This window comes from Populus nigra, chromosome 17 (genome assembly GCF_951802175.1).
Source record: "Populus nigra chromosome 17, ddPopNigr1.1, whole genome shotgun sequence".
NCBI lineage: Eukaryota > Viridiplantae > Streptophyta > Magnoliopsida > Malpighiales > Salicaceae > Populus > Populus nigra.
The window spans coordinates 14,247,707-14,381,153 of NC_084868.1; the positions used below are offsets into that span (position 1 = coordinate 14,247,707).

General features: G+C 36.7%; 22 protein-coding genes and 6 long non-coding RNA genes across 47 annotated transcripts in view; 15 read left to right on the forward strand and 13 right to left on the reverse strand.

Moving 5' to 3' along the window:
* The first annotated feature begins 1,335 nt into the window (after nucleotides 1-1,335).
* LOC133677690 (E3 ubiquitin-protein ligase RGLG2-like) lies at nucleotides 1,336-4,183 on the forward strand. 2 transcript variants are annotated; one of them, XM_062099818.1, is made up of 11 exons: nucleotides 1,336-1,438; nucleotides 1,619-1,814; nucleotides 2,051-2,276; nucleotides 2,410-2,523; nucleotides 2,614-2,711; nucleotides 2,824-2,903; nucleotides 2,989-3,094; nucleotides 3,182-3,309; nucleotides 3,406-3,541; nucleotides 3,628-3,684; nucleotides 3,774-4,183. In XM_062099818.1, exons 2-11 carry the CDS (start codon nucleotides 1,662-1,664, stop codon nucleotides 3,855-3,857), a joined length of 1,182 nt encoding a protein of 393 aa, XP_061955802.1. In that variant the 5' UTR covers nucleotides 1,336-1,438; nucleotides 1,619-1,661; the 3' UTR covers nucleotides 3,858-4,183. The 2 variants fall into 2 exon arrangements, with proteins under 2 accessions (XP_061955802.1, XP_061955801.1); XM_062099817.1 differs by lacking the exon at nucleotides 1,336-1,438 and having other exon boundaries at nucleotides 1,488-1,814.
* Nucleotides 4,184-6,996: 2,813 nt separating this feature from the next.
* On the forward strand, nucleotides 6,997-8,778 carry LOC133676689 (transcriptional corepressor SEUSS-like). The gene is made up of 3 exons (XM_062098408.1): nucleotides 6,997-7,381; nucleotides 8,319-8,388; nucleotides 8,600-8,778. Exons 1-3 carry the CDS (start codon nucleotides 7,232-7,234, stop codon nucleotides 8,770-8,772), a joined length of 393 nt encoding a protein of 130 aa, XP_061954392.1. The 5' UTR covers nucleotides 6,997-7,231; the 3' UTR covers nucleotides 8,773-8,778.
* Nucleotides 8,779-15,464: 6,686 nt separating this feature from the next.
* On the forward strand, nucleotides 15,465-16,304 carry LOC133677592 (uncharacterized). The gene is made up of 2 exons (XR_009835793.1): nucleotides 15,465-15,846; nucleotides 15,925-16,304. It is a non-coding gene; the product is annotated as an uncharacterized LOC133677592 (long non-coding RNA).
* A 420-nt stretch (nucleotides 16,305-16,724) lies between these two features.
* On the reverse strand, nucleotides 16,725-19,528 carry LOC133677591 (glucan endo-1,3-beta-glucosidase 5-like). Its single transcript, XM_062099673.1, has 2 exons — nucleotides 19,117-19,528; nucleotides 16,725-18,018 (listed from the first exon to the last, which is right to left on the reverse strand). Exons 1-2 carry the CDS (start codon nucleotides 19,464-19,466, stop codon nucleotides 16,911-16,913), a joined length of 1,458 nt encoding a protein of 485 aa, XP_061955657.1. The 5' UTR covers nucleotides 19,467-19,528; the 3' UTR covers nucleotides 16,725-16,910.
* A 2,516-nt stretch (nucleotides 19,529-22,044) lies between these two features.
* Nucleotides 22,045-24,834, reverse strand: LOC133677257 (ATP-dependent 6-phosphofructokinase 2). The gene is made up of 2 exons (XM_062099173.1): nucleotides 24,067-24,834; nucleotides 22,045-23,015 (listed from the first exon to the last, which is right to left on the reverse strand). The coding sequence occupies exons 1-2, from the start codon at nucleotides 24,661-24,663 to the stop codon at nucleotides 22,194-22,196; spliced, it is 1,419 nt and encodes a 472-aa protein (XP_061955157.1). The 5' UTR covers nucleotides 24,664-24,834; the 3' UTR covers nucleotides 22,045-22,193.
* A 2,924-nt stretch (nucleotides 24,835-27,758) lies between these two features.
* LOC133677144 (uncharacterized) lies at nucleotides 27,759-32,243 on the reverse strand. 2 transcript variants are annotated; one of them, XR_009835701.1, is made up of 5 exons: nucleotides 30,865-32,243; nucleotides 30,400-30,587; nucleotides 28,438-29,179; nucleotides 28,188-28,312; nucleotides 27,759-28,103 (listed from the first exon to the last, which is right to left on the reverse strand). It is a non-coding gene; the product is annotated as an uncharacterized LOC133677144 (long non-coding RNA). The 2 variants fall into 2 exon arrangements; XR_009835700.1 differs by having other exon boundaries at nucleotides 28,701-29,179; nucleotides 30,865-32,238.
* A 3,725-nt stretch (nucleotides 32,244-35,968) lies between these two features.
* On the reverse strand, nucleotides 35,969-38,691 carry LOC133676502 (uncharacterized). The gene is made up of 4 exons (XM_062098173.1): nucleotides 38,154-38,691; nucleotides 37,251-37,334; nucleotides 37,074-37,163; nucleotides 35,969-36,340 (listed from the first exon to the last, which is right to left on the reverse strand). The coding sequence occupies exons 1-4, from the start codon at nucleotides 38,538-38,540 to the stop codon at nucleotides 36,080-36,082; spliced, it is 822 nt and encodes a 273-aa protein (XP_061954157.1). The 5' UTR covers nucleotides 38,541-38,691; the 3' UTR covers nucleotides 35,969-36,079.
* A 1,573-nt stretch (nucleotides 38,692-40,264) lies between these two features.
* LOC133676955 (probable galactinol--sucrose galactosyltransferase 2) lies at nucleotides 40,265-45,168 on the forward strand. Its single transcript, XM_062098774.1, has 14 exons — nucleotides 40,265-40,882; nucleotides 40,993-41,237; nucleotides 41,419-41,509; nucleotides 41,759-41,807; nucleotides 41,940-42,031; nucleotides 42,161-42,268; nucleotides 42,338-42,466; nucleotides 42,689-43,099; nucleotides 43,459-43,600; nucleotides 43,692-43,759; nucleotides 43,861-43,995; nucleotides 44,081-44,301; nucleotides 44,492-44,580; nucleotides 44,665-45,168. Exons 1-14 carry the CDS (start codon nucleotides 40,497-40,499, stop codon nucleotides 44,953-44,955), a joined length of 2,457 nt encoding a protein of 818 aa, XP_061954758.1. The 5' UTR covers nucleotides 40,265-40,496; the 3' UTR covers nucleotides 44,956-45,168.
* A 149-nt stretch (nucleotides 45,169-45,317) lies between these two features.
* On the forward strand, nucleotides 45,318-47,986 carry LOC133676956 (ras-related protein RABB1c-like). The gene is made up of 6 exons (XM_062098776.1): nucleotides 45,318-45,627; nucleotides 45,709-45,848; nucleotides 45,948-46,030; nucleotides 46,408-46,612; nucleotides 46,712-46,780; nucleotides 47,590-47,986. The coding sequence occupies exons 1-6, from the start codon at nucleotides 45,582-45,584 to the stop codon at nucleotides 47,680-47,682; spliced, it is 636 nt and encodes a 211-aa protein (XP_061954760.1). The 5' UTR covers nucleotides 45,318-45,581; the 3' UTR covers nucleotides 47,683-47,986.
* Nucleotides 47,987-48,503: 517 nt separating this feature from the next.
* LOC133677280 (enhancer of mRNA-decapping protein 4-like) lies at nucleotides 48,504-57,995 on the forward strand. Of its 2 annotated transcripts, none has more exons than XM_062099211.1 (13): nucleotides 48,504-48,763; nucleotides 48,852-49,787; nucleotides 50,601-50,650; nucleotides 50,716-50,872; nucleotides 50,996-51,214; nucleotides 51,537-51,665; nucleotides 51,916-53,916; nucleotides 54,403-54,762; nucleotides 55,001-55,120; nucleotides 55,459-55,629; nucleotides 56,655-56,816; nucleotides 56,985-57,110; nucleotides 57,538-57,995. In XM_062099211.1, the coding sequence occupies exons 2-13, from the start codon at nucleotides 48,876-48,878 to the stop codon at nucleotides 57,844-57,846; spliced, it is 4,716 nt and encodes a 1,571-aa protein (XP_061955195.1). In that variant the 5' UTR covers nucleotides 48,504-48,763; nucleotides 48,852-48,875; the 3' UTR covers nucleotides 57,847-57,995. The 2 variants fall into 2 exon arrangements, with proteins under 2 accessions (XP_061955195.1, XP_061955197.1); XM_062099213.1 differs by having other exon boundaries at nucleotides 48,504-48,698.
* Nucleotides 57,996-61,453: 3,458 nt separating this feature from the next.
* LOC133677281 (uncharacterized) lies at nucleotides 61,454-62,895 on the forward strand. Of its 5 annotated transcripts, none has more exons than XM_062099215.1 (2): nucleotides 61,454-61,855; nucleotides 62,134-62,895. In XM_062099215.1, the coding sequence occupies exon 2, from the start codon at nucleotides 62,150-62,152 to the stop codon at nucleotides 62,624-62,626; it is 477 nt and encodes a 158-aa protein (XP_061955199.1). In that variant the 5' UTR covers nucleotides 61,454-61,855; nucleotides 62,134-62,149; the 3' UTR covers nucleotides 62,627-62,895. The 5 variants fall into 5 exon arrangements, 4 of the variants coding, with proteins under 4 accessions (XP_061955199.1, XP_061955200.1, XP_061955198.1 ...); XM_062099216.1 differs by having other exon boundaries at nucleotides 61,454-61,760; XM_062099214.1 differs by having other exon boundaries at nucleotides 61,761-61,885.
* A 297-nt stretch (nucleotides 62,896-63,192) lies between these two features.
* Nucleotides 63,193-63,841, reverse strand: LOC133677282 (uncharacterized). The gene is made up of 2 exons (XR_009835725.1): nucleotides 63,618-63,841; nucleotides 63,193-63,500 (listed from the first exon to the last, which is right to left on the reverse strand). It is a non-coding gene; the product is annotated as an uncharacterized LOC133677282 (long non-coding RNA).
* Nucleotides 63,842-68,143: 4,302 nt separating this feature from the next.
* On the forward strand, nucleotides 68,144-74,070 carry LOC133676709 (probable galacturonosyltransferase 4). Of its 2 annotated transcripts, XR_009835650.1 has the most exons (10): nucleotides 68,144-68,707; nucleotides 68,794-68,819; nucleotides 68,920-68,961; nucleotides 69,064-69,154; nucleotides 69,257-69,441; nucleotides 70,260-70,522; nucleotides 70,657-71,014; nucleotides 71,289-71,864; nucleotides 72,125-72,518; nucleotides 73,222-74,070. XR_009835650.1 is itself a non-coding variant. In XM_062098433.1 (9 exons), exons 1-9 carry the CDS (start codon nucleotides 68,542-68,544, stop codon nucleotides 72,398-72,400), a joined length of 1,983 nt encoding a protein of 660 aa, XP_061954417.1. In that variant the 5' UTR covers nucleotides 68,144-68,541; the 3' UTR covers nucleotides 72,401-72,742. The 2 variants fall into 2 exon arrangements, 1 of the variants encoding a protein (XP_061954417.1); XM_062098433.1 differs by lacking the exon at nucleotides 73,222-74,070 and having other exon boundaries at nucleotides 72,125-72,742.
* Nucleotides 74,071-75,848: 1,778 nt separating this feature from the next.
* Nucleotides 75,849-76,868, forward strand: LOC133676588 (cell wall / vacuolar inhibitor of fructosidase 2-like). Its single transcript, XM_062098278.1, has one exon. It carries the CDS (start codon nucleotides 76,294-76,296, stop codon nucleotides 76,852-76,854), a length of 561 nt encoding a protein of 186 aa, XP_061954262.1. The 5' UTR covers nucleotides 75,849-76,293; the 3' UTR covers nucleotides 76,855-76,868.
* A 209-nt stretch (nucleotides 76,869-77,077) lies between these two features.
* On the reverse strand, nucleotides 77,078-79,026 carry LOC133676589 (uncharacterized). Its single transcript, XR_009835632.1, has 2 exons — nucleotides 78,307-79,026; nucleotides 77,078-77,905 (listed from the first exon to the last, which is right to left on the reverse strand). It is a non-coding gene; the product is annotated as an uncharacterized LOC133676589 (long non-coding RNA).
* Nucleotides 79,027-79,780: 754 nt separating this feature from the next.
* Nucleotides 79,781-82,494, forward strand: LOC133676494 (APO protein 1, chloroplastic). Of its 2 annotated transcripts, none has more exons than XM_062098165.1 (5): nucleotides 79,781-80,035; nucleotides 80,253-80,336; nucleotides 80,616-80,695; nucleotides 80,962-81,335; nucleotides 81,441-82,494. In XM_062098165.1, the coding sequence occupies exons 2-5, from the start codon at nucleotides 80,282-80,284 to the stop codon at nucleotides 82,273-82,275; spliced, it is 1,344 nt and encodes a 447-aa protein (XP_061954149.1). In that variant the 5' UTR covers nucleotides 79,781-80,035; nucleotides 80,253-80,281; the 3' UTR covers nucleotides 82,276-82,494. The 2 variants fall into 2 exon arrangements, with proteins under 2 accessions (XP_061954149.1, XP_061954150.1); XM_062098166.1 differs by having other exon boundaries at nucleotides 80,968-81,335.
* A 4,196-nt stretch (nucleotides 82,495-86,690) lies between these two features.
* LOC133676759 (E3 ubiquitin-protein ligase WAV3-like) lies at nucleotides 86,691-90,572 on the forward strand. The gene is made up of 4 exons (XM_062098492.1): nucleotides 86,691-86,900; nucleotides 87,280-87,468; nucleotides 87,862-88,005; nucleotides 88,997-90,572. The coding sequence occupies exons 2-4, from the start codon at nucleotides 87,331-87,333 to the stop codon at nucleotides 90,332-90,334; spliced, it is 1,620 nt and encodes a 539-aa protein (XP_061954476.1). The 5' UTR covers nucleotides 86,691-86,900; nucleotides 87,280-87,330; the 3' UTR covers nucleotides 90,335-90,572.
* A 4,931-nt stretch (nucleotides 90,573-95,503) lies between these two features.
* Nucleotides 95,504-98,050, forward strand: LOC133676915 (protein PHR1-LIKE 3-like). The gene is made up of 6 exons (XM_062098719.1): nucleotides 95,504-95,862; nucleotides 96,344-96,420; nucleotides 96,514-96,568; nucleotides 96,798-96,876; nucleotides 96,964-97,033; nucleotides 97,383-98,050. The coding sequence occupies exons 1-6, from the start codon at nucleotides 95,661-95,663 to the stop codon at nucleotides 97,842-97,844; spliced, it is 945 nt and encodes a 314-aa protein (XP_061954703.1). The 5' UTR covers nucleotides 95,504-95,660; the 3' UTR covers nucleotides 97,845-98,050.
* Nucleotides 98,051-99,032: 982 nt separating this feature from the next.
* On the forward strand, nucleotides 99,033-103,574 carry LOC133676914 (myb family transcription factor PHL7-like). 5 transcript variants are annotated; one of them, XM_062098714.1, is made up of 7 exons: nucleotides 99,033-99,482; nucleotides 100,934-101,080; nucleotides 101,773-101,849; nucleotides 101,953-101,995; nucleotides 102,124-102,181; nucleotides 102,428-102,497; nucleotides 102,864-103,574. In XM_062098714.1, exons 1-7 carry the CDS (start codon nucleotides 99,473-99,475, stop codon nucleotides 103,401-103,403), a joined length of 945 nt encoding a protein of 314 aa, XP_061954698.1. In that variant the 5' UTR covers nucleotides 99,033-99,472; the 3' UTR covers nucleotides 103,404-103,574. The 5 variants fall into 5 exon arrangements, with proteins under 5 accessions (XP_061954698.1, XP_061954699.1, XP_061954700.1 ...); XM_062098715.1 differs by having other exon boundaries at nucleotides 102,133-102,181; XM_062098716.1 differs by having other exon boundaries at nucleotides 99,075-99,482; nucleotides 100,850-101,080.
* Nucleotides 103,575-103,714: 140 nt separating this feature from the next.
* On the reverse strand, nucleotides 103,715-110,084 carry LOC133676910 (uncharacterized). 6 transcript variants are annotated; one of them, XM_062098709.1, is made up of 15 exons: nucleotides 109,967-110,084; nucleotides 109,671-109,863; nucleotides 109,046-109,312; nucleotides 108,866-108,947; nucleotides 108,627-108,730; nucleotides 107,462-107,588; nucleotides 107,290-107,384; nucleotides 107,002-107,125; nucleotides 106,413-106,493; nucleotides 106,071-106,169; nucleotides 105,804-105,986; nucleotides 104,954-105,109; nucleotides 104,811-104,867; nucleotides 104,537-104,674; nucleotides 103,715-104,130 (listed from the first exon to the last, which is right to left on the reverse strand). In XM_062098709.1, the coding sequence occupies exons 3-15, from the start codon at nucleotides 109,084-109,086 to the stop codon at nucleotides 103,921-103,923; spliced, it is 1,497 nt and encodes a 498-aa protein (XP_061954693.1). In that variant the 5' UTR covers nucleotides 109,087-109,312; nucleotides 109,671-109,863; nucleotides 109,967-110,084; the 3' UTR covers nucleotides 103,715-103,920. The 6 variants fall into 6 exon arrangements, with proteins under 6 accessions (XP_061954693.1, XP_061954695.1, XP_061954690.1 ...); XM_062098711.1 differs by having other exon boundaries at nucleotides 103,715-104,142; nucleotides 104,999-105,109; nucleotides 109,967-110,082; XM_062098706.1 differs by having other exon boundaries at nucleotides 103,715-104,142; nucleotides 109,767-109,863; nucleotides 109,967-110,079.
* A 708-nt stretch (nucleotides 110,085-110,792) lies between these two features.
* Nucleotides 110,793-113,646, reverse strand: LOC133676917 (uncharacterized protein At3g52155, chloroplastic-like). The gene is made up of 5 exons (XM_062098720.1): nucleotides 113,349-113,646; nucleotides 113,052-113,151; nucleotides 112,709-112,888; nucleotides 112,002-112,119; nucleotides 110,793-111,273 (listed from the first exon to the last, which is right to left on the reverse strand). Exons 1-5 carry the CDS (start codon nucleotides 113,644-113,646, stop codon nucleotides 111,199-111,201), a joined length of 771 nt encoding a protein of 256 aa, XP_061954704.1. The 3' UTR covers nucleotides 110,793-111,198.
* A 493-nt stretch (nucleotides 113,647-114,139) lies between these two features.
* LOC133676918 (uncharacterized) lies at nucleotides 114,140-115,575 on the forward strand. The gene is made up of 3 exons (XR_009835679.1): nucleotides 114,140-114,272; nucleotides 114,534-114,703; nucleotides 114,838-115,575. It is a non-coding gene; the product is annotated as an uncharacterized LOC133676918 (long non-coding RNA).
* A 302-nt stretch (nucleotides 115,576-115,877) lies between these two features.
* LOC133676913 (uncharacterized) lies at nucleotides 115,878-118,390 on the reverse strand. Its single transcript, XM_062098713.1, has 2 exons — nucleotides 117,462-118,390; nucleotides 115,878-117,196 (listed from the first exon to the last, which is right to left on the reverse strand). The coding sequence occupies exon 2, from the start codon at nucleotides 117,172-117,174 to the stop codon at nucleotides 115,996-115,998; it is 1,179 nt and encodes a 392-aa protein (XP_061954697.1). The 5' UTR covers nucleotides 117,175-117,196; nucleotides 117,462-118,390; the 3' UTR covers nucleotides 115,878-115,995.
* Nucleotides 118,391-118,540: 150 nt separating this feature from the next.
* Nucleotides 118,541-120,397, reverse strand: LOC133676912 (aspartyl protease family protein At5g10770-like). The gene is made up of 2 exons (XM_062098712.1): nucleotides 120,171-120,397; nucleotides 118,541-120,046 (listed from the first exon to the last, which is right to left on the reverse strand). Exons 1-2 carry the CDS (start codon nucleotides 120,274-120,276, stop codon nucleotides 118,737-118,739), a joined length of 1,416 nt encoding a protein of 471 aa, XP_061954696.1. The 5' UTR covers nucleotides 120,277-120,397; the 3' UTR covers nucleotides 118,541-118,736.
* Nucleotides 120,398-124,357: 3,960 nt separating this feature from the next.
* Nucleotides 124,358-126,386, reverse strand: LOC133677634 (uncharacterized). Its single transcript, XR_009835796.1, has 2 exons — nucleotides 126,045-126,386; nucleotides 124,358-125,952 (listed from the first exon to the last, which is right to left on the reverse strand). It is a non-coding gene; the product is annotated as an uncharacterized LOC133677634 (long non-coding RNA).
* Nucleotides 126,387-127,431: 1,045 nt separating this feature from the next.
* Nucleotides 127,432-128,987, forward strand: LOC133677633 (ras-related protein Rab11C-like). Its single transcript, XM_062099750.1, has 2 exons — nucleotides 127,432-127,596; nucleotides 128,221-128,987. The coding sequence occupies exons 1-2, from the start codon at nucleotides 127,432-127,434 to the stop codon at nucleotides 128,704-128,706; spliced, it is 651 nt and encodes a 216-aa protein (XP_061955734.1). The 3' UTR covers nucleotides 128,707-128,987.
* On the reverse strand, nucleotides 128,946-131,858 carry LOC133677632 (protein ENDOSPERM DEFECTIVE 1-like). Its single transcript, XM_062099749.1, has 6 exons — nucleotides 130,835-131,858; nucleotides 130,625-130,744; nucleotides 130,319-130,435; nucleotides 130,126-130,215; nucleotides 129,540-129,647; nucleotides 128,946-129,349 (listed from the first exon to the last, which is right to left on the reverse strand). Exons 1-6 carry the CDS (start codon nucleotides 131,705-131,707, stop codon nucleotides 129,227-129,229), a joined length of 1,431 nt encoding a protein of 476 aa, XP_061955733.1. The 5' UTR covers nucleotides 131,708-131,858; the 3' UTR covers nucleotides 128,946-129,226.
* Nucleotides 131,859-132,365: 507 nt separating this feature from the next.
* Nucleotides 132,366-133,447, reverse strand: part of LOC133677540 (sodium/hydrogen exchanger 6-like) — an 8,204-nt gene continuing 7,122 nt past the window's right edge. For both annotated transcript variants that reach the window (XM_062099620.1, XM_062099621.1), the window contains 3 exons: nucleotides 133,316-133,413; nucleotides 133,141-133,223; nucleotides 132,366-132,842 (listed from right to left, as the gene is read on the reverse strand). In XM_062099620.1, coding sequence (XP_061955604.1) covers nucleotides 132,793-132,842; nucleotides 133,141-133,223; nucleotides 133,316-133,413 — 231 coding nt within the window. In that variant the 3' untranslated portion in view covers nucleotides 132,366-132,792. The remainder of the gene's footprint in view (nucleotides 132,843-133,140; nucleotides 133,224-133,315; nucleotides 133,414-133,447) is intronic.

Consider the following 133,447-nt stretch of genomic DNA (forward strand, 5'->3'; position numbering starts at 1 on the left):
ACCAAGTTTGTTTTTTTTGCTGTCGGTATTTTAATTATATATTTTGGATATTGACTTTATAGTTTTTTAATATACTCTGAATTAAGGATTATTAAAAAAAAGAAAGAGACAAAGACAACCCTTTATATTTTTTATTTTCATGAAGGTTATTTCATGAGGTTTGCTAAAATAAATAAATAATTTAAGTCTACTTAAGTAGATATATATGCAGACAGACACAACACCCTGCTGACTAAATTACTAAACACTCGATACGACAGATCATGACAGTCCAATTACAGTTTCCCACGTGGAAATGTTATTAACCAGTCAACGTTCTTCTATCTCGTGAAGCTATCATTAATAGTCCAAGGAAAAAAAAAAGAGTGGAGTATTTGATAAGTAATTTTATTTTAACGAATAAAGAAAAATAAAAGGAGAGAAATTATCATTGACCTAATCAAAGCATTGCACTGTTCGACAATTAAAATCAATGTTTCATTAATATCTTGTTGTATCGCTCTGTTATATACCACCCGTCAAGTCTCAATACTATATATTCTCAACTTTTGAATTTTTAAGTTGGTTTGAGACTTTGATTGATTTGAAATATAGATAAATACAAGTTAAAAAAGAAAAAAAGCTTGGTTGACCTGGATAAAAACTCAAGTTGACCCGCGAACAAGTCAAACCTGACCCTTAACGAGTTAATTTAATATTTTTTGGATAAAAATAATATCATTTTAGTTTTTTTTAAAAAATAAAATCAACCCGGGTCAAATCTCTTGACTTATGACCCGGCCCTGCCTTGCATCGATTACAACTATACATGAAGGTAATTAATTTGTAATTTAATATATAATATATATTTTTGTTCCTGTGGGGTATATGCGTTGATTAATAAAAGTGAAGGGTTTGAAGTATGACTTCATCATCTCATGTTGTCGCTAGTTTCAAAGAAGTAACCTTTTGAATTTTGCTGCTGATTAAAATTTCGATTTCGGCCCCATGGTAATTAATTTACCTGGTAAGTTCTTAGCTAGCAACTTGAAGAGGACTTGTACTTCTTCCGGTTTGGTATGCATCATGATCAGAATTAATAAATTAGAAGCTTCATCTTAATTCCTTAAGTTGCCTTTTCAATATATATTTAGGTTACATGTAGTGTTGACCTACAGTTTCAAAGGTCTTGCCTTTTCATTGAGGTTGCTTAGCGTTGACCTTTACTATTTCAAAGGTCTTGCCTTTTCATTTAGGTTGCTTAGCGTTGACCTTTACTATTTCAAAGGTCTTGCCTTGTTGTATTATATATATATATATATATAGTTTGCCTCTTGTCATTAGTTTATATTATAACCTTCATAGATTCTTGAATGATTATCTGCAACTTGCGGGGGTGCTGACTGATATATGAAGAATAGAGTTTCCAAGTTGTCATTTTTATAATCCAAGTTATTAGGTATTTTTTTTTTTTAAAAAAGATTTTTCTCTTGTCATGGAATGTTTTGAACTATTTTTTAGTATCAGTTGTTGCTCAGTGAGTGGGATATATATGAATATCTGAGTTATTGAGCTGCTAAATAAATAGTTGTAGAGATGTGAAAGCTTATATATGCAACTGAAATCGTTTGATGAGCAGTTTGTACCAAAACCAGTACGATCAGAAAGTTGGCAGCATCAATATGGGATGCAAACATTCAAGGAATCAGGGTCATCATCATGATCCTTATTGCACTTCTCTATATTCAGCAAGGCATGCTGCTTATGATGATGGAAGAAGCAAGCTGCAGTCAAGGTATTCAAGAAATGGTGACGATTACCATTCTCTTGAGCAGGTGAAAATGCTTCTCCTTTGCAGCTACTTAATATCTAATTAATTTAGATAGCTGAGTTGTTGCCTCCTCATCCCCACTTTTTTGTGGCGCCCACACACACCTGCTACCATTAGAGGAATACAAGAGTTTTTCCTTCTGTATTTTTGAACATTGAGTTCATCTGGCTATTGCTTGTATTTGCCTCTAGAACTAGCTAGAAAAAGAAATAGTAAAACCTGATGGCACAACTTATGTAGGTTACGAAAGCTCTTGTGCAAGCTGGTCTGGAATCTTCCAACCTTATTGTAGGCATTGATTTTACCAAAAGCAATGAGTGGACCGGCTCGCGGTCTTTCCATCATAAGAGCCTGCATCACCTTGGGGATTCTCTGAATCCGTATGAACAGGCAATTTCAATAATAGGAAGAACGTTGTCAGATTTTGATGAGGATAACCGCATCCCTTGTTTTGGCTTTGGTGATGGTGAGTTATCTATTACCTTTCTTGCTCAATGCAAGATGCATGGCATATTTATTCAGCAATTTGCTATTCCAGTACTGTTTTAGGGGCATAGAATGGACTGTTGTATCATTGAAGTCTTTAAATTCGTTTGCAGACACAACTCATGATAAAAAAGTCTTTAGCTTCTATCCAGATGATCAAGTATGCCATGGCTTTGAGGAAGTCCGGAGTCGTTACAGAGAATTAGTCCCCCATGTTCACTTAGCTGGTTAGTTTAAACGTTCTTCTTACATTGATCACGTCAAGTTTTCCTTTGACCTACTTCTGGTGAAACATTTCTTGCGTTGAGCCATGACAGGACCAACATCTTTTGCTCCAATCATTGAAACTGCTATTGAAATTGTGGACAATAGTGGTGGTCAGTATCATATTCTTCTGATCATTGCTGATGGACAGGTCAGTTCCTTCTACTTTGAAGTCTGCAGAGGTAACTATTACCTCTTAAGAGTTTAAATCTTTCCCTGAAACGTTTTATTAATGCTCTTGACATGACTGCATGATATGTCAGGTTACAAGAAGTGTAGACACTGCTAATGGACAGTTAAGTCCTCAGGAGCAGAATACTACTGATGCCATTGTAAAAGCAAGGTATTAATATTCTGAAAAATGTATTTTTTCAACATTTTGCAGTTTGTGTTTAACAAAATCTGTATTTTTTTTAATCCTTTTGCAGTAATTATCCCTTGTCAATTGTGCTGGTTGGAGTTGGTGATGGACCATGGGACATGATGCATCAATTCGATGACAACATTCCTTGGCGGGCTTTCGATAATTTTCAGGTTGAAATATTAACTTGGGGAACTTTGACAGAAGCTTCGATTCTTTGAAGTCGAATTGATTGCTAATGCGTTGTTTGTTCAATGCAGTTTGTGAATTTCACAGAAATTATGTCGAAGCACATTCCCGTGTCGAAGAAGGAGACAGAGTTTGCTCTGAATGCTTTAATGGAAATACCATCCCAATATAAAGCCACAATAGACCTCCAACTCTTAGGGTAATATGATATCCACTAACATTCAGCTTAGTAGTTGAAGTGTGTTCTAGTTTTCTTACAATGATAGCCTGCACTCTCATCATCATCTACTTGCAGCTTCCAAAGAGGTACTCCTGTAAGGAATATTGCTCTTCCTCCTCCACTTGGAAACAGCTCGGTTAATTCATGTCCCAGATATAGCAGCAATAATGCTTATGCCCCGTCTGCAGATCATTCTTCAGACAGCAGGCGGGTAGATCTCATATTCTAGTCTTCTGAGAAACATGAAATTTTTTCTCTTGGTTACCCCGTTTTTAATTGTTTCGTTATGCTTTGCAGCAATGTCCCTTGTGTTTATGCAATAAGAAAGATCTTGCATTCGGCTGCGGACATCAGGTAACCTAAAAACAACATGCATGGACCTAACATTGCCATCTCTTTCCTGACAATTATGGCTCGTTCTGATTTCCGCAAATCTTTTGCAGACATGCTATGATTGTGGGAAATACTTGATGCGATGCCCCATTTGTCGAGCCTATATAACCACGAGGATAAAGCTGTATGAGTAAGCTGAGCAGCAACTATAACAGTTATAACAGTGGGAACCTAAGACATTGTTTACATACTTGTGTGATTATAAATTATGGAGGGGAGCCCGAAAAATATGAAGAGATTGGGCAACCTCTGTTATCCTTAGCTTCTTCTTTTCTTTCTTATTAGGAATCAAATCTTTTTTGGTTCCGCATCATATAGAAAGTTGACAGGACAAGGCGTTGTTAGATTAATGCTCAGTTTCCATAAAACTTCTCTTTGTCTTGTCTGCTGGAGAACCTGTCAACACAATAGCTTCAGCTATTAAATAAGATTTTAAAATATAATTTATATTATTTTTTAATATATTTTTTTAAGTAAAAACTATTTGACTTTGAAACTTATACAGACCATCATTATCTTATGCTTGATTTTTTATCAAATAAATAGGGATAGTGACATTCAAACTCATGAATGTTTGGTCATCAAGACTCTGATACTATGTTAAAAAACCAATTCAACCTAATAGCTTAAGCTATTAGGTGAGATCACAAGCATAGTTTTAAAACCTGGCCCGGTCAGGAGCTGGAACTGGGCCAGGTTGAAGAAAAAACAGGGGAAGGAAAAACCTGGTGTGACCTGGCAAGACCCGGTCAAAAACCCGGTTGCAACCGTTGACTTTTGTGTTTTTTATTTATTAAAACGATGTCATTTTGATTAAAAAAAGAGAATTGATCCGGGCGACCCGGTAACCCAGGCCTTGAACCAGACCGGATCTAAAAACTATGGTTACAGGATATAACTTATCATCCTAGATATTTCACATCTCTCAATTCCTTTAACCCCTTCACCGGAGAAGGATATTTATAACTTAATTATCATCAGCATCAGTTTCACAAATAAACCTCAGTACCTTAATTTATTACGTGTGGTAATTTTCTGGCCTAAATTTTATGTGTTTATATATATATATATATATATATGGACATTATAACCAGACAAATGATTGGTTGTGATATTAAACAAGGGAATTATTTTCTGATAAGTTGCGTTAAGCTCTAATTAACAGTACTTTCTAATAATTATATATATTACCTTTTTATTTTCTGCAATTAATATTCACTACTAAAAACAGGGGCTAAAGCAGAGAAAACAAAACCAACAGTTGAAAATTAGTTCATTCCCAGTCTCCTTCGTCCCTAGTAACATCCATAACTGTAGAAAAATCACCCTCTCTTCATCGATTTGATTTTCCTTTTGTCCCAAACTTTTAATCTTCTTCTCATTCGTCTTCAGCATCGTTAATTTTTTTTCTTCATCTTCTTCTCCTTCATCTTAATAGTTTCAATCTTTCTCTGTAAACCACCAAAAACACAGACCCATGGCAACATCGCATCAGACCCATCATTATCACCCTTTCTCTTTGTAAACGGGTTGGGTTTTGCACTCTCTTCTTCAATAAATCAGGTAATTAATTTAGGATTTATGTTTTTCTCCGTTGCAATTTAACTTACACTAACAAGTTTTAACCTAACTTTCACAATCTCAAGTGTTATTCTGGATTATGCGAAAGCAATACAGGAAAGTGTTTTTGAGCAACTTCGTGTTGTTCGTGATGGTCAACTACGGATAGTCTTCTCTCCAGATTTGAAGATTAAACTTTGGAGAAATTCCCTTTCGCTTTTATAAGCTTCTAAATTCTTCAGGAAGTGTTAGCTGAATTCCTGTCTTCTAAATTCTTCAGGAAGTGTTGGCTGATTTCTTCTGTCTTCTGTTCCTCCATTCTTTTGCCAGATATGCTCATGGGAGTTTTGTGCTCGACGGCAAGAAGAGCTTATACCTCGAAGATTGTTGATACCACAGGTTACCCTCACTTCACTTAATTAGTTACTTTTAATTCCTGTTGGAAACCATTTTTTACCCACACTATTTTAGCTGATTGACACTGATATGTTCAATATTCAGTAATATATGTACCTTTTTGTGCACAAGTTATTCATTTTGATGATGGGTTAAGTAGGTTAAGAATTGCTATTTTAATCAATCTTTTTCAATCAACGTGCTTGATGCATGTGGAATAACATTGATCAGTGTAATCGTTGTATGTTGTTCATTCGAAGTGAAATTAATTGAATTTGTTTGTGGCTTTTGGTGTTAGCTTGTTAGAAATAATGCTCAGAATCAGTTTTGGTATGAAAGAGCACCATTACTAAGTTTTTATTCTTTCTTCTTACTTGTCATGTCATCTTTATGTACTGATGCTTGTTTAACTCACAGCACTAGAAAGATTTGTGCTTCTATAGAGATGGTCAGTGGATCAGGATCAGATAAATGAATTGAATTGGACCTTGATGTAGCTGATTTTGTGATACTTGTGTTGTAGTTTGATTATATATTTGTTGATTCTATATGGACATGCTGTTAGCAAAGTCTGGTTCGTGGCCCTTTTCATTTCCATAAAAGGCTAAAACAACTTAAATATCCAGTTTATCATGAACAAACATTGATTTTAAGTAATGCCCTGTGAAACTTTTTGCTTGTGTGGTTGTGTTTATTATGTGTTATTTTCTATGTGGTTTATAGCCCTGTGGAAACATTGATCAAGAATTCAGGTTTTTCTGTGATATGGTATCTAGGGGCTATAAGATGATTCCTACTTACAAATATAAATCAAGTATTCAGTGTTTTTCCTTACATTTTGCAGGTAAGTCAGCTTGGTGCTGCAGCTCAAAAGTATCAGGCTGCCACTCAAACTGCATCGTCCAATTTATCTGTCCCAAAGTTGCAAAATAATTGTACCATGTAAGTTGTCTCGCTACATTGTGTTTATTCCATGAGCCTTTGGTTGAGCATGCAGTATTGATAGTGACAAAGCTGCTGCAATTATTTGAGTACCATTGCTCTGGCAATCAAGCTCAATGATTTTCAATATTTTCATTAGATATGTACAACGATCTTTCATTCATTTTGTCAAGCCGAATTTATATGGTGTGATTGTGATATTGAACACAAATGTAAATTAATACTTGGTTACAATGTTTCTTCTCATCTTTGCTTAGGATGTCCATGAGAGATATGAGACTAGATTATCAGTTACTACATTTCAAACATAGTTTTTCTATTCTTCATTAGATGATTTAAGAGATGGTTGGAGGGATGTTTCTAGTTATGTCTTGATTGAGTTTGCATTTACTTAGATTTATGACATGTAAGGGATAAAATTTACATTTATCACAAAGTGATAAAAATTATGCACCTTCCCATTCATCCTTTGTGGTTGACCATTTGTTTCATAGTTTGTAGACTTATTTTCTCTACATCTGCTGGAATTTATGGTTTTATGAGTTCTGTATCCATTCATTTATGAACTGTTATACATGAAAGCAATGGGCAATGTCATTTTTTGTAATACATGTATGGTGCTGTACATGCCTTCTATTTGTTAATAGATGAGTTATCCTTCTTTAAGTTTGTTGCATCAGCTCGACAACTGGCAAAAGCCTTGGAAGTGCCATTAGTAAACGATCTAGGATATACTAAGAGATATGTACGGTGCCTTCAGGTGATTTCCTAAATTCATTTAGATTTGGAACTTTTTTCCCAATATTTGATGCATATGTGCTCTCCTATGCTGTCCTTTTGCTCATTGCAATGAATTTGTACCAAGTAGTCATGCCTAGACAGAATTGCCTTCCATAATATGGTTGCTCGTGAATCTTTGCTCAACTTTCTCAACTAGATCTTTCAGGTGTTAATTTATCTGTTATTTTTGGGATGATTGTACTTGAGGACATCTTACATGATGAACATGGATGGCTCACTTTCCTACAAGATTTGGCAGTTGCTTTACTTTTTCAACAACTTTCATTATACTTTACTAAATTCCATTAGATACAACAGTTTAATAGCTGATTTTATACTGGAATATCATGATTTTTGTATGCTTCTAGCTTGCCTCTATGCAAATATGTTTTCTTTTTACCCCAGCTTACATTGTATTGCCCCATCCTCTATTCATTATAGTAATTAATATCCTCTATTCACTATAGATTAATTAATATCTCTATAATATATTGTGGCATTGATTTGCCACTGTAATTATAAATTTCCTTATCTACCATGGTTGTTTGAAATTGTGGCTTGGAAATATCTTTAGGTCTGAACTACTGGTTTTATTGCAACAAACAACTTTTGCAATGATCTGGGGTTGTAAATTTTTGATAATGTAATGAATGCTGGTTGAAGTTGGATAGCTTAATTCTACCTGCTTATCCCATGCTTTAACAAATCTGTCACAACCAGCTGAAAATGATCTTAATTATTTTGTCAACATTTACCTATGATTCCTTAAAGTCTAGATATGGCACTGAAAAGATTTTTAACTGTAAGAATGTCAAATGGATAATGGTGATTTCAAGGATGTTTAATGAGGTTGCTGAATTTATCTGCTGTCTGATTGATTTTTTTCTCTCATAATAATTTGTTCCATATCATTGCAGATATCAGAAGTGATAAATAGTATGAAAGACTTGATTGATTATAGCCGAGAAACAGGAACTGGACCAATGGGTATGTTTGACGAGTTCTTACTTGGGCTATTATTTTATTATTTTTACTTTTATGTTGGTGATTTTTTGAAGGTGTCCCCGTGAATGTTTCCTTCAAAAATTCATGCCCATGGTGTTGTTGCTATGATAATCATACTTATCACCATCATACCATACTTGTCCTATGTTGTCATGTTGGGCACTGAATTATTTATTTACTTATTTTGTTTTAGAGAGTTTGGCCAAGTTCCCTCGGAGGACAGGTTCTTCATCTGGGTTCCATAGTCAAGCTCCACAGCTTGAGGGACAACAGCAGCAGCAGCACCATGATTGTATCTTTTATTGTTTTTTTTTTATTGTATTTCGATTTATTTGTATTCATGCAAGTTTAACTAAATTTTTATAATATAAATATTATTTTTATTTCATTTTTTATTAGTGATACAGTTATTTTTAATATTAATTTATGTTGGTTATATATATTCCACAATTTTTAAAATATCCATAAATAATTAATTAAATAAATTAAAAGTCATTTTGATAAATAAATAAATAATTAATTTAATAAAAATAATATAGTCAGCAACGGATAATCCGTTGCTGATTGTAAATAATTCATCAGTCAGCAACGGATAATCCGTTGCTGATTGTAAATAATTCATCAGTCAGCAACGGATAATCCATTGCTGATTCACAAAACCAGCAACGGATTTTCCGTTGCTAATTTTAGCAACGGAAAATCAATTGCTGATTGTAAGCAACGGATAAAAAATCAGCAACGATAAATTTGCATCCGATATTTGCCGTTGCTGATTCCGTTGCTAAATTGTTTTAGCAACAGATTTTAATGTTATTTGCAATAAAATAGTTAGTTGCTAATATAGTCAGCAACGGATAATCCGTTGCTGATTCACAAAACCAGCAACGGATAAAAAATCAACAATGATAAATTTGCATTCGATATTTGCCGTTGCTAATTTCGTTACTAAATTGTTTTAGCAACGAATTTTAATATTATTTGCAACAGAATACTACGTTTTTTTGTAGTGATTACTGTAACATAAGAATTTTCAACAACAGCAGAGAAAATATATATGGTGACGTTACCGATAATTCTTTTGTTATCCACTAACAGATAAAAGGAGGATCGATCGATAACATCGGTACCTATAAATCCAGGCGCCATGCAATCCAGCTCCTAAGAGCTTCTTAAGGATAGGTAACACTGTTCCTGCAGAGTACTCGATCGTTCCATCTTCCGATCACACAGTGCTGCTACCATGTCACAAGGTTTAAGATGACAAATATCAAAACAACAATAACCTTTATATATAAATACAAGCTCTAAGCCTTAAAAATCATATAGAATTAATGTTAGCATGCGGTTCTGCCTGTATGATAGTTTTGTGATGCATGGTGGCATGCAAGGCCTGCTAGCTGGGCATCTTTTCTGTTTAAGAATGAATTATACCTCAGAGGCCAGCATGTAAGCACCTAGCTAGCTAGCTATTTATTTATTTGGTTACCACCTACACCAGATTCCACAATATATAGTACTACCATATTAAATCAATATTCAAACCTTTATGAATAAACACATCAAAATATTGTTTTTTGTGGTCTTGCCTTTCCAGCAGGATTGAAGCGGCGGTGAATCGGGGTGGAAATGCTGTCCAAGTTGGTCTTGAAGAAAGCCTACAACAGTACTAGCCATGCAAAAAAGAAAAGAAAAAGGAAAGCCTACATCATGAGTACTAGCCATGCAGAACTATGGATTATTATGTACGATGACCCATCAAAAAACACACAAGGGCAAGTGATTGGAACATCTATATATTTATCTGTCCAGTGAAACGAAGGGTAGGCGAAGGTGATCTTTAATTAAGCTTGGAGAAGTTGAAATATGTAGCTAGGAGAGAGAGAGGATTCGTATATTATTTGTGAGGGAATTAAGACTCTGTAGCTAGGATTTGATTATAAGGATTTACATGAGAGAGAGGGAGAGGGAGAGGGAGAGGGAGAGGAGCAAGGGATGGTGTAGTCCTGCTTTAGCAAGGCGTTGACGACGGTGATGGGGATATATATGGGGATGGCTTTAATTTATCTAATGGCGGTGAAACCTTGGGCGCCTACAAGCCTTCTATGAAGTTTGAAAACAAATATTTGATTTGATTAAGAAATTAATAAATCTATAAATAATTCTACATCTATTCAACAGGATCCAAAAATTCCTAAATATTATTTTAAATTTATTGTTTTTATTGTATGTATAAATTTTAGGAACCGAACAATAACATCGACATAACATAAACACAACAAGAAGGAAATTTCTAGCAAGAAAAGTCAGCAAAAATACTGACAAGGACATGAGCTAGGATAGATACACAATCCATAAATCTCACTTTATTTTTTCTCAGCCTGTACAATTTTTCCCTTTACATAAGAAAATCCTGACTTAAGCATTGTTATATGTTCATCAAAGGACTTTATTTTTCGAAACTAATCAAATTGTAATTTTTGTGTAGATTTTTTTAACACTTCATCATATTCTATATATGAATGTTTAACACGCCAAAATCATTCCACGTACATGGAAACTTCATCATTATCGACTTAAGGGTGGTCTGCCAAACCCATCATGGATATTGGCAAAGGAATAATAATAAAAATAAACTAAAAAAATGCACACAGAAAGTCTCCTCTCTGACGGCTCACAGATTTCCAGTACTGTGTGGTTTAGTGCTCTCCATGGAATTAAAGCGTAATGGCCCAACTTGTTACTCAAAGTGTGTGTGTGTGTGTGTGTGTGTGTGTTCAAGCACGCAGTGAAGCAAACAAATCTTAATTCCAAGTCTTGATAAGGAGGCCGCTCATAGTCAGTGATGGCAGCTCGCTCATAGTTACTGAAAGCTCTCTGTGTGTGTATGTTCAAGCACGTGGTGAACCAAACAAATCTTAATTCCAAGTCTTGATAAGGAGGCCGCTCATAGTCGGTGATGGCAGCTCGCTCATAGTTACTGAAATCAGTCAATCTATATATTAAGCTTAATAAAGGACAAACAAATGCCCTTACACTGCACTATTAGTTGATGAACAAGTACATGCATGTTTGCGTCTGTGGTTGAAATTTTTTTCAAAGTATTTTTATTTAAAAATATATTAAAATAATATTTTATTTATAAAAAACCTCACTTTTAATATAAAACAATTTAAAACTTAAAAAAATTCAAAATAATCAAAATTTACTGATGCAGCCCCAAACAGGAGCTAGGAAGTAATGAAAGAAGAAGAGACACCCCACTTGCTCATAAATTTCCAAGCCGCGTACGGAAAGTATATGCAACTTTGTGGTATAAATAGGATGTTATAGACAGGATACTCTAATGGTGGCTTTCATGGCTAACCTCCTCTTGTTGGCATCCTTTACCATTTGTGCTTATGCATGCAACTGAAGGTTTTGTATGTTTATTATCATCAAATTAATAAATACAATCAGTATGTTGCGATGACTTCTATAGATAGAATTTTGCATCCTTATATTTATCAGTAAATACTAACAAAAAAGTTCTCCTAATATATACTGAGAAAATAACAAAGGGTATTACAATAGAATTTAAAAAGACAAATTATACGGTGATATGATATTTTTACCAATAGAATAACCAACAAAGTTACTGAAGAAATAATTTCGTCGGTAATGCCATCAATAACATTTGATTTATAACCTGATGATCGACCCTCGTCTCTCCCTCTCTCATTTCTCTTTTTTCCTTGTGCATTTTTTTCTTCAACAAACAACCACCCCTTCCCCCACAACTTAACCTCCCACAACACTTAGTTTGTCAACATTGGTGTTCTAATTCAAATTTTATTAAGAATTATCCACTTTAAGTAAACAAATCTACCATTTTTTTTATTTGAACTCAATTTTAAAATATTGATTTTTTTTACATATTTTTTTATATTATATATATTTTGTTTAGGTGTTTACTTGTTTTATAGTTTTTTCTCATACAAATTTGTTGTATGGATTTATGATTTGTACATGCTAGGGTTTGTTTTAGATTTTATAAAATGGCATTTGTTTGTAAATTGATGAAACATGTAGAATTTTTGACTTAGGTGTTTTGTTATAAAATAAATAATGGCTAATTTAACGGGTCAATTTTATATTTTTATCAATCTTATTGTCGAGTTGAAATTTTCCGTAAATATGTAGAAATTTGAATTTATGTATATTTTTAATAATGAATTAAAAGTACTATTAAAATAGATTGAATAAGTTTGAGCTAAATCAATATTTTTACAAATTATTTAGTTAACGTAGTTAATTAATACATATTGTCATCTTTATTTTATATAGGTTTGATATAAGTAATGAAAAATTATCATGGATGTATAGAGATTCACCCCTAAGAGTTGTGGAGGATGGATTATTGTAATGAGGTTCAGAATTTTATTAATAACACACTATCTAATACAAGAAATATTAGTTAAGAGGGTATTAGATTTCTATGCAAGAGATGTAAAAATAAAAGGTTTCTCGATTTAGATGTTGTAACAATGCATCTTTTACAGAAAGGGTTCATGAAGAAATACATATGTTGGTAAGCATATAGAGAACTATATGTTCCTCACGATACCATGGTAGAAAGGATGATTGACTCAGCTTCTAGTTCTAGCAACGTGCATAAAGTTTTAAATAACAATAGTAATCCTTATAGGAATATGATTATGGATACGATAAGAATGAATTAAGGTCATACTAGTCAATGTTCAATAATTAATGAAGAACTTAATGTGATTGCATAATTTACCTTGAAAATGATCCATATGGTCTCCCAAGTGCGATTGCACAACTCTCCAATAATAAGATGGACACTACTTTAGCAATGGGGATGGGCGCGATCTTATTAGGGCAACAACCCCACAACCTTTTAGGGATGGAATGAACTTAGTTTTTCTAGTGTGATTACACAACTTATCTTGGAATAGATCAATTCAATCTCTCTAGTGCGATTACATAATTTATCTTGGAATGAATCAATATGTATTTCTAGTGGTATTACACAACTCTTTAACGATGAGATAAAAACTACCTCAATAACAAAGATGGATACAATCTCTCTAGGCCAACAACCCCCACAATCTTCCAATGATAGGATGGACTTACTCTTCTTGAAACGATTGCATAATTTACCTTGAAAGGGATTGACATGGTTTTTCTAATGTGTAAGAGATATTTATCCTATATTAATAACGTGTAGAGGATATTTATCCATTTTCAATGCTATCAAGGCAAGGTAACATTCTAGCCCCTTCTCTCCATAAAAATATAAGGTTTATGGACTATAAAAGTCCTATAAATCTTTCAAATTAAAAGAAAAAGGTTTATAATCTCTTCATTCTCAATATTTTTTAGCATACATATTTTTATATTCTACCTTTCTAAAATATCATTGTATTTTCTCTCTCTAAACTGATATTTACTTAAATATCTTTGAATCTCTAAATCCAAAAAAAAAAATCTTTTGCAAATCGATACCAACTATCTTAGCCTATAAGGCATTAGGTATCTACTACCATCCATCTTGACTAAGGAGAGAGGAATAGATTGCTTGAATAAAAAGACTAACAAATTATTTAACACAAAAACCTTGCTTTAAAACTATAATTATTTGGATTTTAGAACATCATCAACAGCGTCATGAATTTTGCATCTAGAACTGATAATAATTGTTGAATGCATATGAGACGTTTTTTTTTTTTTTTTTTGCCCTAATCTCATTGCATGATCCGCCATAATTAAATGTTGTGCAATCGACAGCACTGCAGGCTATTCTCAGGTGATTGGCTACATTTATCAAATCCTTTGAAGGGTCTGCCACACACCACCTTGATGGAAGACCCTTGACATTCTTTGCATTCTTCAGTAACCAGCTGTTACCCAAACCATGCAAGGTTCAATGCATATTTAGCTTGGCCATCAAACGATCGAGAAAATCCCCCAGTGTCTTTCAAAGTTTCCTGGGAGTACAGTACTCTTTTCTCCTTCATCAAGCAGACCGAAAAGATAAATATCCATGGGAGGGGCACCTGGTCTCGGAGGGGTTCCTTTGTTACTCAATACATGATTTATACAAGTCCCTGCTGGTTGAAAACCCTTGCTGAAGTGAGGTTTGCACCAATGGCTCCATCAGTTGGCCAACCCACCTCCCCAATAACAATGGGCATCTGATCACCATATCCAAGTTTGTTGAGTGCTGCAACTAAAGTGTCGAAATTCCCATCAAAAGCATTGTAGTAGACATTAATTAGACCCATCTGTAACAGGATGGGTACTCCCCTCAAAGAATGCATAGTCTTGTGGAAAATCTGAGTTCCCATCTGTAACTGCAATTTTTTATGTTGTTTTGACCACACACAAGCTAATAACTTAGCCAACAGGTTATCATGCATATATGCCCCTGAAAATAATTTGAGGATTGGAGTAATATCAGAAGTAGTTCTTCAGTCTTAATTCTTCCTTGCTAAATGGATTGCATTGAGGAAAATTATCCCAAGTCCTGATATTAAACAAGAATTGCTGAAATTGACCTTCAATTTCGAGACACTTGATTCTTCTGTTTAAGATCAATCCAGGTTTTAACCACCTTCCTTGTTGCTAGAATCTTCATTGAAAAAAATCACTTCATCCTTGTCCAGTTATTTCACTTGAGAGCTGTAGGAAAATCTAGAGAGGCAGAAAATATCTAAGACATAGCTAGCTTCAGAATAATATAGTAGGCTAAAGAAACTTCATTCTATATCGACATAAGGGTGGCTGCCAAACCCATCATGGATGGAAAAGGAACAATAAATAATAATAATAAACTAAAAAATGCACGCAGAAACTCTCCTCTCACGGACTCACAGATTTCCAGTACTATGTGGTTTAGTGCTCTCCATGCGAAGCGTAATGGCCCAACTTGTTACTGATACTGTTTGTGTTAAAGCACTTAGTGGAGCAAACAAATCTTCCAAGTCTTGATAAGTCAGTGTTGGCAGCTCATAGTTACTGATTTTTAATTTAGATAGCTATTGGGCCGAGTCATTCAATTTACTAAGCTTAATAAAGGACAAAAAAATGTCCATGCAGAACTGATAGGCACTACACTACTACTAGTTAGTTAATGACTAAGTAGCAGTGCAAGCAAAAAAAGACACCCCACTTGCTCATAAATTTCCAAGCCGCCTAAGGAAAGTATATGCAAATTTGTGGTATAAATAGGATGTTATAAACAAGGCTTCTCATTCCAAAATTACATGTATATTTTTCTTTGATACAAACTACATATTGTGCAAGCAAAGATGGTGAGAAAGGAAACTGTATCTGTGGCTTTCATGGCTAGCCTCCTCTTGGTGGCATCCTTCACCATTTGTGCACATGCAACTGAAGGTCCTCGTATGCTGGCATCTGAGAAAGTGTATTATCCTCAAGGTAATTTAAATTCACCATGCTTGCTTATCCTTCGTGGTTTATTGCTTTTCCACTAACGTAATTCTTGATTATTTGAAGGTTGTCGCTGCTGCTTCTTTGTCGGAAGGATACCTAACATGCGCTGTGGAAAAGCATGCTGCACTAGCATTAGAGGAGAGAACTGCTGCATCGGAACATAAAAAACAATAAGGCGTGAATGTGGCATAATCTATGTGCTTGTGTGTGTGTGTGTGGTGTTGCAGACCAAAATAAATTATACTATAAGCTGCAAATAATTGGAGTATTGGAGCATCATTCTGCAAGTTGCAGAAGTTCTTCAATATTCTTCTTCTTATTATAAACGTGAGGGCTCAGGCATTTGTAATTTTATCAGTATCCTGTACTAAAAGGATTTGCCTTTGCAGTGTATTATCCTCGAGGTAAACTAAATATATCATGCCTGCTCATGGTTTATTGTTGATTCTGTTTACTTTTGATCTTGTTGTACTCACGAGGTAGGCATCATTCATGATTATTTGAAGGTTGGCGCTGCTGCTGCAGACAAACATGCTGCAAAAGCCCTGCATCGAAACATAACAAAACAATGAGGTGTGAATGTGGAATGTGGCAGCATTCATGTGCTTGCTTACAGTCTTGTGTTGCATCGAAACATAACAAAACAATGAGTATCATTCTGCAAGTTGCTGAAGTTCTTCACCATTCTTCTGCCTTTCTAAATGAGAGGCTCTATCAGATGTGATTTTACCTTTTTGTAATCAAAGAATTTAACTTGGTAATAATAAATACCTGATGCAATGGGAATTTCTACTAAACTTGACATGACTGGATCACAAATCAGAGTGCAAGCACATTAAATACATGATAAATTTCAAAGTATATAGAAAAATAAGGTCAATATAATTTCAAGATTGGATAAATATCCAGTACATGAGTCTACTGTGTTTCCTACTCGATATGCTATCACATTTTGGACATATCTAAATAACTGTATTCTCTTGTCTATGTGCAATACTGCTTATAGTTCTTGAACAGGGGGATGAGAAAAACTCATGCAAAGAAACTTCTCATAACATTAGAAAGAACCACACCCCCCCTAGGATAGAAGTCCAAATGGTGGTCCACCTATGACATGATCTGAAAGCTAATGAACTCTTATGATCATTCACTCCAACAGGGAACCTGCAATCACCAACTGATGGGTCTAGGAATGTCACCATACCAAGCCCATCGAAATCACAGCTTTGTGCATTTTGCATCTGGAGCTGATAGTAACTGTTGAATGCATATGAGATGTTTCCTTTTGCCCCAATTTCATTGCAAGATCCGCCATAATTAAGTGTTGTGCAATCGGCAGCATTGCAGGCTATTCTCAGGTGGTTGGCTACATTTGTTAAATCTTTTGAGGGGTCTGCCACACACCACCTTGATGGGAGATACTCGACATTCTTTGCATTCTTCAGTAACTTGTTACCCAAACCAAGGTTCAGTGCATATTTAGCCTGGCCATCAAACGAGAAAATCCCCCAGTGTCTTTCAAAGTTTCCTGGGAGTACACTCTTTGCTCCTTCATCAAGCAGAGCGAAAAGATAAATATCCATGGGAGGGGCACCTGGTCTCAGAGGGGTTCCTTTGTTACTCAATACATGTTTTATAAGTCCCTGGTTGAAAACCCTTGCTGCAGTGAGGTTTGCGCCAATGGCTCCATCAGTTGGCCAACCCACCTCGCCAATAACAATGGGCATTTGACCATATCCAAGTTTGTTGAGCGCTGCAACTAAAGTGTCGAAATTCCCGTCAAAAGCATTGTTGTAGACATTAGACCCATCTGTAACAGGATGGGTACTCCCCTCAAAGAATGCATAGTCTTGTGGAAAATCTGAGTTCCCATAAAGGCTAAGAAACGGGTAGATATTCACAACAAAAGGTGAGCCGTTTGAGTTGAGGAAGGACACAAGTTGAGTCATAATCTGAGTTAGTTCAGGTCGGAATGCCCCTTGAGAAGGAAGAGAAGACTCATAAGCATCAGCATTGCAAGGAACTACTAGCTTTACATAACCAGCTAGATTTGCTTTCACCAGAGACTGTTGTAGATTGAGCAGAGCAGGGACAACAAAAGATTGAAATTGACCTGAATAACTTGTGAGGAATGGTTCATTTCCTACAGCAACATACCTGTCATTGTATGGTATACGAGAGCATCGCATGAGAAATGCAGTAAAACTCCTGATATACGTAGAACATTACAAGCAAATCCCACATTTTAACAAATGCAGTAATCTGAATTCTGAAAATGCATAAATGCACTTTAGGTTATGAAAGTATTGATCTGAAACCTATGCAATTCCATGAGTGAGAAGATTCTTAGCTCAATCCAAGCTATCTGGTCTCATTCCTAAAATCTTACACATTACTGAAACAAAATAGCTATTCATGGACGGTTAGGTGCCATTTCAGTTCTAATTCCTAAAGGTATCTCATGAGCAATGTTGTCTAGATCCAAGGAAGAGGAGCTACTCGAGAAGCTTGCTATTTGGCATGGCAACCCACAATTTCACAGACAAAAAAACTCTTTGTCAAGGAGGTACAACACACCTCAGCTGTATAGGACCATTAGAAGTTCAAACTGTGGTACTGGTATCATGAAGTTGCAATTACTAAAGATTCTGCATTATTAGTGATGAACATGTTACTAATCAAAAGGGCCTTTGGGTTTCTACTGAATTATTGATTCGCCTTCCACAAGGAATTGCCTTTCCCATCCCAAACCAACTTTGGTTTCTCTGAATTATTTGATGGATTCGCGACATATTTAGAGAAAACTTAAGGGTTTTTTCCTTCTTTCTTATTTTTTTTCTTAAGAAAAAGGAAGTAAGGTCTATATCCCAATACAAATCCCATAGATAATTGTATCTCTGGTTGCACTATTACCTAAGATGTACCAACTTTGCCTGGTAGCAACCCTAATGCTCCTTTTTGAGAAGTACCTCACAATCTTTACTCATAGGCACCTCTACATTTGGCAAGGAACCCAACTCAACAACATCCAAATATTTTCCATATGAATTACTAACATGGCATTGCCTTGCACTTATCCATCTCAATTCACTCAAGATTTAAAAGGAAATAAAAGCCAAGATCCAGATGAAAGAATAAAAAAGCCTTTTCCTTTTCATTTCATTCCCAACTCCTGTAAGAAATCAAATTGACCCAGAAAGGCAAAAACAACAAAACTTAAACAAGGAAGAGAGGGGGAGAGTGAAAGAGAATAACCTTATATCAGCACCACCTTTAACAACATATCTAGACACATTTTGCCTAACCCACAAATCAGAAGCATCAGTTGAAGAGCTAAGAGCAGCCAACATCTCATTAGGAATCCCAACCATGACTTCAATCCCACTCCCCATTAAAGCAGTAAGCGAACCTGGGTCTGCATCGAACAACTTCACTCTCTTTATCTTGTTGTCTTTCAACAGATCCACCACAGTTGAAGGCTTCAACCTGTGAAATGAGATTGTCCCCCAGTTGACGCCTATTGCTGATTCTCCCACTGGAAATGACCCTGATAGTAGTATGATTGCTAGCACAAGACAAAGCAGAGTTCTTGATAATCTTGACATTTTGTTCGTCCAAGAAAGGAGAGAGCTCTAAGGGTTTCCTTCAATACCATTCATTGGGGGGGGGGGGGGGGGGGGGGTAATGTAAGGGGACAGATATAGGAAACTTGAAACGGTTTCTGTGGTAAGCGGGTAGAGAGTGACAACCACCTGTTATATAGCAAGGACCTGCCAGTGAATATCTTAATTTGTTAGATATTTTAGTTTAGTTTCTGCAATGCCTTCATTACCCCCCAATTTTTAGTTTTTTTTTTTTAAATTTGCACCTTAATTAAAAGATTTGATAGAATAATACTATTTAAAAAACATTCGATAAAAATAGTGTATTTTCCAAATGACCAAGATATCAACTAAATTTTTGTCTTCTCGCATTTTGAGATTTATAAAAATACCCTTCCATGAAAGAATCTGCACTCGTAACCCATTAGTGTGTCACTCTTCTCCTTCTCCCTAGAGGCATCCGCCGTCTCATTACCTCAAGAACCCATCTCTGTTTAGATCCAAAACAGGGCATCTCTCTGATCCCAAATGGAAAAATCTTGATTTGTACGTCCCCACCCTCCCTATGCTTCTCTTTCTTTAATCTTTCTTTTGAGCAAGGGACAGGCGTGCGGACTCTACTGTGGGCAGTGCTCTTGATATATTTTGGGGTAACTTGCCATGCAAAGATGTCTGTCTTTGATGGTTTACTTCCTTGTCATTGCTGTGTTTTGTTTCATTTGGTCTTTGAAGTTTCTCAGATCTTTATAGATGATGCATGTAGACCGCAAAGGACTCCTAGTTGTTTCTTGTTTCCTGCTGCATTGATTAATAAATATAGTTTTTTCAAGAGAGAGTTTTTGAGTGGAACTTATACAGAATCTATGGAGTGTATTGATTAATAAATAATTTATAATTTATAATCAAGACAAATCACCCTAAATATTTGAAGTTAAAAAAAAGAGTAGATTTATTTAATGATTAGACCACCTCAGAAAGTTGGAATTAAAGAACATTCAAGTGCTGTATTGGTAATTGTGAGATGGATGGAGTGTAATGAAGGCTATATGGTGATGATAGGACATCTTACCTAAGAAATTTTGATTTTGAAGAGTAAAATAGTAGTTGTGTGTTAACTGATTAAACATATACAACAATGAGGTTAAGGACGTTGGATGTCATTTGAGACCTTGAAGCCTCATATTGTAATAAACCGACTTTTTGGACACACTTTTCCATTGCCCACTAGACCACCTCCCAGGTTTGATGTCCCGGATGTGGATTTTGGACACTGGTGATCATAGGGGCCGTGTTCATGTTGTCGGCTGCCTCGTGTCATGAGGTGGTTCGTGCTTACTTGCAAATTGTCTCTCCCTATCATCATGGGCATCCAATTCCATGCAAGCAGAAGGGCTCAAAGCCTCAACTTTGTTATGCCCATTGAAAGGCCACGTGAGAGAGAGCTAGAAAGTATAGATTAGTAGTTGAAATGCTAACTGGCTGCTACAGGATTCTACTCTTTGGGGGAGGTTGTCTCTGTATGGAAGTTGGCAAGTGAACCTTTCTTTATCTCTTCACTAAAGTTTCAAGCTTTTTGGAAACTTGAGAAAGTAGAAACATTGTTTTGAGAGGGCTACTGGCCACGTATAAGAGATTCTTGATTCTTACGCAGTCACAGTCTATATGGCACCAATTAAAGAATTTCTTCGTCTTTCTTTATAAAAGAGTGTCAAAGCAAGACCATCCCCAATTTGCCCATACAGAACAAACAAACACAGCTTTCTTTTTGTTTCTACTTTCCTTTTTCTTTCTTTGCTTCTTCTTAATGGAATGAATTTCATTGGGCACTTCCATATAGAATAATAAAGGCTTTACTTGATTCTAGTTCAGTGTAAGCTCTTAGTCACTGCACATGATGATCACTTCTTATTAATGCGAACATGACTTTGCGGGTTTGCAAAGATTCATCAAAGCAGATTGACATGCATGGCCCCAAAATCCCACAATCGATGATTAAAGAGAACAAGATTGTATGTCATCAAATTAAGAGTTAATTCAGTAATTAGAGAAAAATCATTGCAGTAACTTTAGCATATAGCTTTTGCACACAAAAACCAAATCCATTATCTCAACTTGGTTGGCAAAGTCCCAATTGGTTCAACAAAGTGGGACCATATGACTGTCCACAAAAAAGCAAATAAGGAAAGCTCACACCAGCCATAACAGAGCCAGCTGTAAAGCGCGGGTTTGTGTGATAGACAAACAGGTGGGTTTGTCTGAAATTAACCCTTACATTTTCTTTCAAGGACCCTTCCTTTTTCTTGGCCCTTCTTGATGGATTAATGAGTTTCGACTGGGCACCTCCATGTATTTGTGGAACAATAGAAGCTTGTTTCAAGCTGCATGTAAGCTCATAGCCAGTTCACTTGATGATAACATTGACGTTTTCCAAATATTCATAAAAGCAAATAGAGAAGTGATTACCTTTCCTGAAAAATAAAAAAGCTGATGTTTCAATGATTAAATTAGTGAAATCTATTTATCAGCGCCAAAACTTCAGCAAATTAAATAGCTGTTACACACACACACACACAACAAAAAATAATAATAATAATAATAATAATAAAACACCATTAATTCCTGACCAAACCATGCAAGCATGCACGGACGAGCAATGTTTAGGGAATGAACTCGGATTTTACTAGCAAACAGAGTAGAGAGTGATTTTATTAGCATACACTTGAATGACGTTTAGGGCTTGACAAAATCAGGCTGATTGGTAACAGATCTCACCCATGCCCATTTATGGTCTTTTGTGTTAACTTCATTCCTAGCATGAGCAACCTCTTCCACTGGGATATATGCATAATTTCCATTGATAAGACCAGAGACAAATCCAGTGTATCCTGCCATTACACCGTGAATTGCCGAGTATGCTACAAGAGTGCAATACAAGTTATCTGTAGCATTTGCAGGCACTGCCCTGATCATGTATGTGGGATCTATGTACTTCACTGTGAACAACTCGTTTGCATGGTCTCTTGTCCACCAGTTCTTAAGCTCTGACTTTAACCACGCACCAAAGTCTAAGAACACTAGGTTGCCGGACTCATCCCTCTCTTCTTTTTGGGCCTCTGTTCTTGGTATCATATCCTGCCCAGCTCCCTCGGCAACAACTAGGACTGCATGTCCGTTCTCTTTCAGTCGTTTGTCCAGAAACTCCAACAATCCTCCTTCTCCTTCCAAGTAAAAATCGATTTCAGGAATTAAACAGCAATCCACATCACGGCTGCTCAATGTGGCATGGAGGGCTATGTGACCTGTGCTTCGACCCATTAACTTCACCAGGCCAATACCATTAACTGCACTCTCAGCCTCAATATGAGCTGCATTGATTGCTTGCTGGGCCATCTCAACTGCTGTCTGAAATCCAAATGATCTATCAATGATGCCAATATCATTGTCAACTGTTTTGGGAATTCCAGCAACTGCAATATTTAGTTTTCGACGTTGAATTTCATTGAATATGTTCACAGCTCCACGCATTGTTCCATCTCCTCCAATTATATACACCTATCCATAAGCAAGTGAAATAATGAAGAAAGGAAAGACCCTGACTAGCATCATTTCTTAAGCACAATATGGTAATAAACAAGAATTAAAGAATAAGTCATAATGCAAGTTGCTAACGAAGAAGCCATCTAGCTTTTCAACAGACAGAACAGAGAAAAAGACCCATCTCTCTGGACAACAAAGAGGACAATTCACTAATTTATGATTTCTTTTTCAAGAACTCGCTTACATGACCAATACATATCACTATTTTGATTTTGTCAAGACTCATTAAATGAGAGGCGTCAAACAATGTTCAATTGATTTGTTGAAAAAGACTGTCAATTTCCATAAACCTACTAAAGGCTGAAGTTTTTTATGTTCCATTCAATGAAATTTCAAGAATTTCTCATCAAGCTTTGGGTGTCAGGTGTCAATCAAACTAAGCAAACATTTACAATTCTTGGGACACTTTATGAAACTTTCTCCAGGTTATGCACAGACCATTACATTTTTTATGGACTTTGGAGCAAGGATCATGCATTGCTCCTCTCCAACCCTAAAATGGATATTGTTTTCAGATAATAACAACATCAACCAAAAAGCACAGGCTTTGAGAATGGAGATGGTTCAATTGAAGACTTCTTCAAATAGTTGTTCTCTCACAAGTTCATTTGCAGTAAAAGTCTAATCATTTCCCCTTGAAACCACAAAAAAGGCAATGACTTTGCTATCACAAGGCAAAGCCAAAAGTAGTTTTTGCCAAATAAGATGGAACTCAAAAAACTTTCAAAATGCTACCTAACTACTGCACTAATTGAATTGATGGGGCAAGGTAACAACACATCAATGATCCATAATGGACTCAATCATGAATTAGCTTGTGGAATGAAAGCATGTGATGTAGCACATATGCTCTAATTTCTAATTCAGAAGATTTCCTACCGAATCAAGTAACTCTATTATTGGAAGGTACCAATTAAGCGTACCGAATCAACATGATCACAACATCGAAAAAGTAAACCTTTAGCAAAGAAAATTATAACATGGAGCCAAAATTTAGAGAAATAACCTGATTAAAACCGTGATGTTCAATGGCATCCACAATTTTATTAAGATCAAAACCACCTCTGGAGGTCTCAAGAGCTGTACCACCCAATTTGTGCCAATTATGCACAAGCTTTGGATTAAGCTCAATAGGGTCTCTAGAATAAAACCCTCTATAACCAGCTGTCACCCCATAAATCTGACGTACTCCATACATCTCCCACAGCCCAACAACAAGTTCCCTGATCACTGTATTCATGCCAGGACACAGTCCCCCACATGTAACAATGGCAGCTTTGATATCTTTTGGCTCAAAAAAGACTTGCCAGCGCGGACCAGCTCTGTTGTAAGCCACTTGGGGTGAGTGGGAACTCACAGCTTCACTGTCAGCAGACAAGTCTAAGATGATCTTGCCAAGGACTACTTCAGATTGATTGATGTAAAAGCCTGCTGGTGGGTGATATAAAGTATTCTTCTCCAAAGGGTTTGGTAGTGGTTTAAGGTTTGGAAGATAGTCTGTTAAGTGAGGCAGTTTTTGGAGGTGAATGGCGCAAGGTGAGGAGGGGTTTTCTGGGATTTTTGCAGTGTTTAGATCGGTGGCTTCTGGTGATGAAAGGGCCATTTTTTTTTATTTTTTTTTGCAGTGGTGGTTGTGGGAGTGGCAGCAGTGGCGGTGGTTTGATGGAAGAGCGTGGAGATGAAGCTGAATTGAAGAGTTAGGTCAGTACACGTGGAGGTTGTGATGGCTCTGATACAGTTTTTGGCGACATGTATGGAAGCCTGTGGTAAGTACTAAGTAGTGATGCCATGGCGACCTTGACATTGATTGATTACTATTTAATCCCCAACCAATCAATTATGGCCAGTAAAAGTAAAAGACTGTTAAAATAATTTTAGTTGCGGTTAGGTTGTTTTTTTAAATTATTTTTTATTTAAAAATATATTAAAATAATATTTTTTTTAATTTTTAAAAATTATTTTTAATATTAGCATATTAAAATAATCTAAAAGAACCAAAAAATATTAATTTGAAGAAAAAAAAATAAAAATTTTAAATTTTTACTAAAACACTTATAAAATATAAAAACAAAAAAAAACCAAATTTATCTACAAGCAACTTCCTTATCACAATGCAACTATTATGCATGGAATTGGAAACGATTTTGCATGCTAATGAAATCCCAAGTAGATTAGAAATAGAATTTTTGAAATAAATAATTTTTTTAGAAAGAAAAAAATATAATAATAATTTTTTAAAAAATATTTTTCTTTTAGGCTAGACTCAAAGAAAAAGAGTAATCTTTTTTGGCGTGCCCAAAAAAGGATTAATGTCATTCACTTGTGCTTGCGAAAGAAGGATGGTCGTTACCTTGGATTTGTCGGATTGCCAAGTTCAAGTGCTTTGGAACTAGTATTTTTGTCATACCCATATTACATTGAACTTGGCTAAATACCAAGTCCAAGAATCTTGGGCCTGATATGTTCGTCGAACCCATATTATCTCATTCTCTTGGGCATGCAGAGGGAGGATGCATATTCCCTTAGGCGTGCCTGTGTCTTGGCATATTGCCAAGCTCAATGGCGTTTAGGCCTGGCTAGCATCAAACTCAGCGTTCCCGGGGCTAGGCACACTACTAAACTTAGTGCACTTTCATTGAGGCATGCTTGTTTTCCTGAAAATTTAGACTCGTGAGTCTTTATTGAACTAACTTTTTTAATAAAGATATATTAATAAAATCTTGATTCATCAGTAACCCCCAAGTCTTTGCAATATAATAATATGCAAAGACTTTAATTAACTTCTCAGTTCGGGTAGAGTGATGGGTTCTATTTTTATAAAAAAGATGTGTAAGTCGGAAAAGATGCGAAACAATATGTTTCTGGACTGAAATAAATTCTTTCATAAATAAAATACCATGAATCTATAGTTCGAAAAATTCTAAGAGATTAAAAATATCGTATCGATCATTTATAGAAACTCCTAAATGGTTGTTTGGAATCCAAAGATGGTGAACTTATATTTATAATTTTTTAAGTGATTATAGGTTCTTTGGAGAGTTAAAGCTTGTAGCTTTTCCAGTATTGTCATAGAACTTAAAAACCATTCATCCCCCCCACCCCCAAATTGAAGAGTAGTTATTAGATGATGTTGTTATTTGTATTAGGGAGACCAAGTTCATCTCTTGAAGAGTGGGATATATAGCATTGAGAAAACTACAACTATCCCTTAATGATTGATGCATATAGCACTGGGGACACCAAGTTCATCCCATGGAGAGCGATGCATATAGCATCAGGGAAACTACATTTATCCCTTGGAGATTGATGCATATAGCAATGGGGAGACTAGGTTCATTCCATGGAGAGCGGTGCATATAGTACTGGGGAGACTACATTTATCCCTTGAAAGATTGGTCCATATATATAGCACTAGGAAGACCAAGTTCATTACATGAAGAGTGGTGCATATAGCATTAGGAAGACTACATATATTTCTTGAAGATTGGTGCATATAGCATTGGTGAGGGACCAAATTCATCCCTTAGAGATTGGTACATATAATACTAGAGAGACTAAGTCCATCTCATGGAGAGCAGTGCATGCAATACTGCGGAGACCAAGTTCATCCTTTAGATATTGATGCATATAACATTGGAGAAATAAAATTCATCTCATGGAGAGTGGTAAATATAGCACTGAAGAAACCAAGTTCATCCCTTGAAGATTGGTACATATAGCACTGGGGAGACTAAGTCCAATCATGTCGGGGTCTGACATAGCATGTTTAGGGCTTGGCGCATTGCTAAGCCCAGCACGTCATTCCTAGAGCGTATTTGTTTTTCCTGAAAATTTATATTAATAAATATTTTTTAAACTGATCATTTTAGTAAAGATATATCGATAATCTTGGTTAATCAGAAACAAATTTGCTCTTTTTCGTTGCTGTTAAAGATTAGTAGAGACACTAACTAGTACATGGTTGAAAAGGAAAGGAAAGGCTTGCTGGGGAAAATTAATTACTGTTACTGATCTTCTTTATTAACATTTTGAAGCTTCTCCAGATAAAAGGCTTAGAGATAGGTCAGAGCTACACACACACACACACGGCCATTTGTTGGTAGCATTGACATGTTTCTACTACCTCATGGGCTTGATGCTGATAATATCAGTATGCCTCACTTTTCTCCTCAAGCAGTATGTCAAATGGGCTGCATCAATTCCATCTCCTCTCACCACAATTCTGTCATCTCCTTGTAATGCTGAAGAGTTCACTCCTGTTTTTCCATACCAAAAAGGCTTTTGCCACAACAGTGCGAGCCTTGACTACCCTGTTTTTCCCACAGTTCATCTGAACCTTGAAAATGATCACATGCTGCCGATTAATTAACCATAAAACATGCAAGAATGAAATGAATGGTCTCTGAACAATTTATAAGAGAAGACACAGATGTTTTATGGCAGGATCGAGCAATAAGACCGGACAGGATAGGACATACATAGTACATCCACCTTCACTCCGTTGATCAGTCTTGAAAGATGATGATGATGATCTCCAACATTGTGTTATGGAAGCATGTGTGATGAAAGGGGTGTTACCCTACCTTAGCTACCTACCTCCCCAGGCAACCAAATTCTTAGAGCCAAGATTTTCCATGATATTCATTTCTAGTGATTCCTCTCTCGATCACAAGGACATAAGGCGGGATCAGAATCCAATAGCTTTAACTACGTTTTAGCCCTTTTGATTTACTAATATTCTACTGTTTGTAATTTATCAATGTTAACTCTATAATAATATATCACAAGTACTCTTGACACCATACAAGATCCAATAAAACAGAGATTAGCAATCTTCTTTGGAGAAGGCTAAACCACAAACAAACAAGATTGGAAGGGGGCCTTGTCTACTTCTTATCCACTAATACTGCAACACTGAGACAATGTCAGTATGCCCAACTTTCTTCCTTAAGCTGCTGGCTAACTTGGCAGCATCAACTCCTTCTCCAATCACCACCACAATATCTTCTTTCTTCTCACCTTCTAATCCCATAAAACTCACACCTGCATGCAACAGTAATTAATATCTGACATTCACATGCATGTTCCCAGAGAAAGCAAAATTAAGAAGAAAAAATAAAAAATTACCCCTTTAATTTGGAAGCAATTCAACAGTACTGAGTCACTTAGTTACCATCCGCATCTGCCACAACCTTGAGTGCCTTAGTCCTGCATTTCTCGCAATTCATCTGTACCTTGAGCACTATTTTTTGCTGCACAAGTACGTACCCAACAAGAAAATTGAAAAACAGAAGGAAGAAGAAAATACATCATAAATTAATTCTATATATATATATATATATATATATATATATATCAATTCTACTGCCAAATTTACCTTCGTCATCTTCTGATCACACTCCTTGTTATGGATAGAACAAATTAAGAAATTCCAAATTGCGAAGAAATAATTCAAAGCTTGGTCTCTATGAGTTATGATAAACCTATACGTATAGAGGGAGGGAGGGAGAGAGGAAGAGGGAGGTGATTATTTTGCTGTCCATTTTCAAACTTCATATACAAGTTTATATATACATATATAAGAGGTAGAATAATATTTAGAAAGGGCACGTAAAAATGTCACAGAAAGGGGAGGTCTACCTTAAACATTAAATACACATCGATCATGCATGTCCATGTGACTGCTTGACGCCTTCTTCTCAATGTATGGACGCTCATTTATCATTTTGATTTGGTCTTCCTACTATACTGTTTGCTCCAATGTTATCATCAATCACCTATCCATATCGTTCCAATCTCTCTCTACTATTCATCGAATTGTTGATTTTACTGCTAAATGTCTCCATCCGAATGTCAAAACAATTAAGACTTGGAATTAGTTTTTCCTAGAAAGCTTCAAGTTCAAATTTGTACATTGAAAGGATGAAATTCAAGATGCATGTCCCTTCATGGTAGAAGACTTGATCATTGACTTCCTTGCTTCCTGGGAATCTGTAAGAAACGTGTAGGCTACACATATAGCTGATGAAGTAAATACTGAATGTGCATCGAGTTCAAAGGTAGCTTCCCACGTGCATGAGACTTCGAAGGAAATCAAAAGGTCTTTCTTGGCCATTTCCCTAGGTGGAAAATATTCACTGTCTCAATTCATCTAAAGCAACCAAAACAAAGAAAGAAAGATTTGAAAAAAATTTCTGTTCTGACATACGACTACAGAAACCACCGTTCGTGGCTGCATTTATATATATATATAGAATTCTAGAGGAAAACTTGGGGGCAGGATTTTGAGACCATGCTTATAAATTGATGAATGAATTATGTGGGCTACATCTATATACTGTGTGAGACAATACTGTTGATTGATTCCATATTTTGAAGTTTGGTCTTGGACGATGCTTCAAGTTTGGTCACTGTCTTGTGTCTTGCCAAGTCAAATTTGGCAACGCAATCTGGACTCGACTTTTAGTAGTTTAAAATTGAAGTGCAACAACGACAGAAGTACTGTACTGTACTAGACTCAGACAAGAAGTTGCTACAGTTTTAGAAGCTTACCAGTTTGTTAAAAGAAAATAAAGGAATATATCGCTCCTCAAAAGCCATGAAATTGGAGCTTTGATGGCTTAAATATTATAAGAAGGTTGAAGAGTACTGGCATTACTGAAACAGACAATTGTATTAAAGAAAGCTCCTAATCATCAGTAAGAACACAGGTGTGGATATCAATCTCTTTCAATGGTTGTCGAGATTTGAATGGTCTGCTCTAGTAGATGGGCCCACAACAAATGCCCTTCATTATATGGCTTCTTCCAAGCCACAAATCTCTGAAAGTGCCACCAGAACATTGTATAAAGCCAAAATTGCTTTTAAGAGATGTTATGTGTACATATGTGATCAGAATAATTCACCTCTATATCAATTCTCTAATTAATTTAGGGCTTCAAACAAGTCATTGACTTGATCATACTTTATCATACAGATTCAAACTAATTAAAAGAACTTCATTGTATGCTAGCTAGAACAATACTGTTACTGCTGTACTTGCTATTCAGATATGGCATTAAAGACAGTAGCTGATAGCTATTACTAACTTGAAAGGAAATCAGGATGTTGATATCAATCTCTGATAAAATGGCTAAAAAGCTCAGTTTTCTTTAAATAACTTAATTAGAAATTAATGGTATCTAATTTTACCTTATTCATAAATGTATAGTACATGATTCACAATACCATTCCTTGAGAGGTTAGGCTCATTCAGTAATTAGCTAGTAGCAGTGCTAGCTGCTGCAGAGGCAATTATATTATGTTATAAGGAATTTACTTGGCGGTAGTGGTGCTGTACCTCATGAATTCAATATTGGGTAGCAGTAAGCTGTTGTTGGGCCTGCGTGACTCCCCTCATGCCAGTTAGAGAGGTTGCCAACACTCTTTGACAAGCTTCCTAGATGGCATTCAGGGAGCCAGGCAGACCATTCTTTCAGACCGAGTAGCTAGCTCTAGCTAGTAGTAAGCAGTCTCGAGCATCTTAACCTGCAAAAAATTAGTACACAATCTAATAAATGCCTTGCATCAATGCCATATATACATACCTTGTGATCTCAATTAATTACTATCATCTATAAACACTTAACTGATTAACGAAATATAGAAACCTTTTTTCTTAAGCAGCTTCATAATTTAAAAGACTAGACTTAGATATATAATGATGTTCAAGAAAAGTTGATTGATTCTTGATTGTATTAGATAATTGTAATAATATGGAAGCTTATAAACCAACATTCAATCACAGAAATATTTAGACACTTACAGTGCTTGAAGAGAAGATATGACACAAGACTGGAAGATGAGCAAATAACTGGGAGATCAACCATTAATCTACCTCTATCTTTCTCTCCCTGTATGTGTGGTGTCTGCATGAATATTGTTTCAGGCTTTGATTGCAAGCAAAGAATAGCACGTAGAGGGAGGGGGGGGGGGGGGGTGTGGGGTTTAAAGGGGTTGTGGAGGAAGAAGAAAGACAGAAGACAGAAGAAGATTCTTCAGGAGAAAGAAAGGTAGTAGAGAAGGCGGCAGCAGCGGCTTTTAGGTAACATACAGCTCCATAGATACAGCCAAAGCTACCTGGGTTTTACAGGTAACTTTGTTTGGATTTTCTTTCCTTGGAAAAGGTGATTTTCCCACCCACCACTTCCTTTTCATTCTTCCCTTCCCAATTAATTCAAGTCGTGTGTGCATGGTTTCTCTCTCTCTCTCTCTGATTCTCTTTCCTTTTATTGCATACGTAGGATTGCATTTTATTGCATACAACTGTTTCAAGAGTATTATCAACTCATTTCATCTGTCCTAGCTACTTAATTTTATTTTATTTTTTGTAAGGAATTGAAAATCACACAACGTACTATGTTATTTTAATGTTTGGATTGATGTAGAGGATAATGGATTTTGATAATTCCTAGAGGAAGCCAGCCAAAACAAGTAAACAAGACAAAGTGTTGCAGGGGTGCCTTAGTTATGGTCATGTCCTCGCTAGAGGTTTTAATTTAACAAAAAAATAATCATTCTGTGTTGGAGATAATTGTTTATGTTAAGAGAGCAATGGAGCTTATTGTAGTCTAATGCCATATATATATATATCACAAGATGCATAGATTATCTATGTATCAATTTGAAATAATCACAATTAGCCTGCAGCTAAGATGAAAAACGAATGCTATGTTTTGGATCTTCTTAGAACTGGAAGGGCCCATATAGTATATGCAAGGGAGAGGAGAGGAGGAACTAGAAAGAAGCTAGAGCCTGCTTTGCCAAGGGAGAATCACTTTTAACCACTGAACTCAACTGTGAGTGGGCAGTCGGCTGGATCCACGGGACCCTCTTGAGCCCTAGACCAATAGTAGCATGCTCCACCCCTTCTAGCTATACCGATACTCTTGGATGCGCATGTTGATGTTTTACAAGCTAGCATTTATGCACCAAGACAGAACTGATCAGTTGCAAGAGAGAGTCTGGTCCTTGCTATGAAGAATGATTAGCCTAAACAAGTCGATGTCGAGATGTTTACATATTGGTAAGAGCATTTTTCAAAACACAGAATGAAGGTGTGCTCTAAACCACAAAAGCAAAGCTTTTTCATGGATAATTAACAAGGTGGGTGATGATGGTGTACTGTGAACTCAATGATTGAAGAGAGAGTAAGATGTAAAACAAACATATATCCCATTAATTTGATTCGTTTTTTTCCCCAATTCATGTCAGTATCCTATCTAGATATCGGGTCCACTGATGTGCCAAGGCAGTTGGGAGAGCCATAAAGTCGATGGACTGATCAGGTTGAAGGTGATGAGGCGGGCTAGCCTGTCACATAACCAAGAGAAGGGTCAAGGGTGGGACTGGGTATAGATGCCCTCCCAGAAAAAAGAACATCTTAAGAGGTGATATGACTCTGTTGAATTATTTTTTATACAAGAAATTATTGTCTACCAGAGTTTCCCCACTTGTTGACGACCAAATGAGTGTGGGATTGCACTTTTTCGTATTTCGAGTGTCCTTCATGTCATGTGATGCTTGATGCTAACTTTGAAGACACAGCAAACTGCAGAAGAGGAGGCCAGTGGGCCCTTTGGTTGATCCGCTGGAAGATATCGCACCAAACCAGTCAGATTTGTCACGAGATGATACAGCTTCTGAGCCTGTTGCCTCCTTGGATTTTGTGATTTTCCATAGCCGGAAGATGCTGATTACTTAAATCCTTTCACAAGTCACTCTTGTTTGGAAGGAAATTTGGCGTCTTCCAGGAGATTGAACTATAACTAAAACTGCTCAGCGTTTTACTGTGGACTGCACTGTGCAGTCCACAGTAAAACGTTGAGCAGCTGCTTTTTTTTTTTCTTTTCTTTTTTAAAACTGTTTTTTTCTTTGTTTTTTTAATGAATATTTTTTTGGTTTAATTTTTTTTGTTAATATTAAATATATTTTTTTATTTAGTTATCAAACTTTCATGACACGGGTTCCGAGTTTGACAAGTTAACCCAGATTTTTTTTCTAGTTTTATTTTTAATTAATTATTTTTTCGAGTGTAGTCCACAGTGAAATGCTGAGCTGTTTTTTTTTTTGCCTTTTGCTTTGTTTTTTTAAGCAGTTTTTTTTCTTTGTTTTTTCTTAATGAATATTTTTTTTGTTTAATTTTTTTTGTTAATGTTAAATTTTTTTTCTATTTAGTTCGGGTTTGACGGGTTAACCCTGATTTTTTTTCTGGTTTTTCTTTTTAATTAATTTTTTTCATTTATTATTGTAACATATACTAAAAGGCATCAGTGTTTTACTGTGGACTGCACAGTGCAGTCCACAGTAAAACACTGATTCTTTAGGCTTTTTTTTTTTTTTTAGTTTTCTAAGTTTTTTTAGCTGTTTGTTTTTATGTTTTTTGGGATTTTTTTTTGCTTTTTTTTTTGCTTTTTAATTAATTTTTTTCGTTTAATTTAGTTTGTTAATGATAAATTTCTTTCTATTTAGTTATTAGACTTTCATGACACATATCCCGAGTTTCATGGGTTAACCTGGTTTCACGGGTGAACCCAGTTAATTCCAGGTTGACCCATCAATTTTTATTATTATTATTTTCATAAATATTTTTGTTTAATTTAGTTTGTTAATGTTAAATTTTTTTTTATTTAGTTATCAGACTTTCATGACACAAATACTGGGTTTAACAGGTTAACATGGTTTGACGAGTTAACCCGGATTTTTTTTCTTTTTAATTAATTTTTTTTGTTTAGTTCAGTTTGTTAATATTCACTTTTTTTTATTTAGTTACCAGACATTCATGACACGGATCCCGGGTTTAACGGGTTAACTTGGTTTGACAGGTTAACCTGGTTTGACGAGTTAACCCAGTTAATTTTGGGTTAACCCATTAATTTGTTTTTTTCTTTTTAATTATCAAACTTTCACGATGCGAATTCAAGGTATAACGGGTTAACTTGGTTTGAAGGGTTAAGCTAATTAATTCATTTTTTTTTCTTTTTTTCATTAGTTTTTTTCTTCCTGTTGGTTTTTTTTTAACTAATCTATTTAATTATCACACTTTTATGACACGACCTTGCAGCCAGACCCACGTCTAATGCTATTGGGTTTGGTATTGCAGTCCAGACACTTTTATGCTAAGGGTTAACCCAAGTTTAATGTTATTATTAATATTATAAACATTACTCTTGTGTCAGGCGTTGCAACCAAACCTGAGATTCTTGGGTATAACTTTGCAAAAAAACCTAATACTTTTAGATCTTGACTATTTTTAAAATGTAAAAAATAATTGACCCGCGGCATCGCGCGGGACATATAACTAGTTACAAAGCTAAAACTACATACAGTAAAAAAGTTTTCTTATTTCTCATGAGCACGTTTGTAAACCCAAAACTTGCCCAAACTCAAGTTAAAATTATTCTACACCTAACCTCGAAAGGTATATTAAAAAAAAATTGCAAGAAAATTGTTTATTTTTTTTTTAATTTATGTGGTTGTCATGACCCTCTTCTTATAAAAATCAAGAATTTTAATTTTTTATCTTGGATTTTAAGTTCAAAAAAAGTAAAAGTAATAAATAAGTAATCTCATTTCATGTTACTCTTGATTATAATTTATTTATGGAAGAATTAAAGAAGAGATTATGATTTATTCATGATTATTATGGGTTTTAGGTTAAGTTATTAATTTGGGATGTGTTATTAGAAATAAAGATTTATGAATTGATTTGTTATGGGTTAAGAAATTTGTTTCAACTTTGCTGAAAAATTTAGACGGAATGGTCTTGAGGTTGAAGATGATGAAATTTTATTTTGGTCATTGATTTATAAAAATTACAGTTTAGTCCCTAAACTTTGAAAAATTATAATTTGACCCCTAAAACGTATTTTGGAATCCTGAGTAATATTCTTATGAGGTTAAGGATAATGAATCACAGTTTGATAATTGATTTGTGTAATTTTTAGTTTAGTCCTTTTATTTTGAAGATTTACAGTTTATTTCACATTGAAAAAACATAATTTTTTTTCCTATAAGCATAGAGTATATATATTAAAGGGCTTTAAATCCCACATTAAAAAAATAATTTTTTTCTTGTGAATATAAAATATATATACTAAAAGGTTTCAAATCCCACATTGAAAAAATAAAACATTCTTCTAATATTTATATAGTGAATTTTGAAAAAGGTTAATAACCAACTAATATATATATATATATATATATATATATATATATATATATATATATATATATATATATATATATATAAAAGATCTCTGGTTAAGAGAAAAAACACATTTGAAAAAAAAAAAAAGCTCAGCCAGGTTTTGTCAGGTCGCCCGGGTCACAGATCAACCCAGCAGGTCAACCAAGTTTTGCAGGGTTTTTACTCATCTCAATCTTTTGCCTTCCTGGACCAGTCCAGCTACCAGGTCTTGGATCGACCAGTCGGGCCGATCTGAGTTTAATAACTATGATTTCAGGTTCTTAGTTTATATTAACAAGTGGACTTTATTAACTGTTCCTACTTCTTCAACTTTTGTCAACATGCCTTGCTTATTTCTAAAGATTTTCCTTTTAGTTTTGATTTGATATTTTAAACATTCCACTATTATCCTGTTTTAATTAAGTTTTGATTTTAATAATGTAATGAGCATTATAGATTATTGTTTTTATTTTAATTACTGATAAGTGAATTATTATTTGGTTTCTTTAGCTTTGAATAATATAATATTTATGTCCGTTTCGAGGCTTAGCATAAGTGAGATGTTTTTATAACATCGCTCTTGCGTTGCCGATCATGAATCTAGAATCCAAGTCGTGACATCATCAAAATGAAAGTTCCATGGACTCACTTGTTAAACACAGTAAATGATTCAAGGAAAGCATGTGAAAACATAGTGCAATTGAAAACCTTGTGGAGAAGAAAATCTTCTTATAAAGTAATTCTTCATCAAAACAATCTTAAAAAGACCCCAATGAAATGATTGTCTGATCAACTAGGCAGGAGTAGAGGCCGCCTCCTTCTCTTCAGTATAAAAAGGAATAGGTTTGGTTGGGGCAGGCAAACGGCCGATGCTATCAACTTTACCTCTTAGCTTTGGTGGAGGCCTAGCAGCCTTTGGCAACAACCTCCCCTTCTTTTCAAACCACTCAGGTTTGAGCAATGCCCGCAAACCCAACTGGTTGTAATGCACTCGTCTGACAGATCCACCAGCCGCTTCAACTGCTTGCTTTGCCCTGACAGTCACTCTTGACACCTGCATAAATCAGTCATCAGCACAAGTTTGTGTTGCATGCAAAAAAAGGGAAGGAATTATCACTAAATTTCACTGATAATTGTGATATGGTATTTGAAATTCAAATGTTTAATCAATTTCAGCAAATATGTCAGAAAAATTCCATCATATACCCAAAAAGTTCATAGTTGTAGCTATGAATCCTGAACCTTAACTAGCAGTTATAATGGAAAATATATAATTTCCATCTCAAAAAATTGATATAAAGCTTTTTAATGGCCATTCTGTAACACTGATATTTATGTATGATGCAGCTTCTTATGACTGTCTAATTGGTTCTCCTATTTGACATACAAGAAAAGGAAGAAGTAACATATGTGAGTCAGCACAATTTTAACAGCTTTCAAGAAATTTGTTTGCCAGTTAGCTCAAACAACAATAACAATAAAGGAAAAAAAAAATTCAAGCGCATGGGGAAAACTTTAACAGTTGGCTGGAATGTTAAACCTATAGTGCCACCCCAACCAAAACTCTTTGGATTCTTTATTTAATAGTTTGCTTGCATATATCATCATTCAACTAACAGCAACACAAATAAAAAAAATGCAACACTTAAATCCCAGAGGACATGAACACAAACTAAGAATTATAAAATAATGACTTAGAACACTTTGGATTGCCTCAAGAATACTTGAAATCAAAGCTCCTAGCCAAGTTTGTACAAATGCGGAAACCCCGTTCAAGTAAAATTTACCTCCAGATGAATAGGCCATTGGATCTTCTCCGCACCACGCCCCATCAGTCTTACGCCATCTTTTATCTGCTTCCCGATGGCCCCAGTCTCCTGTTGGAATAATTGTAAAGATCAAAAAACCAAGGCCCACCATGGAAATGGCTTAGATTTGGGAACTGAAGAAGGATGCTAACATACCTTTAGCGTTTTCATTGTGATTAATTCATGGGAATCTATCTTCCCTGCATTAATAAGTCTTGCAATCTTTCCCAACCCTACTGGCTGCCAGAGAAACCATAGGAGTAAATGATCCAAGGAATGCACAGAAGAACAGAGACCATTAACAATATACTTACAGGAAGGATTGAAATCAATTGCAATGTTCATGTAATAAATAAGTAAATTAAGTTTGAAATCTTGTTTACGGATTGTTTTTTTCTTTATCTGATACAAAAATAAAGGGACAAAACCATCAATCGACTCAGCCAAAAACAACTATTTTCAGCAGATTGCATTCCATCAAGGTAAAATGTCTTTTCCATTTCACATCCCTCCATTCTTCTTATAAAAACAAATAGAACAAAAACCCCCAAAGCTTTGTTGAATTAAGAAGAAAAGATTAAAAAAAAACACACACACACACAACACAATAACTCAAATTGCCAATTCCGCTTATTTTACCTACTTTTTATCCTAGCATCCATAAAACTGGCACACTCATCTAAAACACAGTACAGAGTACCACAATTATATACTCAAAACATGACACCAACAATTCTTCTGGCGTCTAATTCAACATTCTTTCAACTTAACACATAATCAATGATTAATCTCATGTGTTATGATCCCTGGAAAACAAAAGGAATCGTACTCTAATTCCTAATAAGTCTCAGCAGCAAATCCTCAATACAAAAGATTTCAACTTTAACGGGCTGCCACTACCAATCACTAAACCACAGCTTCTTTTCATTTCAAATACACATTAGGCTTCATTGCTCTAAATAGAAACTAAAAATCAATCGATAACAGACCCCAACTTGGCATTTTGCTCCAAAAAAAAAGAGAGACAAAGTGGGCAACTTAGAAAGCAGCAAAATACACCTGAAAAGTGAGACTAAAGGGATTCTTAAACCCCCTTTTGGGCAAACGCCTTCGCATTGGAGTCTGCCCACCTTCAAAACCAAACTTCATAGTCCCTCTGGCTTTCTGTCCTTTATGACCTCTCCCTGCAGTCTTTCCTTTACCAGACCCAATGCCACGACCCTTTCTTGTCTTTTGCTTCCTTGGAACATTGTCCCTCAAATCATTCAAACTCAACAAACTATATGCCCTAAAACCCATAAACCCAGATGCCCCATTTGCAAAATAATTGCTAAAGTTTGATTCTTTGAAGGGTTGAATTTGAGAGAATGTGGGAATTAAGGTGGTTTTGGGGGCTAGGAGTGAGGTTGATGAGATCAGTGAAGAGAGCAATCTTCTTCTTATCATTTTTGGATCAAAAAATGAGTTTTGGTGATTAGGGGTTTTTGATTTTGATCTTGTTTTGTCATTTGGGGATTTAGGGTTTTAGTTTCTGTGATTAATCTCTCTTTGTTTTATTTCAGTGGAGGGGCCATCGGCCCAATGAGAAAGGGCTCGAGGCAACTATGCATTTTTAGGCGATATTTGGTTATTTCAAATAAAACTATTAAAATAATATTTGTTTTTTAATTCTTGATATAAATATATTAAAACCATTCAAAGATATTTCAAAAAATATTAATTTTATGTTTTTTTTTTAATTTTTGATATATATATTGAAAGAATTGGGGCAAGTCGTTCCTCAGACTGCAGCGGTGGCTTGGGGTGATGATATTGGCACAGCTTATTTTTCCAAGAATTCAATATTCAAAGCAAGAAAGATTATAAAATATAAAACTAAAACGTATGGATTAATCAGATATTCTTTTCTTTCCGACATATTTGAGTTTGAGAAATTAATTTAAGTTGTTTTTTTAATTGGAATTGAAAATTTTAATTTTAATTTATTCTCTATTAAATCATTTTAATTTTATAATTCGATTCACGAACATGACATGTTAACTCGATTTATTTTTTAAATTATTTTTCAATTATATTTTAAATTTTATTTATTGGGTTAATTGAGAATTAATTTTTATAATTAATTTTTATCGGTTTTCTATAAATTCAACATGTTAGTTGAATTTAATCTAAGTTAATCTAATGTATTTTTATTTTAATATTAAAAAAATATCATTTTAAAATTATTTTTAATTAAATTATATTTGTATGGATGTTCAAAGTTGCTGTTGAACCGCAATATTTAAAAAAAAAAAAAAAAGAGATGAAAAGATAACTAAATTACACTATTAATCCAGGGTCCTCACACTGCAGGTTTTGATAGAACAGCTCTTCTGCAGGATTTTCCTCCCCAAAACAAAAACAAGGGGACAAAAAGTTGATGGACACTAGCTGGCGGGTAAAAAATTATAGCTCTCTCCCTCACTGTTTGTTCTTTTCCTCCATAAAGAGGAAAATCATAGCAGATCCGCCCTGCACCACATATTACCTTTTACAGATGGCCTTGCTGTTCTTCTTGAGTACAGAGTTTTCTCCACCACCTCCCCCTCTTATCTCTACTCAGAGAATACTTATTATTTTTTTAAAAAAAAATTATTTTTATTTTTAATATATTAAAATTATATAAAAACACTAAAAAAATTAATTTAAAATAAAAAATAAAAATTTTCAAAAATTAAATCGTATGGATTTGACGGGTCCAAAAACAACAAATTAAAAAATATGTTTTTATTTATAAAAAATTAAGATGATTTTTTCTTCCCATAAAACGGCAGACCTCGAGGGTTAACATGCCAAACAACCAAGACTAAGCATAAAGTGGAATGTGCCAGAATAATTAAAGGGGAAGTTCATTTACCAGGCAAATATACTGTTGTTTTCTCCAAACTGGGCTGTGTCTAAATGTCTAGATAGTAATAATTTTGATTTGTGAGAAGCGACACTCATGGATTGGAAAGAGGGCGATGCATTTGTGCCACTATTATTATGTGATCAAGTTTCAGTGGGCAGATATGTCCTCAAAAAATGAGAGGATACTTCAACTCCTAAGAAGATAGAAAATGACAAGGCCTTCCCTTGCATGTAATCCATTGAAGGTTAAATGTGATCATAAAACGAAGGCCAATACTCTTCGATCTCTTGTTGCCTTTTTTTTTTTTTTTTATCCCTATCATCTTGGAATTCAACTTCCATCACACACACACACACACACACAAATGATTGATTGCAGGATAGATCCCTCCTGCCAACCTGCTTTCTTCACTGTTCCATGTCTGTCAGTCTTCTATATTTAAAGCCTTGTCCTTTCCTACTGTCAAATTCTAAATTCTTAACTGACCTTAAAAGCACACGAACAGGAACATTATGTCTCATACCTTCTCCACAAACCCCCTCAACGTGAACATGAATATGGTGAGTATGACAACGTTAACTAGGCCTCAGAAACCCAATTCTTGTTTCTCCTCCTCCTCCACATTCTTACCCCATTGTAATGTCCAGACCCTGAGATTCCTTCCACACAGGTCTCTTCTGCGTCTCAATAAGAACAATTGTTACAAATGGAAGCATTCTATGTTTATCAGTACAAAGCCCTTACTAAAAGATGGAACTCTCAGTGTAAATGGCCAAGAAGCAATCACAGGAGTGCCTGACAATGTCTTCCTTACACCTTTGTCGGATTCATCTGCATTCTTGGGTGCTACTTCCTCTCAAAGCAGTTCCAGACATGTTTTCAAGCTTGGAGTTATTCAGTAAGGCCCCTCTTGTTGTTACCTTGCCCTGTATTTCTAGTTCAACATCAAATTGAGAAGGGTTTTTAGTTCAATGGGAAGTTTTCTTAGAACATGATTGTGCAATGCAGGGATGTGAGACTACTGAGTCTGTTTAGATTTAAAGTTTGGTGGATGATACCTAGAGTGGGGAATTCAGGAAGTGACATTCCTATTGAAACTCAGATGTTGCTGCTTGAAGCTAGGAAAGGACCAGATTTAGACAAGTCAAATGATTCTCCCTCTTATATCGTATTCTTGCCTTTGCTAGATGGTGAATTTCGAAGCAGCTTGCAGGGCAACTCATCAAATGAACTTGAGTTCTGTCTTGAAAGTGGTAAACCTTAACTTTCTTTCAGTTGCCAATTCAAAACTCCTGCACTTGTACGTGTCTGTTAATACCAAGGTGTTCACATGAATGAACATCTGTGATTGTTCTTCCAATCTCATAACCATCTTCTCATCCTTTTCCTCTCTTTTTTCAGGGTTTAAGAATTGATCTCTTTGTGTTTTGATAGGTGACCCCGCTATAGTTACTTCAGAATCCATAAGAGCAGTTTTTGTGAATTATGGGAACCATCCATTTGATCTAATGAAGGAATCAATGAAGTAGGTCAGCCCTCTGAGAAACTTTCAGTTTCATTCTGAAGAAAATATTTGATTCCTTTTCTTTTATAATGGAAATATTAGAAATTAAATGGGGGTAATTTCGTTTCCATATGGAGTATTGATGTTTAATTGTCGTTTGAATTTAAATCCTGAGCAGCAAATTGAATTAAAAATCCCATGAGATCTCGAGTAGCTAGTCTTCTACCTTCCTGGCTTCTTGTTGTTACATGCTCTTTGCACCATATGCAGGATTTTGGAGGAGCAAACTGGAACCTTTTCTGTCAGGGAAACGAAACAGGCAACTTAGGCCACCATTTACTCTTTGCATCTTCATACAGGCCACCTACTTTTTCTTGCTTGAAGGAAAGTAGAAAAGGAAGAAAATGAAAGCATAATAATTAATGAATTTCTTCAATGCTTTATGATGCAGATGCCAGGAATACTAGATGTGTTTGGTTGGTGCACCTGGGATGCTTTTTATCAGGAAGTAAATCCTCAAGGAATAAAAGATGGCTTGAAAAGGTTAATCTATGTCCTTAATTCTTGACACATTTTTACTCCACACACAACACATTGACTTCCAAAATGATCGGCAAAGCAACAGTTGCTTAGCATGGAATTTCTAAATTCATCCTCATTTCACTCTCATAGTTTATCCGAGGGAGGCACTCCAGCAAAGTTTTTGATAATAGATGACGGTTGGCAGGATACCACTAATGAATTTCAAAAAGAAGGAGAGCCATTTATTGATGGTTCACAGTAAGTTTTCACTTGTCCTTTTATGTTAATACGGAAAATGCAGGCTTTCTGATCTCCCCCAAATTTCAGGTTTGGAGGCAGGTTAGTCAGCGTTAAAGAAAACAACAAGTTTCGGAGAAGATCCAATGAATTCCAGGCTGATGCACCAAATGATCTAAAACATTTTGTTGCAGATATTAAGAGGAATTTTGGCCTTAAGTAAGCATCCCATGACGTCCAGTAGAGGTTCTTTTGTCTTTTCTTTTGGTGGTGTTTGGGGGCTTAATGATAGTAGTAGACAGGGATGGTGCAGAGTAGTTCATAGCAACTGTCCTTCAAGCAGACCAAGTACACAACTATCAGCGTGACTTCGATCTTAATGCTCATACTTTCTAGAAGCGTCTTGAATTCCTTCTTCCTTTTCCCTTTCCAAAATTTCAGGTACGTCTATGTATGGCATGCCCTCTTGGGATATTGGGGAGGCCTTGTTCCAAATGCTCGTGATACTAAGAAGTATAATCCCAAATTAACCTACCCACTGCAATCGCCAGGGAACTTGGCAAATATGAGGGATCTAGCTATGGATTGCATGGAGAAGTATGGTGTTGGTGCAATTGACCCTGACAGAATATCTCAGTTTTATGATGATCTACACAGCTATCTTGTTTCACAGGATGTGGATGGGGTTAAGGTTGATGTTCAGAATATACTGGAAACTATTGCAACTGATTTAGGAGGTCGAGTCTCACTTACCAGACATTTCCAAGAAGCACTTGAGAAGTCTATAGCTTCAAACTTCCAGGACAACAGCATTATCTGCTGTATGGGTCTGAGCACAGACTCCATTTACCAGTCAGTATCTTATATATCCATTTACATCCCTATTTTTATTCTTTTTTCATGAACTTATACTAATTCATCCAGGATAGAGTTCATGAATATAGAGAAACCTGAACAATGTCCAGCAAACACAGCAGAATTTAGCTTTTGTGAAGTTCAAATTTTTTCCTTTGTAGCATGCATTGAGTGACTTAGTCAATCTGATTAATTGCAAATGTAGGAAATAATATGCAACAGATTATTCAGGACTTGAAAATGGATTGTTAAAGTTGTCTAATTTGGTGTATTTTCACAATTAAATATTGTTTCTGATCATTTCACGCAGCTTGAGCAGTGATTTTCATGGAAATAAAAACCGTTTGTTAGTGCAGCTCAAAAAGAAGTGCTATTACACGGGCCTCTGATGATTACTATCCGAAAAATCCAGCTACACAGACACTGCACATAGCTGCTGTGGCTTTTAATAGCATATTTCTTGGCGAAGTTGTTGTTCCAGATTGGGATATGTTCTATGTATGTCTGGAGTTACTCATCATTCATCTTTAAAAACTTCTACAACTAATTTCTAATTCTGATAGTCTATGAACGTCTCATCGACTTGCAGAGTCTCCATGATGCAGCTGAATTTCATGCCATCGCTAGAGCTGTGGGAGGGTGTCCTGTCTATGTCAGGTAAGATTTGTGTAGTTTCAGAATTCATTTTCCCCTACTTTTCACATTCATAATGGTTTATCTTGCAAAAGGTGAACAATATTGCTATGAATTGTCAACAGTGATAAACCTGGTGAGCATGATCACAAGATACTTAAGAGGCTTGTACTTCCTGATGGATCAGTGCTTAGAGCCAAATATCCAGGAAGACCATCAAGAGATTGTTTATTCATTGACCCAGTTATGGATGGGAAGAGGTGCCTTTCTCACTTTACTTGTATGGAAATTCAATTCACTTATTTATTCACTCCTCCTGACATTCTGGGAATTTTTTAAATCAAGTCTTCTGAAGATTTGGAATTTGAACAAATGCACTGGAGTTATTGGTGTGTTCAACTGCCAAGGAGCAGGAAGCTGGCCTTGTCTGGATAACACAAACCAGAATCATGTCAGTAATAGTGCAGAGGTATCTGGACAGGTTTCTCCTGCTGATGTTGAGTATTTTGAAGAGGTCTCTGGGAAACTGTGGACCGGAGATTGTGCAATCTATTCTTTCAATAAAGGTAACCTTTTCCGCCACATTTTTTTTTTCACAGGGAGCATAAGGATCTCACTCACAGCATTCTTTCTGTTCCTTTTTTTCCCCTGGGAGAATCGAAGGGACTCACATGTTTCTAATATTTTGAAATACAAGTAACCACAAGTGGCCACCCCAGCAATCTGCTGACAGGCAAAATGTTTGCAATTTTTCAGGATCAGTGTCTCGGTTACCGAAGGAAGAAAAGTTTGGTGTTGGGTTACAAACTCTGGAATGTGATGTCTTTACTGTATCACCTATCAAGGTTAATTATTGGTCTACGAAATCTCTTGCACTCAGCTCACATGCATTACATTGGTAAATTAAATTTCAATCGATGGTTTCGCAGGTTTACTATCAGAGGATTGAGTTCGCACCCATCGGATTGATGAACATGTACAACAGTGGTGGAGCTATAGAGTCAGTTGAGCAGTGTGGTGATCCGTCAAGCTATAATGGAAGAATACACATAAAGGGAAGAGGGGCAGGTAGTTTTGGTGGATACTCGAGTGTGAAGCCAAAGGGTTGCTCCATAAATGGCGAAGAAGAAGAAATGAAGTACGGAGAAGAAGATAAACTGGTGACAGTAACCATAGATGCCTCCAAGAATAGTGGTTGGGACATGGATATATGGTACTGAGGAGGGGGGGCCTAGAGATTATTGTGATAATTAAGAACGAGCCTGCAATCTGCATGGGCAGGGGATGTATATGTAAATAATAATGACTGATTTAGCTGTAATTAATTGAGTGTTAAGGAATACGGAGAAGTATCTGTAATGAGAAGCAAACATGTGATTCTTGAACTAAAAATCTTAGCATAACTTAATGAACGAACTACTGTATGTTATTAAGATTGGTTTAAAGGTGGTAAGAAGAGTAACTCCAGGGCATGGAAGTGAAGTTTGATGATAATGGGCCATTGGGCTTCTTCTGCGCAAGGAATGCAAGGAAGACGGTGAGGTGAGAGAGCGACCAAATAAACTATAATAATAACAATAATAAATTAAAGGAAAAAAGAAACGAAAAGAAAATCCGGTGAAAGAGGAAACGACAGCGAGGACCAGAAGGAAGGAAGGAAGGGTGCGGGAGTCGTCACCGTCCTCCTCCTCCTCCAGTCCTGATTATTAATAACAATAATCTAATTTAAGCTTGTGCATCGCTGGAATTTGCATCCAATCTCTCTCTCTCTCTGCTTGGTCGTCTTCTTCTTTATTAATAACTCCAAAAAAAACTAAACATATTTCATTTTTTTATTATTCGAAAAATGTCTTACGCTTATCTCTTCAAGTACATCATCATCGGCGACACTGGTTCGTTTTTTGTCTCTTAAATTCTTAATTTTGATCATGATTTTTTATTAAATTTAAATTCTAAAAAAACTGAATGAACAGGAGTAGGGAAATCGTGCTTGCTGCTGCAATTCACGGACAAGAGATTCCAGCCGGTGCATGACCTTACCATCGGTGTTGAGTTTGGGGCTCGTATGATCACCATTGATAACAAGCCTATCAAACTCCAAATTTGGGACACCGTTCGTTCCCTTCTCTCTCTCTCTCTTTAATTTCAATTCTCTTCTCTTATAGAACAAATCGATAATTATGTTTAAATCTCCGATTTTTATGATTTTTAGGCGGGTCAAGAATCGTTTAGATCCATAACCAGGTCTTATTACAGAGGTGCTGCCGGTGCTTTGCTTGTCTATGATATTACCAGGTACCGACCCCTCTCTCTCCCTATCCTCTTCTTTTATGCTATAACTGTAATGCTTTTTTGCTTGTTTCTTCTTCTGAAGAAGATGATATTGTAACTTATGCTGCTGCTGTAGCCAGCTAGCTAGGTACCTAATTAAACAAAATCTTCAAAATGGGCTCTATTGTTTTCACATACAATTTAGGGTTTCTTCTTCATTTGCTTTTCCTTAATTTAAACCACCACCACCTGGTCTCTCACGCTGGGCATCATAATCAAGTAATTTCATGACACAGATGGAGCCCTTTTGATTTGGCGTCCAAATGTGTGCGTTTCTGTTTTTTCAGTCACTATATTGTACCCTAAGCTGGCCCTGAATGATATCTGGTTTTCTTATTCAGGAGGGAAACTTTTAATCACTTGGCGAGCTGGCTGGAAGATGCAAGGCAGCATGCCAATGCAAACATGACCATTATGCTCATTGGTAATAAGTCTGATCTTGCTCATAGAAGGGCTGTCAGCACTGAAGAAGGTGAGCAGTTTGCAAAGGAGCATGGCTTGATCTTCATGGAGGCCTCTGCAAAAACTGCTCAGAATGTCGAGGAGGTGAGTAATGAACATAGGATGATCTGTACGTTGAAACACTTATAAGACTTTTTCTTTATTGTTTGTCAAGTTTTTCTTATAGTAACATCCTTTGTGCAGGCTTTTATCAAAACAGCTGCAACTATATATAAGAAGATTCAAGATGGAGTTTTTGATGTATCAAATGAGGTTAGACCTGTTTATTATGCACAGTTATATCCGTATTTCTATTATGTTTTTTAGAAGTCTCATCATTTACCGAAGCTTCTGGCTGCTTTATATTTTCCATCTGAAGTTTTAATTTTGAAGGTTAACTATATTCATTCTGATTGTTTGTTTTTTATGTTGTTCTTCTCATGACAAGATCTGGATTTTCAAATGTTAATGGGGCAACTTGGAAATTATGTTCTACAAGGGTTTCCAAATTGAAATATTTTTCTTATTTCGATCTTCATATTGCTGACATGCAAGTTTTGCTGACCTCAATACGTTTTCATCTTATATTGTTGATTTGCATTGTACACTGTTTTTTAAGCATGGTTAATTTTCAAATAGAGACATGATGCTGGCATTCATATCTTCAATTATTATTGAATGAAAGTTGTAAATGATTTGGCTGGTATTCTATTTGGATTTTTGCTTCCTTCTTACACTCATTCGCCTCTATTCAATTGGCTGCTTTCCACTTGTTAGCTATTTGAAGCTTATAATTAGCTTTGCTTGCTTGGACATTGCTCTTTATATTGTTCTTCTCATGAAAAGATACGAGTGACGTCAGTAGGCACCCTGACAGTTACGTAGCAGTACTTCATAAGGTTTCTTATCAATCTTTAAAGTGTTGGTTTCTGAGTTTTCAAGAGCTCAATCCATTGTCAACTTAGCTTTTCAATCTGCTCATACAATTTTGAAGCATGCTCAATACTGATGCCATTTTTTACTAATATTATTAGATAAAATTGAAACTAGTTTGGCTGATATTCTAATTGGATGTTCTGCAGTCTTATGGGATAAAAGTTGGATATGGAGGTATTCCAGGGTCATCAGGAGGCAGGGATGGTGCTTCTGCCCAAGCTGGAGGCTGTTGCAGTTGAAATTGAATACCCATTTGCTATACTTGAACGCAACCAATTTACACTTTTTGTGTTCTTTAAGATTTCCCCTGTTTTTTCAAGTCTGAATATCGTGACTTGTTTTCTTTAAGTGTCTATTCAGGGCATTAACGTATATGTATAATCCATCTCGATATCACGTCCATTGATTGTAAATCCGTCGGCTGCGCTTCTGCTTCCCATTTCCTTTGATACTGGCTGTTCTAGTTTCCTTCATCTGTATCTGTGTTGAAACAAAACCTTGAATTGTGAAAAAAATGCAGGAAAGTCTTACCCTTTGTGTTAATCCTTTGATTTTCTCTGGGGCCACTTCATCTGTGTTTTCATCTCCAGGGATTTGTATAAATAAATGCATAATCTTTCAGAGAAAAGAAGGGCTTGGAAAGCAGGGATAATTTGATTATGTTGCCATACCTTCCACCAAGAATGAAGGATCAAATGCCATTTTGAGAAACTTCTTGGATGGAAGTTCCCTTCTCCAAAGTCCAGACCAATCATGAAAAATCAACCCAGTAATTTTATTGTCAACATAGGACAGAAAGTAGTTCAGTTACGATTTGATCAGCTTGGGAGCTTGAAAGAGCGTGTGATTCCAGTAGTGAAAGAGGCAAACTTGGGTAACGTGTACCAACGACAGATGGGTGCTCTGTCTGGTACCTCTGCTGAATGCTGATGACGCTCACAAGAGATGACGACGATAATAATAATAATAATAATAAATTAATAATAATAATAATAATACAAAATTAGTAATAATAATTGTAATTACAACTTTAACAAATGAAATAAAAGGTTCTCTCTTTCCATATTTTCCACTCTCCGTTTGCTACGTCTGTGCTGTTCGTTGGCGTCAATCTACACATCTGAGCAAAGTAACATAAAAAAAGACTTTTTTTTTCCCCTTCGATCCTTCTCTCTTTCTTCTCCAAATTCTCACTCTATCGCTACCCTAGTTTGGGACGACAGAATAGAGAGAGAAGAGAGGTGGAGAAAGAAAGGTGTGTTGTCTTTCTGATCTGAAAAAAGATTTAAACTTGAACGGATCCAGGAATTCCTCCACTCTGTAAGCTTTTTTATATCTCTTTCTTGCTTCCTTTCTTTCTTTATCAATCTGACTGATTGTTTCCAATCACTGTATATTATATTATCAGATCACTTCTTGTTGTTGCTTAATAATGGCTTCACCTGGTAATCCAAATCAACAACAACAAGGAGGTGGGGGAATAATAGGGGGAGGAGGAGGTTTTGATCTGAATAAACTGTTCAAGCCCTCTTCTTCAAATCCTATGAATATGATGCAGCCCCATATCCAACAACAACAGCAGCAGCAGCAAGGTCCTCCTCCATCTCCCAATAGTAACACTACCACAAGTGGCAATCTCACTACCTCTCCTTCCTTCCCTCTCCCTTCCTCTTCTCCACCTTATCTAACTCCATCTTCTTCTTATCCACCTCCTACTGGCCCTTACCACCCTTTTCACCACCCTCACTATCTCTCCCCTTACCCGCCTCCACCTCCTCCTCAGCAACTTCACAATCAGTTCCTCACAAATACTAACATCCATCTCCAAAATAGACCACAACCCATCTCTTCCTTTGCACCCTCTCCTCCTCCACTCTCACCTAATAATTCAGGTGGTGCTGTTTTGATGGACATCTTGACCAATCAAAACCAACAGCAGCCTCCGCTATCCACTAATCTTAGTGGACCTTTCCCTTCTTCCACTCCCTCAACTGCATTCATCACCACCAGTCCTCCTGTCCCATCTGCCCCTCCTGTTAGTTTAGCATCTCCAACGCAGCAATGCTGTGCTCCCCCTGCGAGGATGCTCAGTACCAAGCTCCCTAAGGGTCGACACTTGAATGGCAACCATGTCGTGTATGATATTGATGTGAGATTGCAAGGTGAGGTGCAACCTCAACTTGAAGTCACACCCATCACCAAATATTTATCCGATCCTGGCCTTGTTCTCGGCCGTCAGATTGCTGTTAATAGAAATTACATTTGCTATGGACTCAAGCCTGGTGCTATTCGTATCCTCAATATTAATACTGCTTTGAGATCATTGCTTCGGGGACATAACCAGGTTAATTCTTATACTTGTTAAAGTCTCACTATTATCTTGTGTTTTGTGCACCTAAACTTGAGTAAAAATTGACATTTATTACATCATGTAACCTAGCAATTGGCAATGTCTTAACCAATAATGAATTTCACTTTGTGATTATTGATAAATCAGATTTCTATGAAGTAAATAAAATATGTATTTGAAGTCCTTTCGATGATCCATTACATATGGACACACTTCAAGAATGTTTGTTCTCAACTTATCTTGACAAGTTGCAATACGTGGATTTTTTATTTTTTTTCAATAGCTGCTCTCTCCAAATCAAGTGCAGGCAATATTCAACTGATCGAGTTGTGGAGGAAAAACTTCACTCCAAAATAATTAAACTTTCTTATGACACTGACATCAAATTAACAATTGCGTTACAGATATTAACATGAGAACTACATCACTCTCCATTATTGCTTCTGGATTTTATTTTGGTTTCAGTTCTGTCAATTAATTGCTTAGTGTACTTGAATAAGAGATGCTAAAATTTCTTATGTGTATAATAAAATCCTGATTTTTTCTTAGTACAGAAGCTTCTTATAATTAAAATCACACAGTGATATTGGATAGATTTGCAAAGTAAGCCTCATTAATTTCATTGCTTTAGCTGTCTGCTGTCCTTTCATGTTTAGAAGCAACCCCAAATGGCCAAATAATGTATCTTTCTTCTAGTTATGCAACATTTTTTTGTATCTCTTTGAGATCAATGTTGGTTATTATTATTTTCTAAATGCTTGCAGAAAAACTATCTAATTCATTAACATACACGATTTTCTCATGCAGAAAGTAACAGACATGGCTTTCTTTGCTGAGGATGTTCACCTTCTGGCCAGGTAACTTTTTGAATTGATATTCTTCCCTATTTTATAGCAGAAGATGCTTACTTTTATCCCTGCAGTGCATGTGTTGATGGGCGTGTTTTCATAAGGAAGATCAATGAGGGCTCAGATGAGGAAGAAAAACCTCAAATTTTTGAAAGGATACTCCTTGCCCTTCACATAATAGCAGATGGAGAATCATTCCACCCACGAGTGTGCTGGCATCCACACAAGCAGGTAATAATGGATTTTGATATTTACGTTATCAGATAAACTTTCCCATTGCGACACATTTTTCACTACTTGTACTGGTCTTGATTAAGGATTTCTTTATCTTTACTATGAATGGGAATATTGCAGGAAATTTTGATTGTTGCAATTGGAAATCTCATCTTGAAAATTGATACCATTAAGATTGGAAAAGGTGGAGCATTTTCAGTGGAGCAACCTCTTACTTGTCCCATTGATAAGTTGATTGACGGGGTCCAGCTTGTTGGTAAACATGATGGGGAAGTCACTGAGTTGTCCATGTGTCAATGGATGACCACCCGTTTAGCTTCAGCTTCAACAGATGGCGTGGTTTGTTGCCTCCTTCCCCCCCTTACCTCACAGTCTTGTAGTTTGTCAATTTGTTTCTACTGGTAGCATTTGTAGTTTCTAAAGGTTACAGAGCCTCAAACAATAACCAAACTCTCCCTCCCACATGTGCACTTATGGCAGGGACAGTCTATTACAAACTGTGTTTGTAAGATCTCTTAATTACATTTTAAGGAGCTAAGCCATAATCAAATTCTTTATGATCATATCATCAAAGTACTTGTCAATGTATCCATCATAAGCAATGCATTCTCTTATTCTTTTTGTGTTTTTATTCACCAAACACTCATTATCTGCTCCACAGGTCAAGATTTGGGAAGACCGTAAGGCAGTACCCCTTGCAGTATTCAGACCACATGATGGTAATCCTGTAAATTCTGTGGCATTCCTGACTGCCCCTGACCGCCCTGATCATATTGTTCTTATCACTGGGGTAGGCTCCTATTATTTCTGTTCTTCACAATGATGGAGCTTAATTATGCTAGACTTCTTAGATGACTAAAGAAAAGTTTGATGTATATGTAATTCAGCCATATTTTACTGCCCTTTGATAATCGTGATACAGTTATTTTGTCAGTAATTTTGTGTCAAAATCACTTCCATGTTCTTGAAGGTTTTGGTTTCCTTCATGATATATTCAATGTTGTAGGTATTGATGCTCGCTTACATATCTCTATGTACAGGGGCCCCTCAATCAGGAAGTGAAGATATGGGCCTCCGCTAGTGAAGAGGGCTGGTTATTGCCTAGTGATGCTGAATCATGGCAGTGCACTCAGACCTTGACCTTAAAGAGTTCGGCTGAATCTAGTGCTGAGGATGCATTTTTTAATCAAGTTGTAGCCCTACCCCGAGCCAGCCTGTTTCTTCTTGCAAATGCCAAGAAGAATGCCATATATGCTGTACACCTAGAATATGGGCCATATCCAGCTGCAACCCAAATGGATTACATAGCTGAGTTTACAGTTACAATGCCTATTTTGAGTCTTACTGGAACCAGTGATTGTTTACCAAATGGAGAAAATATTGTTCAGGTTTACTGTGTCCAAACACAGGCTATTCAGCAATATGCATTGAACTTATCACAATGCCTTCCACCACCTCTGGAGAACATGGTGTTGGAGAAAACAGAATCTAATGTTTCTTGTGCTTTTGATACTGCTAATTCTGATGGTTCTGCTATTATGGAATCATCTCATGGAAGTAAACCCATTGAGATATCCACAGGTAACATGACTTCCACACCACCAATGACTCCTAGCGGTTCTGAAAGTGCTCCTGTAACAAGCCATCCAGAAAGCTTGGGTTCTTCTGATGTTGGTAGCTCGCTAGATATTGCTTCTTCCGGTGGGCAAACCAAGGCTATTACTATTTCATCACGTAATAATACTGACAATACTAACACTGTGTCGCCCCATCTACTGTTAAGTCCAAAGTTGTCTCGGTCATTGTCAGGTCTCCAGAGTCCAGCAAATATCACAGATCCCAATGTGCAACTCAGTGGTCATGCTGGTGACCAGCCTGTTCCAGATCATTCAGTTGACCGAAGAACTGAAACTGTGAAAGAAAATGTTACTGATACCTCCACTGGTGATAATTTGAATAAGGGTGAGAAGAACATCGAACAAACTGGTATTGCAATGGTCTCTGAACCTCCAGTAATGTTTAAACACCCAACCCATCTTATAACTCCATCGGAGATATTATCCAGGGGTGCTGCTTCTGAGAATTCTCAAACTACTCAGGGTCTGAATGTTGGAGAGGCAAAGATTCAGGATGTGCTTGTGAACAATGATACTGAAAATGTTGAAGTAGAGGTTAAAGTTGTTGAAGAAACCCCCGGCAGTGGAACAGTCCCAGTATCTAGTTCCAAAGAAAAACCTGCTAGGCTGACTATATCAAAGAGTACCTCTAGTAGATTGAAGAAGAAGAGAGAAGAATTTCTTCTGAAAGCTGATCTTGCTGGGACTACTTATCTTCATGGGGCATATAAAGGCCCTGAGGAAAAGAAAGAAAATGACATATCTTCAGAACTCACAGAAAGCACCAGCCCTATTCTGAAACAGACACCTGCTGATGCCTTGCAGGTTGACTCTGTAGCAAGCGAGAAAAATAAAGGCGAGCCAGATGATTGGGAAGATGCTGCTGACATGTCTATACTGAAACTGGATGGTGATGGGGAACTATCACGTGGAGAGTCAGGATCCAATCAAAATAATGACTTTGACTTGCCCAGAGAATCTCATACACCTGTTGCTGAGAAGAAGGAAAAACCCTTCTACTCTCAGGCCTCGGATCTTGGCATTCAGATGGCTAGAGATTGTCATGTGGAAGCTTATAGTGTTGGGGCAATCCGACAAGCTAATGAAGGTAGCATTACTGAGGTACTTGATAGAAATCCTAGTGGTGTAGATGAGGAGCAACATATAACTGAAGATGTTCCTGCAAAAAGTGGTGAAGCAGAAACATCTGTGGCAGTCCTGCAGTCCCCAGCCCCAGCCCCAGCCCCAGCAACTAAAGGAAAAAAACAGAAGGGGAAAAGTTCTCAAGTATCTGTTCCATCTTCCCCTTCCCCGAGTCCATTCAACTCAACTGGTTCGTCCAATGAACCAGGTTGCACTTCTGGTGCCCAATCTAGTGATGCTGCTTTACCTCAGATATTGGCCTTGCAGGATACTCTTGATCAGGTGATTGGAATTTCAATTAACTGTTCTGTATATGTGATTTGCAATTTTAATGGTTACAATGAGCGTGCTATATGCAATATTTCCCAACATCAGTTCACTGCTATGATCTAACTTTTCTGATATCATGTGTTGATTGCTTAACACACTTCTTGCAGTATGTCATCATCTTGAGAATATCACTTTTTTCTGTTTTTCTTTTTATATTTTATGAATTATTAAAATCAACTATCACTCTTTTTATCATCTTTTTTTTTTCTGTCAGCTTATTGTCACCTCCTTGTTTACATTGTGCATCTATTTTTTTCTGTCTCATCTCCAAATCCAATCTCATTTCTTGAAACTAAATTTTGCTAGAACATGTGTAGATTTGAACCTTTCTCCTCCATTGATTTCCTCTATCCAATATTTTGGTCGTGCATTTTTTCTTTTAGATTGATGCCTTCACGAAGAGTTCAAGACTGATGATTTTTGTTTCACGTTGCACAGTTACTGAACATGCAGAAAGAAATGCAGAAGCAGATGAATACAATGATTTCTGTCCCAGTTTCCAAAGAAGGTAAAAGACTAGAGGCATCCTTGGGCCGGAGCATCGAGAAAATTATCAGGGCTAACACAGATGCTCTATGGGCTCGTTTTCAAGAAGAAAACACAAAACATGAGAGGTTGGAGAAGGACCGTATACAGCAGCTAACTAATTTGATCACGAATTGTATAAACAAGGATTTGCCAACAGCTTTGGAGAAAACTTTAAAGAAGGAAATAGCTGCAATTGGACCTGCTGTTGCTCGTGCTATCACTCCCATTTTGGAGAAAAGCATATCATCAGCTATTACAGAGTCATTCCAGGTTAAATGCTAAAGCTTCTCATTTGTCAACATATCTATTCTTGTTTCAGCAGCCTATTCTCTATATCACTAATCATAATCTTGGAAAATAGTCATGCATAGATGTCCAGTTATCTTTGCTCTAGATGATGGTTTCATTAAATGCCTTGATAATTATAACATAATCTTCCCATTCCTGTTGATCTTATTTGTTCCTATGTATGCTCATCAATGATCAAGGTTTCTTTATGTGCTAGCAGAAAGGGGTGGGAGAGAAGGCAGTGAATCAGTTAGAGAAGACGGTTAGTTCAAAACTTGAAGCTACAGTGGCCAGACAAATCCAATCACAGTTTCAAACATCTGGCAAGCAAGCTCTTCAGGTTATTTGAAGTTCCATATGATCCCATATCTTTGAACAATAACCTTGACTTGCATGAATCTTAATTTAATTTAAATGACAAGTAGGTTAAGGTTTGTTTATCTCTCTTTATGTAGGACTTTAAGGACTGTTTTTGACGCAGTGATTTTACTCTGCTAGTTTCTTTTGGATGGACTATGCAATTGTTTTAGGGATTTTTTCTTCTCTTTGGAAGAATGAATGATGATATATTTTTTCACATGTATTCAGAAACTTATTTGTTAAATATTTTTGAAGAAGCAAAAGGATGAGGAGCTTCTTTCGTAAAACAGAAGAAAATGATATTGTTGGTATTTGCAGGATGCATTAAGGTCTACGCTGGAAGCTTCAATTATTCCTGCATTTGAGATGTCCTGCAAGGCCATGTTTGATCAAGTTGATGCCACATTCCAGAATGGGCTTAATAAGCATATAAATGACATTCAGCAACAGTTTAATTCCATGCATTCTCCTGTGGCCATTGCCCTGAGGGTATGTGTACTTTTGATATGTATAGTAGTAGGTTGCAGATCTTCTATATTCATGTGTTTTTGTGCTTTATTTATTACGCGTCAATTATGCATCTTACTTTGTGGTATATCTTCTTGAACTGATGGCATTAGCCTGTTGCGTCAATGTAGTACGTGAAAATGTTACTAAACACTTGGGCTTAAGGGTCCTTTTTTTATAGTATTAGATCTCTAAAGACACCCATTGTGAAATTATTTCTCAATTTTCACTGAAGCAGATGTTTAAAATATTATAACTGAATTTCAAAACACCCTTAAGTGTTGATTTTTCTTTAACTGCAGGATCCTTTATATTGTATTAGATCTCTAAATACCCTCTTGTGAATGTGTCTATTGTGAAATTATTCCTTCTTTTCCATTTGAAGCCAGTTTGAAAAATATTCTAAATGACTTCTAAAGCATCCAATCAAATATTCAAAGATTCTCATACTATTTTTTCCTCATTCAAATGGAAAACTAAGTTCCTCCGTTAGAGAGGTCTCGTTCTAAATCTGTTTTTCTTCATTGAACTAATATGTAGTGAAACAAGTAGTAGAGTATAGTCTTAATCTCCTTTCATAAGTAAGTCTTCTTGCTATGGGTGGCCTCCCTATAATTTATGGTGGCAGGGAGGTACTGCTTATGGCCAACACCAGCTGTTCAGCCACCACATTTTGGCCAAAAATAAAGCCAAACAAAAACTTATATTTAGTTGTTGTACTGGGCTCTTAATATTCCGTGTCCTTTTTTTTTCTTAGGGTGCATGTGAGAGTTTAAAGTATAGATTTTCCACCTTAAATTTCTTTGCATGTTTATGGTGGCAAGTTAACTAACTTCCATGGTATCTATAATGATAGGGTTTCAACAAATATCAAAGTGGTTAATTCTATACAAGAGAATGCTTTCCTTTACATGGACCTGTTGATGTTTTTAGACTGAGGTGCATGTCATGCTGTACCGTTTATAGTTGCTGTTTGAAATTTTGTATACGAACACGTGTTATTGCAGGATGCTATCAATTCAGCATCATCACTCACCCAGACCTTAAGTGGAGAGCTGGCAGATGGTCAACGGCAGCTCTTAGCTATGGCGGCTGCAGGTGCAAACTCAAAGGTGGGAGATCCATCAACGAAGTTGGGCAATGGACCATTGCCTGGTATGCATGAGATGGTATGCCCTTTTCATTTGTTGTGTGGGTTTTTTTTTTTTAATGTGTATTGAGTAGCTTCCAAGTTAAACAGCTGTGATGGTTTTGCGTTTAGTAAAAATGATCAATCTTCATTAGAAGTTACAAAGCTTTTAGTTGCATCTGACTTGTGTATTTGTTGATATCAACAGCCTGAGGTGCCTTTGGATCCAACAAAAGAATTGTCAAGGTTGATAGCTGAGCAGAAATATGAGGAAGCGTTCACCTTAGCTCTGCACAGAAGTGATGTCTCAATAGTTTCCTGGTTATGTTCTCAGGTATGCTCTGTCATCAATTGTAGACAGATAAACTCCAATATGCCTGGTTTCTTTGAAGTGCTTGTAGATAACTTGGGACTGGTAAGCTGCGTTCATGTGTTAAGCCACATAGAAAGACTGGCATACATGTGCTTGTATTGGTAAAGAGATTGAGTAAACGAGCAAAACATAACTTGACTCAACTATATTCTACCTGATTGGGGTCACGTGCAAGTTTTTTTATTCTTGTGAGATGTGGCCTTCTGATGCCATTCTTGCATCTTCTTTGTGGCCACAGCTCTCCTCTTAACCTACCAATTTGAATTTGAACCAAAATACTAAACCATTGGGTTTGTTTGAGCTTAGATCAGCCAAACGTGCCAGGCATTGTATAATACAAAGTTGGAAGCATAATTTTCACTCATAACATGTTTGCTGTTTTCACTAGGTTGATCTACAGGGGATATTGTCAATTTCACCACTACCTTTAAGCCAAGGAGTTCTGCTGGCCCTTCTACAGCAACTGGCATGTGATTTTAGTAATGAAACCTCTAGAAAGTTGGCATGGATGACAGATGTGGCTGCTGCCATAAACCCTACAGATCCAATGATTGCGATGCATGTAGGACCAATTTTTGATCAAGTCTATCAGATAGTGGTCCATCAAAGGAGTCTGCCCAGCACATCTGCTTCAGAAGCCTCAGGCATACGTGTTCTTCTGGTTGTCATAAATTCTGTGCTAAGGAGCTGTAAATGATTTCTTTTCCCTTTCGTTCCTACCATTTTGTGCAAATATGTAACATAGTACTTTTTATTTTTGGGTTGTATAGGGATCTAGGAAAGTTTCAGGGAATCAGAATTGTTTGAATTAGTCGAGTATTTTATAAATGTGTGATTCGTACATAATCCGTTGTTGGCTAGTTTCAAAGGGTGAAGTCACTATAACTTTGATCGACCTTTTTCAGTTTGCACCCCTGTAGTTTCAATTCATGATCATAGCAATTTTACTTCACAAATTCCTATGCTCATATGATTTCAACTCTTTTGTTACCTTCAAAGGTGTTAAAAGGTAGAGGATGCAACAGAAAGAAATGTGCAAAAGAAGTTGATTCTAGTATTGATGTTGGAAATTACATTGTGAACAAAGTGTAACTCTTTTCTTATCCTGTTGCATCACTGTTCGATCAGTTTCCAAAGCTACCAGCCTACCACCCTTCAAAATTTCCCTGGCCTGTCAAGATATGAAAACTAGACAGTGAGAAAAAGAAACCCTACATCAAAATTAATGTTGGACCGTACTGCATGTGTATGAGAGAGGTACATCACATGTACTGAAGAATTCCATTCCTCCATCAGATGACTGCCGAAATCAGGGTGTTGTCACGCTGAGAAGAGCATCTTCTGCAAGATTGAATGAAAACCTGTTCAGGAGGAAATTGCAACAACGAAACTCTGATTCCGTGCTCCTCAGTCTGCAAGCACTGGCATTGCCTCATGTCTGAGATGAAAACAAATGCCCCCCCTCAAATTCTCATATACAGAACCATGGGAAAACACTGCTACATTCCTTACTTTTATAGACAAGTATCGGAATCTACATGGATTGGATTAGTTTCCTATCAATATTGTTACACTTTTATAGCTTTGAATTGTCTTTGAATGCTCGTCTTTTTCATCCTTGGCAAAATTGGTGCTGTTCCTTTTTTAACAAGTAATATGATTTTGTACTCCCATTTTTCTTTTTTATATTGATCCATAGTTCGGTAATTCATGGTAACACAAAAAAGGAAAAAGGAAAATCAAAACCATGTAATGTACCATTTTTCGGTTTTGTTAAGGTTGTAGAAAATTTCAAGGAATTGGTGTTGATATGATTTGGTTGAATTAGTTTGTGTGAATCTGATTCTCATTGTTTGCTAGTTTTAAAGAGGGAACTCAATAGAATACAGATCGAGCTGAGTTTTAAGTTTCCATGTCATGTGCTTTCTGTACTCTTGTGGTTTCAGTTTATGGTTTTATTTGACAAAATTTCAGTGCTTCTGATCTTTTTGTATCAGAAAATTAAAGGAAAAAATATGATTCCCTTGTTGATAGTAGAAATTACATTATGAGCAAACAGCTAGCTAGGTTGCCTGCCAACATTGATCAGTTTCCCACCTCCTCGTTGTTCGAAGTCCCTGAAAAGTGTTTGAAGTAGAATGTCTGAATTGATAAGATGGAGCTGCAGTCGTAGCTAGCCCTAGCTGCAGGATCAGATAAGGTTGCATAAGCATTGTGGATATCTATGAAATCTTGACCATTACGATCTGAAGAAGCGGTGTCTGGATGGTATAGTTTTGCTAGACTTCGGTATGCAGCCTTTATCTCAGATTGGGAAGCATTTTGTTCGACACAGAGGATTTCGTAGTGTATTTTCTGAGGACTTTGTTTTAACTGAATGTGGAGGACCGACAGTGGCTGTGGATGAGGTAACTGAGAGATCCATGATATATGGGAGCAAATTAGTGATAAGGTCAAGGAAATTGGTTGTCCCAGAGAGTAGCCATGTGCTTTCGTTTATGGACCAACAGGAGAGGGAAGCAAAGTTGCAATACCGTAGCGAGAAGCTTGCTCTAGCTTTTGCACTTCTCAACGCACCTCCTGGTCCACCATCCTCATCAACAAGAACATCAGAGTTTGTGGTGATTTTCATTCAGCATTCAAGTTTGTGTCCAAGATGGTGGAGAAAATCATGATCAGAGATACCAATCGGTTTCATCATTTTCGTGATGGTGCCTGTTCATGTGGGGACTACAGGTAGTGCTGGTTATCAAGGAATAACTAGGTGGTTGTTAGTCTTTTGAACTGAATGGGAATTGACTAGACATTTACTTTCTCCATCTCTAAATAAGGAAGAGAAATCTGTGGCGTTTGTTCTCCGCTGGCAGCATATAGACAAATTACTTGAGCTGTTAGGATAAATTTGTTCCCCGGTGACAATTCAAGTCACAAAGCATATTTGAACAGAGCAGGGTGGGGAGCGTGGTGTTGTGTGCAAATTATAAGATCAAACGCATTGCAAGGGTGAGAGACAGCGAGAATATGCGTTGGGTAATGGCTGCAAGAGCACAACCACAGCACGGTTCTCATTCATACAAATGCAAAATCTCAGCTGCTGTTTGATGATGATACAGAAATAAACTTCCTGAAGAAACATTGAATGGATTGTTTTTACGCACTTAGTTGAAAAGATCGGGGAATTTACTTACAAGAAGCACAACAAGAGAATCTGCAAAAAGAAACTGGCTGAAACAAAAGAAGGTAGAGAGAGAGAGATAGCAGCAAGAGAATCTGCAGAACAAGATCAGGAAAGATTATCTTCAACTGGGAGCAGTCAATTTCAGGTGCAAAAGCAATAGCAATGGCTCCCTTGATGTTAGTTTCATTTACTAAATTAATGCATGTGTTAATGAGTAAAATAAATGAAATATAGATTATGTCCATATTCTTCAGTAGACTGTGTACAGCAGTCCTATTGAATGCTTCATTCATTTTCTGAAAACATCCTAGATTTGCTACTGGGCATGATGCTCTGTGTCCATTTAACTCTGCTGTGGTTGTGAACGATTGAACACTGCTTGAAATGAAAACTTCACTTTTCTCTCATAAATGAAATGTCCCAGCACCATATCAGGACTCAGTTTCTGCCCGCAACATCATAAGAAATTAGCGATCAACATGCAGCCAGGAGTCTCATTAACTATCGTAACCTTGCCAGTGGGGTTTTGAGGAAGAATATCCTACATCCATTACAAAGAGCAGAACTTTTCTCTTCTCTAGCATAAATCATCATACAGTTTACGTAATAATTCATGGATTAGAATGACGCTCAGAAATGCCTGCTATATATAGCTCATTGATAGAAATGCTATAGAACTTGAAGTCCCTTCTGCCCACAAATATTTTTTCTTGGTCAAGCATTGCAGGCAATTAAGAACAGAAGGAGATTGGATTGGATTGAACCCTTCAAAATCCAAATTGTTAATGTTGTTGTGTTTGCTGTTATACAGCATCTCAGCCATAAAAAACAACATTACAAAGGAGAAAAATTAGGGATCCGGTATATTATTCTGGGTGGACATTACAATGAGGTGTCAAAGACGAGGACAAAGGAATGAAGGCATGCCAAGGAGCAATAGTTCTTAATTCACTTCACATGGCAGTATTATCATAGTAATGTTAGTTTATAATAATTAATCTCCATGAAACTCATGTGAGTAGAGAAGATTAAAACATGATGTTGCGAAAAAAATGCAACGAGCCTGGTAGTGGCAGGCCTTTCTTCTGTATATGAGTCTAAATATAGAGTAAAAATACAGAGAGACCAAGGGACGAGGTTTGAAGGAAGGAAGAGAAAAGGAAACGCAAAATAAGGAACCAACAGCCCATTTGTTTGATTGATTGTTGTGCCGTTTCTGCAGCTGAGAGAGAGAGAGAGAGAGAAACAGCAGATGCATGGTAAAAGGCGTGACAGAAGTGTGTGTTGTGGTTGGGACTGTTTTAGCTTAAAATAGCGTAGCGTGCGAGCAAAGCTTAATCATATCATCATTCTTCTTTAGCTAACAGCAACACCAAGCAAAAGTAGTCTCTTTTCAAACAAGATCAGGAAGTCCCCTTAGAGCCCTCAAAGAGGTAAGATATACATACAGAGACTCGAACACATAGACAGAGGAAAAAAGAGATCAAAGTTTAATTTATCTTGTCGACACAATGATTTGATTGGAGCTGTGAGTTCATTATTATAACACATGCATGATGTATGTTTCATTTCATTTGTAGATTCAGCTGTTTTCTTTGAATTTTGTATGATGAGCATTTTGTCTCTTGGTTTTGGCCCTTTGTATGTAACAGATTCTTTCATGTGATCACTCTCCCAGCTAGTTTCTTCAATGAATTTCAGACTACATGGCATTTTTTATTCCATTGGTAGAGAGTCTTGTATGTACTTGTGAATCGGGTTGGTTTTCTGAGCATGCAATAATGTGGCCATGATATCTCTCTACAGAAACATAATACAAGTAATGGAGCAAGAGATCAAGAGGAAGAGAGGAAGAGAGGAAGAAGAAGAAGAGGTGAAAGAGGAGTCCTCAAATAATAAATCTACAAAGATGCAAGCTGATCATCCTAGTCACCCACGTAGTGTAAGGAACGACATCAAAATCGAAAGGAGATCATGCAACCATGAAGAGGACAGCAACACCAGGAATGAAATAACCGGAGACAACAATTTCGCACTTGGGGTATTTGATTTCCCCTGGCTGAAAGAAGAAGGCAGCAGCATGATCTCAAAGGCAGACGAGGAGGAGTGGTGTTTAGAGGACACAATATTCTCCTCATCTCTCTATTACAGTACAACATCTGCCGCTGAATTTTCTGGACAACACTTGTGGGAAACCACTCCAGAAGCCACGTGCATTGGATCATGCATAGACGTTCCGGTGGACAAGTTTGAGGAGATTAATGCTTGGTCATTGGAAATGGAGGCTACTGTTGATTGAACCTCGACCTCCCTACTCCTAAACAAAAATGGTGCCTAGTCCTAGCTTAGCTAATCACTGCAAAGTTTGCATTTGCATTGCATGCACACAACCCACTAGGAAATCTTGATGGGTTTTTCTTCATTCCCTAGCATTGCAAACCCAGAAGACAGCTGGTCCTGTTTGCAAGTGTGTCTTGTTGGGAGTTGATTTTTAAAGTATTTTTTATTATAAGTGTGGCAAAATTTGCTTTTAGAAATCATTTATATATTAAAATAATATTTTTTTTATTTTTTAAAATTTATTTTTAACATCAAATGAATCTAAAAACTTTTAAAAAATTAAATTAAGAATTAAAAAAAAATTAAAAGTAATCAAATGAAGCCTAACAAGATACCAGTCTTCATGGTACGTATAAGTTGCTCATATTGGGCTTCTACCTTTATTTTCTAAAGTTTCTTGGTGTGTGTGTATATATACATATAAACTGAGATTGATATCGTTGATTGCTGGATTGCTTATAAATAGTCTTGCCAATGAATGAAAATGACCTTCGTTGGTTAAGGACAAAATTAGGAAACGAGAGAGAGCTGAAAATAGCTTAATTAATTTGTTCATGGCGAGATTCTCTATATATTTTGATGCCATATATTTTCCATCCTTATTGTATATTTTCTTACACTACAAGAAGTGGTCCAGCGGTGGTTTGTTCCGACTTGTGTTGTGGCCATGATCGATGTTGTTGTTTTTATTCATTTTCCGGTCACTCACCGTTCTTTTCGAGCCACGATTTCCTTTGCTGGGGATCCACTGGATGCTTTATCCTGCTCACCACGCAAGCCATGTCTTTGTGAATAACAATCTCGCTAGCTAGCTGCTGCTGCTGCTGCTGCTGCTTTATGCCGATTACAAAACATAAATCATCATTTCTAGTAGTGCTACAGTGATTGATGCAACAAAAGCAATCGATGGAGAGATTATTAAAGTGAAAGAAGGAGAGAAAGAAGCAAACCCTTAATTATGGAGATGGTCCCTGTAGCAGACAGGTGGTGGTGGTGGTCCTACCCTAGCTTCCTAGTTTCCACACCCATTGCCGCTGTGCCGACACTTCCTGCTTTGTAGGTATTCTAGATACCGGTGCTCCGTAATTTAAAAATAAAAAATAGTACATAGACTATTTTTGTTTTGCTTTTTTAATATAAAACAATTCAAAATATAAACCAAAAATATTATACAACCACCTAATTACATCGCTGTTAATAAAAGGACATGATAGTAGATCTGGTCATTGAGAAGTGTCGTATGCACCTCCTGTATATGTCCAAATCCCTACATCTTTTTTATTATAACATTAATTATTTAGAGCAAAAGGTCCAAAACACCCTCTGTATCTCTGGCAATAACTACAAAACCTATGTGAAAAGACAAAATCACCCTTAAGCTTAGATTGAAGGATTAAATCATGGAAAATATCTATCATAAAAAAATGTAATTAAAAGAATAAGGATGAAAGTGAAAATAAAAAAAATAGATTGGAGAGTTAAATTTTAAAGAAAAGAACTTTAACAAAAAAAAATCAAAAGAATGAGAGTTAAAGTGAAAAAAAAACACCAAAAAAAAAACTTTAATTGAGTGATGAAATTGAAAATAAAAAAACCTTAACAAAGACTTGGGGAAAAAATCAAAAATCAAAACAATAAGGACTGAATTGAAAAAAAAAATATATGACAAATTATAATTTAAGGACTAAATTTTAATATGACCGACGACAAACAGCTCATCAGCCATCATTATGCGTCGCACCAGAAGGAGAAAGGAGAGGTGACGATTTTAATAAAACGACGGAACAACAGATTTGACAACTAGGAGGTATTGTCTGTGCCGTCTAAAAGGCACAAACGCCTCATATACGCTAATTCATGATGTCCACATCCTTGCATCTTTTTTATTAAAAAATTAATTATTAAGAGCAAAAGTCCAAAACACCCTCCATATTTTTGGTATTAAAAAAAACCTAAGTGAAATGATTGAAGGTTGAAATTGGGGAAAATCTATCATATAAAAAAATATAATTAAAAGAATGAGGGTGAAAAAAAAATAGAGAGCATAAAAATAATAAAACTAAAGGGTTAAATTCAAAAGAAAACAACTTTAACAAAAGGACAAAATAAATCAAAAGAATAAGGGCTAAACCGAAAAGAAAATATAAACTTTAATGGAACGATGTAATTGAAAGCAACAAAACTCTAACAAAAAAGATAGGGACAAAAATCAAAAGAATAAAAAATAAATTGAAAAAAATAATATATGACAAATTGTAACTTAAAGACTAGATTGAAAACGTAAAGAACATTTCTAAAAGAGCAAGGGACTAAGATAACCAATCGGAAACATAAAGACTAAACTTGAAAAATGAAAAGAAAAGAGGACATGCGTGAACTTTTTCCGCAAGAGATAGAAAAGAAGGAAGAAAAAAAACCACATTCGATGATAAATCGCTTATCAACAATCATCACATGTCATGCCAAAAGGATGAGGGAGAGGCGGTGCGTTTAATGAAACTGCGGAACAACAGATTTGGTCACCAGGAGGTGCTGTATGAACTACCCAAAAGGCGTGGGCGCCTCCCATGCGCCGACGCATGATATCCATATCCCTATATTTTTTTATTAAAAAAATATTTATTAAGCAAAAGGTCCAAAACACCCTCCATAATTCTAGTATTAACAAAAAAAACCTATGTGAAAAGACAATATCACCCCTGAACTTAGATTGAATGTTGAAATAGGGGGGAATCTATCATACAAAAAAATATCACTAAAAAAATAAGGGTGGAAATGAAAGAAAAAACCAGAGGGCATAAAAAATAAATTTGGAGGGTTAAAGTTAAAAGAAAAAAACTTTAACAAAAGAAAAAAAGAAATCAAAAGTATAAGGGCTACACTGAAAAAAACAAAACAACATAAACTTTGATCGAGGGATGAAATTGAAAATAACAAAATTCTAACAAAAGAGTCAATGAAAAAAAATCATAAATCAAAAGAATAAGAACCGAATTGAAAAAAATAATATATGACAAATCACAATTTAAGGACTAAATTGAAAGCATCAAGAACTTTTCTACAAGAGACAATGACTAAAATAAGCTATCAGAAATATAAGGACCAAACTTTAAAAATGAAAAGAAAAGAGGACATGCGTGAAATTTTTGTGCGAAAGAGAAAAGAAGAAAAAAAATCATCGTCAGCGACAAACCACTCATTAACGATCATCACGCGTCGCACTAGGAGGATGAAGGAAAGGATGCACTTCTAATTAAATGGTGGAACAGATTTTTCCATCGGAAGCTATCGTATGCCCCTTTCAAAAGGTACGGGGGGGCCCCCACATACCAACATGTGATGTCCACATCCTTGCATTTTTTAATTAAAAAATTAATTATTAAGAGAAAAAAGGTCCAAAACACCCTCTATATTTATGGTATTAACAAAAAAAATCTATGTGTAAATACAAAATCACCCATAAAATTAGATTGAAGGGTGAAATCAAATAAAAAATTTATCATACAAAAAAATATAATTAAAAGAATGAGGCTGAAAATAAAAAAAAGGCATAAAAATAATAAAACTGGAGGGTTAGTTTTTTAAAAAAACTTTAATAAAAGGAAAAAGAAATCAATAGAATAAGGGCTAAACTGAAAAAAAAACAAAATAACATAAACTTTGATCGAAAGATAAAATTGAAAACAAAACTATACCAAAAAAGCCAAGGAAAAAAATAAAAAATCAAAAGAATGAGTACCGAGTTAGAAAAAATAATACATGATAAATTGTAATTTAATGACTAAATTCTGATATGGCCAAAGACAAACCGCTCATCAACCATCATCATGCGCCACACCATGAGGAAGGAGAGGAGACGCATCTAATGAAAACAGTAGAATAACAGATTTGATCACCAGGAGACGTTGAATGCATCACCAAAAATAAAATGATGAAAATAAGTATTAATGGTAGAACAATAGACAAACCACTCATCAACCATCATCACCACAATGTTTTTTTTTTTACGGGGATAAATAAGTATTTTTATTATTAATAAAAAATAAAAAAATGAAAATAACCCCTTACAAATTCTTAACAATTAATTGGCCTTTGGAAGAGACGGAACCACCCTCCGAACCAAAATTCTCTTCAAATTACAAAAGCGTAATTCTACTGTCATAATAAATAGTCTTTTGTTTACGTGTGCACAGTAAACTCTACAGTATTTTAGCTACGTGTTTTATGTGTTCTTTATAATAATAATAATAATAATAATAATAATAATAATAACTATTGAGAAATATTAATGTACTTCTACCATTCATCTTGATTTATGCATATTGCATACATTATTTAAAGTGGTGGAGGAGAGCATCTATTCCTATACGAGGGTGGGTGGGTGGGTGTAGTTCCTCTTGTCTATGAGAGAGGACCATGTGTATTTTGCAAGGTGTTTTTTTGAAAATTATTTTTAATTAAAAATATATTAAAATATCTTTTTATTTTTGGTATTAAAATATTAAGAAATAAAAAATATTAATTTAATGTATTTTAAATTTAAAAACAACATTAAAAATACTCTTAAAAAAAAGGCGACATCAGCAAGAAAGGAGAAGGAGTCGTTATTAATGACAGTGATGATGATGGTTAAGAGTAAAAAATAGAGGGGTTAGGAGAGACATACGTACACGCACGTTACTTGCTTACTTGTAATTGAATTATAAGCATGTTGTGGTTTAACTAGTTACGGCTGAGGAGGGAAAGGGCCTCAGGCCTCAGCACGCCCGTAAGAGAGCTAGGAGCATGGTATTTGATTTAATTAATTAAATAAAAAACTATATATATATATACACACACACACACACACACACACACACACACACACACACACACACACACACACACACACACACACACACACACATATATATAACAACAACAAAAGAGCATCTAATTATTAAATCGAATGATTGTTGCTGGTTCCTACACAACCATTGGGCTGTCCGAAATTAATTTCAACAGTATGATTTATCAGTTTATGTTATGGTTTGATTCAATGTTATGATAATTAGAGTATTTTTAACTCTAAAGAAGTGGGGAGATTTATGATTTGTCATTTCTTGAGAGAGCATACGTAAAAATGGAAAATGAATGATAAATATATAATTACTAATAAATGAATCTGATAAAAGATGATGATAATATATATATATATATATATATATATATATATATATATATATATATATATATATATGTATGTAATAAAGCAGAGGGCAATTATGGACAATTTATTTGTAGAGATTGTCGTGAGGAAACAAACAACAGTGGTCATCTTTTAAGATGGAGAACTAATTTATATCCGTGAAGGGTTAAATTGAGAGTTTTGAAACTAAAGGGACCAAATACATTATATATTAAATCAACAAGGGGAGGTGGAATCTTTCCTGCTGGGGCGCGTGTAGGTAAAAAGGAAAGGACAAAAACACGGTTCCTTGATCCTCCCTTCTCATCTTCATCTTCATCTCTCATCTCCTGCTGTTGTTTTACTAATCTCAGTTTTTCTGCTGTGCCTGCCTGTCATCTCACTCCTTACCTCACCCTTCCTATCCTATATTTATTATTGTCTCATTATCGTACCACAACACAACACAACTCAACGCTGCTGCTGCTGTAATTGCATACTTTTCTTCTATTAAACCTATATAAAAAAGAAGAAAGAAAAGGCCTCTCTCTCTCTCTCTCCCTCCCTCTCCCTCCCTCCCTGTCAATCTGTTTTTGTTTGTTTGACCCATCCATCCATCCACGCCGCAATCAAGAAAAAGGGCTCTCTCTCTTCAAACCAACACTCTATAATCTCCTCCTCCTGCTGTTGTTCTCTTTAATAATTTGATGAATGCAGTTTCTTTCCCTCATACATCCACAACAAAAGTCTTTTCTGGGATTCTCACCACGATGAGGATGAGAAATCTGGTGATTGGGTTGCTCTTCCTCACTGTCTTGTCTCCCATTCTTCTTTATACTGATAAATTATCCTCCTCCTTTACCCCTTCTTCTTGTAAGTTTTCATTTCTTATCCTCTCCCTCTCTCTTTTTTCTTTGAAGTAGTGTTGTTTATTAATGATTATTCTCTCTGTTCCGCAGCTAAACAAGAAGATGTTAATGCTTTTGTATGTTCAATCCCCTTCTCCTCTCTTTCTTTTTCCTTAACCCACTGCTTTATTAACATTTTGTCATAATAATATTCTCCATGTCTTTTTGGTTTTGCAGACTCTCCCTACTGATACCAGACATCTCAACGTGTTGCCCCAGGTCTGTTTATCTTTAACTTCTTTCTCTATCTTAAATGTTCCTCCTTTTGCTTGCAATTCAGTGCTGAATTCCAGATCTAACCTCTTCTGTTTCTCACTGTAGGAGGAATCATCTACCGTGATTAAAGAACCCATTGGGATTGTGTATACTGATCACATCGACTCCTCCTCCAATACCATTCTGACTGAAAAAGGTCTGTGCTTTCTTCTTCTTCTTCTTCTTCTTTTTTCTTCTCTTTCAAAATTTCCCATCTTTCTTGGATTTCTAATTTTGGGTTTATCATTTTGTTCATTAGATTTGCAGTTGCCTGATGCAAGAGAACATAAATATGCTAGAGTACTATCTGCCACTGATGACGAAGGTCATTCTCAAACCGACAATATCATCAAACAGATCATTCAGACCACTAATCAGGAAGAGGAGGAATCCCAGTCAGACAACGGAAGTGATCAGGAAAGCCAACAGAAAGCTCAAGTTCAGGTACATTTGATTTTAATTTTAATTTCCATTTTCAATTGTTGTTTGTTTGTTTTTTTAAAAAAAATGCTATGAGAACGTGGGCATATGCAAAAAGTCTTTGGCAGCTCCTTTTTTTTTTTTTTTATTAAGGTTTGAATTATATTTTGAGGACTAATTCGTTTTTGGTGATGCTTTGCTAAGTTTGATGTTCTGTGGCCATGTTCATTAGAACGTGGGCATATGCAAAAAGTCTTTGGCAGCTCCTTTTTTTTATTAAGGTTTGAATTATATTTTGAGGACTAATTCGTTTTTGGTGATGCTTTGCTAAGTTTGATGTTCTGTGGCCATGTTCATTACTTGTTTTTAAAGCTTGGTCTACTCTATATGTCAATTACTTCCTGCTGTTGGAAATAGTCATCTCAAAAGGCTCTCCGTCCCTTCCCATATTCAAATAACTACGAAGTAGAATATTCTTCTATTGCGTCACATTCCCTTGCAATAGAAGGTGCATGCAGAATTTATCTCTAGAAAAAAGCGATTCTATCACTTTTCAAGACTTAAAGAACACACCCCATTAACAATTTGGATGGAACTATTGAATTGGCTACGAACCATACTGATTGTCAACTCAATCTGTTACTTTTTCTTAATAATTTGAACAGAGTTGCAATGCGACAGCTGTATGGTTTCCAAAATGAATGCCCTGCTTGCTGAATTTCTTTTAGGCCTCAAATACATTATGGGAAAACAAAAGAATGAAGAAAGTTTTCTATGGTGAAAGTAATTTATAATTTACAGGTGAACTAAAATTTTGTAACTTTTTGGTCCTTTTTTGATAGCTTGAACAACAGTCTGCTGTAAACTCGGGTGACGATGATGAGAAGGATGCTCTGTTAACTGAAACCAATAAACAGACAGATCAAACAGCTATGCCAGATGCTCGGGTGCGGCAGCTTAGAGATCAGCTTATCAAGGCAAGGGTGTACCTGTCCCTTCCGGCAACAAAGAACAATCCCCACTTTACAAGGGAGCTTCGAATGCGGGTAAAGGAAGTTCAACGTGTACTTGTAGATGCAACTAAAGATTCTGATCTGCCAAAGAAGTAAGCTTCTTTCTAAAACATATCAAAATTGGCTGGCTAACTAAATTGCTCCGTTGTGAAAAAAAAAAAACGTTAATAGATTGTTATGTTTTTTCCCCCTTTTGATAATGAATTCTTGTTGGTTTGTATTATAGTGCCTATGCGAAATTGAATGCAATGGACCAATTGCTGGAAAAGGGCAAGCAAATGCAGGATGACTGTGCTACTATGGTAAAGAAGCTCCGGGCAATGCTCCACTCAACAGAAGAGCAACTCCGAGTCCATAAGAAGCAGACCATGTTCTTGACGCAATTAACTGCAAAGACGCTACCTAAAGGTTTGCACTGTCTTCCGTTGCGCCTGACAACGGAGTATTATAATTTGAATTCTACTGAACAGCAATTTCCAAATCAAGAGAAATTGGATGACCCTTCACTTCACCATATTGCACTATTCTCGGATAATGTTTTGGCAGCAGCAGTGGTTGTGAACTCCACCATTACCAATTCTAAGGTAAACAAAAGATACTCTATTCGAACATCAACATGCTCCCTTTGGTTGCCAAGGAGATCTTAGAAAGCCAAAGAAGAGCTGATTCAAAGAAAGCTAAAATAGTTTCCCTTTGAATTTAGTATTTAATTTTCCATCTCCACTTCCTTCAATTCTCCTTTTGGAAAGGGGAAGGGAGCATGATAGCATTAGTGAAGTTGGTTTTTCATTTATATCTGAGACCTTTTATTTTAATTGACATCCTTAAACTGATCACTTTGAGTTGACTTATCCGCAGCATCCTTCGAAGCTTGTTTTCCACATTGTTAGTGATAGACTCAACTATGCAGCAATGAGGATGTGGTTTCTAGTAAATCCACCCGGTGTAGCCACTATTCAGGTCCAGAACATTGAAGAATTCACATGGTTAAATTCAAGTTATAGTCCTGTTCTGAAGCAGTTGGGTTCTCGATCAATGATTGATTATTACTTCAGGGCAGCTCGTGCCAGTTCTGATTCGAATTTGAAGTACCGGAACCCAAAGTACCTGTCCATCCTGAACCATCTTCGCTTTTACCTGCCAGAGATTTTCCCAAAGCTCAACAAGGTGTTGTTCTTAGATGATGATATAGTGGTGCAGAAGGATCTTACTGGCCTTTGGTCCCTTGATTTGAAGGGTAATGTGAATGGTGCTGTAGAGACCTGTGGAGAAAACTTCCATCGTTTTGATCGATATCTCAACTTCTCAAATCCTCATATCTCAAAGAATTTTGATCCCCGTGCTTGTGGATGGGCATATGGAATGAACATCTTTGATTTGAAGGAATGGAAGAGGCAAAACATCACTGATGTATATCATACATGGCAGAAGCTGGTAAGCAACCTACTTGAAGATGTATTTTTGGGGGTAGAGTTCCAAGTTTAATGGAATTCAAAATTGGTACCTTTTACAACTAGACAAGTGGTTTTAGTTCAAAATTGGAGAATAAGCCTGGATACATGCAATATTCATTCTTAAATCTTAAATAGTTTATTCCAGCACATGCATAACTCAAACATCAATTTATGCTTGAAAAGTTAGCTCTGGTTGTCTTATGTTGCTGTAGGTTCTAAAGAAATTTTGTTTGTGAACAGAATCATGACAGACAATTATGGAAGTTGGGGACTCTGCCACCTGGCCTCATTACTTTTTGGAAACGGACTCACCCCCTCGACCGACGTTGGCATGTTCTGGGCCTTGGCTATAATCCCAATGTGAGCCAAAGAGAAATTGAACGAGCAGCTGTTATACATTACAATGGCAACATGAAACCATGGCTTGAAATAGGCATACCCAAGTATCGAAGCAACTGGGCAAAATATGTTGATTATGATCATGCATATTTGCGAGAGTGCAATATCAATCCATAAAATATAATCCTCGTGGTGTCTTCCATTCATTAGAGCTCCATGCAAATGCTGTGCCAACATTTTACAGGTCCACATCACTTTGTTGGCTCTTCCACATCCTGTGCCAACATTTTTACAGGTTTGCAACACCTTGTATGTTCTTTCGTAATCTAAGTAGAAGCTGATCGAGTGTAATTCTTTATGTATACATTTTTTTCCTTTGCTTTTTTGGATGGTAGATTGAGGCCACTATGCATGTTAGTTGATTTTGGTACCTTTATTACATACCTGCAAATTAGCAGGTGTATTTGTAAATGATCGCAAACTAAAAGAAGAAAAGAAGACATAATAATCTTGAGTTTACATCCGTGTTCTGATCTCAGCCTCGTTGTTAAGTCCCATGGCATCATTTTCTGGAGAGATTGTGAAACCTTTTCTTTTATTTGGTCAATTTCTTGTATACTTTGTTCAGAAGAGAGGCTTAAATGCGATGCATTTTAGAGAGAAGTAGGATGTATGCCGCGTCTCTTGTGATAACAGGTTGCTATGCTACATTCTGGATTATGGAGCTTGCGCTTTATTCATTTCATATATTGTATGTCGTAGAAATAACATTTCTAGACCCTATCTCGATACTTGCATGAGCATGGTAGTTCGTGGTACTTGGAACAATTGTTGGTTTTTCTTGCGTTCCTGTTTCCTGTCTTGCAAGAGCGTGAAGGTCCGTCCATTGATTCCTAAGCGTACAGGGTCGTGATGACTGGTATCAAATGCCCTTTATTCCGTCGATGGAGTAATAGATAGCACCTGTCCTTGATTTCTTTTTTCTTCTTTTCTTTCAGGCTCTGCTTGAACATCAGTCATTTTTCACCCACCGACACTTGTTTTCGTGCGTGTACTGCGTGTGTTAGAATACTGGACCCAGCTGGGAGTGGAGGGTTTGAGGCAGAAAAAGAAAAGGGTGTGACTAGTGAGAGCTGGGCTGGTTCAAGCTGTGATGTGATAGTGGGGGGAGTGAGTTGGCTAATTGAATCAATTCCGTTCATGCAATGACTTCATAGTGGCCCACAAGGCAGGGGCATGGGGCTGGGACAGCCTGTTTTTCATTAGTCGTAGCAGTTACAGTTGGGGTTCACGTTAAGATATCCTCCTCCTCCTTCCTCACGTGGTGGGACTCTACTCGTTTCTCCGTGTCTGTCTGCCCTGGTTGTTGCTTTCTCTATTTCGGTTCTTATTACACGGGTCCCACAGCATAGATGAGTCCGTGAAGGACGGGACAGGTATTGCCCGAACAAGATGCGCGGGGCTGCCTTCGAGATCCAAGTTGCGTTGGCTTGGCTTTCTAAGATCCGTTCATGAATTATTGACTGTTGATGATGAAGAGCTCCTATAGATAGTTCTGGATTTCAAAGAGACAGTTCCCCTCCCTCCATGGATTTAACAGCCGAGCCTGACGTTAACTGTTGATGATGAAGAACTCTATAGTTCTGGAGATGAGTCAAGGTTGGGGACAACAGATGCTTCTTGCAAGACAAAAAAGTATTCATGAATTATTAACTCCATATATGTGTGAGTGAGATTACTACTCAGAACTTGCGGGTGGAATAAGGAACTCGCCTCGCCCGGTAAATTGATAATAATTTCAGACGACCTTCATTTAAAAAAAAAATAATAATAAATTCAATAGGATTCATTGGGAGCATAGTTGTGACCAATTTAATTCTTAATAAGATTCTTCAGCTCGGTGGATTAATTGATAATGATTCAATTTACTTGAAAATAGATAAATATTCAGAATAAAAAAAATAAAATTGTGCTGTTGAGAATAACATAATCTACCAGCCCGCCCGGTATGCTATTTTCCTAATTGTTTCTTTTAAATAATACTCTACTCTGTCGAGAAAGAACGTGGCATTTATTGATTTTAATTAAGATTTCAAGAAACCAGATCTTGATTTTGCTGGCAGGCAGCAGCCCCACTCCTATCGATGAAAGTCTAACAAGTGGAAAGTGTGTCTGAGGTGGTCAAATGATACAATGTGGTTGTATTGGACTTGAAGACAGCCTCCTCCTCTCTATCCATTGAATTGTGCTTTTGTTTTTATGCACCCTTTTCGTAAATTCTTGTTGCTTGGGTTCCAATTATAGTCGGACTTGAGGCTCTTTGCTCTTTGTTTACAAGGGACCTAAAGATATTATTATTAGTATTAAAATTATAATTCTAATATTGTCATATTATAGAATTGATGGAGCTCTAAATAAATTTCTTATTCACACAATATACTTTATATTTTTGTATCATGTAAGAAAATTTTTTAACAATAAAATCTACTAAAAAACAATTCATAAATACTATAATATAATATTATTTTGGATCAACACTGCTGAGTTGTTCTGCCAAGCATGACTTAATGATGCCGAGTCTTGCTGCTCAGCAGTGTTGGGCTCAGATTCTGCCAAAACCCAAGTTTATTGGATTTAACTCCACCATCATAGCCAAGGATAGTGGGTCTGGGTGCCCAACAACCCTAACAGCGACGGGCCCAGTTGAAACACAATTCACTGAAGTTGGGCCCTATTTCCACTAGGACCTAGCAGCGATGAACCCTACCGCCAGCCCCAACTGCTAGTAGGATCCACTATTGCTGGGTATTGTTGTCGGCAGGAGCCAGCAGTTGTGGGCCCTGCTGCCACCAGAACACAGTAATGTTGGCGGGCCTGTTTTTATTTAGAGCCTTCAATTGGACCGGTAGAAGTGGTTGACTCGCCGGATCAACTCAGAACTCGGGCGACCAAGCAAAAACCTGATGAAGTTCTTCTTTTTTTATTTTTTTTTCTCCTATCTAGAGACCCCTCTTTTTAAGTATTTGTCAATTGATTACTATCTCATTTCAAAGTTCACTATATAAATTCTAGAAGAATGTTTTATTTTTTTGATATGGGATTTAAAGTTTTTTAGTATATATACTCTATGTTTACAAAAAAAAAATTATATTTTTTTAATGTGGGATAAAAAAATATTTTTGGTTTAAATACTTCAACTTAAAAGAATAAGATAATATCTTTTTAATATGAAATATAAACCTTTTGAGTTAATCTTTAAAACTTAATTATTTATAATATATATAGCCTATATCAACTATTGTTGTCATGAAATTATATTTTTTAATTTGTTATATTTTTTAAATTATCAAAATGCATTAAAAAAATTTACATAATTTTTTTTTATATAAAAAATAAAAATATTTAAACCACTAGGAGTTTTAACAATTTCTCAACTATGGAGAAGATATATTTAAGGTGGTATGTTTGCTCTGCACAATCAAGATATTTCTTAATGTTTAACTTACGTATTTTATATCTAATTAAAATACTTTCGCAGCCATGGAGGGAAGATGAAAGTGACGGTGGTTGAAATAGTTCTACGATGATGTTGCAAGTGAGGATAGATATTTTTATTTTCTTCAGCTAACTCTCCCTAAAAGGTATTCTTCAGTAAAAAGTGCCGGCGGCGAAATAAACGGACAATTTGTCGAGTAAATGGCAACCAATCAACACGAGAGAGAGAGAGAGAGAGAGAGAGAGATGCGTGGGAGAGTTTGTGTTGTGTTAGCTTTGATTTGTGTCAGTCAATTTTTAAATGATAATTAATGTAATATAAATCAGGCGAGCATTTTGTCTTCATCAATACACCTGGTCGGTCTTAGTTTGCGTCTCTCAACTTCCAGGTGGTAATTATTTCCTGAACAGGATAGTATCGTATCGTTTCATTCCTCCACAAAAAAAAAAAAAAAAAAAGTGGATTAAAATCCTCTTCATCTCCTGCTATTACCATGGTGTGTGTGTATATATATAACTGATAGAAAGCTTGTAATCTCATTTCATCCACAATTCCATTGTCACGAGAAAAAGAAATGGTGTCTCGCCCCTCCCCCCCTCGTCTTCTTCACTCTATCTCCTTGTTGCTACTTCTTCTTCTCTCCATATTCCATGCCTCTGATGCAGCGACTGCCCTAGTGGACAAGGTTTGCAAACAAACTTCAAGTTATCCATTCTGCGTGCGCTCTCTCTACTCCGACTCGCGAACCCCAGAAGCTGATGAGTACACGCTGGCTTACATTTCAGTTGGGGTAGCTTACAACAACGCTACCTCCACCCAACATTACATATCCGATCAGCTCAGGTTAATCAAGGTCAATGGCTCTAGCCACCACGATCAGCAGCAGCGTCTCCAAATGTGTAGCCGCGGTTACCAAAGGGCTGTTTCAGCTCTGGCAATGGCCCACAATGACCTGGACTCCGAGACCTTCTTCGAATTGGCTAGGCTGGCAGCCAAAGCCTCTAGCGGTGCTAATGATTGCAAGGCTGCTTTCAAGGGAATTCCTTCACCAACAGCACTAGCCAAAGGGAACCAAGACTTGGTGTATCTTTGTGAAATTTGTGGTGTTGTTGCTAAATTATTTACTAGAATGTGATTCGTATTCTGTCACATTGAATTATCTTGACTTAATTAATTAGGAGCTGAAGAAGACTTACCATTAAAGTAATAGTAATTAAGCTGATAATTTGCGGAGATATATAAATACAGGGACGATGCTTTTTTAATTTTTTTTCTTAGCACTACAAGAGCAGAAGGACGAGATATGTAATCAGACAGAAGAGATAAGACAAGATGGAGTTAGGTGAGGGTCACAAGGCTTGCAAATTGCAACTTGTGTTTTGAATCCATTCTCTACTGGCCATGCATGTACAGATGTGGGCCCAGCAAAAAACAATTCATGTGATTCAACAGCTCTTCGCGGATCAATTTGCATGAAGAAAAAAACACCATCTTTTCATTTGCTAAACTTTGGATGAATTCGTTTAATGTAGGATTACATCTGATATAGAATACTGCTAATGGTCAATCATTGTGAGGGCTTGCCAACGGCAATGCTGATGAAAGCCTCAAGATAGCCATTCAACTTGTATGTATGAGCTAGTGCTGCAAAGGGGGAAACCCCCTTGCCACTTATTCAGGGAAGAACTCAACGCGTCAGTTAACCCTGCTTGACAGTGTGTCTGCTCTTTCACCCCCTTCCAGGAATTTTAGAAGGCTCTGCCAACTCTTTATCTTCCCAGGCATATCATGTAAAGTGAATGCTGAGTACGAAGCCAAATAAAGAAGCAGAAGCCATCACTAGCGCCGCCCTAATTAAATGCTCAACCCGTCATTTTGATCGCAACGAGTTTTCATCTGCATATGGGAAGATTTTCATGGAGAAGAATGCTGTAGCATTCAGTTAAGTCTGATTGCAAACCTCGTGATGTATTGAGCATTTACTTAATATGCTAATGGTGATTTCTGTTTCTTGATTTGGTGCCTGCATCAACATTAACTTTTCATGAACTTCTTGATAAGATAAAGGGTAGACAGCTTTCCATCCTAAAAGTCCTGTAAGGAGATGGAAGTGTTGGCACATCCTGTTTTACTCTCTTACATGCTGCCTGCTTCCCTTCCAAAGTAGAGTTGTTGGAGTTTGCAAGCTGCATCACATGATCTGAACTGAGTATTGATTGTGAGGACTTTGCTATGTCAGTTATTTTTGGACATCATGATCAATATTTGTGATTTGTTTTGTTTATTTTATGACCATGTGCTCCTTGCTGGGATATTTCTCTTACTGATAGTATAGGACACTAATCAAGAGGTTGCAGAGCAGAACTCTATGGAGAGCGGAGAATACCATCAAATTCAACAGTTAAAAAGGCAGCCAGTTTTAAAAGCAGGTCTTTACATTTCTGATTTACTTGGTGTACATTCAATATTTCAAATGATTTGGAGGTAGAGAAGAGCAAAACAAAAGGATATTCTGCTGGAGAAGTTGGGCCTAAAATGAAAGAAATCGACTCGTTTGTTGTCATAGATGAGAGGATAGGGGGCTCACCTTCAGAAAACTCTTACCAGCTCCATGATGAGGTGTTTTTGAAGCCCCTTTGAGTATGAGAAGGAGCATTCGAATGATCCAACAGGCAACAAGGCTGTAGTGCATCATAAAACTGTAACAAGAACGCCTTGATAATTAATGAAGGAAGACTCTCATCAACTAAGACGCATAAAAGGGGCATCATTAGGCACTGAAGGACAATATGCTAGGAATTGAATCAGGAATGCATGCATTTCACACCTTTTGCACTGCCCTAGCTGTTGTGTTGTTTTTTTAATCGAATGAGCCTTTTTGATGTTTAGACAAGTTAATACGGCAATTCTTCTCATATTCGGTTGCTTGCATGCTTTTGGGCTTCTCAAAGTGGTATAACTACTAGACAGCTACATTGATTTTTGGTATCTAATGCAATGGACTTTGTTCTAAGACAAGCTGAATGTTGCACATAATTAATCAAGAACAGCCAGGGTACGCTTCCCAACAACGAGGCCAAGGGGCCCAGCAGAGCTATTCAACTTGAACATTCAGCTGCGGCCAAGAGTGATGTTAAAGAGACCCATGGACGGATTCGGGGAAGAAGACAATCCAGCATCTAAGCTTTAAGGGCGCTTTGCTTACTAACAGCAGGTGTGTACCTTCCCTGGTGTATCTCACAGTAGAAATGGTGCAAATGAGTAACAAGTGGCAAGATGGGCAGCGCAAGCACACAAAACAGATATATGCACAGTAGAAATGAATGCGATACTGCCAATCCACACCAAGAGTAGTTGCCATTTCTTTACCGATTTTCCAAGTTTTATCAGCAATTTCTAATTAACGGAAGGATGAGACAAGTTCTCTCTTGCTTAACGTAAACAAGCCCACATGATTGTAACAGCATATTGTGTCCATCTCTGCTGCTAAATCTAATGGATGAAAGAAATATTATGCTGGTTAAACAAGGACTGCTCTCTCATTCTTCAATCATTTTAGTTGGAGAAAAAGGGAAATAGAAGCAGTGCATTACTCCTACATAACATTATTGTTCATCAAAATAAATTACATTATAGTTATGTAGTTTTTGGAAATGATTTAAACAGATTTTTTAATTTTAAAAATAGTTAATTAGTCTCTATGCTTTTTATTTTATTTTATTTTATTTACAACTCGATTCTTATTGTTCATTTTATATTTTTTTATTTCATCTTTCTTAAAAAATATAAAAGGGAAAAAAAGAAACATACAACATGAAAAAATTGATGAATAAATAATATTAAATTAATAATAGTCAATATTGGTTAAAGGATTTACTCTTAAAATCACAAAGAGTATTTAATTTATTTTGGAAAACTACAAAGACTAATTTATAATTATTATTAAAAAACAAAAACCCAGAATGGGCGAGCCTTTTGTTTTTATTTGAGGCTTTATAGTGTTTGGATCCTTGCTGGGCTTAGAACCATTTTCTCTATTGATTTCCTACTTTATCTGGGCTTTCTTCAAGTCCTCTGCAACCTTCATCTCCTTGCAGAAAAGGGGGGAGAGAGAGAGAGAGAGAGATTTGTAGGGAGACAGACTGAGCTGAGCTCGCTTTACCTTGGAATTGAATTGACAAAGCCTGAAGTAAAGGTAACTATCAAGTTGCCTGCATAGTACATGCAGTAGTACATAATACCACCTTCTTTACCTCAGCAGCTTCCAGCCTACTAGTAGTTGAAGAGGGCTTTCATAAATTTCAAGACAACAACAGGTATTCCCTTCCCTTCCCTTCCCTTCTGTGATTAATTTGAAACTTGGTTGTTAAATTGAACTAGTATCTCATTTTTGTTTCTTTAAGACGTTGATGGGTGGTTTCTTCAAATTGCCCACCATGTGCCTGAGGAAATGACTCTCTCAGCTGCAGTTTCACTATTAATTCACATGTCTGATAAGCTAAGCCACTTACTAGATTAGACTCTTTTTTTCAGCTGCAAGGAGGCAAATATAACTAATAAATATGTTCCACCACATGCCAGCTGTATCTCCTTCTTCATGGAATCCATCTTACAAGGGTCAGACTCTCATCCCTCGTTCTCTTTTACTATATTTTCTTTTATATATCTTCAGCTTCTAGTAAAGTTTTATTTTTTTAATTATATATAATTGAGGGTCGAGGACAATTAATGCCTCTAATTGCTGCAAACATGATTGTAAAATGTGACCAGATTTATTTATTAGAATAGTTTATCAGCTACTATGATTTCCACTTAAATATAATCATGGACAAGTGCTAAAGAACATTTTGTATCTCCTAATGTTAACAACCATTTATTTGGCTTTGCACTTCACAGGTATTTGCCCGTGTGTGTGTGCCGTGGTGTGTAAAACACCTCAAATTTCAGCTCCAAGTTCAGATAATCTTAGGTTGAAGGTTTTATAATCTAATCAATAGCTATTATTTTTTTCCATGTCTTTTATCTTTTCTTGTGAATCCACAAAATTCACCACTGAATTCCGCTCCTTATGAGCACTTGTTACACCCCCTTTCAACTATGGTAACTCTAGGATTTTTGGGTGCCAATCCTAAGAAATTTTTTTGTTGATGTTAATACTCTTTTTATGAATTTCAGTTTGAGTTTTGTTGCTAGTAGCATTCTATGTGAACAAGTTTCCCTTGACCCTTCTGTTTCTTTGTAGTTGCAGTTTGGCCTTGAAAGGCTTAAGAAAAGGGAGCTGACAATTTCTGAGACTATCTTCTGTGCCAGCCAGAGACCCAGACAAAATCCCTCCATCAGGAAAGAAAAACCAATTCCTCAAAATGTGGATTTTCCACCCATACTGCCTAAGAAAAAAAAGAAACCCTTTCCCATTCCATTCAAGAAGATCCAGAAGGCTGCCAGGGAGGATAAAAAACTTGCACAAATGGGCATTGAAAAGCCCCTTGAACCGCCGAAAAATGGCCTACTTGTCCCAGACCTGATTCCTCTTGCATATGAGGTACTGGATGCCTGGAAAGTTTTGATTAAAGGTGTTGCACAGCTCTTGCACACTATTCCTGTATATGGTTGCAGGTAAATTGTATTTGCAGTTCTCGTGATGTGATTTTCAAATGGTTAATTCAAGAGAAGTAGATTTAGGATCACGAACACTATTAACATGTTATAACTCCTTTGCAGTGAATGCTCAGAAGTTCACGTGGCCCTGGAAGGTCACCAAATTAAGGACTGTCTAGGCCCAACCAGTAGGGACCGTCACAGCCTCCATTCATGGGTCAGGGGTTCAATTGATGATGTACTTGTACCTATTGAGTCTTACCATCTCTATGACCCTTTTGGTAGGCGAATCAAGCACGAAACTCGGTTTGAGTATGACAGGATTCCAGCTGTTGTAGAACTCTGCATCCAAGCTGGTGTGGACATACCAGAGTATCCTTCACGCAGAAGAATGAAACCAATCAGAATGATCGGAAAGAAAGTGATTGATAGAGGTGGATTCCTTGTGGAGCCTAAGCCTTGGCGTCTAGGAAATCCATCTACTCCTGTGGATTTTGATACTTACAGGGCCAACGAACGATTTCCACCTCCTTTATCAGAAGATATACCAAGGATCGCACAGGAGACTATGGATGCATATGATTTTGTCAGATCAGGTGTGATGAAGTTAATGAAGAAATACACGGTGAAGGCATGTGGGTATTGCTCTGAGGTTCACGTGGGACCTTGGGGTCACAATGCTAAATTTTGTGGCGCATTCAAGCATCAATGGAGGGATGGAAAGCATGGTTGGCAAGACGCAATTGTTGACGAAGTTTTCCCTCCGAATTGTGTGTGGCATGTTAGAGATCCAAGAGGGCCTCCATTGAGGAGTGCACTGAAGAGGTTTTATGGCAAGTCTCCAGCTGTGGTTGAGGTGTGCATGCAAGCAGGTGCACAAGTCCCAGACCGATACAAGCCCATGATGAGGCTAGATATTATAGTTCCTGAAAGCGACGAGGCGAAATTAGTTGCATGATAGGAGCTCTGATGTTAAAGTGTCCATTTTTATGCAGAAGAATACCCCAAGCTTGTATATTTGTTAGATCAATTTTCTTGGCATGACTTGCAAAAGAAAATGCAATCAGAATACTTCATGGATCGTTTGTCTAGGGAAGCATCGGTTTCGTATTAATTTGTATGCATGAATTTAAATGTCTGAATATTAGAGATGCCATTTACTTTTGGTCTAACGAAATTCTAGCTATTTTGTTCCGAATAGAAGGAAAAGAAATAAGAAAAGGAATGCATGAAAATTAAAGAAAAATATCTCTTTCTAGTTCATATTGCTATAATGAGTATTTCTCCAAATTAAATTTTCATGCTTTCTATGAGAGAGTATAATGAAGATGCAATAATACTTAGCCTTGTCGAAGGCTTTGAAACTCCTAAAAGACAAATCATGGTGAATTAAGTTCTTAAAGGTCAAGCCAAGATTATTGGTTCTTTCACGGGGAACTTTTAGTGTTTTGGAGACTCAATAATCAAGAGGGTTTGTAGTCTGATGGATTATTAGTGTTTCTAATTCAAGGTTTTCCCTTCATCTTTATTCTTCTTCTTGTGTTTTTCTTTTTCTTTTTCTTTTTTAAAAAAAGATGGACGTGGAAGGTGGTGATGCATGGCTCAATCATCTTCAAAATATTGGAATAGATGAGACAATAAACGACAATGTCATGATTTTAAATCCAATTCGATGTAAAGAACAGGACACAATTTTAATTCATCTCCTTTCTCAAATGCGTTCGAAAAGAAGAAGAAGAAGAAGCATGATAATCTTTTTTTCCCTAAGATCACAAGGAGGCACAGATCTTTTTGAACATTGAAATCAAGAATCGAGCCACCTAGGTTCTGCATACAGTTTTAAACTTTAAGGTTTTCAACAGTGATGGTAAGTTGTGGTCAGTGGTCACAAGGCTTTATGATTACTAGGACATCCCATTACAGTTTTTGAGGAACATGTTTGAGAAACGAAGGGAGGGAGGTAGGCCCAGATTATTAGAAGATGCCACAGAGCAACCATTAAATATATTTAACTGCTGAATAGAATCTTTGATTCAAACAAATGGGAAATAACAAAAGACATTGCCGTGCAACTAGCTCATAGTTCGAAGTCTGAATTTGACCACCCATTTGACTAGGTCAAATGCATGACCAAAATCAAACCATCTTTGTGCTTTGTAGGCTAGGTTAGCAAGGCTGGTGAAGACACCATGAACCTTTAATCTCTTACTTCTTTTCATGGTCAGATCATTTGAAAGCCTCCCCCAATTACATATCAGTCACTAAAGGGAGATCCCCCCCCCCCCTCCCCTACTTCTCAATAACAGTCGGTGGTTAACTTTAGTGCATGTATCCTTTTCCAGCTTGTGGGAAACTGTTTTGATCTATAATATTGTAAGTAATTTGCTCAAAAGCTTGGCACAACATGGAGCAGACAATCATTTAGTTTTTCTTCAATTATAACAACATAATTAGCCATTGACAGATGGAGTTATCAGCTGACATCATTTGGATGCTTGTCATTTGGAGACTAGTGATTTGAGTCTAGTTGAACCTCCCATTTAAGTAGATAGTAAGTACCCTGGGAAAAGAATCTATAAATCTGTCCTGATCAAAGGACATTATCTCTGCAAGAGAATATCCAGTTTTAATTAAGGTAGATTTCTTAATTAGTGGTCAAGCTAAGCATCAATCAATTGTTTCAATGCATTGAACCTCTAATGATTTTATTAATGGAGCTAGATCCAGTCAACATCAAAACCTTTCCTTAATTTGTGATAAACACCCCCTGAATGTTTGACTCAAATGAAGAGAGACGAGTCACTCAATACAGATACTTGACAGGATCGCGGATGGATCCTTAACCTAAAGGGTTTAAGGCTGAGCATTTGACACGAAAAGCGGGAGGGATGCTGCGTCGCCTGTAGCCAGGACATGTTTGAATTTGAAGTACCAAATCCAAATGGTTGGTTCATGTGTTTTCAAATAAAGTTGATCTAACTTATGATATGCGATACTATCATTTGTCATAATAACAAAAGGCCAAAGTTTTGGGACCCTTGCCTTTTGTATTTAGACCTGTCACCTTGAGATTACCGAGGCAACAGGAACCCAAGATCAGGCTTAGAACAATTGCCTTTCTAATTGTGTTCTGTTAGGCGAAGCCTGCAAAGCGAACACACAGTCTCCACACTTGTAATTTATGAAGTATGGTAATTATGTGCATTGATGTTATAAAGAATTCTATGCATGCAAGTTTAGGGCATGCAGTCCAGTTGGTAGGAAGAGGGTGGACGAGACCCGTGTGTGTTTTTGAGTGCCAATTAATGGAATGCAATTGGTGGAAGGAAGGGATTTTTGGCTCCAAGCTAGAAGCTTTTTAGGGGGGGGGGGGGGGGGGGAAGAAGAAGAAAAGAAGGCAAAGGCAAAGGCAAAAGCCCTTTGGTGGCTTGGTCCCTAGTTAGTCATCATAGACAGACAGGTTTTTGATTTAGAGGAAACTTGAAATTCAAAAGGCTCCAACGGTCTTTTTCACCTCTTGCCTTTTGGTTTTTTTTTTCCTGGCTACATTAATAATGCATGAAGAATCAATGAATGTGGTCTTGGAGAGATTGCTAAAAGCAAGCATAGAAGCCACACTGCATGAATAAAAGCAGCAACAAGATGAAGGCGGGCGTTTGGGAGAGCAGAGGAAAGGGAGGAGAGTGGATCGGAGGGGACCTTAATTTGCATGTCAGGTAGGAGTGGGTGGCGGGTGGTCCACTCTCCATGTACTGTAGTGGTTGGTTGGTGGCATGTAGGAGATGGATGGGTTGCAGGGGCTGGTAGGGCCCACCTTCTTCTCTTTTCACTTTGCCTGTACACTCACTCGGTAGCAGTCTTCCCTTTGCTGTTCTTGGGGAGACGTTTGGTTTTTTCTCGAAGTCTTTTTTTGAAATCAGTATATTTATTTGAAAATATTAATTTTTTAAAAAATTAAAACACATTTCAAACATAAAAAAAAAAAAAAAATAAGACCCCGTTTGTTTGCTGGAAAGTAGTTTTTTTAAAAAAAATGAATTATTTCTCGATGTTCGGTAGTGTAATGAAAAATAAGTTGAAAAACACTTTTCAATATTTGATTATGTTATAAAAAATGAGATGAGAAATAACTTATTAATGTTTTATTTTCTCAAGTTTATTAAAATAATAAAGAACAAATCTTACAAATTAAAAAGTTGAATGAGAATGAAATTGAAAAAAATATAATTTCATAAATTATCTCAAATAAAATAAATAATAATCAAAATAATAGAAATCAAATCTAAAAAATTAAAAAAAAAGATGAAGAAATTAAAATAATAATAATTAACATTGCATAAATTATTTCAAATAAAATAAGTAACAATCAAAAGAATGAGGACCAAATTTAGTAGATAAAAAATTTTAATAAAAAATAATAAGGAAAAAACAAATAACAATTATAAAAATAAGAATCAAAGTTAACATAAAAATTAAATTTTAAGAGATGAAATTGAAAAATAAATATTCAAAATAAAATATATATAGAAATCAAAAGTTTGAGGACTAAATTTGACATAATCAGAAAATAATATGATATTTTTAAATTTTTCACAACTTCCGGAAAGTATTTTCCGTCTAAATTTTTCAGAAAAACACTTTTCTGAAAACCAAGTCAAATTTTTCTTTAACTGGAAAATATTTTCTATTGACCAACTTTTCTAATGGCAAATAAACACGACAAATTTTAAAAATAATTTTTTAAAAATCACTTTCTAAAAATACAAACATAACCTTAAAACAAAGCACCGGTAAACTTATTCATTCAAGCACCAAAATATTCATTACATTTATTTATGTTATATTGCATCTGGCACTCCACTCCACTCCACTCCACTCCACTCCACTACTTGTTGCCTTTACCAGTTTTTCCATCTCTTGCTTCAAATTTTAAAATTATCACTTAAAATAATTTATTTCTTAAACATGTCAAATTAATCAAGGAGTGCATCTTTAAGACGTTTAATTAAGAGACGAATTTAATCTCAACGGTTAATCCGAGTTGCCCTTAGTTTTCATTTGAAATAAATAAAATTACCATAATCTCCCACAAGTATGTGAAGTTACATGGACCTCCCAAAGATTTTGAAAACTTGACATAAATCCTCTCCCTCGTTTCAATGTTTTAAAGATCATCCATGTAATGATAATTACTTAAGAAATACAAAGGACATTAATTATATATATATAAATAAATTAAAAAATCTATAAAATATTATCACTAGCTAGTGCATTCACGCCACGGTAGATCCATCTGTATTTTCATAATTACAGATGGATTTTCTTTCTTTTTTATCTGTCTAGCAGACGGGGTTTTGAATTGATAAACATGTGTCATCCCTTTCACAATGATTAAAGATTAGGTCATCTCTCTTTCAGGGGAGGTCTAGCAGCAGCAGCAGCAGCTAGCAGCACTTGCTGCTAGCCAGTCCACCATCTGATTTACACACTCATGAGCAAATAAAAGAAGGGAAGAACATGTCACCGGCGCTGGGTTTGGCAAGGAGGAAAAACAATATGATAAATGAGGATGTAAAGGAAAAGGTAAAGAATGTCTCCTTCTTTCTTTCTTTTCTCTTGAGAGCGGTCAAGGTAAAGAACGTTAGGGTAGGGAGGGAGGGAAAACAAATAAAAGAAAAAGGGTCAGTAGATACTTTAAAGCAAAGTGGTGGGGTTAGTATAAAAATGTGGGAGTACTTGGCTTGCCAGGAAGGAAGGAAGGGTGAGAGAGAGCTGAAAACAAATATGAGAGAGCGTGTGAAAGAAAGCAACACAAGCTGCTGAAGAAACTGCAGAATTTGGCAGGGCTTGTCTGCCCCTTTTCAGCCTTTGTATGCCACTAAGATTACATTAAGACTAGTTGCCTCCCTTCATATCCATATATTCGTAGTTCATTCCTCTTCTGATCCTTGTCAACTCTCAGTGTGGCATAGCATAGAGCATTTGAAAGAAAGAAAGAAAGAAAGAAAGAAACATGGGAGTAGGAGCAGCGTCATCCAAGCTGAAAAGGGCTGCAAAGAAAATGGTGGTGGCTGCATGCGCCTCCTTCTCCTCCAGAGAGCCAGCTGCTCCTGCGGATCCCTCTGTTTCCATTTATACCACCTCCATCAATGTAAGTAACTCCTCATTCCCTATTTTTCTCCTGGGAATAGAAGATTCTCTTCCTAGATAATCTATAAATCATCAATGCCCCCCCCCCCCCCCCCCAACAAAACTCCCAAATTTACAAGACTCTTTGTTTTTTCCTTAATTCTCTTTAGGATTTTGGGATGAAATCTTATAATTAAGATCGATATATTACATACATTGATTTATGACGACAAGGGTCCCTTTTAATTCTCCTCAAAAAGCCATCCTTGTGCAGTTAATTTGCATATATATATATATATATATATATATATATATATATATATATATATATATATATAACAAGATAAATTTAATTAATGGAAGGGGATTGTAATTAATTAAGAAGCCAGCTAACACCTGCGAGTGAAATTTACAGATCTCGGATTCTAATCAAGCAATGTTTCCCACAAGGACAAAGAATAGCTTCTTAGGGGAAGGGGAAGGGGAAGATGATGATGATGAAGAAGAAGAATCCAGCACCATCATTAGCAATACAAAAAACAACAACGTGGCTTCTAAGGTAGGCAAACCATGTTTTTTGTCTTCTCTTTGCTTTTGAGAGTACTTAACTTGATGTCTTAATCTACCTTGCTATGGCCGTTGCTTACATCTACTCTTGAAATCCAAAGTTTGACTGCTCTCGTGGCTAATCTCATCTGTTTATTTGTGCTCTGCTTCATTTCACACTTGCCCACAGCGGCAGACAATTCTCTTCTCTAGGCCGTCCTTTTTTCCCTTTTTTGACACTGTTCACTAGTAATAATACACTTTGTATGATTTTCGAGGGAAATTTATTCTACAAGAAAGCTTGTGATTCTGAATATTTGCACATCCCAACTTCTCATCACAAATGAAGCCCTATTCCACCCACTGTTAGTTAAGGTCCCGTCTCATCTACCTACAGGCAATGTGCATTATCACCACCACATGATTTCTTACCATTTTTTTCTTCTTTCAATTATTGCACCCTCCCCTTTCATACTTAACCTTTTTATGTTTGTAGATGATCCAAATAACTCCCCATCATATCAATTATATTAATTCTCATTTCACTCTCTAATAACCACAACTAATCATCCTTCTCATGAAGGCAACAAAAATAAGGGGCGCGCGGAAAAGCCCCCCCGTCATGAGTTTTGGCCAACAGGTTGCTCTCCAAGTCAAATTTTACCTTTCAGGGTATAAGAATCATCATATTATATAGTTCTATAAAAAAAAGAAAGGATTAGTACAATTGTAGCTTGTGAATCGAACAATATCCTTGATAACTTGTTCTTTTTATCTACTCTTGAGACTGCACTAACAGCAGACTGAATTTGAGATGTCTAATTCTTTAGTGGTTTTTTTCTGGGAAATTTTCTTTTTTTTCTTTTGAGGAATATGTTTTTATGTCTTCGAGATCAAGATCAAATGTCATTTTTCATAATGTGTCTCTCACTTCAAACTCCTGCCAGGGCATGCTCATGGATTTGTTTTAGCTAACCTATTAAGTTATTCATGTGATGTGGCAGAACTTGTGCGCAATATGTCTTGATCCCCTAAGTTATAGCACAGGCAACAGCCCGGGGCAGGCCATATTCACAGCGCAGTGCTCTCATGCGTTCCACTTTGCCTGCATCTCATCCAATGTCCGCCATGGTAGTGTCACCTGCCCCATCTGCCGTGCTCATTGGACGCAGCTCCCCCGCAACCTAAATATCCCTTGTTCCCTTTCCTGCAACCACGCCGATCCCATTTTCCAAATCCTAGATGATTCCATTGCAAACTTCCGCGTCCATAGACGTTCTTTCCTACGCTCTGCCCGTTATGATGACGATGACCCCATAGAACCTGATCAGACTCCCAATCATCCCCGTCTAGACTTCTCTCTAGTGCCAATCCCATTGACAATCTTTCATCATCCTCGCACACAACATTACCAGCATCACTACAACTTAACAAGCTCATCATTGCTTTCACACCCACCAGCGTCTTATGCATGCACCTCCTCATCAAATAGGAGAACAACTGCTGCCTATCTCTCAGTAAGGTTGGCAAATCAAAGACCAACGGATATGGTTCTGGTTGCAAGCCCCAATGGACCACATCTGAGGCTTCTCAAGCAATCGATGGCATTAGTGGTTTTCTCTCTCCGACCCATTGATCGTTTGGCTATTGTGACTTACTCTTCAGCTGCAGCCCGTGTCTTCCCCCTTAGACGCATGACATCCTATGGTAAGCGAACAGCCTTACAGGTCATTGACCGCCTTTTCTATATGGGGCAAGCAGACCCGATTGAAGGTCTCAAAAAAGGGATAAAAATTCTCGAGGATCGTGCACACAAGAATCCACAGTCTACTATCTTACATCTGTCTGATAGTCCAACGAGATCGTACAATGCTATCAATTTGCAAGTTCCTATTCCCATCCATCGGTTTCACGTGGGATTTGGCTTTGGCACTTCAAATGGGTTCGTCATGCATGAATTTGAAGAGTTCTTGGCCAGACTGCTTGGAGGTGTTATTAGAGATGTCCAATTGAGGATAGGGGATGAAGCCAGGATCATAAGGCTTGGAGAGCTACGGGGCGGCGAAGAAAGGAGAATTGTCTTGGAAGTGGGCGAGTCGGGATATGTTTGTGTAGGATATAGCTACATTGATGGCGGAGTTGAGGAATTCAACAGAACAGGAGAAACTGCGGTGGCTCTAGGGGATAAAAGGGAAGCAAATGAAGATGACAGGGAAGCTGTAGTAGGGAGGGACTCCAGCAGTATACTTGGTGGAAGGAGTAGTAGTGTTGAGAGTTGGGATTACCATGATCCTTACATGGCTAGAAGATGGGCTAAGCATTTGCATGGCTATAGGATTTGAGCCAAGCAACACCAGAACTTTACAGTAACATGTCAACCATATCAACGGGGGATTTCAGAGATTTTCTGTGAGCCGCCAGATAGTTTGACCAAGTAGCCGTGCTTAGACTGCGGGAAAAAGAAAAAAAAAATTGTTCAAACGAGAGTGCTTTAGAAAATTTAAAATCGGAGTCGATCTGTAAAAAAAAATCATACCTGGTGCTTTGATTCATTCAGATCTCCATTGCAATTTTTCACTACTTTAGCTGCTCAGAGATAAATAGAAAGATTTCATATATAAACATCTGCTCTCCCCTCAAGAAGGAAAACAGAGAGTGATGCAAGCAAGAGGCAGAGAGCAAAATATGATGATGAGATTTTACTCAACACATTTAACAGATGGAGGAGGAGAGGAGAGTCTTCAGCATTAAGAAGCCATGCATTCGCCATCGATCGTATCAATTAAAGTCATGATGTGGACTGGAGATTAATAAAATCATTCACTTACTTCCTTCCAATTACAGCTGTCAAAGCCACAATTTCTGAAGACTCGTGCTGCGGCCTCCAAGAGAGTAGGAGGCTTTTTTTTGTGGTCATGAAATATATAGTGATTTCATCGAGTCAAAATTGAAATAATTTATTTCCGAAAACACCCCGATTTGAAATTACAACTTAATGAGTGGAAAAAAAAAACATTTTGAAGTAAAATTAGAACCTTTGATCTTTCTTATTCAGAACTTGAGTAAAAAATATCATGTGCATATTTTTTTTTTAATTTCGAATCACCATAAATTAATAAGAAAAAGGGTCATGTTATCAAGTTTCATCAATGGAGAATCTCATTTCTATATTATTGTTGAAGAGGATTAAAGCGAATTAGAGAGGGAGATTTCTTTGACCCTAAATATTTTTTTATTTGGGGTATTTTTTCATTTAAAAAAGTCCATTTTGCGACTATTATTCCTATAGTATTTTTTATTTATTTTATCAAATTTTAAGATTGACATCTAAAAAATATGTATTGTACTAATGTTAAGGGTGTGTTTTTAATTTTTTTTAAAATATAACAAATTCATTTAAAAATACATTTTTATTATAAAATAAAAATGAAAACAATACTAAATAGCAGTGGGCAGTTATCCATAATTATTTTTAATGAAATGACATGGAGCTCAATGACATGGAGCTCACCATGAGGGTGGTTTGTGCTGCGTCATAGGCTGAGTTAATTTTTTTTAATGTAAAAACAAATTGAGTGATTATAGTGTTTTAAAAAGAGTTTGGGTCATTCATTCGAATGATTTAAATAAAATCAGTTAATTTAATAATATGATTATAAAAAAATCAAACTATAATGAAAAAGACAATGGCAAATAAAAAAAATAAACGCTTGTCAATATTATAAAAAAGATAGTCTCTATATATTTTTAAAAGATCTCAACGATTTTATTTAATAACAAAGAGAGATTTGAATGCGAACGTTAAACCTTGTAAAAATAAAAATAAAATAAATTTAAAGTTTAATTACTAGCAAAGTAAACATTGAAGGACAAATTAAAAAAAAATATCAAATTTAAAACATGGCAAAAAAAAACATGACTTGAGACAATATGTCAAATTCACGGTCCAATCATAAGACCATGATAAACGCACACAAAAGAAATTGAATAATATAATGGAGGATAACTCCCAAGCAAACTAAATAATGAAAGATGAAATTAGAAAAAAAATCAATTTAAAAAAAAAAGAAAAAATCCGAGTCAAACCGGGTTAATTTGATTAATCTGTAACCCGAGATATGAGATCAGGATAACCCCACAGAAAAAAAACTGAAAAAATCCACAAAACTCAAGGTCCAATAACCTAACATTGAAGGGTGAAGTTAAAAATATCAATTTAATAAAAGAACATAAAAAAACCCAAAGTTAATGTAACATTTTAGTTACTAAAACAACACACCAATTATAATTTATGGAAAAACACGGTAATTGTTTTTAAAAATAAAATTCATACAAGAGTCCTCCAAAAATTCTACCAAAATTTCAACAAAATCTTTCTTATATTGGGAAGTTTCAAGTTATCGACAACAACCTGTTACACTTCTTTTTATCATTATTCAATCACGGCCCGGTCTCAATTCCAACAATCAACATCAATGAAATCGTAATCTCTCAATCATTAATATAATATAAATGAAGTATTGAATAACACTAAATAAGTAAACACACACACACACACACATGTAGATTTTAAATACATGAAAATAAAATTTAAATTCATACATTCAATTTAAAAGATATTAATACAATTCAAGTCATAACAATTTTTTAAGATACAAATTACATAAGTATTCACCTAAATTTAGGTAGCTAAAGGATGGAAATATCTGAAAATCATTCATGTCATAAGTGTGACGGACCTGAAACAAATATAACAATGAAATATAAATATTATGGAAAACATTATTAATAAAGGTAATCAAGCAATTTATTCAAGACTAATATTCATTTATATTTCCCTACAATTCATGCTTTGTCCTTTTTAAGATTTATTTCTCATGAATTGACTAACATTTTTCATTTCATTCTCAATCTTCAACCAATATCACGTATTTATATCGAAGGACAATTCCTCAAAGAAAGTGTCGATACCAATTTATTAATATCATTAACCATCTTTCATCGAATAGCTAATCATATATTTGTCTTCTTCTTCTTCCCAAAACCTTGGGATAATAATGCCGATACTAATGAATTTTATTAGTATCATAAGTCTCCTTCATCGGGACTGACTAATTAAATTTATCATGAATGCTGATATTAATACAACCTCTTAATATCATTAACTATTTCTAATCTGAAATAGTTAATCAAATCCCAACAATACTTTGAAATATCTGCGGAATTGTCAATGTCAAGGACCCTTAATATCATTAGCCTTCATTTCAGGAATAATTAATCAAGTTGCACAAAAATGTCGATATCAATTTAGCTCATCGATATCATTAACTATTCCTAACCTGGAATAGTTAATCAAATTCAATATTCTCCATGTTTGGGATAATCATACCAACGTTAGTAAACCTTACTACATCATTAGCCTTATGTTCTCGGAACTTACTAATCGAATCCATGGAAATGTTGATATCAATGGAACCCATTGATATTATTAATTATTCCCCACCAGAATAGTTAATTAAGTATGTTTTTATTTTTCATTCATTTCATTAGATGCTTTCCTTTTGGCAACATTTATATATAAAATCCAAAAATTAAACAAGATTTCATAATTATGTACATTTAAGAAAGATATAGGTGTAGAACACCTACCTGCTGTAGAAACTCGGTGCACGCTCCTTTATTGTTGTGCCCCTCCAGCGGTCCCCCTTGAATCCATAGGTATACCATATAATTTCTTACTTCGTTACATTTTTTATAAAAACAACAACAACAACAACAACAACAACAATAATGTTGACTTCTTTTTAACAATTGTTTTATTTATAATTACGTTTCTCATTATATCCCTTTAGATCATTGTTCTTTATTAAATTATAACTATCATCACCAATTCGGTTTTGAATACGACTTATTTCCTTTGAACCCTATGACACAACACCACACATTTTCTAAGTGAAAGAAGTCTGATTCTGCGCCTAACGGAACTAAGTTTTCCCATTTTGTCGATTGGTTGAATATGCCAACAGAGGTGACAACTCAACCTCTCCTCAGATATTTACATATATCTGGAGTTATAAAATTTCAAATTAAGCGAGGTAGGATTTATTGGAAAACTAACATCCCTAACTATAACTTCTATGAAGAACCCTTCCTCAAATTTTATCATTTTTAGGCCCGAATCCTTATCCCTATTTTCTCATTTTCTCTCAAGACAGCCATTCGTATGTTTTTCCTACACTTCGCGACTCCTTCAAAGCCGAACCATAAGCTATACCCGTGGTTAATAATTTTGTTTCCACCTCACATAACACACACATTTGACTCACAGTTTTCTATTATCAAGTTTTCATGCTTTTCCTATTAGTAAGCTTCCTACTGCAACTAATTCTTATATCATTAACATATAACATGCTAAAACTATTCCTACCTCCCCTCAATCTATTCTTGATTGAACTTGGTTTAAGGGGACTATGGTCCCCTTTTTCCTTTTTATGCAATGATTTGTCTTATTTACTAATTGTTCACATCATAACGCATATCACAAGGTTTATCAAGTATAAATTTAGAATTTCTTTTCCTCTCATTCAACCCTAACATGGTCGGCCACTCATGTCCCTTGGTCATTAGTTTTTCTTTGGTAATTTTGCATGATTTTCATGTTTTAAAAAATTTATAATAGTTTAATTAACTTCATCCTAATAAATTCTGCAATTCTTTAAATTTTCACTCAAGAACCCTAATTTATAAAATATGAAATTGATGCACAATTTCTAATCAAATTTCAAATTGATTTTCACAATTAGGTTTAGGGTCTTTAAATTTGGATTTCAACTTAAATTTGGTTGAAGATTTTTAGCTTCTCTTTCCTTGCATGTAGCCAACCCTCTTCTCCTCTTTTCTTAACAATTTCTTCACTTGTTTCCTTGTTAATTCTTTTGTTAATGAGTGTTCTCTCTATTTAGTAGTTTAAAGTTTGTATAATCTTAAAATTTTTGAAGTTTTTTCCTCAATTTTGGTGGAGAAAAATTTAAAATCTCCCCCCTTCTCTTTCTTACCTTATGCAATCGACCACATGGAAAGAATGAGGTATTTATAGTTCTATTTTCTTTTAATTATACTTTGACCAATTCTTTTCTCTCTTTTACAATTTAGTCATAATTCTTTTTTCCCCTCCTTTTCTTATAAAAAAACCATTACAATTTAATTTATTTGAATTTGTAAATTAATTATCTCATTTTTTTTTCCATCTATATTTTTTTTTAATTTATGTAAAAGTTTATTTTCAGTGTTTATAAGTAAACTTGGGTCACAGTGTGTGTGTGTGTATATATATATATATGAGATAGACCCAAATAAACTTGGATTATGTATAAAATTGTTGTTATTATAAAATTTATTCACTTACTATTAAAATATTTTCTATATATATATATTTTTTAAAATTAATATTAACCCATTACAAATCACGGTACAATTAACTAGTTGTTTTATGTATATGAACAAGCAGTTGTGGTTATTAGTAGATGACAGGACAAGACAGTATTATAAAGGAATGGTTGTGTCTGTGGAGGTTGGGGAACTGGGTTTCGGGACTCTCACTGCAATTTAACAACTACTCTGTGCCCTAGATTAGAAACCAAAAAGAGCGAGAGAGAGAGAGAGATAATTATGTTGGAGAGCAGGGGGGTTGGAATCGGAGGGATGATTATGGAAGAAATGCATCAAAATCAATCAGGAATTGGAATTGGATTAGGAATGCAAGGAGGAGCCCAAGTTGTGTTGACTTCCGATCCCAAGCCTCGCCTCCGTTGGACTGCCGATCTTCACCAACGCTTCGTTGACGCTGTCTCTCAGCTCGGCGGTCCCAATAGTCTGTCTTGTTCTGCCTTTTCTTCTCATTTCTTTTCTCCTTCTGCTTAACTATTCATTTCTATTTCTACCAAACCTAACCTGGATGCCATCTGTTCGATTAAGGAATATTGCTTCTTTTACAATTCTTGATGATTTTTTTGTTTTGTTTTAGGGCTTAGGGTTTATTTAGACCTCTTATTATTATTATTAGTTGTTGTAGTAGAACTAGTTGATTTGTGTCGGATAATGATTCCCCAGGCCCCAACAATACCATTCTCTTTTTTATTAGCACTCATCTAGAAAAAAATAGAGAGAAAAGGTGCTTGCTTTTTGAAAACATGGACTAAATCCTCCATCTTTATTTGCTACTGTACTAAACTTGATTAGTAATTCTTTATTTATATGTAGATTGTAGAAACCTCCCATGGATCATGTCATCCTGTCATCCTGTTATTTTTAGTATTATTAATAACAACAACATGCACTCCAATGGTTTGCAGAAGCCACCCCAAAGGCCATCTTGCGTACAATGAATGTCAAGGGATTGACCCTCTTTCATTTAAAGAGCCACCTTCAGGTTTTCATTCCCATTCCCTTTTGATCAAAATTGATCTTTTATGGACCTAATTTTGATGCTCTAGTATAACGTTTCTTTCTGTGAAATCTGCAGAAATATAGACTGGGTAAGCAATCGGGGAAGGATATGAGCGACACATTCAAAGATGGTAGGTCCTGTTATGATTTGCTGAATTGTCCTGTTATCTATCAATTTAACTAAAATTATATTTTTGCACGGATGTTTTTTTTTCATAATAATAATGTTGATGCTGTCTCTCTCTCTCTCTCACATTTTCTCTATAATGCATATCTGCTGAGGGAAGAAATTTTCTATCATGATCTCCCTGATGTCCATCTTAAAGCATAAACTAACTTCTCCCCTTTTGCCTATGGAAGGATTATCTGGCTCGTATCTCTTAGAAAACCCTTGTACTGGCAACTCTTCTCTGAATATGACAGCTTCTGATGTGAATGAGTAAGAATTTCTTCTTTACTAAAAGTTAGTGATGGGCAGTAAATTCTTGAGTTTACTGAATTATCTTAAGAGAATGTTTGTTTTTAGAGGTTATGAAGTCAAAGAGGCATTACGCGCACAAATGGAAGTGCAAAGCAAATTGCATCTACAAGTGGAGGTAAAGTTTCTTCCGCTGTATGAGAAATTAGCCTTGTGTTTCTGTTATCATACTTTTTTTTTTATGGAAATAGATGTTGGTAGTGAGTGTTTGGAAGTGGGTTTTTGTTCGCTGAGCTTGAAATATAATTGATAATAATCAAGAACTCTTCTATCTTTATTTAGCTCGTGACAAGTTTCATTCAGTTTCACCATGTGCACAAAATGGTAACTAATTGGCAGTTGATAAAGAATTTTTCATTATCATTCTATTAGGAACTATTTCAAGTGGACTTTTCATCTGGCTCTACACCTCTTTTACTGAGGGACTCTATGCACCAGCTGTTTGATCTTCATATGTTATTATGCAGGCTGAGAAGCACTTGCATATTCGCCTGGATGCAGAACGAAGATATCTGGCCATGCTCGAGAGAGCTTGTAAGATGCTTGCTGATCAATTTATTGGTGCTGCAGTTATTGATACAGATAGCCAGAAGGGGTTGGGAACCAAGACAACTAGAATTGCCTCTCTTGATCCACTTGGCTTTTACTCCTTACAAACCTCTGAGGTGGCTGAAGTGCATGGTCCAGAGGATGTACTGCCTGGTCTTCATCACCAAGGGGCTGATTGTTCTACCGAAAGCTGCCTGACTTCTAACGAGAGTCCTGGAGGTTTGAATTTGGAAGGATCTCCAGCTGGAGGGAAGAAAGGGATGCTGAGCTTGGAGTCAGCAACATCTTTGATCTGGGGTGAAACAAGAATGGGAAATGCAGAAGTTAATGCGACCCAAGTCAATTCCTATGGCGCCTCTCTGTATGGAATATGGAATTGAAAAACCCGGGATCATCATCTTATGTGATTAAGTAAGATTCTCCTGTTCGACCAAGCGAATGAATGCAGATCCGGTCATGTGGACAAGTCGTCAGGCAGAAATATGTGGTGGAGATGGATTGTTTCGTAAGTGTAAATTCAAATTGTGAATCATTAACAGGATTATGCGATTTCTTGCCAATCACTCTCACACTTTTGCTGATTAAATTGCCTACTAGTTACGTTAAACTAGTATTGTCACCATATATAATTCATCATCTTCTCATAAAAATACAGTCTCCTCACTTGAAAGAAAGAAAGAAAAAAACTGTTCCGATGACTTAATTTGATATAAACAATGCGTGGAATGGGAATGAGGTGGTGTTAATGAAAGCAGCTATCTTTTGCCGTGAAAGATGATGCGCTATTCAGGAAAAAGATGACTTGGTTACAAGAATGCGATTAATACAAGCCATGGAAGATCAAAGATCTTGTCTTCAGATGGATGGATGGATGGATGGTTACCTGGTGGTCATACGAGTAGCTTAATTAGAAAGAGGAGTAATGAATAGAGTATTAAAAGAGACTGGATATGGGAATGTTTGGGAATAGAAGTAAAATAAAAAGAAGGGGCGTGCGGTCAGGCAAGGAAAGTGGGGAGAAGAAGAAGAGCCAAGCACATAACAATCATCGATGAAAGGCATAAAGAAAAGGGGCAGAGAATTTGACGGAATATCCATTCCCTCGTTTTTAAAGGGGAGAGAAAAACGGAATATGACAAATGAAGATTCCGTGAGAAGGCCGGTTGTCCTCACTCGCGTTTCCAATCCTATTCTTCGCCGTCATGTATTGTATTTATCAAACATCATGGATACCAGTTAATTGTATTCATCACATATGATGGACACCAGTTAATAACAACCCCCCCCCCCAAAAAAAAAAAACACAAGTGTCCGCGGCCCGCTATAACGTCGTCCCATAATAAATAAACATTACCCTCCATGTTTCGGTTTATTTATTCATTTATTCTGGTGGTGGGAGTAAGTAAAACAGTGCGTTTTGTGTGCTTTATAGGGTCGGTCCGTCCGCCGGTTCGTGTGGATTTGTCATCTATATATTAATTTACTATTATGGACAAACGATTCTGGATGAGGGATGGGGTTTGAAGGTTCAAATCCACTCGAGGGTTCTCAAACACAACTTACTTATTTTTCTTAAAAAAAAAAAAGAAAGAAAAGGAAGAGGAAGAGGAAGAGGAAGAAGAAGGGAAAGGCTGGGAGAAGAAAGAAAGTAAAAGAAAAGAAAACAATCGTGTGACTGTGTGGTGGTCATTTGGGTCAAGCATTTCCAACTCTCTCTCTCTCTCTCTCTCTCTCTCTCTCTCATTCAAAAAACAAAAAAAAAAAAACCTCTTCCCAATCCGTCTCTTTCTTTATCCATCTATCCAGCAGCGTTGTTAACTAACACAGCGCGAAAGAGAGATTAGATATTAGTATTATTATCACTCATAGATTCCACAATCAATCGATCAACCATCAATATTAGGATTAGGGAAAGCAGCAGCAGCAGGAGCTCCTCCTCCTCCGAAATCCCAGCAAGATCAGCAGCAACGGCATATGGGATGTACTAACAGAGTCCAGCAATAGAGATATGGATCTGGGTAGGTCCCTCTCTCCCTGCCTTCTCATCCTTCTTTTCCTTGTATATTCCAGTTCCCAATCTCTCCTTCTTGACTCTTTATTCCTTAAAATTGCCTCACGTACATCTCGGTCTTCTCCTCATCTCTCTCGATTGCTAATTATATACTTACTCTCTCTCTGTAATAAAAGAAACAAACCCTAATCACTACAAATTCCTAATTTGTTTCTGCTTCTAATATTCCTCCTCCAGGCTCCACTTCAGTTTCAGAGACATTGTTATTTTAGATTTCTTACATCAATTGTTTGTTTGTTTGTTTGTTAGTTGCTTAATCGCTAATTGCTATGTTATTTATTGTCATTTACAAATACAGGCACACACTCTTACTGATTTACTGTATATCATGATATGACACCGACTGCATCGGCTTATCTTTCAATTAATTAGGTTACCTTGCTTCTTCACTGTTCCCTTGATTATTTTTTTTGTTACAAGTTTTGTTGATTTTTTATTTTTTTTAAAAAACTCAATACTAGCAGACAATCCAAAACACCTGCTTCTGTTAGGCTACCACAACAACATCTTAGTCATGTCTTTTATTTTGGTTGCTTCTCGTGTTTTAACTTCCAACCTTCAAATCCATTAGCTGCAATTTTGCTCCACATCACCTTACTCGCCCAAGGAAAGAACATTGAAGGAGATGCAAGCGGAGATATTATTGGGGATCAGTTGTACTCCCAATTACTCACTTTCTATTTAACTTAGTTTTCAACAACCTGAATTACCAAATAAAAGTTCAACTCTTTCTTGTGTGATTTAGCATCTTTAAGGTTTAGGGTGTGGAATATAGATATTATAAATAAATTAATGCTGCACATGCTTGTATCCAAGCACCATTGATATGCCAAGTGGTTAAACTAGTGATTTTCTGGACTATCGCCAGGACCTTAGTACTTCTTGTGGCCAGCTCTGTTTCTAAATTCCCTATTCATTTAAAAGTAGCGTAAGGGAGTAAAGTTTTGCCAAATATCAGGGTTTTGGTTTTCACTTCATGGCGGAGATTTAATGGAAGGAAAAGATCTCCAAGCCTTAGGATATGGTCCCTTGTTAAAAATTAGCATGCTGGATACGTATAATAATCTTTTTTTTGGTTGTTATAAAAGTTCATGATTTTGGTTAATAATAAGAAGGCACCCTCCATGCAACCATGTTTTCCTCCATCGCATTCCTGTTTATAAAACTTCAACCATGCTTCCTCTGCTTCACTCTAGATGGATATTTTATCTTCTTAAGTGTCATTGTTTTTCCAAATGCAAGCTATACTCAAATAGAAAGATGACACTACTTTTCTCATTCCTTTGTCTTACCTACTGGGTTTTGTGGTTATAGATGAATGACATAAGTATCAGCTGGAGAGTGTTCCTAGTTCAAGTTTCCTACATAAAAACTCATTAGTTAATGATCAACATTTAGATTGTGAAGCTATGACAATGGATCCCATCAATGGAGGGAACAGTCTCAACAACAATCCTAATCTTGCCTCAAAGCAACGATTGCGTTGGACTCATGAGCTTCACGAACGCTTTGTTGATGCTGTGGCTCAGCTTGGTGGGCCAGATCGTAAGTCTCATCAACATCCACCTGGCTGGTCTTTTATTTCTAACTGTGATTTTTTTTTTGTTATTTTTTAAACTCTATTTATCTAATTTTTACAAATATATTCTTTGTAAAGCATCAAAAGAGCTTAAATCAGTGAAGTTTTTTTTTCTCCATGCAACTCTTAGGCGTCTCATGCATGTAATTGACAGGTTGGTTGTTTGAAGAGAATTTTTACTTGTCATTGGATAGTTTGTTAAGCATTTTGTCATCTTTTTCCATTTTGACTGATGGAAGGGGGCAAATAAAAAGAGAGGCACTTGCCAGATAAAAGAAAAAGTTCCCTCCTCTTCTAGAAAGAGATGCAGTTTTAGTGTTGCAATGCTTTTGGATAACCAAAGCTACTCACAGATTTTGCATACAGTTGATCATATATTGTAAAAAAAATAAAATAATAAGGCCCCTATTTGTGTACATTAGCTCATGAACAAAATGGATACTCAATCACTTGTCATAGTGCTCTCATTTGATTAAAATTCCGTCTGAAGTAGGAAATTTGGGTATTTAATTGTGTGAGAACCCAACTGAGACTTATAACTCAATATAACTGCATGGAAATGCAGATCAGATGTTCAAAACATTTCATAAATTTATTTAACAAATAAGGTGTTGAATAATTACTTTTTTTGTTTTTGAATTCTTTTACCTCTCTCCAGGGGCTACACCTAAAGGTGTTCTCAGAGTCATGGGTGTGCAAGGCTTGACAATTTACCATGTTAAAAGCCATTTACAGGCATATAAACTCCATTCTCATCCTATTCGAAACTTCAAATTCCCTTTTCTTTGATAATTTTGTTTAATATCATTTAATGACTATGATCTCCTGATGTGTCCAGAAATATCGACTTGCAAAATACCTTCCCGACTCCTCATCCGATGGTAAGCCCATCTGATCTTTGCTGTTTATGTGCTTAGTTGTTCATGCACGCCACACTAGTTGTGCATTGTTTAACATATCCTTATGTAAAAAATATTGTTTCTGATTCAAATGACAATGGTAATGCAAGGGAAAAAAGTGGACAAGAAGGAAACAGGGGATGTGCTTTCCAATTCGGATGGTTCATCGTAAGTGGAACTCTCTCATCTCTTCTCTGCTTTCTTTTTGTTATTCAAAATCATTTTATTCAAAGAATCATGTGTTGTGGATATCTTTTGGACACTCTAGACTGAAGAATTTGGTTTTGCTCCATATCCTATAAAACACTTGGACACCTTGGCCTCGAAGGCAAGACTCACAAGTAGTATATTTCGTAATTTGTTTTGAATCATTTAGAAAATGGGCTTGAGCTATTTGGGGATTCTTGTTTGCAGTGGAATGCAAATTACAGAAGCACTCAAGCTGCAGATGGAGGTGCAAAAGCGTCTACATGAGCAATTGGAGGCATGTTTTCCTTGCTACTAGGCATCCAATTAGTTCATTTATTATCATTTTTTCTCTCTCTCATCAGTATGATCTTTTATCACCAACTTGGGCTTTTAAACTCCTGCTTGAATGAGGAAAAAGAAATAACCCAAGTCAGTGGATGTTTTTGGAACATGGAAATCATAGCAAGATAACCAATTCTTACCATCTTGTTTATTTAACTATGAAACTTCAATATTTTGCTGCGCCTACATGTGTGGAAACTTTTCTATGCACATTAGTCCCTGGTTCTAATGTAAGGTCTAACTTCACTGTGTAATCAAAGGTTTATGCCCAACCCCATTCTTACCAGCATGCAATTTCTGTTTGTTTTGAACATAACAGGTGCAGAGACAGCTACAATTACGCATAGAAGCCCAAGGGAAGTATTTGAAGAAGATAATTGAAGAGCAACAACGATTGAGCGGAGTTCTTGAAGATGTGCCTGGTTCAGGGGTCTCTGCCCCAGTATCAGGTGACAACTGCCCAGTATCTGACAACAAAACAGACCCAGCAACCCCTGCCCCAACTTCTGAATCACCCCTCCAAGACAAGGTTGCCAAGGAATGTGCCCCAACAAAGAGTCTTTCAATTGATGAATCATTCTCCTCTCAGCACGAGCCATTAACACCAGATTCACGTTGCAATACTGGTTCCCCAGCAGAGAGCCCTAGAGGTGAGAGGTCACTAAAGAAGCAAATGGTAAGCATGGGTGTAGCATTTGGCAAACCAGAGATGGTTCTTACACACCAGATATTGGAGTCGAGCTTAAATTCCTATCCACAACCGCACTCTGCCTTCTTGACCAGAGAGCAATTCGATCCTTCATCTGGGTTATCAATGGGAAACGAAGATCAATCGGAGGTCTTAGGCAGTGACCTTTAGTTTTACTGGCTGCATGATGTGTACCCTTGTTGAATCTTTTCACTTTGCCTTGTCTTTGTAATTTTAAACGTATTTTTAATCCGGTCAAACAAATTGATGGTAGATGTTTGGAGATGATTAGGTTCAGCTAAACGAAAAGCAATATAAATGAGGGTGAATTTGGTTAAGTAACTGCAATAGCCTTCCTAACGATTGCAATCATGAAGCGGTCCCTGAGCCATGAAATTTCGTTCATATGTGACTACACTCCGAAGCAAATGGTCAAAAGCCAGCTCTGCTTCAGCTTCTACGATGAATGACAAAGACTCCTGTTTATCCAAATTCACCTTTCTGATCCTCAACATTAAACAACTTTCCACGCCATCAAGATTGTAAAGATAAAAAAGAGGACCAGATCGCGCCAAGATATCAGAGGAGAAAATCAATGCCTACTAACTAAAGAAGTGGTGCGGATGAAAAGCATAACAATTCAAACTTGGAGGTGGATTATGAACATGTTTCTATGGTACAGAAGCTGTCATGAAGAACAATGCCTTTGGTGGCTTCCCCTCCTTAGAATGCAATGTCGTAGACGTTTGCTGAAAGCCTCAAGCTTTTCAAATTTCTCACCCTTGAGCTTCTTCGGCACCGTGAGAGCTTTCTTCTTCTTCTTCTTCTCCTTCTTCTCCTCCTCCTTTGCTGGGTCTGGAGATTTTTGTTGTATGCTTCTTAGAGGTGTTGCAAATGCCTTTAGAGTCATCTAAATACAAAAAGAAAATGTTAAGGATGCCTTAGCGCTATATTATGGAGATTCGCAAATTATGTAGCTGGCATTAAATGCATCAATCTTACAGTGGTTCTCAGTTCTTTTAACATATACATAACAAATATCCATGTTTTCCCCCCAGTAGGGAGGGGTGGTGTTTTGAGTGAGTACAAGGTGCCCAAGCTTTTGATCAACAAATGGAAACCTTTGAACTACACTAAGCCAGATCAACTGAAATGACAGCCATTCTTCAATTTTTTTTTTTCATAATAAAATTACTCAGCATATACAAACAAGGAAAAGAGGTGAAACGGGAGGGCGCAAGTTGGTGTTGAAATGAACCAATGGTAAGACCCAGGGAAAAACATGAAAGAGAAAGAGACGCGACCTCATGGGTATTGTCCACAGCTCTGCATTCAGAAGGATATTCTTCATCACTGCCTCCCAGGGAGGAGCATCTTCCCCAACTCTCTCTATTAGAGCTTGTATATGAGCAACAGTCCTCACTCTGGCCATTTGACTTTCCCTGTAGAATCATATATCCCACATCCAGTCAAAGATCAGTTAAAAATCTCAAAAAACAACAGTAGTTCTCCAGCAAGGGTTTCTGTTAAAACTACAACCCAGTTTTTAGTGTTCAAGTTTCTGTTGAATGAGATCACCTGCAAATTTGATGGCTCATCGCTGCAAGGCCCAGCATTTTCGTTAGCCACAGAATCCTGAATCATCGACAAAATAACATACATTTAACACGAAATAAATAATAAGGAAAGGATTAATTATGCACAAAAGAGAAGGTAGATACCACTATATTAGCAAACGGTGCAATTTCATAGAGAAGTTCGCTCACAGGTTTCTTGGTTGGAATGCTAAGAGGAACAGAAGAAGAACTTGCAATATCGGTACAGGCTACATCGGTACAGGCTGAACGTAGGCCTGTGATTATCTCATATAAGAGGCTCTAAGAAGAAAAAAAAAAGGGGTGGGGGGCAAATAATGTTAGTTTATATAAATATCTCAAAGATAAAAGAGAAAATGAAAAAAAAGGCTATAAGTTATCATTCATCATGCTGGTGTAAAGGAGCACTATCATTTTTCCAATCCTTTTGGGCAGTAGATGCATTGCCAACTCTCAAGTAGTTGTCATGGGTAGTTTAAAGTAATGATATAACAGTACAAGCACAATTGAGTTTTCATTTCCACGCAAAGCACTTATGTTGACTAAACAGTTGTAAGACATTATTGACTAGTTATGGTCATGATGTGTCTTGATATTTGCAAGAGATCTCACAAAATGAATAAATACCAACAGATTTTACATATATATCGGATAACAAAAAACCATAAATAATTATAAAATAAAATTGATAGAATTAACAGGTATAATGCACAGCCACCCGATGGATGCGACACCCAACTTGCTAAATTTCAAGCTACCATAATGGCCTCTCGGTAGCAAGCTAGCGTAATGGAGCAAAAGTCGAGGTGCTTAATTAGACAGAGATTCTAAGAAGCACAGATAAGTTAAAGAAATTGGTGCAGACAACAGAAAAAGAAAGAGATGTCAAAGGTCTTAGGCTTGCTAACTACCAAAATCACCAACTGGGCTGTGGTTCATGTTTAAATTGTTCACAATAGCTAGATATGAAGATCACCTCATCCATGCCAGCACTGACTTTCAAATCACCCAAATCGTAATATCTCTCAAGCTTATTTGAAGAAGCTGAAGTTTGAGGAGGGTGAAGGATGTTGAAAAAGAAAATGGAAACCGAATCATAATAAAACTGTGGTCGAGAAGAGTTGTGGTCCCCATCAAATTTTATAATGTTTTTATCCCCCTGCAAAAGATGGAAACTTAGTTAATTTGTCGAAGATGAGTCAATATGGTTTGCGAAGAATGACAACTTTAGAATGATAATTACTGCATAGGAGTTAAAGATGAGGTCAGCATGGTGGGGTTGAATGAATTTGTCCTCGCTAGCATGCCCAAATAGAGCAGGAATGAATGTTTTGGGTGCTGCCTGTGAGAATCAAAAGGCATTAATATGTTTTCATCATATAAGAAACAAAGCATTCAGCATATTAATAAAACTGGGTGTATTGAGTTCATAACATAGAAATAAACAAAAATAACACTCCTGAATGGAAAGAAGCCATGTACAATCTAAAAAAATTAGGCTTTTTTTTTCTGGTGGGGATACTACAAGAGCCATAGCAGGGTGGTATGAACACAACATTTAACAATCTAAGAAACAGAGACATACCTTTAGGCAGTTAAGATCCATAATATCAAATTTTGCCTTCTTCTGAATCACTCGTCGCATGTACTGGACAGCCATCTTAACCTGATTGCAACAGAAAGTGTAAAAAGTTGCAATTGTATAAGCCGGACATAATGGGAGAAAAGTTATGTTTTGAAACTCCAACTAACTTCATATTTCTTGATTGGTTATGTGTGATCAACAAAGATGAAATTAACAACATCCAAACCCCAAAAAATTCCTACAACCACACTGGAGAAATCCTCAAAGACACAGATACAAATACTTGAATGGGTAAGGAAAATAACAGTAAAAAACTCCAAGGCCTGGGAACCTAGTCAGTTACATGGTTGCATGCAGTATGCAGACAATTTTTTAATTTCAAGATTGGTCAGTGAAGATGCTACATACAGTTATCCAATTCAAAAGGAAATGCAAATTACAATACTAACACCAATAAATTGCAAAAGTAACAGAAAGAACAATTGACAAAACCAAACAAAACAATATATAAAAAGTATTGGTGTACGAAGAGTTGCTAGAGCTTTCAACAGTAGGGGGCAAAACAAAAGAAAGAGAGACAGATCCGTACTGTAAATTTTGGAAGCCTGATTTTGTACACATCAACAAGTTCCATCATTAGATCAAATAAATTTGCAAAGGCACTATCCAGAACCATCCCAGCTATAGATGGATCTTCTGCTCCGTAAAGAAGGCTGAATAATATAACAGAAAAACCACTTATCAGCTGTGTTAGGAGTCCTTAAAAAGGTATTTAGCATCTCAGTTTTGTCCTCTCTTTTTTCTTTAATTTCTTTTTAATCTGACACTCTCAAGACATCAAGAAGGTGATCCAGTAAACATAAAAATAAAACAGTACCTAGTGACTGCACCCATGGATCGTCCCCAGAGGCCTATACGTGATATTTGTTTGTTGCTTCTTAGATACGAGACCACTACTTTGAGGTCATCTCTCTGTCACAGGGGCAAAGAAGCATGCAAAAAATGAAGGAGGCCAAGTTACATATGAACATAATAAAGCAGGGACGTACCTCATGCCAACCAAGGCTCACATAATCACCATCAGATAAGCCAGAACCCGAAAAATCAAGAGCAAAAACAGTGATATTTGATGGAAGAAGAATTACAGCAGCCTCATTTGCATCTGCTCTACATCCACTGCATTGTTGTGCAAGTTGGTAATTGAGTAAGTTTTCCACCCTTGAACACTATCTAACAACTACTAATTCAGAGAAAGGATGAGGAAACACAATTCACTGTTATATACACACACAGTACATTTCACTGCAGATATAACTTGGCCCATGCTGACTTTGTTGTTGTGTCAAATTGAGCACATTAATCCCAAAACAGGATAAAGGAGAAGACTTTTAGTATAATGACAGCAAGTGCAAAACCGCTTTAATCATATGGATGCAAATGATGTCACAGAAACCTAGTGGTGCATTGCATCAGAGTCCAGAAGTAGTGAAAAGTAGGCTAAGGTGCTGTGGGGTCCCAGAAAATAAGCCACATAAATGCCTGAATATGAGCAATAGAAAGCAGTTCCCCATTGTTTAGTGGAGAGGTGCGGGTAATGAAGTTAGCTGGAGAGAGTGGGATTAGTTTCAGGACATGAAATTCCAAGTCTTCAATGAGGAAGTGAATAAAGTCAGTGGATTTGATTGTGGGGAAGAGAGCCAACATGGCCTTATTGTAAAACCAGACTATCAAGTTAAAAGTACGTTACTATAGAACTGAGTAGCAATAATGATACGATCTAGGCAAGGTCAAATTTGGAGTTTGATATAAAATGTGCAATTATCCAATCTTACAACAACAATCATAATTCTCAATCCGACCGTTGGATTGGACTGAAATTTTACGTGGAGTCTCCTGACATGTTGTCCTACCTTGGGTTAAACTTTCAGGCAATCGGAGTTCAGGAAGGCACCGCAATACTGGTCAACAAAGGTTGTACGAATTTTGTTATTTATTTTCTTTTGACTTGTGGATTTTCTATTTGGTTAGGATTCTTTTTCTAAAAGGATGTGACAGCTTATTTTAAAAATTCGACCTTAAAAAGAATATAAAGAAACAAAGGAGAAGATTTATGCAGCCTACCTTAATAGTTGGGTACTAAGGCTTACTTAAGTTGAGTGGCCAGACTATATAGAAGCAAAATTACATGGAACAGTCAGAATGATTTTTGCCTACCTGTTTCCATGACAGTATATAACGCAAGGAAGGTGAGTATCTTCAGGTAAAGGCGAAGGCAAGTAATGACTGCATCGCAAGGTATGACCCCTTGCATTGGTAAGCTGAAAGCAAGCAAAAACACAAAGCCATCAGGCTTAGAAAATAGAATCATCATTGAGGAAAAGCAAGGCATAAAAGGCAGTAACTAGGAAAGATAGGAGTGAAAATTAGTGTGAACTGATCATGCCCATGCTTGCCTCCAAGTCTTGTCTCTTGTATGCTCTACCAGCAAGAGTGAAATCCTTCTCCCATAAATACTGATCTGGGTTGTAATCCGCCCTGTACAAAAATATATGGAGATGAGCCAAATATTCAAAAAGAAGCATATCTTGATAAAAGAAAAAGGTAAACAGAAATAGCTGTGAAAATGAGGGTACCTGGGAGGGCGAATTACAAAATTGATGAACTGATCAATCATATCATAGAACTAAACTTGGTTTCCAATTGGGCATATCCAAAAGTATATCCTTCCCTCCAAAAAAATGGAACAAACTTGAGGCAAAACCAGTGATTGAGCGATGAAGAGAAGCTCAAGTCAACCACCCATTTACTTGTCTAATTCACCTCATACCAGTTTTCAGGGTTTTCCTTCTTTTTTTTTTTATTTATTTAGAGTAAGAGAATGTGACCACGTCTGTGACTGCCTGAAAGCAAAAGGAAAAGGAAAGGAAAAATTTATCAGGGGATCTCAAGAGGAAGGAAAATTAGAATCTCAATCATCAACTAGCTAAGCCAATCTATCATGCTTGCAAAGGAGAACGAAAAAAAATAATCAGATCTTAGAACATTAAAGACCTCAAACAACAAACAGCCATTTGTGAATTATTCTAAAACAAGAAACTTGACCGAGTAAAGGTTGAAACAAAATGAAATCTTTATGAAAATGGTTTCCTTAAGACCTCAAAGAGAGAGAGAGAGAGAGAGAGAGAGAGAGAGCAAGTTGTCGTCTTTAATGACAAAAATGTAGACAAGAAGAGGAGGAGGAGGAAGAAGTTTTTTGACCTCGTTGCTTGCTGTAAGGGTTGTGGTTGGGTCGTTGCCGGAAACTGGGGGTGGAAGAGTGTAAGAGAGAGGAGAGGACAGAAAGGCACAGCTTACCAAATCACTTTCTTCTCTTTTTGTTTGATTGGATGTTTCTTCTTCCTCTTCTTCCCCTTTTTTTTTTTTTAACTTTTATTTTATACACCATAAGTACCTGTGTTATATTCATCCATTTGCATTATTCAAGGAATAATAATGATAATAAATAAATAATAAAAGAGATAGAGAGTGAGGGAAAGAGTCCAAATCTTTATTACATTTACTAGGATTTTTACTTGCATCCACCCATGTATGTATCAATGGGTGTCTGCGTGTGTCTCCGTCCTGCCCTTTTTACATTTAACAAGGCTCTTCCTCCTAGGAGATGAGCGTGTTCTTATGTAGTGCTTAGATTTGATTTCTACTTGTACAGCTAACTGAATCACGAGCACCCCTACTGTCCATTCACATGACCTCCATTCCACCTTTTTTTTCTTTTTTTTTCCAATCCGATGTATCAACACTGCAGTATGTGTGTTGTTGTTGTTCAAATAAAGAAATATAATAAAGAAAACAACAAATTCCCGAGCTTTTGAACAAGAAATCTATACATCTCAACATGGATTGGGAAAAAAATAAAAAAAAGTCTAGCATGTAAGGGGCAATAATGGGATTGAATTGAAAAGGGAATTCCCCATCTATACAGAACCAGCCTCGTTGCCCTTCACAAGTAATCCAAATTCCAATCTAAGCTAAAAACTATAGTATAGGTTTTATGATCAACTGGTCCTCTCCATTTAAACCAGCCCAGAGACTCCAATGTTACGTTTCATCAAATAGATGTCATGTTTTTCCTACTTCCTAGATGGTCCCCAAATTCAGCTTACCTCCTCTAACTGGCATTTAGTTTGGTCAGGTGGAGAAGGAAATTATGAAGACACAAATTTTATGTAATACTAATGTAAACGCAAGTCAAAGAACCTCAACCTGCGATCACCATCACTTTGTATTGGCACCCATGAGAATGAGATGATTCAAGGTACCAAAGCTCGCCAAGGTCTTCCCTGTGCTAACAATTAACGGTGCTCTCCTATCATTTCAAGGTTTGGCATCCCCATTTATGAGGGAATCAGATTAGTTGCATTATATACGAATACAGTCCGATACATCTGATTTGTCATTTCAAAAACAGCAGTGCACACTAAAGATGAACATATATCGGATCAACAGAACTGCCGTAGAAATTTCTTTTCTTTTGCTGTTTTTTTTTTTAATAGAATAACTGCTCTAGATGTTTCTCCTGTATAACCATACGCATCTCCAGCAACACAGCATTGCTTTCCACCTTTCCTGAGTTGGAGGATGATATTGTCTGCCCAAACTGCAACAAAGATCCTGAACAATTAAATGAGGACGAATTTGGTTCAGCCCATGAGAAGAACCAAAAGGCAGGATCTTGTTTATTTTTGGAAAGGAGGAGGGTTGGAGGTCTAAATGTTGTGGATGGGATTCAAAATTTTGGGCTATCACTCGGTTTCACAATGCCCTGAAGTTTCCACCCGCCAAGTCCTGCTGAAGCAAATGCCTGGGAGTGTAACATAGCAGATCAGGGAAAGATCAATTTAAAAAAAAAAAATATATGATAAGAGTTTTATCTTATTTAATTTAACCATAGCAGTGGTAAGCAACAATTCTGAAACTTTACAACCCCTTCCCAAGTCATATCTATCTAAGTTAATTATATCACTATTAGTTTCTTGAACAGACCAAAGTGTCGATAATTCTGCTCCATCTGCCTCCACCTAAAACATGCTTTCTTCTGCAGTTTTGAAGTATCAACTTAATGGAACTCCACGTCTAATTGGCATTGCTTATTCTTGATAGCAGGATGAAGAGCAGTATGTAATCAAATCTTTGCAGTGGAAGTGGAAGTTTAATGGCTATATTAAAACTTCGATGCAAAAATCATCCAGCACCATAAAATACAAGTATACTGAGAATAATAGAAACAGAAGTGAGGTGGGGACTACTGCTGAAATGGGCTTATAACTATACAGGTTAAGAGAATGGAGATTAGGGTAATATTGGTTAAATCAGTGCTTTGAGAAGAGATGACTAATGCAACCAACAATTTTGCCCCACAAAAGTGTTTGCATGAGAGGGGACAGCTAAACCTTATCAATTATGTAGCATGAATACGATTTAGCATCAACAACCACTTTCCAATTTCTCATTGCTTCAAAAGATAGAATGAGAAGGTGACTGAATTAATCAGATACCAATCACAAAAGGAAAAAAAAGAGTGAGCCTAACCTCTTCCCAGGATTTCCCAGTAGCTTCAAGCAAAGCAGCATTGCATGTCTTTAGCTCTATGGAGGCACCAGAGAACATTGAGGCAGCCTCCTCCCACCCCCTATTATGCCCCATGCACCTGTAAAATTAACTAAGAATCAGCATAGTTTTTAACTTTCTATAATCCCAGTTTGTACCAGAAATAAACAAGGACATGAATTTGAGGTACAAACAGCATTCAGTCAAAATGCCTAAAGCCATTGTTTTTCAGCACACCCCATTTCTTCTTTTATTCCCTTTCGCTTCCTCTCAATAGCCAATATGCCAAGCATGAGCCAGTTAACCCCTCTGCCTCGACTTTTAACAAAGTCATCGTCTTTATTTGTTTCTTTCCAAGATAAATTTACAAAAAGCATTCAAATCACATTTAAGAAAATAAAGAAAATCAAAGAAACAAGACTGAAGAATTGATCTTCTGACTAAAGGAAGAAACTTTAATCAAATCATATTTCCAAGTTGTTAACAAAAGACTGTGCTACACGTTTCAACACACAAATTGCATTGAAGTTGAAGAAAGAAACAAGACAAAAGATTGACCTTCCGACTGAAGAAAGAAACTTTCACCAAACCATATTGGCAGCAAAAGAGTGTGGAAGTGCACAAGTGTTAGTTAATAAACAGGGTGAAAGTGAAGGGAGTATTTATTAACAGCTAAGGAATTGACTCACATTACAGTAAGAATGCCATCCCTTGAGTAATTGCAGATAGCTTGTTGAAGATGGTCAGCAGTCTGACCATCCATAGCTGCAACAGAATAGAAACTTGAAATGAAATGAACCTCTGCATCCAAAAAGTCCGGTACTTGCTGCTGCATTATTCTAAGTGTTTCCTTGGTTCGCAATGCATCACTGTCATCAATCAATCAACAGAATAATTGTTTTTAATTTTTTTAATTTTTATTGAGTATGATTATCATCATCGTCATCGTCATCATTATTAATTGTAGTATTATTATGTTGTTAGGGCGAGGCGAGGGGAAGAAGATAAGTGAAGGATATGAGAAATCACAACCTAGACAAAATAAGCTGAGGTATCCAATCCAATTGCAGAAGCTTTTGAGAGACTTCGGCAGCGTCAAGCTCTCCACCTTTACTTAGTGGCCGGTCATGATCTATTTTGGATTAACACAATCATACCATATCACATCATATGAAAAGGGAAGAAATTTATTGATATAGCAAACAGAAGAGTAACTGGCCGGTTTAAGTTTAAGACTATGGGAATCGTTGGGAACGAAAATGTTATTGTTTTAAAAAAGACAAATTATATGTATCAATAGTAGGTGAGGTGAGAGAGAAAGAGAGAGACCTCGAAGTGAGCGGTCGTCCCAGGAGCTCTTAGCATGGCGAAGCAAAATAAGGCGACGGGAAACTGATTGTGAATCAGTCTCAATATCAGTATCAGTATTAGCATCAGACATGGTGGTGGATGTCTCCTCTATGACCAAGCTGGGTGGCAAGGAGCTTATTCGGCTGCGGAGGCGGCTAGACCTGATTGAAATGGGAGACGGTGGTGGTGGGCAAGGGCAATACTTTATCATCAACATCAACGGAATTTTGATACTATGAGTAATGCTGGTTTTAGTGAGCGTTGTATTCGCATTCATCTCCCTTCACTTCACTGCAAATCTCCTGGTGTCCTTTCCAATAATAATCTGCATCTCATTTTATTTGGAGAATGAATGGGATGAGAGTGAGTGGGTGAATGAGTAAATTTTACAGATTGCCCATATCATATTCATAGGGTATGATATGGATGGGGCCTCTTTTGCTTCGATTTGTTTTGCTTCCCCTAAAACAAACAAAGAAGGGACGAGTTTAAGCACAGTTACTTGGGAGAAGGGACGAGTTTTGCTTTGGTGATAAAGTTTTGATCTCTTTCCTGGAAATAGTTGGGGGCATAAATGTAAAAGGCGTTTCCTATTCAACCCTCTGTCTCTGCTTTTGTCTCCCTCTTGGCCTGTTGACAATGATCATGGTGGTGAGTAAACATAGCTCATGATGATATGATATTACCATAAGATGGTTTGGTTTTGGTGGGCAATCAAAATTACTTTTTTTAAGAACTGACCCTTCCCCCTCTACTTCTGTTCTCTCTTTTCCCCTCTTTTGGGTTCCTTATTGTTGCCGAAGGCTCAATAAAGTCATACGCGGATCACATTTGAATCCAGAGATCTCTTACCAACAACCTGCTATTTTCAATCTTTCCACTGCAGAACAAACCCTTTAAAAGGTTAGAGGAAATTCAATACATGTTTACTGTTTTGTTTAAAATTGAATGCTGCATATACATACAGGTGCTTGTTCTTATATTAATATCAGCAGCTATTGTCTATTGGACCTCTAATACATGCATACTTAAATCTTATCTAAGGAAAGAAAAAATTAAAAATCACACACATATATGTTGTATTCACATGATTCTCTTGCGTATATTCTTCTGAATGTTTCTACGTAGTAAATTTTTTTTCCTTAATTTCTCTCTCTCTCTCAGGTTTATGTAGTTTAGGGCAGCAAATCGAGTGTAATTACTTGTTATGCTGTCTTTTTAAGCACTTAAGATCTTCCTTAGTTATTGTCTGATGGACTTGTGTGTATTTGGAGGAATTTCACATAGTGGGTGACAACCCCGTCGGTATAATGGTGGATTCTCAAACTGGAAAGGTAGCTTCTCGGCTGCTTTTGTTCCGATCTTTCTCTGGCAGAAACTTGCTTCTTTCTTTTTTTGTCGAATCCTTTGTTTTTAGAGCTCATTAAATTGTTTGCACCCCTCTAATATGGCGTCCTTGTTATTGCAGCCCATTGTGTCTCTATGTGGACAGACGGATTTCTCATTTGCATCTGCTTGGCATCCTGAAGGCCGCATTTTTGCCACGGGGAACCAAGACAAACCCTGTCTTATTTGGGATGCTCGAAACTTGTCAAAGTCTGTTGCTGTGCTGAAGGGCAATCTAGGAGCCATTAGATCAACTCGTTTTACATCTGATGGGCAGTTCATGGCGATGGAAGAGCCGGCAGACTTTTGCATGTGTATGATACGAAGGTTTGAGAAAGAGCAGGAGATACAGAATCCCTCTTTATAGGAGTGTGGGATCGCAATTATGGAAGCCTCTTTCAGTACAACCGATGCAGGAGTTACTCGTATCTCGACTCCCTTATGTGATTATCAGTCATACCTTGAGATCCTGCATTTGCAATTTCCTATGAACATGGGGATGCTAGATCTGACATTCATGCACATGATGATGGTGACATGCCTCATGTTACTTTGCGGTAGAAAAGAAATTGAGAAGAGACATTATACTGCTATAATATCTTGCTCTGAAATTATGATGGGTGACATTGTAAGAGAGGAAGAAATCGGACATGATGGCATAGAACCGATGGAGAGCATGCAGGGAGACTTGGCGCGTATCTGGTTAGGTAAACTGGAATCACTGCATGACTAAGGCTTGTGATCGTTTACTCTTTTCCCTGACCCTTCTTTTTTAGAAGAAATCATGCAAAAATGGCATAGCTCCTATTCAGATTTGCAAGTACAAGTATGTTCTTGGTTGTTCTGTCTCAGGCCAATGGCAAGTGACGACTTGCAGACCGTCTTGTTAAGCTCTACTTTTGTTAGCTCCTCTCTACTAATTATTTGGCACAAAAATTTCACATGAGATGCTTATTGTAATTTCTAGAAACTCCCCCTTTCCGAAAGTCTAAAAGGTAAAAGAAAAATAACGCCCTTCTCCACCACAGAAATGAAAACCTTTCCAGATGTATCCACGAATTAAAGCACATCAAGAGAATTTGATCTTTGTTTTGAAATTGTTCTTGTAAGAGAGGAAGAAGGTAAATGCAAGTTTCCAAACTCGGTGGAAGTTCTATTTCAATAGCAAAGCTCAGGCTGGAACATTTTAAGTTAGATATCTCATTATGCTTGAGAGTTTAGACGCATGCATCTTAGTCTATTAGTTGTGTGATAGAAAATCATCTTTGGCTTGCTTCTCCAAGCCACTTTCTTTCTCCGATTTCTCAACAATCTGTTGGAGAATACTTTCGGCTTCTGCTTCAAGTTGTTCCATGCTCTCCTCACAAGCAGCCACTAATTCTGGATTGAAGATGTCCTCCTCATTGCATTCATGTGAAGTCCCACTAATCGGAAAGGAATAGCTGCCAAACTTTGGAGTGACATAAGCACCAGGAGAGTATACTCGTCCGCCAACACGGAGCCATTCCTTGAGGCCTGTAACGGCTGGAAATTCAATGGTATTTGGAATTTCAATTGATTCTAACCCCTTTGCAATGGACTTCCTTTTAAAACCTTTCTTTAAGATGTGTCCTTGTGAAGAGTTCTCTACAACTTCTGATTCATTTGCGGTATTGGATCTACTTGGAATTGCAATTAGCTTTTCACTTGCTAGCTCCGAATTTGATAAGGTGGGATTCTCTTCAATGGTGGAGTTTGCTTCTGGAGGAGTGCTATCATTTATGTGTGAATGTGTTTCTTGGATATTGTTACTATCCGCAGAATGTTCAGATGCATGTGTTGAAGATCGGCATTGGTTAAGCTTCACCCCTGTTACTGAACCATCATCCTCTCCATCATACCCTATTTTCTGCTCCTTAGACAACTTCAACTTTTCGATCAGGGCATCGAATTCCTCTATGGTATGGAAACTCGTCGCACGCTCCATTCCCTCGTGGTTCCTACTCTTTTCTTCAACCCCATGGAAAATCTCTACAGAAGGATAGGAGGCTTCATTTGTTGGAAAAAAATGACAGCTTTTGGATCTTTTCGTTGGATCAATGCTTGGTACTTGTGGGAGCACCAATTTAGCTTCTAGTCCCGTGTGTTTTTCCTCTCCTTCTTGTTCCAGACTCGAGTTAAATTCCGATTTGGTTTTTGTTAGACTGATATCAGATTCAACAACTGGATTGTTGGATTTGCCTGAAAAACTCCCGGACTTGTATGTGCAGGCTACCGTGTTGGCAGTGCAAACAAGAGCAAAAAACTGGTCGTTGATGTTACCAGAGATGGCTAGTTCTTCGAGTGCAGGAATATCATTGGCCGACCTCTGCATGTTCTTGGTCAGCTCTTCCTGAAAACTCAAAGATCTAGACACAAGTTTTGAAGAAATGCATCCCATGTTGTTGGACTCTTTACCTGAGCTGTACATGAAAGGAGAGCTCAAGAAACAGAAAGGATTCGAGTTAGAAAAAGCAGTAAAGAGGAGGTGCTGAATTACAATTTCTGGATTTGAGTGCAGTCGTATTAATAACATATTGTATGTATGCATGGAATATTTTGGATAGCAAAAAACTCTCCTTTGGTTTACTTTGGCTGAACTAAATCTGTTAGAGAAAAAGTTGACTACACAAATCCAGGGGGGTGCAGAAGTTTGGATTGCAGATATCATTGTGTTTTAGATCTTACCGATCGCCAATCACGTTCGTAGCAAAACTCGTTGTTGAGTCTCAAATCAAATAGAAAGCCAACCAGTAAAACTTGTAGGCCTGTATTGCGAAAGATTACAATCGAAGTTGCTCCCTCCCTCTACTTCCAAGTTTCGAATATGAATTTAAGGTGAGACACGCAGAGCAGGAGCCAAACTTTTCAGTGGTTAGAATTGGTTTTGTATAGGGAACAAGCACACACCAAAAGAGGAGAGGGTGGTGGTTTCTTTTCTGTTCTTTTTTGTTGCGGAGGACAAAGGCAGACAGCCTGATTTTGTGGAAAGTTCTCTTTTAAAAGTTTTTCTTTCTCCTATATCCAGAAAGGTTGGTAGACGAAGAAATCTGAAACATGAGCTCTAGTACACAACATATTTGTTGAATAAAAGCGATGATCTGCGATAGAAAATTTATGGCAACTATAGACGAGAAAACTTGAGGAGTCGCACACAAAAGGAGGCTCAAGCCAGATTGATCTCTGCAAGGTTGAAACTTCAGCAGCAAGTTTGTCAAAAGAAGCTGTAGAAGAGATGGGTTTTTTTTTAATGCTAGAATCTAAAACTCATGGGTAGACCCCAAGAAGGATTCAAACTTTGAAAATCCAATAAATAATGGACACCTATTATGATATGTTGTGTCTACCACTGGGACAAACCTGCTTTATTGGAATGGGTTCTGCATCTGCAAAGTTCGACTTTTCATGCTAATTAAAAAATGAATAAATTGTTCAAATGGGAACAGGTAAGGATGATCTGATTATAGAATCTGACTTGTGATATGGTATAAAACCACAAATATAACAATAATGTTCACATAAAGTGCGAAAACCAGTTGTTCCCTTTCCATTCTATTGATTTTTTCAGCCATGCAATGAACACATGCATTCCAAGTTCCTTGCGTGTTCTCTGCTCTCCAGCAAGGCTAACTGCCTGAGCCATCTAAAAACAGATTCATGGTATGGTGTTGAAAGTCAGTGAATTTGTATGGCCAATGGAAGGACTTGCCCTCTAGTTAAATGATATATGATGCAACCAGTCAGTGCAGCACATGAACCTTGGAAGATTTAGAATAACGCAATTTTTCATAAGCATTCAAACACATGTACATTCATACAAACCTTTTCAGGCGAAGCTTTATTCACACAGTTTATCACTGAATTATCAAAATAAATATTTCTTACAAACCCAGTTTTACCGTGATGGTTTATGTATTTCACATCTTTCACGGTTCATGGTAATCAAACAGGGCACCCGGCTGATCAATGACAGCTACCAGGAGCAAAACCAATCCTCGAAGTTGAGACGTCATAAGCAATATTATATGTTTGCTGTTGACGGTTTCCGATAATGGCAATTTGGTTGGTTCCAGAGCTACCTGCAAAGGCCAAGCATGTAATACCTTTATCAGCTTCTATTAGAATGCTTGGGGCCCTGAGCGTGAGGTCTGCGCCTCCTTGAAAAATCATTTTAATCTCGGGCACAGCTGATATGCTCTTGAGGCTCCCTTTGAAACAAGTGTCCAAGATGGAATATGCTGGGGCTTTCGCATACTTGGTGGACATGATCTTTACAAAGGCCTGCCTCAGTGCTGCATACATGGACATTGGCAGTCGTGTTATAACAGTTCCGGAGTCTATAAGGGTCGGGACCCTGTACATGGCAGCAGCCAAACCCAATGGCATACCAGACACAGTTATAGCTGTCAATCTCAGAAAGTATAAGCTGGGATTCTTTGAATCTGTGAGCATAGGGGTGAACTTGTAGGATGTTGGAGAAATGCTTCCAATGGACAAGAAGCCTCCTCCAGAAGATCCGGAATTGGCCGTGGGGAGGCAGTAGGAGAAGGCATGTCCATACTTGGTGGACAACTGCGCCAACATTGAAAGCTTGTCACGGGCTAGCCCTATGATACCAGCTGCCCTTCCAAACAACCCTTGATTGTCCTGCCCACATCCATATGTGAATTGGGGTAAAGTCTGAGATGATGTTAGGGTTAATAGATCTTGACTCAAATAGCCGATTGAGAAAGAAGTATCCCCATAGCTGGCCGTGTACAAGCATGCATTAGAATCTGTCTCGCAAAGTGGGTCATTCAAAGTGGCAGCTTTGAGCCTGGAGCACTCGACAGAGGCACATGAAAGTTTTTTGTAGGTCTTAGATACGGAGGGATCGTACAGGGGATCTGCTTGGGCATGACAGTACACTGCACAGGGCTGGCACTGGAGCCAGGACAGTGAACTACCTGTGTCGAGAATCATGGCATAGTACTTGGGAGGGGTGCCAAGACCTAACTTTACATAGTAATTACCAGAGCCAATGGACAAACCTGGATTCAATGGGATGCTAGCTGAATTTGGTTCTAGGAGGTGTCCAGATTTTGGCGGCTTGGCAGACCCACTACCGAGACCTTTATTTGCTAGTCTGTCACGCAGAGCCTTGACATGTTCTTCGTCATGCAAGAGTACATCAGAAAGAAGTGAGGAGGAGTTCGGGGTGAGTGAGGAGCCATGTCCATGCACGTGATACATGTTCAGATGTATGCTGGACTGGTTGATGGATTGCACATATGCTGCAAAATGTTAGTATTTGTTATATGAAGCTTAAAATAAATATGCATAAATGTCTGATTTGATAAATAATGTTGTGTCTCAAAAACACAATCCACTTCAAGTAAGAGTAAGAGTATAACATGCCTTTAGGTTTTGCTTGCGAAGATGAAGATGCTAGGGACAGACAGCAAACCATAATCCAGAGCAGCTCCATCATTGCTCCTAAGCTTTTGCAGCTTATGCTCTCCATTTATGTCAAATGAAACTCATACCAGATAAGCCAAATGTCGCGAACTTGAGATTTTATTGCAAACAGGAGGGGGGAGGAGAGGGGGGGGGGGGTTTATTAATTAGTTGGAAAATTTTAATTGATGTCACTTTATGCCAACCAACGGTCCTTTATTAAATTAGAGGAGACAGGTGGTCAAATCATCTTGGAGGAGCATTGATAGCTAATATCACAATTGCATACTATAATTCAATTTCATCACGAGTTCACACCCCAGTCAAGTACTTGCCCCTACTGTATTAACTATAGAACCTGTTAACAGTCCGCACAAATTTTTTGATAGCCCTTTTATTGTCCCTAATTCCCTTCACCTCGGATTTTTATTAGTAGTGGAAAAAAAAGGCCCACCAATCATTCTCACAGCACAGCAAGCGGGGAAGTCGCTTCACTTCATATGCTATGCCAGTAGGCACGCACACCCTGCCAAACGCAGGGGGCCATATGAGGTGGAATGAAAGGGAACGACTCATAAAACTTCCGAATGGAAGGGACCCAACTTTGAATGACAGACAGAAAGATCCCCAACTTTTGAGACGCCATCATCCCTAATTTAAACACAAGGTTTGGAAATTACTAGTTTTGATACCGTGTGATGCTGCAGGTAATATTTTTTTATATAAAAAATATTAAAAAAATAAAAATTTAAAAATTTTAGATTTTTCTATAAAGTTATACTCAAGAATCTTGGGTTTGGTTGCAACGCCTAACTTAAAAGTAATATTTATAATAAAATTAAACTTACTTGACCCAAGTTTAAGTGAGTCTGGCTATAACACCGGACCCAAGAATACTGGATGTGGGTCTGGCTATAAAGTCGTGTCATAAAAGCGTGATAATTAAATAGATTAAATAAAAAAACAAAGAAAAAAAATCAACAAGAAGGAAAAAAAACTAATGAAGAAAAAAAAAACATTGAATTAATTAGGTCAACCTTTTAAACCAAGTTATCCCATAAAACCTGAGATTTGCGTCATGAAAGTTTGATAACTAAATAGAAAAAAATGACGGATTTACCTAGAATTAACCGGGTTAACCCATCAAACCAAGTTAACCCGTCAAGTCCAGGATACATGTCATGAAAGTATGAAAGTCTGATAATTAAATAGAAAGAAAATTAACTTTAACAAACTAAACTAAATAAAAAAAAATAGTTCGTCAAATCAGGTTAACCCATAAAACCCGAGATTCGTATCATGAAAATCTAATAACTAAATAAAAAAAATTAACATTAACAAACTAAATCAAATAAAAAAAATTCATTAAAAAATTAAAGAGAAAAAACAAAAGAAAAAAACAATTATATAATATAATACAATATAATTATAATTATAATGAAAAAACGTGGGGAAAATTTTAAAAATGAAAAAAAAAGAGTGGGGAAAGCTAAAACTAAAGCTAAATTCTCAACCAACTCAATATTAAAAAAATAAATTTAAAAAAGATAATTTAAAAAAAACATGTGGGGGAAACACTATAGCCAAACAAAAACCATGTAAGGGAAACACTGTAGTAATTCATAGTATTTTTTTTTTAAAAAAAACTACAAAGTTAATTTCTCAACCAGCTCAATATATAAAAAAAAACCGACAAAGGCTATCTAAAAAAAAAGTCAATTTTGGGTAAAAGAAATGAAAAAAAAATGTACAAAAAAGAAAACAAAAGCGAAAAAAAAAAACACGTGGGGAAAGCTACAATGTTTTAAAGAAAAAGACAAAAAAACTAAATTTTCAACCAGCTCAATAATAAAAAAATAAAATCAACAAAAATAATTCTAAAAAAAACAAAACAAAAAAAAAGAAAATATGTAAAAAATGACAATTTTGGAAAAAAAAATAAAAAAAACAAAAAAAACATATGGGAAAAGCTAAAATTAGATTATCAGACAGCTCAATATTGAAAAAATAAATTCGATAAAGATAATTTTTTTAAAAAATATATGGAAAAACACTGTAGTAAAAAAAAAATTATGTAGGGAAAACACTGTAGCAATCCATATTATTTTTTTTAAAAAAAACTACAAAACTAAATTCTCAACTAACTTAATATAAAAAAAAAATCTACAAAGACCATTTTGAAAAAAAAATAAAGAAATCAAAAAAAAAAAAAACAATGTATGAAAATATTATAGCAATCCACAATGTTTTAAAGAAAAAAATACATAGTTAAATTTTTAACCAGCTTAATATTTAAAAAAATTAGCAAAAATAATTTTGAAATAAAAAAAATTAAAAAAAAAGAAACAAAAAAAAAGAAAAAGAAATCAATTTTGGGTAAAAAAAAAAAGCAAAAAAAAACATGTAAAAAAACAAAAGAAAAAAAAAACCTGCTAAGAAAAACCTGCTACAAAAAAAAAAAAACCAACCTGCTACAGTGAATATCTCAAGCGTTTTAGAGTTCTTTAATAATTAGGCCAGTGACTCGGCTTGCGTTATTTTAGCAGCAGTTTGAGCTTGGAAACAAATCTAATAATAACTCCAGACCAAAAAAATCATCCCACATCAATTAAAGAAATATGATGCCGAGAACCATTATTTAATAACCTACTGTAGTGTTTCCTCTCACAGTTTCAGGGATGGACAAATTCTGATCCTAAAAACGGGGTGAGATAAGAATTGAGCATTCAAAGCAGGGTATGCTCCAGGACTCCCAGAGTCGGGGCCAAAAACTTCATCTACCTTTGGCGCTCCAAATTTAGCTACAAATGATATGAACCAGATGGAAGGCATTATCAAGGTTAACTATCAAACAGGGTTCTTAATTAGGACCACAAAAAAAGACTAACCAGTCAGTTATCATTCAAGTAGTTGAACTCTCACTTTCATGAGTCCATGTCATATCTCTGTACGTGGGTGGCAGAGAGTCTGAGAGAGAGAGAACATAGTTTGTAAGTAGGTGTTCACTATTTGAATCCACCAAGCATCATCACCGACATGTTTTATCAATCACCCCAATCCAATCAAACATATAGAAACTAAAATCCCACTTAGTAAGTTTTTTCTTCACATGCACATTCATAACATCCCAAAAGTTTTTAATACAGAGTACAGCCATGAGCTCAGTAGCAATTCACCACTAATTTTAATTCTTGGAATGAGATTCGGCAAGATAAACAGCTAATTTGTCATTGCAATATCAGAGATACAAACTAGAAATTAAGTTGGGTTCATAACCTATCGTGCAAGCTAATGAATAAACATGGGACTACTCTTGTTCCATTATCATCACAACCAATTTCCATAACTTTTTTTCCCATATGAATGCTCTTCTATATCAGGAAAATTTTTGTTAGCAATTCACTCCCCTATTCCTAAACGCGGCTAGGCAACAGGGATTTAAAAAGCAAAAGTTATCATTTATTTCATCTATTTTTGACAAATTTGACCAATAACTTAACAAGGAAAAAAGGCTTTATATCCAAGGAACAAATTTGTAAATAAGCACAGGTATTCTTTCTTTCTTCCCATTTCTTCTGGTCTTCAGAATTGATCCTAATAGGAGTAAGAGGACTGCCAGAGCATCAATGCCTTGGGGGCACAAGTGGAAAGGGAGATAAAATCAATGACAAAGTCTAAACAATACATGCTTCGATGGTTCAAGAGTTTCATAAACAAAAGCAAAAGGCTCAAATGAAATAGTGGGGATTCAAGTATTCTGAAATCTGAATAAGGCAGAGATAGGAGGTCTAACACAGCCCAAAGTAGAAAGCTACCGCAGACTCACGGCAAGAGGGGGAAATGTTTGAAGGTTGAAAGCATGTCATTCACATAGGATTGAAAAACAAAGCTTAAATTGTTGCGTACAAAGGATATATACCAAAAATAGGACTTTGTTTCCTTTTCATATGGTTTGCAGGAGTTGTCTAATCTTTCAACTGGAAGTGAAAATAACAATTTAGTACCACAATAGCTTGATAATCCGTGGAAGAAAGGTAAGTTTAAGTCCTATATGTTGACTGGGTATTGATACAAAGCAGCATTTTTATTTCCTTGATAATTTATTGAATTCAAGAAATCTTCACGACAATAAAGTGTGCACTTGGATATAGTATCAATCAGATGACATGCCGTTGAGAGTTTCAACGAACTGTATATTGAACTGAATGACTATTTGAATCAACCACTTGGTTTTACAAGAAGGTTTAATAAAGGTGAGAGGTCCGTATTACAGAATATGCATACATGCATGGGGAGGTAAGGAACACACCTGGAACTATTAAAAAGGCAAAAATAAACCACCAAGTCAGGAGTGCTTCACCGGCAAAAAGCATTGCCATCACCCACTTCAGACTTTCCTTGTGAATAAGGTGTGCGCTATCCTTAATGGTTGAGCTCCCCCCTACTCATTTCCATACACACTTTTATGAGCAGCGTCTAGTAAGTTCCTCCCACCCAGCATGCACGCACAAGTAGCTTCTCATGCACCATCTTCCTCTGCCTTCCTCAAATGCTTCCATCTTTTCTCTTCATGCAACTCAACATCGACTTGCATCTCCCATAGCTTACCAGCTCGCTCTTCTTCTGTCAGTTTAGAGGCAACATTCCGACACTTAAAGATTGAATCATGGCAAACTGACTTAGCAGAAGCATAAGATCTTCCCTAACGAGGACTCTTCGTGCTCCTATCCTTTCTATCAGGGGCAAAATCTGCGCTGCCCTCCAACAAATATCTCTCATTCATTGACTTGCCATGATTCTTCCTGTGCGCATCTTGAACATCTTCTTCCACAGCTCTTGGTGCGAGAACCCACGGGGAGTTTGCTTTCCGTATTTTCAACCCCTGTAGTTATTCCTTCCTATTTGGTTCTAATTCACTTGATTCGCCATCTGAACCCACACGCGCTTTGTAATTATGGTTATCATGCTTTGGACTCCTGCTATCGCTACTTTTTCTCACCTTTTCCCATATTCAACTCTGACATTTTCTGAGTCAGATTGTTTTTTAGAAGATGAATGCTTGTGATCACTAGTCTTTCTCCTTCGTTCTCCTTCAGCACTGACATTTTCAGAATCCTATTATGGTTTCAATAATGACTGCTTGTGATGCTTTCCTTTACTATGACCGTGCTTCTTCCGGTGTTCCTTTCTATAACGGTTCTTCTCCATCTCTTTGTTTCAACCTACAAAATAATAATCACTGGTTCAGCAGGCGCACAAAACTGATTATTTACTATAAAAAATTTGGAATTCTCCAATGATATTGATCTTCTTTTCCCCTCAGCATGTGAATAGAAATGTTTCAGCTAATATTAAAAAAATAAAAGTACAAATGTTGATGTTTCCAGGTCATGAGCCAAGGACGCGTCCATGGTACCAAAGGCGTCTACTAACTTGAGATTCAAGTTTAAAAGTGAAAAGAACTAGCTATTCACCATCAATTTCATATTTAATAACGTATTTTCACAAAACCTAACAGACATTTCTACATTACAAAATGGGCATGCATGACCAATTACATAGATAGAGAAAAAGAAGAGAAGGAAGCGATTCATTGAAAGAGTATTATTCATCAAAGAGAGAGAGAGAGAGAGAGAGAGAGAGAGAGAGAGAGAGAGAGAAGGAAGTTTAGAGATTTGCGAATCAAAAGGAGAGGATAAGAATGGACTTTCCTCTGAGCGTCATTGGAGGAGTGAGGCTTGTTCTGGAATAATAATGAATAAAATAATTAATTGGTAGTTTGATTAGTTAGTGGAATTGAAGGGGAAAAGGGTAAACAGAGAAGGAGATTCTTACGTGACAAGAACAGCTTGCTCCTGGAGAAGACGAAACTCAGAACGCTCACGCTCATCTTGAATCAACTTCTTCTGTTCGGCCCGGTGCTTCGGCTCAGCCTTCCACGCGTTCTCTATGTTCCTAAGACTTCCCCGTGTGCGATCCCTTAACTTCAAAGCCATCGTCCGTCCTTTCACTGTCTCTTATTGTTCCAAGACACGGACACGCAGAATGAGGATTTGCGTTCTTCTTCTTCATCTTCTTTATACATTAAAATAAAATAAAAGAAGAAGAAGAAGAAGAAGAACTGAAGAAGAAGCAGCAAGCAGCGGAAAACAACTCGGGAGGCGGCCGTAAGAAGCCCAAATCTGTCTTTATGAAGGTGAAATAAAAGCCCAGGTCCAATATCAAGAGTTTATGGACTAAAATTATTAATTTGAGAGTCGTAGACTATTATAGCATATCTCAGCACAAACATCAAGAGAGAAACTTTAACAAAAAGAAAAGAAAAGAAAAGAAAATGAAGCTTATTGAATCAATCATTGGATGGATTTGATGATCAACCCAGCAATACATATATACATACATACATACATAATGATTCTCCCCCCTCCACCAAATCCAAATAAATAAGGCGTGGAAATCACTAAACATCCACTGCCAGTGCCAGCCAGCCAGGCCGCAATGCCATGCCATTCCATTACTGCTGCCACCATCAGATTCCCCAACCTCACACCATTATTATTATTTGACCTGTTCTTTTCTTTTGTCCTAAACGGCACGTCGCTTACACGTTCTAGACAGACAGACAGACAGAAAGAGAGCAGAGCAGAGCATTTACATTTTATTTTTGTTTCACTACTACAAACATAAAACTAAATAAATTTGTCTCCCAGTAAAATAAAATAAAAAGAACATTGAAGTATTTATTGGGCCGTTTCAAACCCTTTTCTCCTCCCCTTTGCTCTCCTCTTCATCCTTGCTGTTTCTGCTCTCTCCCAACTCTTATTCCTCTTCCTTTTCTAATATATATGTTTTATAATCTCTTACAGAAAATCCCGTTGAAAATATACAACAAGAAGGGTTGCTGCAATTACATGCTCCACATACATACATACATACATAATAAAAGGGAGATTTAAGTTTAAGAAACAAATCGATTTCTCTTCTCGATCGGTTGGCCTCCTCATTCAGAGGGTGAGTTTTTTTTCCCTTATCTTTCTTTCTGGATAGATAGATAGATCTGATTGTTTTTGTTTTGTTTTGTTTTGTTCTCTTTGATTGATTGACTGACTGATTATATGATGTACGACTGAAGAAGTGGATTTGGTTGTTGGATCTGGCAGGCTAGAGAGATCTGAGGAGAGTGTATTACTACTATTATTATAAAAAAAAAAAGAGGAAAAAAATGGGTCATAGAGTGGATCATGAGTATGACTATCTGTTTAAGATCGTGCTGATCGGGGACTCTGGTGTTGGCAAATCCAATATTCTTTCCAGGTTTACCAGAAATGAATTCTGCTTGGAATCCAAATCCACCATAGGTGTTGAGTTTGCCACCAGAACTCTCCAAGTATTTCCCTGTTCTCTCTTTATTGTCATCATCATTCTTATCATAAATAGAATATATAATTTTATAAAGAACAAGTTTATTTTTTTGGTATTTCATTGGTCTTCTATTATCCACTTGTTAGTTTGATTTTATGTGTCTTAGCTTATTTATCTGCCTTAGCTGGTCCAATTCCAAATTTTTTTAACTATGATCACAATCCCTCCCCATTTGTTTATTAGTGTGTGACTCTTGCCCTTGTTTGATTACTCTTATAGTTTCGGTCATATAAATAGAATCTTCACCTTGTACAACACTATTTGCTCACCATACCTTTGACAACCATTACAATGCATGGCTCCCTTTTTGTAGTCCGCTTGCCATGTCTGGTCTTCTGTAGAATATCCATTTAATATCTCTGCTGTTTACACTTTGCATCTAGACCTCTTTATATGATTTAAGGTCTGGGTTATCGATGGATGGTTCTAAATCTGCTGTCTGGATGTTTGCTACCAGGGCATATTACTAACTGATTTTTAATGCCTCTGGTTTTCCTGCTGATGCAGCGTGATTTTGCTGCCTATATGGGTGAAATCTAACAGCTAGCTGATTATTATTATTGTTGTTGTTGTTGTTGTTATTGTGCAGGTGGATGGGAAGACAGTAAAGGCACAGATTTGGGATACAGCTGGTCAGGAGCGGTATCGAGCTATCACTAGTGCTTATTATAGAGGAGCTGTTGGTGCTCTTCTTGTTTATGACATAACCAAGAGGCAAACTTTCGACAATGTCCAGAGGTGGCTTCGTGAATTAAGAGACCATGCAGACTCTAACATTGTCATCATGATGGCGGGAAACAAGTCTGACTTGAAACATCTCAGGGCTGTTCAAGAGGAGGATGGTCATGCCCTGGCTGAGAAGGAAGGTCTCTCATTTCTTGAGACATCAGCGCTAGAAGCCACCAATATTGAGAAGGCGTTCCAAACCATATTGACAGAGATCTACCATATCATTAGCAAGAAAGCACTGGCCGCCCAGGAAGTAGCTGCCAATTCCACAGTTCCTGGTCAAGGAACCACTATCAATGTTGCCGATGCCTCGGGGAACACAAGCAAAGGTTGCTGTTCCACTTAAAGCCACACTTGAGGAGAGCAATAATTTTTTTTCTTTTTGGATTTTTGGCTGAGAGAGGGAGAAGACATGTAAATTACTCTTGACCTGGTAAACGGGTATTTGTTAGAAGTTTCAGGATGGATTATTATTTCGTGTTTATTTCTTGTATTTTACCCTTAAAACTGGTAAACGGGTATTTGTTAGAAGCGTGGAACTGACTGATTGCAGGGATGTAGAGTGTACTGGAAGAAACAGTGGTATGGAACCATATAATGAGCAAGTATATTACGATCAGTTTGCTATGCATGCATGTATGTCCGAATTGTCCCAGATGCCAGATGGTTCTTCTGTTCTGTCATGTACCGTGTGGTTCAACTAACTGTGCAGTGACTACATAATACATGTCATAAGATGTCACAAACTCGCAATTTAATAGCACCGACAGTAGGGGCACGTACAAAAAAGAGGATGGACTCCTACTCTTTCTATGCACATTGTAAATGCAAAGGTTGCAATGGCCGTTATATAAATCCATGCGGCGTCAAGGAAACTTTGAAGCAATTGCAAAGTTATTGCTGCTCTCCTGGTGTTGCTCTTCCTGGTGTTGATTGTGACGGCTCCGATAGAACTGAATTAGCTGCCCTCGTAAGCTGCATTCCTCTACCTGAAAATCAGGCCATCTTTTTATCAATTACCATTATTAGCTCTTTCTTTAGCGGTCAAAACAAAAAGGACAAACGAAACATTATTTAAGCTAGGGAGGCGGCGTTGAACAAAAACAGAAGAATGACAATTTTGGAGACTAACTTCATAGAGGATCAGAATACAATAAACAGAATTGGGATGTAGCAAACCTGTGAATTATATGTCATTGACAACAGATCCCCGCATTCTTCAATAAGAGCTTTTTCTCCTCCAGTCACCCTAGCTAGTTCTGAGATCAAATGTTCTGTTTCTTCAGCCTGCATCAGGAAATGTCCCACAGAATGATGATGGGTTGGAGGACAAGAAATGGTGGCAAATTTATTCTGGTTTAGGGAGACCCTAATTTAGCATAGTAGACAGAGGTGGTGGCATGTATTGGTATAGATGGGGGGCATGTATGCCTCAAGAGCGTAGGAAGTTCTGTATGAACAAAAGGAGGGAAGCAGCTACTTGACTTAGAACAACTATCCAGCATTCTTACCTTTTGAGTCTAATCAACAAGCTGTTTGGATTTTATAGGGGGCATGTATGACTCAAGAGCGTAGGAAGTTCTGTTTCTGTTGCTATGCCACATGTTTTCCTACGTAGGACACAATTAGGCTGATCTCAAATAACCAACCTCCTTTAAATGGGACTCTAGAATAACTCCAAATAACCTCCTTTAAGCTCTTATGTTTTATCACTCTCAAACACAAGAGAAAGCACCTTCATTGATTATAAGAGAAAGCACCTCACCTTTGGCATAAGGCTTTCAATGTTAAAAGCTACTGTGTCCATTAATTTTGTTGCAGAGTTCAGTGCCTCCCCTACCTCTCTAATATCAACCTGCAATAAACATCCATAACATTGTCAGACTATAACACATGAGAATGATAGACTATTGATCTGTTAACCCAGAAAGTGGCAAAAGGAAAAGAGTAAAACGTACTCTAACATTTCCACTGATAGGAACTTGAAGTGAGGCATTCAACAAAGCTTGAATTGCTTCTGACAGGGATACCGAATAATCCATTTCAAAAGCAGCCCATTCATCCAGATACGGCATCTATAGAATTGGGAATTCATTAGAACATGCAAACTACAGCCAATAAATAGCACTATCGTTCCAAGTTAAATTCTGTAATTATTACATGTAACTGTATATTGTTTGGTCACGATAGAGATGCCTAGATGTTAAATGCATCCAAATAAATGATGGGGAAAAAGAAAAAGAAAAATAATGTCAGCTCCTTACTTGAGCTTCAACGATGGTCCATAGAATTTTCAATCTCTGCAGAAGGCCAATCTCTGCACGTTTTCTTTTCACTGTGTCGTATAATTCTGTTATCTTGACACCAAGGGTATACAGGTTTCTCTACAAGAAAATAGAGGACTGATCAATTTTGAGATTGGAATTAATGAAAATTCATTGAAAAAAAAAAACAAATAATGAGATAGATAGTACCTCAGTTTCTCTTCTCTGAGCTTGAGCAGAGGCCTGTGCTTTTGCGTTGACATATCTCCACTGCAGGTAGTGGTTGTGAAGCAGCTTGAGAGATTGCACATCTTCTTGGTGACTAGAAACTTTCCTTGTCTTTCTAGAAGCATCATTTGGGATCTTGGAGCAAGGAGCCACTGGAGGCAGTTTTGTAGATTTGAGTGAATGGAACAAGGTGGGGTCGCAGCTACTTATAGATCGCTGCAAATTGAGAGAACGGGAGCATGGAGAAGCACAAGGGTTATTACTATTATTAAGCCGGTTGAGATTTCTCTCGGCTAGAAATCTAGCATCAGTATCACGGAGGAGATCAGGAAGAGAGCTTCTGACATCATTGTTGTTATTCTTAGTATTAGGATTAATGTTGTCATGATCCGATGAAGAAGAGGAAGAAGAATCGGTGGAATTGGAGATCCCGGTGGATTGTAACAGCTTTGCAGCAGCCGATGAGATGTTGATGTTGGAGGTGGAGCGTTGCTGCATCATTCGTAATTTAGAAGAAGAGGACGTGTTGATGATGCTGATTGTGGGGGTATCGGGTCTGTGACTCTGGGATCTTGGTTCGTTCTCCTTAAAAAGCTTGATTACAGCACGCTGATGATGATGTTTCCGCTGCGGGCTGCAGTCGGCGTCCGCTTCCTGGTTGCGGCGCTGCCTCTGCACGGAGTTGGAGCGCTGCTTATTGGTAGGAAGAGGTGAGAGGGAGGAGGAGGAGGAAGCAATTGGAGACATGAACCTGGAACTGACCTCCCTCACCCTGGGCCTCCGAGGAGGAGGATTGGGGGGATTGGGGACTATGGCTGTCTTCTCTTGCATCATCGTAATCGATTCTTCATCCATCTGCTCTTACAGTTGCGATATGTGCCGTCAATCGATTTCTGTAGTTCGTATCTGAGGTTTTGTGTGTGTGTGTGTGAGTGAGTGAGAGAGAGAGAGAGAGAGAGAGAGAGAGAGAGGTCAGATCTGTTCAGTGTCTCCTCTGGTCTGTGTTTAGGGCAGCTCCGCGTTATGAGAAATAAAACTAGCCGTTGCTAACGGTACTATTATTTTCAAAAAAGCAGTATTTCATTTGTTTTTCACCCATGATCGGTTCATTTACTCTTTGGTTTGTTTCCTTTCCTTTCTTTAATTATTGTTAATTGGCACCATCTTTCCTTTAATTATTATTCTTGGGAACTCTAATTATTACCCATCAATTAATTACTACTATTCAAATCATCATTAAATTATACAAGAACAGAACAGGCCTGCAAGTATAAAAATATAATAATTATTATTTTTTAAAATATTTAAAAAATATATTAAAATAATATTTTTTTATTTTTAAAAAATTATTTTAACAGCAGAACTTTAAAATAATTTTAAAATTAAAAAAAAATAAATTTTTTCAAAAACATAAAAACAAACACAACGAACACTTGAGGGGCCACGATCCATTTTCATTCATTTCATATTTAAATGGACAAGAAGAAAAATTACCTTTTAGAACAAGATACTATTAAATCAAACACAATCAACGGATCGTAATTATAACAAATCCCAAGAGTTTTTTCATGCAACACAATCCTCCTTTCAAGTTATTTTTATTTATCTGGTGACTGCTATAATATATCTGTGAGAATACTAAATGCGATTGAATCAAGTATGCCCATTGTCAAATACAGTTCAATTAGTAGAGAACTAAGCTCATGCCATACAACACTCAACCGCAGAAAAAATAAAGTATAATTCTTGTGACATCTACAATTCCACGTATGTTTCCTATTATACCATAGCAGACAGGCATGGTGTGAATGTGGCAAGATGCATAACTGCAGTTCACCCTCCCGTCTAATTGAGTGCCACTGGTCTGCAGCCGTCTGTAAATTATCTACAAAGTTGATTGCTTATAGCATCATGTGTTCCTCAACTAATACTGCTGAAAGTCAGTTATGGCCAAGGAAACCCCTTCCCCTGGAACTGGGCATCGGGTCATCTGTCATGCACCCCCAAAACAGTGAAACTTGTATCATTACAATGTAATGAAAATCTGAAATATTCACTTAAGTAGAAAAAATAAATAATGTTATTCATATGAAAAGCCAAGCAATTCTTCATCAAGACATGATCCTTCTAATTTTAATAAATCACACTAGCACAAGAAAAGAAATCGAGAAACTTGTGAAAATCTCCATTCTATAAAATTAAATGAGAATACAGGAACAAGATCGTATATGATGAGGCTCAAAGGAGAACCCTGGATCAAGTAACATTCTGGTGATAATCAATCTTACCATGTTCTTCTTCATCATCTCCATTCTGACTCGTGAAGAACGGGGTGAGGTAATTCCTGTCTAATGCTGTAAATGATGCAGTGCTGCAGGGGGGGAAAGATAAAAAGAAGAGCTCAAAAAAGAAGTTCCAAAAGCCAAATAACCAAATATGATGATGTCAAATTCTAGGAATTACCTCTTGTGAAACTCTTTAAGTTTCATCTTCAGCCTGTTCCCTGATGTGGCATCCTCATTGTAAGAGGGAGCAACGTAACCATTATTGCCATCCAAACTCTGAAAGCAGAAAATGGACATACATTATTTACAA

What these genes read in the sequence shown, in the direction of transcription:
- LOC133677257 (XM_062099173.1), bottom strand. Translation starts at nt 24,663, where the DNA reads ATGGCCCTTTCATCACCAGAAGCCACCGATCTAAACACTGCAAAAATC. An exon ending in AACATCACGGTTTTAATCAG is followed by an intron (nt 23,016 to 24,066) that starts GTTATTTCTCTA and finishes GCTTATGGATAG; the next exon opens with GTGTATATAATTGGAGGAGA.
- LOC133676709 (XM_062098433.1), top strand. Translation starts at nt 68,542, where the DNA reads ATGAATGCAGTTTCTTTCCCTCATACATCCACAACAAAAGTCTTTTCT. An exon ending in TACCATTCTGACTGAAAAAG is followed by an intron (nt 69,155 to 69,256) that starts GTCTGTGCTTTC and finishes TTTGTTCATTAG; the next exon opens with ATTTGCAGTTGCCTGATGCA. An exon ending in CCACCATTACCAATTCTAAG is followed by an intron (nt 71,015 to 71,288) that starts GTAAACAAAAGA and finishes ACTTATCCGCAG; the next exon opens with CATCCTTCGAAGCTTGTTTT.
- LOC133676588 (XM_062098278.1), top strand. Translation starts at nt 76,294, where the DNA reads ATGGTGTCTCGCCCCTCCCCCCCTCGTCTTCTTCACTCTATCTCCTTG.
- LOC133676917 (XM_062098720.1), bottom strand. Translation starts at nt 113,646, where the DNA reads ATGAATGCGAATACAACGCTCACTAAAACCAGCATTACTCATAGTATC. An exon ending in GGACGACCGCTCACTTCGAG is followed by an intron (nt 113,152 to 113,348) that starts GTCTCTCTCTTT and finishes AATCCAAAATAG; the next exon opens with ATCATGACCGGCCACTAAGT. An exon ending in CCTCAGCTTATTTTGTCTAG is followed by an intron (nt 112,889 to 113,051) that starts GTTGTGATTTCT and finishes GATTGATGACAG; the next exon opens with TGATGCATTGCGAACCAAGG.
- LOC133676689 (XM_062098408.1), top strand. Translation starts at nt 7,232, where the DNA reads ATGTATGGTGCTGTACATGCCTTCTATTTGTTAATAGATGAGTTATCC. An exon ending in GATATGTACGGTGCCTTCAG is followed by an intron (nt 7,382 to 8,318) that starts GTGATTTCCTAA and finishes ATATCATTGCAG; the next exon opens with ATATCAGAAGTGATAAATAG. An exon ending in AACAGGAACTGGACCAATGG is followed by an intron (nt 8,389 to 8,599) that starts GTATGTTTGACG and finishes ATTTTGTTTTAG; the next exon opens with AGAGTTTGGCCAAGTTCCCT.
- LOC133677633 (XM_062099750.1), top strand. Translation starts at nt 127,432, where the DNA reads ATGGGTCATAGAGTGGATCATGAGTATGACTATCTGTTTAAGATCGTG. An exon ending in TTGCCACCAGAACTCTCCAA is followed by an intron (nt 127,597 to 128,220) that starts GTATTTCCCTGT and finishes GTTATTGTGCAG; the next exon opens with GTGGATGGGAAGACAGTAAA.
- LOC133676759 (XM_062098492.1), top strand. Translation starts at nt 87,331, where the DNA reads ATGGGAGTAGGAGCAGCGTCATCCAAGCTGAAAAGGGCTGCAAAGAAA. An exon ending in TTTATACCACCTCCATCAAT is followed by an intron (nt 87,469 to 87,861) that starts GTAAGTAACTCC and finishes TGAAATTTACAG; the next exon opens with ATCTCGGATTCTAATCAAGC. An exon ending in ACAACAACGTGGCTTCTAAG is followed by an intron (nt 88,006 to 88,996) that starts GTAGGCAAACCA and finishes GTGATGTGGCAG; the next exon opens with AACTTGTGCGCAATATGTCT.
- LOC133676913 (XM_062098713.1), bottom strand. Translation starts at nt 117,174, where the DNA reads ATGGGATGCATTTCTTCAAAACTTGTGTCTAGATCTTTGAGTTTTCAG.
- LOC133677690 (XM_062099817.1), top strand. Translation starts at nt 1,611, where the DNA reads ATGAGCAGTTTGTACCAAAACCAGTACGATCAGAAAGTTGGCAGCATC. An exon ending in TTGTTTTGGCTTTGGTGATG is followed by an intron (nt 2,277 to 2,409) that starts GTGAGTTATCTA and finishes ATTCGTTTGCAG; the next exon opens with ACACAACTCATGATAAAAAA. An exon ending in GGGCTTTCGATAATTTTCAG is followed by an intron (nt 3,095 to 3,181) that starts GTTGAAATATTA and finishes TGTTCAATGCAG; the next exon opens with TTTGTGAATTTCACAGAAAT.
- LOC133676912 (XM_062098712.1), bottom strand. Translation starts at nt 120,276, where the DNA reads ATGGAGAGCATAAGCTGCAAAAGCTTAGGAGCAATGATGGAGCTGCTC. An exon ending in TTCGCAAGCAAAACCTAAAG is followed by an intron (nt 120,047 to 120,170) that starts GCATGTTATACT and finishes AACATTTTGCAG; the next exon opens with CATATGTGCAATCCATCAAC.
- LOC133676915 (XM_062098719.1), top strand. Translation starts at nt 95,661, where the DNA reads ATGTTGGAGAGCAGGGGGGTTGGAATCGGAGGGATGATTATGGAAGAA. An exon ending in ATTTAAAGAGCCACCTTCAG is followed by an intron (nt 96,421 to 96,513) that starts GTTTTCATTCCC and finishes TGAAATCTGCAG; the next exon opens with AAATATAGACTGGGTAAGCA. An exon ending in AATTGCATCTACAAGTGGAG is followed by an intron (nt 97,034 to 97,382) that starts GTAAAGTTTCTT and finishes GTTATTATGCAG; the next exon opens with GCTGAGAAGCACTTGCATAT.
- LOC133676914 (XM_062098714.1), top strand. An exon ending in TCAGCTTGGTGGGCCAGATC is followed by an intron (nt 101,081 to 101,772) that starts GTAAGTCTCATC and finishes ACCTCTCTCCAG; the next exon opens with GGGCTACACCTAAAGGTGTT. An exon ending in ATGTTAAAAGCCATTTACAG is followed by an intron (nt 101,850 to 101,952) that starts GCATATAAACTC and finishes TGATGTGTCCAG; the next exon opens with AAATATCGACTTGCAAAATA.
- LOC133677280 (XM_062099211.1), top strand. Translation starts at nt 48,876, where the DNA reads ATGGCTTCACCTGGTAATCCAAATCAACAACAACAAGGAGGTGGGGGA. An exon ending in CAGCTTCAACAGATGGCGTG is followed by an intron (nt 51,215 to 51,536) that starts GTTTGTTGCCTC and finishes TCTGCTCCACAG; the next exon opens with GTCAAGATTTGGGAAGACCG. An exon ending in TGCAGGATACTCTTGATCAG is followed by an intron (nt 53,917 to 54,402) that starts GTGATTGGAATT and finishes CACGTTGCACAG; the next exon opens with TTACTGAACATGCAGAAAGA.
- LOC133676494 (XM_062098165.1), top strand. Translation starts at nt 80,282, where the DNA reads ATGTTCCACCACATGCCAGCTGTATCTCCTTCTTCATGGAATCCATCT. An exon ending in ATGGAATCCATCTTACAAGG is followed by an intron (nt 80,337 to 80,615) that starts GTCAGACTCTCA and finishes TGCACTTCACAG; the next exon opens with GTATTTGCCCGTGTGTGTGT. An exon ending in ATTCCTGTATATGGTTGCAG is followed by an intron (nt 81,336 to 81,440) that starts GTAAATTGTATT and finishes ACTCCTTTGCAG; the next exon opens with TGAATGCTCAGAAGTTCACG.
- LOC133677632 (XM_062099749.1), bottom strand. Translation starts at nt 131,707, where the DNA reads ATGGATGAAGAATCGATTACGATGATGCAAGAGAAGACAGCCATAGTC. An exon ending in CTATCAGTGGAAATGTTAGA is followed by an intron (nt 130,216 to 130,318) that starts GTACGTTTTACT and finishes TGTTTATTGCAG; the next exon opens with GTTGATATTAGAGAGGTAGG. An exon ending in CAATGACATATAATTCACAG is followed by an intron (nt 129,350 to 129,539) that starts GTTTGCTACATC and finishes CCTGATTTTCAG; the next exon opens with GTAGAGGAATGCAGCTTACG.
- LOC133676910 (XM_062098706.1), bottom strand. Translation starts at nt 109,086, where the DNA reads ATGATTGATCAGTTCATCAATTTTGTAATTCGCCCTCCCAG. An exon ending in ACAAGAGACAAGACTTGGAG is followed by an intron (nt 108,731 to 108,865) that starts GCAAGCATGGGC and finishes GCTTGCTTTCAG; the next exon opens with CTTACCAATGCAAGGGGTCA. An exon ending in TCATCTTTAACTCCTATGCA is followed by an intron (nt 105,987 to 106,070) that starts GTAATTATCATT and finishes CATCTTTTGCAG; the next exon opens with GGGGATAAAAACATTATAAA.
- LOC133676502 (XM_062098173.1), bottom strand. Translation starts at nt 38,540, where the DNA reads ATGATAAGAAGAAGATTGCTCTCTTCACTGATCTCATCAACCTCACTC. An exon ending in CCTTTAGTCTCACTTTTCAG is followed by an intron (nt 37,335 to 38,153) that starts GTGTATTTTGCT and finishes TTTCTCTGGCAG; the next exon opens with CCAGTAGGGTTGGGAAAGAT. An exon ending in AATGGCCTATTCATCTGGAG is followed by an intron (nt 36,341 to 37,073) that starts GTAAATTTTACT and finishes TGATTTATGCAG; the next exon opens with GTGTCAAGAGTGACTGTCAG.
- LOC133676956 (XM_062098776.1), top strand. Translation starts at nt 45,582, where the DNA reads ATGTCTTACGCTTATCTCTTCAAGTACATCATCATCGGCGACACTG. An exon ending in AACTCCAAATTTGGGACACC is followed by an intron (nt 45,849 to 45,947) that starts GTTCGTTCCCTT and finishes TATGATTTTTAG; the next exon opens with GCGGGTCAAGAATCGTTTAG. An exon ending in CTTGTCTATGATATTACCAG is followed by an intron (nt 46,031 to 46,407) that starts GTACCGACCCCT and finishes TTTCTTATTCAG; the next exon opens with GAGGGAAACTTTTAATCACT.
- LOC133676955 (XM_062098774.1), top strand. Translation starts at nt 40,497, where the DNA reads ATGTCTCATACCTTCTCCACAAACCCCCTCAACGTGAACATGAATATG. An exon ending in ATAAAAGATGGCTTGAAAAG is followed by an intron (nt 42,032 to 42,160) that starts GTTAATCTATGT and finishes TCACTCTCATAG; the next exon opens with TTTATCCGAGGGAGGCACTC. An exon ending in GGGTGTCCTGTCTATGTCAG is followed by an intron (nt 43,760 to 43,860) that starts GTAAGATTTGTG and finishes AATTGTCAACAG; the next exon opens with TGATAAACCTGGTGAGCATG.
- LOC133677591 (XM_062099673.1), bottom strand. Translation starts at nt 19,466, where the DNA reads ATGTCAAGATTATCAAGAACTCTGCTTTGTCTTGTGCTAGCAATCATA. An exon ending in AAAGGTGGTGCTGATATAAG is followed by an intron (nt 18,019 to 19,116) that starts GTTATTCTCTTT and finishes ATACAATGACAG; the next exon opens with GTATGTTGCTGTAGGAAATG.